This window comes from Polyodon spathula, chromosome 5, assembly GCF_017654505.1.
Source record: "Polyodon spathula isolate WHYD16114869_AA chromosome 5, ASM1765450v1, whole genome shotgun sequence".
Classification (NCBI taxonomy): Eukaryota; Metazoa; Chordata; class Actinopteri; order Acipenseriformes; family Polyodontidae; genus Polyodon; species Polyodon spathula.
This window is the reverse complement of record NC_054538.1, coordinates 63,912,181-64,055,037: the sequence shown is the minus strand read 5'-3', so window position 1 is coordinate 64,055,037 and position 142,857 is coordinate 63,912,181. Positions and strand designations below refer to the sequence as shown.

Sequence of the window (142,857 nt, the reverse complement as noted above, 5' to 3'; positions counted from 1 at the left end):
TGTATATATACCTGAATATGGTACATTATATGATTTGTAGTGATGAAGAATATTCTAATATTGATTTGTGTATGTGGGTTAGATTCCACTCATTGGATCAAAACATTAAGAAAGATGATCCAGCCAGGTAAAAACATGCTTTTGAAGGCTGTCAAACAAACACAACCTTGACAGAGTTAATGGAACCCAATGAATAATGTGTAATTGATATATATATATATATATATATATATATATATATATATATATATGATAGATATAATATATATATTATATATATATGGTCAGATACTGAAACAAGCCATTTTCATTGTCCTGTTATCTGATTTTTTTTTTTATTTATGTAAATTTTTTTATTTATTATTTATTATTTTTAATTTTATAATATGCTGATATTAATAACTGATATGAAATAATGAATTATAAAAAGCTTGATTCAGTGCATTGGGATTCAGTGAAAAACAGTTAACAAAAACTCATATGCTTAACCAAAATATGTATTCTAATGTCAGTCAGCAGGAACATTATCAGATTCTACCAGCCCCTTTAATTATATTTTGTTGTTGGCATATGAGTTATTCAAATCTCAATCTGAAAGCGCTCTTTGTTTGAGTGTACTTCTATCACATAACCTTTCACACTGCTTGGCCTGTATCCACGGTGTTATCTATAGACAGAGGTCCTGTGGAATGCTGTCGTTATTACTGTACATTAATATTTCAGGATTTCAGTTTTTGATCAAGTACTTGGAAATAACTTGATAATTTAAACCAGTATTTCAGTTCAGATTGTAACTTTCTCAACGTATGTTTTATATTTTATAACAAAAATGATGTTTAGTTTAAATACCTTTGGGAAATGTAAAGGACCCTGTGACAGGATAATGGTGATGTAAAGAGACAAAGATACACAGTTGCTTTGCAGTTGAAAACAAAACAGGTTTATTTTTCTTTAAACAAAACAAAACAAACTGTGAGGGTGGGAAGCTGCGAGGGCGAAATCACACACAGCAACAATCCAGGACTCGCTTCGCTGTGAGTTTTAAAAGTCTGTACATCCAAAAATTTAGAAACAAAAAAAAGACAAGTTATTTTAAAAGAAAGCACAGTCTCGTACCAACTCACTCACTCTGGATCTCGCCCCTCCTCCTCTCATCTCCCGTTCCCAAGCACCAACCCTTACAACAACCTGATCCTTTTTGTACCTGTGGCCATAGCCCCACCCCTGGAGTCATGGAAACACCAATCGCTAACGCGCAGGTGTTTACAATTCCGCTCTGACCCGAGTGGCCGCACCCTGTGCACATAGATAATTGCCCATCAAGATGGCATTGCCCAAAATAGAGACTTCTGTCTCGCTCACGTGATCCTGGTGAAGAATACTTTAGGCTGGGCTGACAACCTCTGCTGTTGGGAGGTGGAATTACAAGCCAAAATGTCTTTGTCACATCACATACCCCATCCCTCAGAGTGGAGCCAAATCTGCCCCCCCCCTACCCTAAACCCCACTCTCCTGGGAAAAATAATCTGCATTCTGATGGAACTTACCTGCCTTGTGCCTTACCCGGAAGGCGAAGGGTTGTTGCCTCAGGCACCACCGCTTATTTCTGCCGTTTGAGTCCTTCATAGTATTCAATCACTTAAAGGGCAATGATCTGTGATGATAACAAAAGATCGCCCCAGTAGATAATCTTTTAGATATTCCATAGCCCATTTAACAGCTAGGCATTCATTTTCTATCACTGCATGTCTCTGTTCTCTAGAAAGCAATTTTCTACTGATATACAAAATAGGATGTTCCATACCATTAATCTCCTGGGACAGAACCGCCTCCAAACCAACATCTGAAGCGTCCGTCTGGATTCTTAGCTGAAATTCGGGCCTATTAAAGTTGGAGCTTGACTTAATCTGGCTTCAGTAGACTCTAGGGGCATCTGACAGCTATGGGGGAAAATTCAGGAATAAAGAGGCTGTAATAACCAGCTAACCCTAATAGTGCCCCCAATAAAGCCCGGACTTTAGAAACCACCACTTTCACTCTACCCTTGCCCATCATGAATCCTATGTATTTTGTCTCTTTCTTTCCAATTGCACACTTGGCTTGGTTCGCAGTAACAATATGTTCTTCCCAGGTAGAACTATAAATTACTACATCATCGATATAAGTGACTGCATACTTTCAATGTCAGTCTTTGAAAAGTAGCGGGGGCACCATGAAGAGCGAACGCCATAGTGCTGTAGTTGACAGTGCAGTCAAATTAGGTTATTGCTGGATATTAATATACACTGTTTAAACTTGATTGAAAAGTTGCAAGTTAATGTTTTTCTCTTCCCCCCCTCACTTGGTCAAAGTTAGACAAATGCAGCTTTGTGAAGCTGAGTCGTAAAAATTCCTTTGCATAATCACAAATTGACATTTCTGCAAACAGGCAAATTCTGGATAGTGAGGACAAACAGGTATCCCCCCCACCCCACCCCCATCGAGAATGGGGGGAAGAGCATCAATCACGCTTCACAGGGCAAAGGAATTTTGAGCGAACTGTGAATCATGAGCTGTGGGCATGGCCCATTAATTCAACGTCCAATCAAAACTGGTCGAGGTTTAATTCAAATGACTGGAAAACGGGTCAAAAATGTGTTCTAAGAAATGACTGAAAGTGGTCAGAGAAGTAGCTCTAAAAGTGGTTCTGGAAATGTGGTTCTAAAAGTGTCTGAAATCTGTTATGAAATCTGCTCTGAAGTGGGAATAGACTGATACGAAAGTGGCTAAAATCATGCACAAAGAAGATTCTGAAGATTCTGAAATCAGCTCTGAAGTGGGAATAGACTGAGATACGAAAGTGGCTAAAATCATGCACAAAGATGATTCTGAAAATTCTGAAATCAGCTCTGAAGAGGGCCCTGTTCTCTGCTCTGCGAGAGACTGAACCAGGAAACAAGACACAACAAAGATCCGAAAACAGGTCTTTATTTTTATTTTGCTGCTTGAATCAAGTCTGGAAGCTCCCTTAGTCATATGAAAGAACTGCAACAAGAACATTTTTACAAACTACGTAACTTTTCGATTGCAACGCATTCTTTGAACATTAACTTCTGTCTGATCAACAGAACCCATTCCAGTTGTCCTGTGGAATCCTCCGACAAGCCAAAGATAATTTTGCAAGACTATTGAAAATCAACAACTACCTCCCTTTGAAAATAATTATTGTTTGTTGTGTGCCAGCGCAACACAATGCCTGCCACAATCAAGTTACCATCTTCTTTTCTTTCGGTGGAGGGAGAGATGGGAGAAACTGCAGTGTTTCCAGCACCTGAAGAAGATTGATGTCTTTGTTGAAAAATCGATAAGTATTGTTGATAAGTATTCAACATATCAAATATAAAACATTTTATGACTAGAGAAATTAACTGTAGCTAATTCTGTCAAGTTAGTGGATACATTGTTCTAGGAATAGAATATAACTTCCTGTTTTGGAGTGTGCGTTAAATGTATTTTGCTTGTTGAAAATGTGTAACTCAAAGGAGTTGCCTAACAAATGCAGATAATTTGATCATTGTCCCGTTTCTAAGTTAATTTGAATATAGAATCAATTGAGATTGATAACATATATTGTCAATTTGGTAGATCACGTCTAAACTAAATTAAGACGGTAAAACTAATTTGATAAATTAGTTACTGGAATGTTGGATTCCATTCTGAATGGGAAGTTGAATTAATTCTCTTGCATTTTGATGTGAAATATGATCGATTATAATGAGAAACAAGTATTGAAAATACAAATGCAAAGTAGACAATGTGTGATTAACCATAATTAATATTTGTATATTAGCCATGTATGATAATAATGTTGTGGTCGTTGTAATTGTTTGATCATAGAAATCAATGAACTCTGTACTATTCACGAGGATCTCTAACCAATCGCCTTTCCTTTCTGTAATATTAGATTAGTTGTGCACCCTTTTTATTTTTAAATAAAATCTTGTTTTATATTTCTGACACATTGTGTGACTGTCAATTATTGTCAAGGGAATTTGGGTTCTACATGATGCATAACTCATAAGGTATATATATATATATATATATAATTTCGTCTATGGGTGGGCAACTAGAGATGTATTTATTTTTAAATAAATTGTATATCTAACACACTACAGTGCGATAACGGAAGAGGCCTGGAGAGGCTGGAGAATGCTGCTTTTTCACAAAAAGGACCTGTCAAAGGTATCTGCCAATATCCTTTCATCAGGTCCAGAGTAGAGATAAACAGAGCCCGCTCCAGTCAGTCAAAAAGGTCATCCACCCGAGGCATGGGATAAGCATCAAACTTTGAGATAGCATTCACCCTCCTGAAGTCGATGCATTAATGTCTCATCTGGTTTCATTACAGTAACAATGGGGCTACGCCACCTGCTTCTGGAGTATTCAGTGACTCCAAGCTTTAACATGGTCATCACCTCTTCCAAGACAGCTTTTCTCCAACTTTCTGGAATACGGTACGGCCTCTCTCGTTCCTGTGGATCTGGTGGAGTAATAACAGCATTTTTAATTAAGTGTGTTGTATCAGGCAAATTAGAAAACACATAATTAAACCTTTTTATTAATTCTCTTACCTATTCTTGTTGACCAGGCATTAATTGACTTCCCATCAGAATCTCCTTTACTGGATTAGGCTTAACTAAGGGTCCAAAGTCCTCCTCCAAACTAGCTGGGGATATAAAATAGACTTTCTAACCAGGGTTTCAGGAGATTAATATGATCAATTTTGATTAATTGTCGATGCCCAGGCTGTCTGATCTCATAATTGACATTTACAATCTGCCCAATGACCTCAAAGGAACCCTGCCATTTCGAAAATAATTTTGATTCCAATGAAGAAAGCAATAACAGCCCTTTATTTCCAGGTCGAAATGATCAGTAATAATTTTTGGGAAATTCACACCCTAGAAAATATTTTCATTAATTCAGAAGACACTACATTTGCATCCATTGAACTTAAGGGAACTACCTCTGGATATCGTATAGCATAAGCCACCACTAAAGCATAAGCCACCAAAGCAAACTCCCTCCAAACGTCCCACAATGTCCACACCAATTCTCTCAAATGGTACCCCTACAATAGGAAGTGAAACCAAAGGAGCAGGGCAAACTGCTCTGGGAACCACTAATTGACATTCTGGACATTCCCTGATATATTTCTACACATTACCATGAATCCCAGGATGATAAAACGAGCCAGAATTAGTTCCAAAGTTTTTCTCCTCCTAGATGTACCTAAAAGGGGAGGTCATGAGCTAATCTCATAACCTCACGTTGCAACCAATAACTGTGTTACAAGGCTGTCCTGTCCTGGGGGCCCGAGTTACCCTACGTAACAATTGCCCAGATACAGCAAAATGCCGAAATTGTAACAGAACATGGCTAATTTAACCACTTCCCCTCAATGCACCTGACCCGATCAAAGGCGTGCTGCAGAGCAAGCTCCAGGTCTATGTCATGGCTCCACTTATCAGGTATATCAAGGGGAGTCACGTTTTTCATTATATATAATATATATATATTATATATATATATATATATATATATAAGAGATATATATATATATATATATATATATATGATATCATGGTGATTTAATGTATGTATCTACTTTAGTACCACTAGATCCCATTTACTTTAGTATCTCTGGCTTAGTTTACATGCAGTTTAGAAACTCCAAATATCCCGTACATTCCTCATGTTATAAAGAGCATGGCTAAAACATGGTACCACTAAAAAATGTGGGCAAATCACCTTGTGCTAAAATAATTGGAAAATTGAGTTAAAAAACGACATTTTGTTTTACAAATGGCAACAAGTTTGAAAGCCGTAACATATATTCACGAGACTTCAGCGACAGGTAGTGTGTTTAGCTGTCTAACTATTTATTTGTCTCTATTTCTAGCAATTTAGCTACAGTAGATAGATTTAGGTAAATAGATTATTAGCTGGTTTATTATATAGTTCTGCAACATCACACCAAGCATTTTTACATAATAGAGTAAATTAGAACACAGTCATAAATCTAAAATGTTTTTGTTAAGAAGAGTATCCATAGAAACCTGCTCTGTAAGGGGACAACTTACAAGTCACATACAGTTCAGTGATAGATGAAGTAGGGCCTCAAAGTGAAGAAAATAGGGCTCATTTTTGTTTTGGTTTATTACCCCTGTTCAAGTTTTTCTCTTTCATGAATAGAGCAGCCTGACAGAGAAACCATTATTTGGCACACCCCACCTCCCCCACCCTCTATCAGTCTCTGTTTAGGCTCAGGGCCAATAAACTGGGCGAGAGAAACAAGTGGAATTCTGCCAGCCCTCAAACTAATAAATGAACTCAGACACAGCTGCATCTTCTAGTTTTTTGCATTTCCCTGGTTAATTTCAGTTTTTTTTCCCTTTCCAGCATTATGGAGCCTTTTTGTGGAGAGAGATAAAGCCAATAAGTGGGCTTAGGCCTCCCAGTGGAACAGATGCATTCCTGAGCACTGATGGGTCATGTTCACTACCAAAGAAAGGAAGTACAGGGGAAGGCAAGTTGACCTCACATGTTTCACAATATCCCTCCACAGATGTTGGACTCTGGAACTCACTTATCGGAAACAGACCTAAAGGAAGCAGCCAAGGCTTATCCCAAGATTCCAGCTAAGCTGGGTGTTCCTCGAACAGCTGGAGTGGACAGTGTTGCAGCTAAAGGGGAGGGCGTTCACTCAGATTCAATCCCAACTTATCTTGAACAGAAATGCTAGGGTAGGTCCAATAATTCACATAGCAATGTTAGCACACCAAAACTACCCTCCTCCACTGCAACATGCAGCCCACCAACTAATGCACAAGTGGACACACTTGTTCCAGCCATCGACAATAACACCAGCCACCAGCTGACACCAGTAGGCAGGCAGGCAGTTAGAATGAACACTGAAACCATTTGGTTTAACAACAGCTGTGGTCTACTTTGATGTAATCTAGAAATTATATTCTATAGTTCTGGGGGCCCTGTTATATAGAAAATTATTTGATACAGTGGGGATTCATAAACCTAAAAATAAAAGATAAAAAAGTATGTGTTCTCAGAGAATGTAGTAACATGTAGAATATACTGTATTTGTTTGTACAGAGCATATACTGCTGTATTGTCAAACGTTCTTAAAATTACTTCTGTTAATATCTCCCTCTGCTTATTATTGTCAATGTATCACTTTCCACACCACTATTTAACTTCAAACTGCATGCGCCTCTTTCTTTTGCATGATAATTTATTGTTGAGAACTTAATTTTAAATATTGCCTTTTGCTAAATAAAGAAGTAAGATTGGACCATTTACATGTAAGATTATTTTTAAATACAGCATTGAAAAGTTTTGACAACACGTTGTAATAGTTTCATACAGTAGAAGGGTTATATTGATCTTTGTTGATTTTGTTGATTTACAGCTTGATGTTTATTATGGCCAATGTGTTGTAGACATACAGTACAATAAAATAAATATTGTCAATTTTTTTTAAATTAAGTGCATTAATTAGCACTTAGTACTGTTTGTGGATTTTCACATTATAAAAGAGCTATATATTTCTGTCGTTGATAGAGGCTACACTGCGTGAGGTACCTACCTCAGTGAAGAAAATCACATTCGGTAAGAAATATTGCAAATCCTGATGTGTAATAACTACATTTATTTTTATTCTGATTCAGAATAAAACAATTTAAAGGGAAATATCAAATATGAATAGGTATGGATATATGAATATTGGATATCCAAATAACTGGGGACAGAGGCCTTTATAGAATTAACGAATTATCTCACCAAAAAAGCACTGCAATTGCATGACGACCTTAATATTAAATGTAATGTGAGGCGAGAGTGTATTAAATGGAATGTCCAGACAGTAATTTATGTGTACAGAAATAAAATAATTTATTTTTATTTTCTATACACAACAAAAAGGATTAAATAACAAACGAAAAACAAAATGGTGTGAGGGAAGGAGTGCAGGGGTGAAATCCAAAACAAACTGTGATGACTCGTCTTTAATTTGTCTTCGTGGTGATCATAAACAAAAAAAAGACAAAAGAAATGTTAGTATTTCAAAAAAACCCGCTGCACAAAACCAGTATCTCCCTTCACCCGTTACTCCTCCTACTTTTACTTTCGGACCAACCCCGAACACAGTAGTACGTTCCCTTTAGTATGTAATGTCCCGCCTCTGTAGTCAGTGGAACACCAATCCCCAACCGACACGTGTCCTTATCCTTCACTTGACTCCAGTGGCTGGAAGTTACATACTCGTACTTCCGCCCCTCACCAAGGTGCCGCCCCTCAAAAAGATGACTTTTGCCATGGTCACGAGATCTTGGTAAGGGAAGTCCCGAGTTGGTTTGATGCCACCTACTGTCGGGAGGCTGAATCACAGACCGAAACCCCTTTGACTCATCACATATCCCACCCCTCAGAGTGGAGCCGAAGGAACACTCGGAAACCTCTAACCCTTCCCTTTTACCTCCCTCCCGGGAAAAAAAATCAGCATTTTGATGTAACTTACCCGCACGATACCTTATTTGAAAGGCGAAGGGTTGGAGCGCCAGGTACCACCGCGTAATCCTAGCGTTTGAATCCTTCATCGTGTCTAACCACTTTAAAGAAGCGTGATCTGTGATGAGTACAAAGGGTCGTCCCAGAAGATAGTATTTTAAAGATTCCACTGCCCATTTCACTGCCAGGCATTCTTTCTCCACTACCGAATACCTCTGTTCTCTGGGCAGTAACTTCCGACTGATGTATAGTATCGGGTGTTCTATACCATCTCTCTCCTGGGACAGAACCGCCCCCAGACCAGTCTGCGATGCATCTGTCTGCAGGACGAACTCTCGGCTGAAATCCGGGCTTATTAATGCTGGGGCCTGACTCAAATTAGTTTTAATAGATTCCAAGGCTGTCTGACACTCTGCACTCCACTTAATTTTATTTGGAGCGTTCTTTTTAGTGAGATCAGTGAGAGGGGCGGCTATAGTGGAAAAGTGTGGAATAAAGCGGCGGTAATAACCAGCCAACCCTAACAGTGATCTCACCTGGGTTTTCGTGGTAGGTACCGGTGAATCCAACAAAGCCTGGACTTTTGAAACCAACGGTTTCACTCTACCCTTACCCATTATGAAACCTAAATATTTAGTTTCTTCTTTTCCAATAGCGCACTTTGCCATGTTCGCTGTGAGCCCCGCCCTCCTCAGAGACTGTAAGACGGCTTCTAATCTAGTCAAATGTTCTCTCCAGGAAGAACTATAAATGACTACATCATCGATATACGCAGCTGCATACTCTCGATGAGGTTGTAAAACCCTGTCCATTAGTCTCTGAAAAGTAGCAGGCGCTCCATGAAGTCCGAACGGCATAGTACAAAATTGAAAAAGACCCTCTGGGGTTGAAAATGCCGTTTTCTCACGAGAGGCTTTCGTTAATGGAATTTGCCAATATCCTTTCGTCAGATCCAGAGTTGAAATAAACCGAGCTTGCCCCAGTTTGTCTAAGAGTTCATCTACTCGAGGCATGGGATATGCATCAAACTTGGAGATAGCATTCACCCTCCTAAAATCGATACATAATCGTAGTGACCCATCTGGCTTGTCTATTGGTACTATTGGGCTACACCACTCACTTCGGGAAGGTTCAATTACCCCAAGTTTCAACATACACTCCACCTCCCTTCGAACAGAATCTCTCCGACTCTCTGGAATGCGATACGGTCTCTGTCTAACTCTTAGACCTGGCGGAGTGATAATAGCATGTTCGATCAAATGCGTTCTTCCAGGCACGTTAGAAAACACATCACTGAACATTTTAATTAGATTGCTTACCTCTTCACGCTGATCAGGAGTTAATTGTTCCCCCATCGGGACCTCAATTGCTGACTCTGACTCAATTGAGGGTCCAAAATCCTCTCCCTCCTGTACAGGAGATATAAAATGGACTTCCCGTTCTTTCCACGGTTTCAGGAGATTAACATGATAAATTTGACTTTCTTTCCGACGCCCAGGCTGTCGGATCTCATAATTGACTTTACCAATTGCTCGAATAACCTGAAAGGGACCCTGCCATTTAGCAAACAACTTAGATTCCGATGAGGGCAACAATAACAACACTTTATCTCCAGGTCGAAAGTTCCGAATTCTTGCATTTTTATTGTAGCTTTGTTGCTGCTTCTGCTGTGCCGCTTTGAGATTGTCATGTGCCAATCGACCGACTAATTCTAAGCGATCGCGTAACTGCAACACGTATTTTACTACATTTTTAGACTCCTTTGACTGTTCTTCCCAGCCTTCTCTTATGAGATCCAAGATACCCCGCGGCTGCCGACCGTACAAGAGCTCAAACGGGGAAAACCCCGTTGAGGATTGTGGTACCTCGCGAACTGCAAAGAGCAAGTAGGGAAGCAGTTTAGCCCAATTGCGTTTTTCTTGATCTACAAAGCGGCGCAACATATTTTTCAAAGTCTGATTAAATCGTTCAACAAGCCCATCCGTTTGTGGATGAAAAACTGAGGTTCTAATTGAACGAATTTTCAATAATTTATATAGTTGCTGAATACAGTCTGACATAAAATTAGTGCCCTGATCAGTGAGAATTTCTTTCGGGATTCCCACCCTAGAGAATATTTTTACCAATTCATTCGCTACAGCTATTGCATTCATAGAGCGTAAGGGAACAGCTTCTGGATATCTCGTTGCGTAGTCCACTACTACTAAAATATACCGATATCCTGACTCTGTTCCCTCCAGAGGGCCTACTAAATCTACACCAATCCTTTCAAACGGTACCCCAATAATTGGAAGTGGAACCAGAGGTGCGGGGCGAACTGACTTAGGGGCAGCTAATTGACATTCAGGACACTCCGATACATACTTCCGCACCAGACCATAAACCCCAGGCCAAAAAAACCGGGCCAGAATTCGTTCCTGAGTCTTTTCAGTTCCCAAATGACCTGAAAATGGAATGTCATGCGCCAATCTCATGACTTCTGACTGAAAAGGCCTAGGAACCAATAACTGTTTTACGAGCTGTCCCGTCCCGGGAGCCCGGGTTATTCTATATAATAAGTGCCCAGATACAGAAAAATGCGGAAATACCACCGGTTGTCCTTCCTGCATATCCTTCCCCTCGATATATCTAACCCGTTTCCAAGCATACTGTAACGTGGGATCATTTTGTTGTTCATATCCCAAGTCAATATCTCGGTCCCAATGGCTAGGTACACAGAGAGGAGTGTCTTTTATTACATGACCTTCCACCTCAGTAACCTCGCAGCCCCGGTTACACTGAATACCTACTCCCTTTCCTTGCCGTTTCAACGATTGGTTTACTTTTGTGTCAGACCCCTCCCCTTGTCGTCTCAGAGTTCCCTCATATTTTTCCACCCGACGCTCTCTTTTTGTTTTTCTTGGGCGGATTTTAGGGTTAAACAGGTCGGATTGCAACGGAAAAATCTCGCCAATTGTTTTCTCCTGTTGCTTTAATTGTCCCCTGGTAGAAACTAAGACCATTTCCCGACCTAAAATACGATCAAAAAACGGCCAGTCTCTTCCCAGGAGAACAGGGTATGGTAAACATTGCGCTACAGCCACTTTAACGCAAGCTGAATAATCACCTACAATAAGTCTAACTTTAGTGGTGGGATAAACCCGAGTTTCTCCATGAATACAGGAGATAGCCACTTTACCCTGTGGCTCCCAGGCTACCCCATCCAAGAGAGCTTGCCGAATCAATGTTTGTGCACACCCAGAGTCCGCAAATGCGTAAGTACTCTTTCCCCCGACCTGTACTCTTAACTGATAAGGGCCCTCCCGACATTCCCCAGTGTTCCTACCTGTTACTGCTGACCAGGATCTTGTCGCCAGGTCCACCTTTATTACTGGACAATTCCTGGCAATGTGTCCAGGCTCATTACATTGGTAGCACACTTGGTTAGGAGGCATCAACGGAGTTAATCTGTCCTGCGAGTCCGCGACCGGCAGGTTAGGGGGATTCTCTCTCGCCCAGGATGGGGCTAACCTCGACCTCCATGGTCTGAAGGTCCGGTTACCCCCTCTGGGCTTCATTGGTTGGTTGGTCCGAGTTAGTTTAGGGGCAGGAGTGGGGTCTGACCCGGCACCTTCGTTTGCGTCTTCGTAGGCCTCCGCCAGGAGGAGGGCATCCTCGAGAGTGGTAGGTCTATTCCTCTTAATCCACTCTCGATTCCCTGGCGGTAGTATAGACGCAAACTGTTCTATAACTATTTTCTGCACCAGTTCTTGGGGTGTATGTTCTTCTGGCCGCAGCCACCGGGTGCACTGATCTAAAAGATATTGTCCCGCAACCCGGGGCCGCATCCCCTTGGACAGCTGGTATTCCCGAAAACGGCGCCGGTATGTTTCCTCCGTGATCCCGAGGCGTGAGAGAATGGCTTCTTTAACTTTAACATAGTCCCCTGCATTCGTGGCCGTCAGGGCTCGATACGCTGCCTGAGCTTCCCCTGTCAGGCAGGGTGCCAATTTCATGGCCCAGTGTTCCCTAGGCCACTCTGCAGCCTCTGCCACTCTCTCAAACGTAATCAAGAAAGCCTCGGGATCATCTTCCGAGGTCATCTTCTGAAGATTAGGCTGAGCTGCAAACATCCGGGCAACCGCTCTCTCTGATGTTGATATTGATAGTTTTTCTACCAGCTGTCCCAAGAACTGGGCGAGCTGTTCCAGGTGCCGTGTCTCTCTCTCCTCTCGCTTCTCCTCCTGCTCCCTAAACATTGTCAAAACTGTAGCTGGATCCATTTTCACTTCTGACACCACGTGTGAGGCGAGAGTGTATTAAATGGAATGTCCAGACAGTAATTTATGTGTACAGAAATAAAATAATTTATTTTTATTTTCTATACACAACAAAAGGATTAAATAACAAACGAAAAACAAAATGGTGTGAGGGAAGGAGTGCAGGGGTGAAATCCAAAACAAACCGTGATGACTCGTCTTTAATTTGTCTTCGTGGTGACCATAAATAAAAAAAAAAGACAAAAGAAATGTTAGTATTTCAAAAAAACCCGCTGCACAAAACCAGTCTCTCCCTTCACCCGTGACTCCTCCTACTTTTACTTTCGGACCAACCCCGAACACAGTAGTACGTTCCCTTTAGTATGTAATGTCCCGCCTCTGTAGTCAGTGGAACACCAATCCCCAACCGACACGTGTCCTTATCCTTCACTTGACTCCAGTGGCTGGAATTTACATACTCGTACTTCCGCCCCTCACCAAGGTGCCGCCCCTCAAAAGATGACTTTTGCCATGGTCACGAGATCTTGGTAAGGGAAGTCCCGAGTTGGTTTGATGCCACCTACTGTCGGGAGGCTGAATCACAGACCGAAACCCCTTTGACTCATCACAGTAATGTATAATGATTATTCATTTAACCCTCCTCAATTGCTGTAAGAAAAAGGCTGTAAATATTTCTGATGCTTTGGTGCAGCTGAAGTAGACACTCCCTTCCCAGAAAGGGTTAACAGAGTCAATCGGCATCTACTTATGAGGTCAACACATTACCAATTAAAATGTCCAGTGGAAGTCACACAGTCTAATTTAATTTACATTATTAGAATAATTTTGGAGCATTAATTTTGGATTATACCACTCTTTGTGTATCCACCCACCCATCCATCTGTCCTTAGGAAGTTAGTAAAATCTCATATATAGCAAGAAATTTAGGATATCAAAGTAGGCAGTTCGACCCAACAAAAACAGTCTTGCTTTTAGAGAACAAAAGGAACATCCAGGATCCTATAAACAGTACTGGCCAGACAGCAAAAAAAAAAGGAGGTCATGATTGTTGGGGACTCCATATTGAGAAACACAGCAAGGTCATTACGCAGTCTGGACACTCTTACTGCAACAGTGTTCTGCCTTCAAGGAGCCTTTGTTACGCACATCACTGAGAACGTGGAAACGCTCCTAGAATGAACAGGAGATGACCCCGTAGCAGTCGTCCACATTGGTATAAAAACCATTGGAAGAGACAGGGCCAAATCCCTGCAAAACAAATTCAGAGATCTAGGAAGGAAATTAAAAGACAAGACCAAAACTGTGGTATTTTCTGGGATACTGCCAGACCCTTGCAAAGGAGCATAAGGACAGCTGGAAATAAATAATCTAAATGCATGGCTGAAATCATGGTTCATATAAGAAGGCTTCACCTTCCTTGATCACTGGTCCACATTCTACAACAAGGACTATGGGGTAGCGCTATACATCAAAAATAGTCTTGAAGCCCAGGTGTTCAATCTGGAAGAAAAAAACAAAACAATGCAGAATCAATATGGGTCAGAAAAATTGACAAAAATTCAAAGGGCATTGTGGCAAGGCGTAAGCCTTGCACATGGAAATATGTAGTTTATTGTATGTTTTTGTGTTAATTGTTAATATTTATTTAATGAATTGTTTAGCTGCTGTGGCGCTCCGCAGGGGACGATTACCCGTCTGCGTGGAGCAGCAGCTGAAAGTAATCAGCTGTTCCTGCAGACGGGTGGGCATGTTTCAGCGGAGCGTCAGTATAAAAGCAGGGCGATCGCTGTGGTCAGGGCTGCTGCAAGGCCTGCTGTTTTCACGGCACCCTTTGATTTATAGTCTGTAGTGCTGTGTTTTATTTTCCACTCTTTGCACAGCTTGATGTACTTGTCCTCTGTGCGTTACCATCGCTGGTAACGCCACATGACCACCTTTATTTTACCTTCGTTTTCTGTTTTTGTTAATAAAACCTGCGCGCCTGTGCTGGCGTTTTCAACATCATCACCACGTCTCTCTGTATGCTTGAACAGCGGCTACCTACACGCGTGACCCGAATAAGACACTGTCACAGGCATAATAATAGGGGAATGCTAAAGACCGCCAAATTCAAGCACCGAGCAAAATAATCGGTTATACAATGACATTAGAAATGCGTGCAGAAAAGGAGTAGTCATATTAATGGAAGATTTCAACTTCCCCCATGTAAAATGGGAAAACCCAGTGGATAGCAAGTCAGATGAACTTAAAATGTTGGAAATGACAAATGACTGTTTCCTAATGCAATTTGTCAAGGTACCGACTAGAGGGGAGGCATGCCTTGATTTAGTCTTTTCAAATAACGAAGACAGAATAACTAAAACAGAGGTCAGAGAACCACTGGCAAACTCAGACCACAACATGGTCTCATTTGAAGTGCTTTTTGACCAAAACCCAAAAAGCAATGACTAAGGCTAAGGTGTATAATTTTAGAAAGGCAAACTATGAAGGTTTGAAACATAGACCAACAGAAGTAGATGGGAGTAAAATAGAGAAAAACATCTACAGAAAAAGAATGGTTGTTTTTTTAAAAATAGTACTAGGGGAGCAAAAAAATTACATCCCAAAAGTAGACAAATCTAAAACAAAATGGCCAAAATGGTTTAACAGATCAATTAAAAAAAAATATTCAGAGAAAAAAATGCACTATACAGATCATTTAAAAGGGACCAAGAACAAAGTACACAGAAAGAGTACTTGGAACTGCAAACACAAGTCAAAAAGGAAGTTAGAAAAGCCAAGAGAGAGTGTGATAGAAATGAGCATTGCTAAGGGGGCTAAAACCAATTCGAAAAGGTTTTTCCAATATTATAACAGCAAGAGAACAATCAAAGAAGAGGTAAAATGTCTAAGAGATATAAATGGCAAAATCACAAATGAAGAGAAAAAAATACCAAATACATTAAATTATCATTTTTCACAAGTTTTTACAAAGGAGGATACGGGCAAGAGCACCACATGTCGACCTGTTCCTGTCCAGTTTTAAATAACTTTAGAAGTGTTAAAGGGACTAGGAGCTCTTAAAATAAACAATTCCCAATAGTACTCAAAGAAATGATCCACAAATCCACAAAAAGGGAGACAAAACTGCACCAGGTAACTACAGACCAATAAGATTGCCTTCTATTATATGTAAACTTGTAGAAATTATAATAAGATCCAAAATGTAAAATTACCAGTAACAGTGTCCTGGGAGACATGCTACATGGTTTTAGGAAAGGGAGTTGTCTAACTAACCTGCTTGATTTTTTGGAGGATGCAACATCGACAATGGATAATTGCAAAGCATATGACACAGTTTGTTTAGATTTCCAGAAAGTTTTTGACAAAGTCCTGCATAAAAGATTAATTCTCAAACTGAATGCAGTAGTGCATGCACATGCGCATCCATGCATGCACATGGATTAGGGAGTGGTTAACATGTAGAAAATGAAAGTGCTGATTAAATGACAAACCTCAAAATGGAGTGAGGTAACCACAGGGATCAGTATTAGGTCCTTTGCTCTTCCTAATCTACATAAATGATTTAGATCGTCTTTTAGTAAGTAAACTTGTTAAATTTGCGACCACACAAAAATAGGAGGAGTGGCAAACAATGTTGCAGCAACAAAGGTCATTCAAAATAATCTAGACAGCATTCAGAACTGGTCAGACACATGGCAAATTACATTTAATAGAGAAAAGTGTAAGGTACTGCACGCAGGCAATAAAAATGGACATTATAAATACCATATGGGAGACACTGTACTGAAATTAAAGAAAAAATCTATGAAAAAAACCTAGGAGTTTATGTTGACCCAGAAATGTCTTCATCTAGACAATGTGGGGAAGCCATAAAAAGGCAAAGAAGATGCTCAGCTATATAGTTAAAAGTTTGAATTTAAATCAAGGGAAGTAATGTTAAAACTTTACAATGCATTAGTAAAACCTCATCTAAAATATTGTGCTCAGTTCTGGTCACCTCGCTACAAAAAGGATATTGCTGTTCTCGAAAGAATGAAAAGAACAGCAACCATAATTATTCTGGGTTTAAAACGTATGGCATGTTGTCACAAAGATGGCTGTAGTGGGTGACGTCAGACAGGAAATAGGAACCAGGAAATAAACAACAGAGAGGTGGAGTTAGGTGGAGCTGAGCGATTGGTTTTGCTCAGCATTTAATGAATGAACAGAACAGCAAATAAAAAGGCTGTAACAAACAAAAACACAGGACACGACACTTTCGCCAAATTAAAGAGACAAACAAAACGGACTACACAGACAAACATGGTGAGCTGATATATTGACTATTATTATTATTATTATTATTATTATTATTATTATTATTATTATTATAACCACCATCTCCAGTCCCGTTCTCCACTCACCGAACACACAACCCCGAGTGAGTAAAAACATGCTACTTTTATGCAGCTGTACCGAGACTCGATTGCTAATCAATCATTCAATTGGAGTCTCGGTACAACTGCACGTGAATTAATAAAAGTGCAATTCCCTGTGCTCACATATTATTACATTTTACCTGCACGTCTAAACACAAATATACATTTTAAAAATGCGTGTTACACAGACCCATTTATATCCTGTGTACCAATGACTATACACCAATATTAACACACAACATACAACACAAAATACACACAGGGGTGGGGCACTTTGCCACACATGTACATACAGGCTAAAATAATTGAATATATTCAGTCTTGAACAAAGAAGACTATGCGACAATCTGATTCAAGCATTCAAAATTTTAAAAGGTATTGACAATGTCGACCCAAGGGACTTTTTCGACCTGAAAAAAGAAACAAGGACCAGGGGTCAGAAGTGGAGATTAGATAAAGGGTCATTCAGAACAGAAAATAGCAGGCACTTTTTTACACAGAGAATCATGGGAGTCTGGAACCAACTCCAAGGGTAATGTTGTTGAAGCTGACACCCTGGGATCCTTCAAGAAGCTGCTTGATGAGATTCTGGGATCAATAAGCTACTAACGACCAAACGAGCAAGATGGGCCAAATGGCCTCCTCTCATTTGTAAACTTTCTTATGTTCTTATGTTATATATATATATATATATATATATATATATATATATATATATATATATATATATATATATATATATATATATATATATATGTTTGACAAACTAACCGTGTATGATTCCAGAGAAGGGTGCTGAATATGGAGGAGAAAGAAGGACTAAATTATTAGGTTTTTGATACTTTTTTTTAACAATGAGAAGAACTGTTTTTGAAGGCTATTGACAAACAGGTTGCTGAGAAATGTACAGAACCAATGGTCACTCCTATTCATAAATCATTCAGGTGTAAATGAGCGTTGTTTTAAGTAAACATTTGTGTAAAAAAAAAAAAAAAAGTTATCAATGCTTCTAAAACTGGCACTAGAAAAAACAAAGCAATATGATGCCTTTGTTACAAACAAGCAATTTGTAATAGCAAGATTGTACTGAAGTATTTTGGGCCCAGAACTGTGCTTTAGATCTGACAGATAACTCTAATGCAATACAACACACTGCATTAAAATCATGCAAAAGTAATACTGCATTTTGTATTGTCATTACAGCGTAAAATTAAAACAACCTTATTATGCATGTAAAATCATTTTAATAAAATCATTTTGTAGTAGCAACTGGTTGACTTGCTGATATTTCTCACACTAAATGCATTCATTAACATTACAATATGTTCCAAATGATCACTTTGGACATCTTGAATGTGGTAAACTGGGAGGATCCACATGGAACATGTTTTGTAATCTAGTTACATCATCGTTGTCACATCTGTTATAAATTTGTATTCCCAATACAACAGATTGAATTAGATTTTTTTTTTTACTTTTTAAACTATATAGTTCATAGAGCGTGCTATGATGCTAAATGATACATGGTGCAAAGATGTTAAATTGAATGTGTACAGCAGGTAAATTCCTATTCTGTATGTATTGCTTATACTATACTTTTATAAAATGCTGATTATATAAATCGTTCCATTAGGTCATGCATGGAAAAAAAAACCTACCACTCCAGAGAAAAATCCAGAAACTAGAAGTAGACTTGTCTAAGCTGAATGGAATCGTTATTAGATCAAGTACATTCTTGGCTATGTCAAGAGCACACAGGTGCCTTGTTTTTATTTGCTACTGGAATTTTTAGCTGAGAGCAATTTGAAATCGATCCTGTTAGTCTCGCTCAACAGCAGAGTAATATCAATGCTACATGAACTGGGCCTGATGGAGGAATTGACCCAACAAAGTATCCATATGTTGTTTGACCTCACTATGCAAAAAAAAAAAAAAAAAAAAAAAAAAAGAATGTCATTTTATTTTTAACTTTAGAACAACCTTTTTTTTATTAATGACTTTCTTTGACAGAAAAATTGTGCCCCATTTTTTCTTGCTTCAGATCAAGACTAAACATTCAGATTATATTCATCCCTATTGATGAAAACTGTGGCGTCCAACTATAGTCATTCAATTGAACTTGATCCCAGGGGCAGGGACAGGATTTTTGTTCGACTGAATACTGAAACACCCCACATTTCACAAAAGAGAAAGAGTCCTAGCAAATGGGTTTAGTCTTTTTAACTACTGTAATTCTCAATACCTACCACAGTAAACAAACAGCAAAAAATGGTGTAAATGACCAAATAAAATACTCATCCATTTATCCCTACAAGGTGATCCCCTGGGGAGGTCCTTCTACCCATGTTTTGGCAACACCTAATTATGTCACAATAGGATAAAGGATATGGTCCTCACTCTTCACCGGATTAAAACCTCATAGAGAATGCGTTGCCTGAGTAGTGGAATAACAGTCCACAAATGTTTTTCAGACATTGATTTTTTCCATGGCTGATAGTGTATGATATTGTGTTTGGATAGTTTGCATTAAGGGATTGTAGTTCATTTATACAATAAATGGTTGTATTCTATGTTTTGTAATGAAGTCATGATAGAACGACCTGATGCATTACATTTGCAGCTCAGTATATTAAAACAAATGTACACAAGTATATTGTTTAAACATGTTCGAAAGACAACCTGTGGACCACACACGTACATTCACCGCTGCTGTGATACTTAATAAAGCTGTATAAAATCACTTGATTCTTTCGTGGATTTTTTTCTATGTCATGAACCGGGCTGTTGAATTGGGCAAACTCCATCCACATAATAATTACTCTAAAGCAATGTACTTTAATTACCATTATATTTTGTTTTGATTGTATTTGTAATTGTATCTAAAGCACTGTTACAGTTATTACTATTGTATTCTATCATATTCTATTGTACTGACAAAAATACTAATTTCCCTTTATTTGAGGACAGCTGTGTTAAGAGAAGACTTCATTATATTTTTTAACAGATTGCTAACTGTTATTCATTAACCAGCTAAAGTTTCTTAAGTTAATGAAGCATTGCTTAACACACCGACTTTGTATTCCCCGAGGCAATGGGTAAAGGACAATAATCTGACCCTGGTTGTTTTCGTTTGAAAGGACAAATCTGAAGTGAAGTGAATTCAAATACTGAAAAAATGACTGGTAGGAATATCAAACAGTAGTTGCACAAAACTCTCATGCAATTGAGAACAGGGTACTAAACTTAATAAAGTGTGGTGGCAGTTGGGCAGGCTTGAGCCATGCTTGCAGGACAGTGCGTGGTATCGACACTGCTTATAGAGCAAACTGTATCGTCTATATGGGTTCAAAGAATTCAAAGTTATCCATTTTTTTATTGGATAAACGTAATAAACCAAGTTCTATACACAGTACATTTTACAGCAAAAATATTAGTAGAATAGGGGGTGGTAGACATACAGTATTTGTCACTGTAACTGCACAACTGCAATGCGAAGTTGGTCCTGAGGCTTAAAATAAAAACGACTTCTTTAGTCTATAACGTTATTTCATACTTAGGTTTTGTTTTGTAAATAATAATAATAATAATAATAATAATAATAATAATAATAATAATAATAATAATAATAATACAAAATTAAACCCTACCACATACCCCACCCACTGTGTTGCCCACAAGACCCTTAAAACTATTTTATTTTATTTTATTTTATTATTTTTTTAAGGGGAATCTAAAATAAAACCAGTGGGCAAATCATAAATTATACACAGGTTATAATGTGGCATTGACTCACAACGTAAATGGGACAGGGCATCAAAAAACACAAAATATATTTTTTACTATATTTGCCTGCGAGGTGTTAGCTGCCTGTAAAGCGCTGTCTGTAGCCAACAGGACGCATCACTCCTAGTACACCTTCCTCCATGTAAAATCAAGTACTCTATTTTTTCACAACATATGTGAAGCAGAAACATGTTGCTTGCAAACCACACCGATACAGTTTCCTAGAAATGTACAATGACGTGAAATCAGTTACGTGTTTTGTCTTCTGTTAATTAAGCATGTAGTTTGCCTACGCGTAAACAAGGGACTGCTTTTTGGTGTGTAAAGTGCTGGTAGAGTGTTATCTCTCCGCCCTTCGGGAATCGGCGCAGTACTAGCGGCGTTGCTGGTGCAGCAGCAGTCAGTGCGGATTCCTCCAGTCACTCCCTGAGTTTCACATCCACTCTCTCTTGGCTTCTTGTAGACTTCCAGGTGCTGCACTTTGATACAAATTTATTGATTGGTAAGTACATTTTGCTTTAGAAAAGGTACGTCTGGTCTTTCTAGTCAGCGCTTCAGTCAAAACGGGGCCTCAAAAACACACCATAGGCTGTGTAACACCGTTGTTTTTATTTACTGGAGATAAATGTATTTATTCTGCTGAACGTTTGAAATGAATCGGCAGCTTTCTAACGAGTTTTAAATTGCCATGAAATTTTAACCAAAGGATGGTAAAAATAGTGCAAGCTTTGTATATGTGGTGTTGTAATGAGACTGAGAAATTCTAGGAATATACCATTATGTGCGGTTTCCAAGACTACACAGTGATAGTATGCTTGCGCGATTTTATATTCATTAAATGTCCTATCTGAAGGCGAAAAAGCAGAACTTGAAAGTACAGATGGGGAAATTGACACACATTTTTTTTTCATTAATATTGATTATTAGCCTAATTTCCAGAGTAAAGCATATCAACCCATGAAGAGAGGACGTTTCATAACAGCTTAATAAATGTAACGGTACAGACGGTCAGGATGCAAAAACAGGCGTGGCCGTGCTGATCTAGTTGCTAGGCTCGGTCAGAGAGGCTGCTGAGGAGGTTGTGTTCAGAGGGCGTACAACCCACTGGAACAAATCGGCTATTTGGTGCTTATTTCAAGGGTTTGTTTTACCCCAACTGGTTAGACCGCCAGCGGCTTTAACAGCATTTCATTTGCGTGCCTCTTTCGTCTAGTTTTAGAATACTGCAGTTACACCTCCTTGACCTTTCCGCAGTTCCGTTACGAGATACACAGGCAGGATTCTACTAGGTCAATGCTGGCATACCGTGCAGTAGTGTTGTTGTATAATTTGACGTATATCTTAATTGCATGGAGTTAATAGAGGTAGAGCGTTTACATTATTTCGGTTTTATTTCAATCAGATAATTAAACTATTTATTTATTTATTTATTTATTTATCTGAAGCCAATTTTTCCGAGCATTTTCCACAGTTTTCGCTGCCCCCCGGGACGCCGAAATACCCCGCCCCAGTGGGTAATTGTTTTCTTGTCTGTTGAATTTTGTATGTTAAACTGCCCTGCTTTGGGTCTACGATTGTAATCTCGACATACTATTCCTGACGGCTTTTCTGTTGTGTTATATGGCATTTTTTGTATGTTGCAGGCGCTGCAGCTCTAATGCGGTCAGGAGGAGTCCAGTCTGCGGCTGTAGATTCGGTCACTACTAACAGCATTAGGGAGGGATTACAGTAACTGTGTTAATAGAAATATGAGTTTGAGGCCAGTTTAATATTTAAATATAGAACAAATTATTAAATTCGGGGGGAGGGGGATGTTTTGTCTAGCTGAAATTGTGGTTTTGACTGCCTTTGTCTTGCTTTGCTAATTTTATTTCTCTGGATTTCAAAGCATTATTTACTTCCTATAATTATATTCAGATTGCACGGTCCAGACCTTCATTGGCTTGAACTCGTAACAAGGCTTTTTGTGGAGCCCTTTGTCTACACATAGGATGGTTTACTGATCAAGCGCATTTTGAATAAACTCATGCTTTACAGTACTATTTCTGGGCATTGGAATCATGTAACCATAGAGCACATGCAGAATTATATGTCTGAATAAACAATGCATGCTTATTGTTACAAAGTTATAATCACAAAAGGTCACAATATATGTGAACAAAAAAATCTACATATGTAATATATATTTATATTTAAAGCTGATTTGCATACTGCAAAGTAGCAATAAAATAATATTGTAAAGGGTTCATTTTTATCTGTAGTCTGCTTCGAAACTTGTAGGCTTGTATTTAAGTGGTGCTCTCCATATGTTGGGAAATTATAATAATATTGACAGTTTTTTAGGGGTCACCTATTTTTTGATAGAATAGGTATATTTTAATTTTGTAGGTTTAAGGTTGGTGGTGGTGGTGGGGGGGGGGGATTCTTCAAAACTATTTTGTGAATTCATGTTTTGTCATTACAAATTATCCAGTGGCTCTTTGGTTATTGGTTACCAGTTAGTTTTATCAATAAATGCCTTGAGTACTTTAATAAACATTCCTGCTGTTAGTGGCACAGTAATGTTTGATCTCATTGTACTCAGAATGACCTGTTTTTTAATCAATCAAAACGGTTACATTCTCTTGCTGCATGAGAGTAACCAGGCTTAACTATCATTGTGGGGATGGTTTTGAACACATTCAGCTGGTGTTAGGTTTAGCAGTGGTTTATTCATTCATGGCAGTTGCCAGAAAAAACAAAACAAAAACAAAAACAGTTGTGGAACAGCTGAAAGCCCTGCATGACCCCACAAAACCTGTGAATTACTTGTAGTTTGAATGTTACCATATGGTCATTGATGTTTTAATGAGATCTGCAACACTTACTGTAGGAGCAGATAGGAGATTGCCTTTCATGTTAGCAATAAGACAATCCTGAAACCTGGCTCCGTCCTTAGATTCAGTAAAAAGAAAAATAATTCAAAGTTTAACTGTTTTAGAAAAACAACTTTTTGTAAGGGTTTGCAGCTTATTTCTTGGTAAAAAAGATAATAGGAAGAGTTTGTTTGAAATATGTATACAAGATCCTGCATTCCATTCCGCTTTGGAGGTTTTCTGCCAAATAAATGTTGTCTTTTGACAATGATAGCCTTTAATGTTAAACAGATTTGCTAATATTTACAGTATTTAATGATAATATAGTTTTTTGTAAATAGTATGTTTTTGAAAAGTTGTGATGTAACAGAGTCTCTGAATGTCCTTTTAAAAGTATATCATTTTAAACTTGACAGTAATACTGGATTCTTTTTTATTTAATTTAAATGTATCATATTATTGGATCTATTTTTTATTAATAAACATTAAAAAGCTTCAATTCTTTATTTCACCTCCCAAAACTTGTAAAATTGCACAGCAGAGGACTGCATTTCAACTTAATTTTTTTTTTTTTTTCAGAATTACTAAAGGTAATAAGAGCGGTCAGTTGAATCATAATGGTGGGTATAGTTAAGGTGGTATTTGGACCCGCCAACATTAAACTAGAACCATTTATTAGTTTTATTTCTCCAATAATTATTTTTCCAACTACTGATAATAATAAGTAATTGATCTTGATACTTTGCTGTGTAAGCACCAAATGCATTTTCTTCTATTGATCTCTGTTCATTACATTAAGGTTTCTGGCAGGGTACTGTAGATGTGCATTAAGCTTTATTGTTGATGAGTACATATGTCTTTTAAGAACCTTTCTGATTCTGCATTAGTGCTAACCAAGGTTTTAAAACCCACTTTCTTACATCATGTTGGCCCAAGCAATATTTTCTCACTGCTCTTTCTTTTAATCTGTTAAATACTGGTCTTAAATACTATTTATGCTGCTTCCTGGTAATGTACTCAAGTGTTGTAGTTCATAGTCAACAATGTGTCTGTACTATAGCATTGTATTTGAAATATTTGCTTAGCATTCAAAATCTTAGTCTAACACAAAATACTGTATGTATTTCTGTGTACTCTGTTGTAAGACTTTTAACAGACATGTATCCTATTCACTTCTTTCAAGTGTTGAAAAAGTATGCTGTTTGCAATGCTTGGGCAAACACATTGATTTTAAACATCTTGCATTTCTAGTATCTGATCAGAATTGGGTGGAGATTAACTTTGTCTCTTTACGATTTACTAAAAAATGAAGCCAAAGGAGTTGGCAAGCACTGTAGTATATTGTGTAACTATTTTTTTTAACCATTGTTTCTCAACAGCAGAAAGCTGTTTAATTTTCTAAGGAATATTTCTGAGCCTTGATACAGTTTTTGTTCCCATACATGTGTGGAAACAAAAATGTAAGTGTAAGCAAAAGACCCAAAACAGATATTGTTTTCAATGTAAACAAAGTTTTTATATCTTGTTAAAAAGTAGCAATTTAATATCTGTTTGGGGTACATTGGATTTCGGTTTGAGAGTTTAACTTGTTCCCGAACTAACTAATGATGTATGATCATAGAGTAACCAGCTTTGTAAAATATGCAGTGAAGGCCATGTTATGTTTTATATAAAACATAACATACTTAACTAATTTATCAGTTATAAGCCTAAAAGTGTCAATAAGAGAAACAAAAATGTAACCGAGGGGAAAAAGTTCTGCAATTCAGTAGTGAAGTTAATATTTTTGACACACTGTATTGTGAATTGCCGGTTTATTCAATTTAAATGGATTGCTATCCAAGCCAACAAATCTGTGTGCATGTGTTTAGGCAAAATGTCCGCTCTGCATGCATTTAAATAAAAATGGCACCAGAGAAGCATTTGAGGGTCATTCAAATGTCATTCTTTGAAATCCTGGTAATCATTACATAGCACACTGCTTTCCGTAATATTTAAAGTTTTGGAGTTAAGTGAATATTTTTTTAAATTTTTGACAGAATGGGCCATTCATTTACTGTGCTGTACTGTATGTAGGCCAAGTTAGTGCAGATTGTACTGTATCTGCTGGGCAAGGGTGGGTCACCTTGCAATGTGGGAAAACTCTCTGACTGTGTATTGAAGATACAGTAAGTGGGTTTGAATCCCACCAGGGCTATAGATAATGGCCTAGAATATCTGGAGAGCTGCCAGAAGATAGTAAATTGAACATTGCGACAGAAAACCAGCCAGTAGTGCCACTTCTAAATATAGACCTCTGCTCCACAAAAGGTAGCTTCACTTTACCTGTGCTCTTGGGAACTTTCGGCTATATATCATTTCATCTTGCTTCAGTAAATAACCATATACAATTATGTATGCAAAATAATTTTTCGATCTGGTTTGAAAACATAGTGATGGAAAGCACAATACAATCTAAAATTGGTGTTTGGGATGTTGCTTTCTTTCTCTTATCATCTAGTTTTACAGGGAGCAGACTACTGAGATTTTTAAACAAATAGGCCCAGTTCTAAAATACTTAAAACGCATAGATATATGTTTTGGGTCTCATTCATTCTCCATTCAATCTAAATTTTCAGCTTCTGATTTTATTGGCCCAAAGACTTAAGTTGTTGTAAATTAACCCATTGCTACTGGCCTAAATCCCATCTACACCAATGCTGTCTTATTCCTGTTATTTTTGTAGTTTTCTCACTGTGTTTAAGTATCCCATTTAGGTTTTGTTTTGGTTTTTTAAAGCATAAGTGTATGGTTCATGTTAGAAAACACTAGCAGCGGTTTCAGTAATACATTGTTGCTTGCCGGTCAGGGGATAAGTTTTCTAACCTATTGAAACAACAGATGAATTCCTTCAGTGTGTGTTTGTGAAGACGCAGAGGGGTTTGGCACCCGGATACTGTAGGAGTGGAGTCTGAGACAGCGCTGTGACTGCTTGGGGGACAGCTGACAATGTTGGAGTAGACAGGTGAGGGCCACATGGCAAGGAATTCAGAAGGATTGCCAGTTGGGAATTGTGGCTGCTTCCTGGAATGATGTGCTGACATTCATGCCATTTCAGGGATGTTTCTGCAGCTGTCAATTTGATAAATACCTGATGGCTTAACTGACTGTGTCCAGGAGGAATATGAATGTGTATTTATTTGTAAGATTAATGAAAGTTAGGCTATACTTTAAGCCATACTTTAAAAGCATTAGGATCGCAAATACAGTGCAACCACCATTCATTGGGTTAAATTATACAAGACAAAAATACAAAATGTACTGTAAAACCATGTTTAAAATGTAAAATTGAATAACTAGCATATTTTGGTTTAACTTGCAGGAGAGGTAAAGATGTGGTAATGAGTCTGTTTTAATTAGGTCCACACAATTTAGTCGCAGATATTACTCTCGGTTTGTAATCAATGCAACAGCAAATGCTGTAACATAATTTCATTTGTACCAGATTGTTTCCAGGTTCAAGGCAGAAATTGCAAAATAAGCAAAGCAAAGCAAGGCAAAATCGGGGTGTGTGTGGGGTTGGGGGGGGTGGGGATTGATGCTCCTTTATTTTAATACCATGGAACCAGTTAAGGCGGTAATGTCATGGGTTCCCATTTAACCCATAGTTATTGCACCATCCCCTGAATTCTTGTTATATCTCTTAACAACAGCTCACAGGTGGGAGTATTTCAAATGTGGTCTTGTGGTCCTGTCCACTTCATAGGTTGTTTGTCTGTTCATACATGAGTTACTACAGAACATGGCTGCTCAGACCTTAATGTTACCAAAATATACTTGTTATTTCTTTGCTAGTATCTAAATAGTGTCAGTTCATTTGTGTTAATATAGGCTTGTGTAGGATACAACATTCTGACATTGTAGCCTGTTGATGCAAATAACATATACCATATGTTTTGCCGAGAAGGCAAGATAATTCAAATGAATAGGGACATTTTCTCATATGCTATATTTACCTGTTCCTAATATGTTTTGATTTCTACAATTAAATTATCTTTAATTTCCCTGAACTGGTGAAAGGGATATTGTTTGGTGGGTCCACAGCTGATGTCATTGGGTTCAGAATCCAATCATGTGATTTATTCATCTTCAAATGCCAGCTCTATTAGGCAGTTAAATAATTATATGGTGCCCTTTCTTGTGGTGCCAGCATTCAGGGTTGCTAGCATTTCATCTGAGATTTGAGCTGTGCTGATAGGAACAGTTATTAAGACTTCAATTCTACAGTCTCTCCCTTGTCTCATAAGATAACAGCAATGACACAGTTTTAACAAGGGAATCTGAGTGCTAGTAAATTATCCATAACTTTTAACCCTCAGTCAGTAAACTAACTTCATTGTTATGGTAAACTTGCTGTTTACAGAAAAGATTTAAACATTACATTCCTTGGAACTTTTTTGAGTTTGCTTGGAAGAGCAAGTCACTGTCCTTTTCTATGATTGCCCTTTGCAGTAAACTGCTCCTTTTTCAAAGTGAAAACACACAATATTGAAAATATTAAATGGGCTTGCTGATTCTTGGGATGATTAACACATGCTGAATATGATTTAATTGTTAATCACCGATTGGACCTGAGCAGCCAAAATCTTGAATAAACAGAAATATTGTGTTGGACTTCTTATAATCCATACATAAATATATGCTTGGCTCCTACTGATCTGCTATTAACCAGTGCTTTAATAAGATCCAGTATTTTCATTTTGAGGAACGCTGTTATGCTATATGGTGATTGATTACACTAGTTGTCAATTAGGACTTGTGCTGATGGCTTATAGTGGTTGATAGCTAAATGTTATCTTTGGCCTGCAAAGCTGGGGGTGTTTTAATAAAATTGCTAAGCATGCATTCAGGCTTTGGGAAGCTTATATTTTAAAAAGGGAATTATTCACGAGGCGGTTAATGCCACTGCTTTCATGTAAACATATTTTCTGTTGACATTCGGTTATTGAAATGTTGGCAATTTTTAACATGGTCATTGCTCATGAAAGGCTATATCTCAGTGGACTCGATGGACATGCACAGTAATAAATGAAGTCGGATCAAAGATTTGCTCATATTTGAAAATGCATACATTTTTAACCGATCAATTTTTAAAGTGCAAAACAAACCGATTGGATCATAGGAAGGTTTGAAATTCAACAGTGTTAAAAATGAAAAAAAATGTGCATTTAAAAATATGCAGGATATCTAATAAAATGTACATTAGCGTACCTTTTGTTTTTATTGACTTCAAAACCCTGGGCAATTTGGAATTTAAACGTAGTGCATCCAGGTAATGGTTTGTATCTCATTGGCGCTAGTTCACAGTTTTTTTTTTTTTTAAAACCAGGTTCTGTTCAAATTGCTGAAGTAATCGTTCATATCCTAGTGTTTACAGTACCTCGGGATTGGCATCTGAGTGAATTTGATCAATGTTCAGATCAAGTTCTAATCGTCCCAGATGTGCAGTTTCCTCCATCACCAGTACTACTTTGTGCTATTTTGCACATGGTGATATCTGGGTGCATTGTTTTAAATTGTATATTTTTTACATGTTTAAGCTTAGGGATAGAGTGGGAGGAAAGGCTGTGTTTGTTTGCTGGGTGGCAGAAACAAAAAACCACATAATTTAATGGCCGGGCTGTACAGTCACCTCCTATAGAAGATAGGAATCTGTATTACAGTAAGCAGACACTTGCGGTATATTGTGGTTTTGTAACTCGCCACTGACAGGTGTGTGCACTTAAATCTGAATGAAGCTGCTGTTCAGTAGTGCAGTATGTATAAAATAACAGGGTTCTGAGATGGTCTAGAAATGAAGATTTCATATTATATTATATAGCATTTTTCTTTGTCATATCCAGCTGGGGTTGTGTGCAGCTTTAGCTTATAAATAGAGCAGCTGGATTATGGGAACAGAGAAAAATCAATCATGCAGTACTTGCTGCTGGTTTTCAAAGTAAAAAGATAGTATACTATCAAATAAAATACTTTTAAAATAATTCAGGCCAGTTATGAAAATCAGTGATATTGTGTGGATTTTTGAAATGCAGTCGCTTCACTTTAATGGAGTATTCTAAATTCATATGCAATGTGAAATACAGTTATCTGGTGCATGGGACTTTCCTGTAGAATAAAGGGCTGAGACTTTATTCTCACACAGCAGATAAAATACCACAGTACAGGAGCCATTGAGAGCTGCCATTTTAGTTGCATCATCTTTTCAACAGAAGCCAAACAATGCAGATAACAACAGATAAGGGTTCAAATTATGATTGGGTTTTAGGAGATAATCATATCTTCTTAAACCTAAGCATATCGTAAGAGGAGCCTGTGTGATGATCAAATCTGTCCAGTTTAACATGGTTGGATTTTTTTGAGAGTAAGCTTATCCTTATTGCAAGTTACAGTAAGTAGGCCACCAGATGGTTTCACAGAAGCTAAGGTAGTCCTAAACCAGTGCTGATCATGGTCTTTTTTTAAATTGTATTTATTTTGGAACCGTTTTTTTAATTTGTATTGTTCATCAGCTCTATGGGCAGAAACATCCTTGTTTCTCAATGAAGAATCCGCTATCTGTCAGTCTCTCCCTTCCAAAACGTGCTTTTCTTCATGTCCTTAATGAGTCGCCAAGAACCAGTTCTTGACCTGAACAGGAAGGAAAGGGAGTTACTTGAGTTGGAAAGGGAGAGTTTACAGAAAATGCACTATACAGGGCATTTGTTGCAAAGAAGAGTAACTGTAACAAAATGGGGTAATAACAAAGTTGGCCAAAAGAGCAACTTTTTAAAATATCTAATTTGATACAGGCTAGCCAATTGAATCTGACTTTTTGTTTGAAGTACAACTTGTTGGGTTTGAATTAAGGGCTGGGTATCGGCAGTGTCTTTACATTACATATCGCGATAAGTATCGCAATACAAGGCTCATGATCCGATATGTGTCATGATACATTTATTTCAGCATGAAACATAACAAACCAATGGCTCCTTGGTCAAATCCCATTGCTGGAGCCACTTCAGGAGCAAGTTGCTTGCTTCAACTGCTTAAAATACAACCACTTAAGACAAAGTGATACTAAAACAGTAGTTTAATGTATGCAGCTGATGACTGCAATGAACTCGGCATGTTTATATTTCTTATATTTTGCAAGTGTTGTCTGGAATTTGATGGCACCTCCTAATTGTGTACAGTTTTAACATGGGAAAACAGCATGCTTCAGCGCAGTAGTTCCTGTGCTTAGTAGCAGTAAAGTCCTGATCTAACAGCATGTAACACAGACAGCTCTTATGATTACATGTTACCGTTTTTTTTTTCAGTAAAAACAAGTTTAAATTGCAGTGAGTTGGTTCTGCTATTTACAGTATTAAATACTAAATGTTTACAGAAAACTTGAACCCGTTTGGTCACCGTCACAACTGATGCATGAAACTGGGGTTACTGTGTTATACTGTGATATACTGGTGTTAATACAGCACATATCTGCGCTTACAATCCTTTGTATTCTATGAAATTGTTGTTATTACTGTATTTGTTACCATCCTTCTTGCACTTCAGTTTATTAAATTAGTTTTTTCCTTTTGCAGGCAGGCCTAGCACACTAATAAATATTGACATATGTTAAAGGGAGAGGCATCATTTTTGTGTTGCAGGCACCAATGTGCCTGACCCCTAAAAAAATGTTTACAATTTTTTTTTTTTGCGTTTGCATTTGCAACTGTTTTAGTCCCAGTCTGGAGCCCTGCAAATTCAAGCATTACACCTTTTATACACAGCATGACTCTTTTCAAGAACAAGAGGTGAGTCCATACTGTATCGATAATCGCATTGTCAAGAAAAAATCATGGTTCACCATGTTGAGTCGATGAATCAGCACACCCCTAGTTTGAATGTTGGGTTCTCAGAAGGTCATGTTCATTGCGTGCAACATTAAATGTAAGTAGTTAAAAATAGTTTTTACAACTGGATTTGGTGAACAAACAGGATAACCAACCAGGTATGCTTTTTGATGGAGTTTGCAGAAGGTCAAACTATGGAAGCATGTTGTAGTAAACAAGTACCAAGGGATTACATTAGGTCCAGTGCCTCGTGAGGTTGAGGAGTGGGTGGTTTTGTTGGTCTATGCCAATGATGAACAGCAAAAGGACACACACAGTTTGTTGCATGTGGATCTGACACTACGGCTATCATATTTCTCTCATTCCAACGGTAGTTGATACAGTAGTACGCAGTCCTTAAAAACCAGTCTAGTTAACCAGAATTGTTTTTTTTTTTTTTTGGGGACATGTGATACAGTAGGAACAATAGTGGACTTGTGAATGTCAATCTCTGTGCTTTGTTGGCAATACAAAAAGTGATTCAAAATGTTGCTTTTCATTAGACGGTTACTTTACAGTAAATGTACAAGTCTACAGTATAACACTGGTATACAGTATATGCCTGTTAACACCACACAAGGACATTTTTCTATCTGAAAGGAATATGGTACAATTTATAAAATGCCATCTGTCCTGAACAAAAAATCTAATGGTGACTGTTTCCCCTGTGTCAGCTTCCCAGTCTTCCTATAGGAAGGAGAGGTTAGGGGTCTGGAAAATCTTTGTTTTAATCAGTTTTAACAGTCTGGTCCCTGTCAGCCTCTCAAGAGCTTTGAAGGCTCCGACAATGATGTCTTCAGTGGAAAAAGGAAATTTTTGACAATGTTCAGTGTTTCTAGTTCTCCGCTTGTGTGCTGAACTATACAGAGGTCAGTCCACTGTAAATCATTCTTGTACTGTAGGTTCCTGATTGGGTTTGTGTCCTGGTGACTGTTGAATATGGAACAGGCAACTGTTTGTTTTTAAAGGGTTCATCAAATTGTTTACATGGCAAAACGGAGTAATTAGAAGCTGTTGCAGACCAACATGGTTGGAAGCTTTGGTTGGCAAAGTGCAGCAGATCTGCAGCATCTTGTTTTTCTCTTAATACAGTTTGAATTGAGTTATGCGGGGTATCCCAGCTGAGTCTCCTTGCAGTGTTGTTTTTATTAACATTGTACTCTGTACTAAATGTGAACTCAAGCATGGCGAGGTCTGTTTTCCCAAGGGGTGATTTACAGAACTTGTACTGAAACCAATAGAGTAACCCGTCACGCATCCGACTGCGGTGGGACCAGATTAACGGCAGATATGTAAAAAGTCACAGATGAGTGAATCTGGTTTTAAATACCATTATACAGAGCTGTAAAAATTACTATATTCCCACAATTATTGTTTTGAGATCCAGCTTTTATTAGTGAGCTCCCTTAAATATCTTGTTTAGAAAGATACAGGGTATTAATGTTTGTGTCAGAGTAGCAGTCTGCCATATGGGTGCGTGCATTTGCTGCTGAGTGACAGGCAGGAGAGGGAGACGGGGGTTCAAGTTGATACGCCTGCATTCGATCAGGATTTATTTACATATCAACACACTGAACAGTTCATTTGACAATACCAGCAATGGCAGCGCATGTAGCACATGCAAAACGGTATACAAAAACTTTGGTAAGATCTGCAGTATCTGAACTAATCTTCTCTGTTCAATAATAAATTTAACGTTGCTGAAGAGCTTGATCATGGCCGATAAATGGTTAGGGCAGATATGTGATTGGCGGTTATGTGATGGATTATTGTATTGCCATCTGCAGCAAATGCAATGAAAAGATAGCAAAGATCATAAACTGTAGCTCTGTTTCTGCAGATCTGCTGCTGTAGGTCATTATAGTGACTAGGCTACCCATTATTTGGCACAGGTATAGATTTACAATAGAGTTCTTAGATGGGTTTTCCTACAAATCATTCCCATTTTACATGTTACACTATTAACATTTTTTTTTAAATCTGATCTTGTCTGATTGGCCCCAAAAGGGTACCACAGTCAGTTGAGGCCTCTCCAGTTGTCATTTACACCTAAGTTTAAGCTGAAGTGCTCTCCTGGGAGAAAGCAATGAAATATGAGATTCAAATTTTCTTTCAAACCAAAATCCTGTTTTTCAAAACTGTTGATCCCAGCGGAAACTGCATCAGAAGCATTGGGGGTTGGGGTTCAGATGGAGGAGTTTATTATCTTGCTGGGAAGAAACCACAATCAATCATGGGAGGAAACTTTTTAAATATTCAAACCATAATTATTGTAGGAGTGATTTTCTGAAAGATTGCACACCCAAGTTAAGGGATACAGAGAAGTAAAAGCAATTTTTATTATGTTTATTATGCCTTCTGACATTCCCAAAGAAGCACAGGCAAAGTGTAAAATAAATAAACTAGGATGTATTCTTTATTTAGCATTTTTTGTACTTTTAAAAAAATAAATAAATAAAATAAACCGCTTCAGGAAACTTGTCACATATTGGGCCATACTGTCAAAGCATTTACTCCTGTCTTTAACTCCTTTTGTTATTTATTATTATTATTTTTATTTTTTTTACAGAGATCAAGTTCATAGTGTTACCAAATAAACAACAAACAACTTAAGGGTGCTTGGGAGACTTTGTATTATATTACCTAGTTGTTTAGTTCTAGCTTTGTCATCCAAAAATTAGGAGTTTGTTAGACTGGAGTAAAATAAAATCAGTGGAAGCATGTTGTTCTTTTCAGCTGTCTGATCCGAAAGCAAGTTGTTGGCAATGTGGTTTCAGAAGCGGGTGCTTGCTGAAGAAATGATTTAAGCTTTTTAAGTCGGCTTCGTGTGTGCCAGAGAAGGCAGCAGATTTGTTTGTCTGTACTTTCTAAACTGAATTTAAATACTATAGATATGGGTTTGTGTTGAGGCTGAAAGACTTTTTTTTTTTTTATTAGAAGTACTGTGGGGGAAAGTTGAAGTACTGTAGCCATGGAGAAAATAGATTAAATCAGCAGAAAACATACTTTCCCAACAAAAAGGCATTGCAGTACCAAAGCGTAGCATTCTCCAGGATGTGCAAAAATTGAGCCTGCTGTACCAGAACAAACCAAATTCATTTGAAAACGTATTTGCTCTCGAAAAAGATATCAGTAGTTCTTATTTGGTGTTTCTTTGTCATGATGCAATAAACCCATTCTAAGGCCCTTACAACAAATATTTAGTTTTATTAAATATTTGTTGGAATATTTAATTGATTCTTTCAGCACTGAGGTTTATTTTATATGAATTTATATTCTACCATGAAGGTTATGTTGACCTTGCTGAACGTGCTTTTGGGAATGCAGCTGTGTTTCTGTAATCAGTTTTTCCTGAAAGCCCAGGCAGTGCTGTGTCAGATGAATTAGGGCTCTTCGCAATGTTGCCGTGCCTGCTTCGTTTGCACCGTCACTGGGGTGGGAGGGTCAAGCTCTGCAGGACTCTTCTTATACCCGCCCTCACAATGCAGCAAGCACTGCAGTAAGGGAAGTGCATAGCACTGGATTTTTTTTTCCTCTATTCACATAACTATATACAATAAGTCTTATTGGTTCTGTGTTTTATTTGGCAAAATATTTTCGATAATAAAGATAACATTTTCGTATATCTCATGTGCAACATGGCACCTTCTTGTTTTGCTGTTGATCTATTTATTTTTCACTTTGAGCAAAGCCTAAATGTTGCCACCACGCTTTTAAGTTTATTCTTTCCCTAATAGCTTCCTCTGTGTGTCCCCTTCATAGTTTCTTGCTGGCACTGAACATGAGTAAGGCTCAGATGACACAAGTTATAAAAAGTGAAAACTAAGTATGGAAAACCAAATACAAAAAAAGCAAGGGATTAGTGAGAATTAAATAAATAAATAAAACTGTTTGGGGTGAAATAGGTACTGTAATTTGTGGATTATGGTCTTGAAAATTCAAAAGACGTTTATTTATTTAACCCTTAGTGGTTCATTTATTCAGGCGCGTCAGGTCCATTTTATTTTCACACGCTCTGTTTAATTTTTAATTTTTTCGGAGTAAAACAGGTTTAAAAGGTACTGAATCGCAAAAGGACACTCAGTACTGTATCTGCAGCCAAACCCCACCACTTGTTCACTGTATTTTTCACATGCCTCTTTATAGACATGCATACTGATAAATCCAGTCCTGATCACTTGTTTTATAACCTAAGTTCTCAATAATGTGATCCAGGTCATTATTTTATTACTGTAACATCTCAAAAAGCTTTCCAAATGTCCTTGATATTCTTTGAGAGCTGGATGCAGAAGCAGTTGTCTTGTTAGGTGCATGGGGCTATCAGATACACCTATTTATTTATTTATTGTTCCCTGTTCCTGTTGGTCTCACTCGGCCATTGAAAGGTTTTCTCTGCTTTTTCCGTGAGAAAAAACGACTAGAGATCTGAGCTTTATGTCTTTTTGATGATGTCTGACAGGGTCCAACGTCGGACTGGAAAGGGAAAATTGTAATGTCGGACCTGGACATTGGACCTCAAAGGGTTAAGATAAGATTACCTAGAATTCACAATTTACAGTGCATTGGGGGGGGTATAACTGTTACAATACGTGATCCTTGAATGAGCTTAGGGTTGGCCTGCACACCGCTGTTCTAAAAACGCACAGAATGCTGCCTTTGCATTAGTATTTTAGTAAAATGTGCCACCTAATGCAGAAACCACAAGTTGACATTAAAGCAGTTTGAGTGTAATCAGTGTTTTGTCTGTAGTGGCATTTGGCATCCCAACTACAGTCTGTCGTAAAACACCTTTTTGAAGTTACCTTTTAAACTGCAACGAATATCGCAATACTTTTGTGACTGGTCAAATGTAGTTTTTTTGGGGGGGGTTTTGTTTTTTCCACAAAGGAAGACATTTCATAGGTTGAGGACTTGCAGGGTGGGTGTGAATGCCGTTGTAGTTCTGTGGAAAGGCGGGGTCATTGTTCTGATTTTTATGCAGCTTTGCGCTGTTCTGGTTTAGAGCCAAATCATTTCTCTTTTTCCACCGCTGCAGCTGTCAGAATATCTGTAGTAAAATTTACATTTAAAATAGATGTAGGCAGGACAATGGCTTAACCGTGATGGAAAAGCTGCTTTTAATTTAAGATATAAATACACACCAAAGAGAAATTTATATTTTAGAGGCCCACTTGTTTAAATTGGGGCACAGGAATCCCCTGCCTCAAAGTCCCACCATTCACTGTTCTCAAGACCCCAGAACACTCCAAACACATCTTGCAACGAGGTGTGATCGGTTGAGAAATAGTGTGCAGCAGCCAATTGTCTGCAATTGACTTAGTACAGAAAAACAAAAAGACAAATCATTTGATATTTGGCATACACAGTGCAGAACTTTATTATGTAAGGTCAGGAAATATGTAAGAGAGCACTTTTTTTTGGTTTGTTTTTATATATAAACAGGAGAGTAGGAGTCTAATGAGAACCAGACTGCAAGTTCAGCAACAGTCAAGAGAAAACTCTGCTGTTGTTGTAGAATTGCATGAAATCAAAGTTTTTAGTTTTATTTTTTTTATTTTAAGAAGTATAGAAATTGACAAAGTCCTTCTGTAAACTACTCAAGCTGAAATTCTGTAATGGTAACTTTGTAAGTTAGGGGGGTTCATTTCAAAGGCTTTGGAAAATGTAATTTTTAAAGCTTTTATAGAAAGTGGAAATCCATGTTGGAGCAGTAGTTCTTTTTACTATAGACATAATACAAATCATAAGACTCTCCCTGCACATCAAACAGCAGTGCTTTTATGAGGTGAGCAAATGCCCATTGGGATTGGACCATCTAAGAAAATGTTTCCAATGGGTTAATGCTAAATTGGTCAGTCTGTGTGTGGTCAGTTCTGGCTCTCAATTCGAAAAGAGTTCACTGAATTGTCACAAACAACTTTCAAAATACTTGTTCACTTTGCCTCAACATATCTGTGTGAAACAGGGTTTTCTTCACTTGTTTACATCAAGAACAAGTACAGAAATCGCTTGAAAGTAGAGACAGATCTGAGGTTGAAACTCGTCAACAGCCAAAATACCACAAACTGCACTAGCAAGCAGGCTTATCCTACTCACTGAGATAAATATGACTCTTAATTATGTGTTCTTTTATATTCCGGTTTATTAAGTATTTGAATAGTGGTTCTGTGCTATGATGCTTTCTGTCTTCAGCAAAATTTTGGGAATCATATTTTTTGAAATACAGTACTGTTTATTGGAAGTGGGAATGCACATGGGGCATGCATTTCGCAAGGGCGGCATAGCAAAAAAGTTTGGGAACCTCCGGTTTGATACATAAATCAAAAGATTTTAATTAAGATTACACCTTTTAAATAAGTCTTTGGCTTATATTTGTTGCAGTCTCAGTCTGAACCGAGTTGGATCACCAGTGCATCAAGACACACAGACAGAGCAACATTGCTAAAACTGAACTTTATTCAAGAAGAATAATATCAAGAGGAATAGAAAGCGGAGAACCACTCTTTACATTCCATTTTCTGATATCGTTAGGAATCCTACCATAATAATACAAGTCCTGTGCCATTAAATTCTGTGCACTTTTTAACTTTAGTAGTTAACTATAAAATATAGCAGTAAGATGCAAGCTCATTTTAGTGTACATTCTAGTACAGATTCACCATTAAAGACATTCCTTCTAGAGACAATTGATAGACATGAATTTGAAATTCTAGCACTCAAATTTAGTTTTGTATGACCCAGTAGAGCCTCCTGCTGGACTGTAGAAGCTGAAAGTTCACACCCTGTTCTCTGCCTTGTAGCTTGAATTAGCTTTTATGTATTCTTCTGTCCTAGTGTTGCAATCAAGCTTCTTATCCAGCTGTCACATTTCATTGTAACCTTCCAGAGATCCTACTGTACATGTGTGTTGTACTTTCTTTTTATTTTGATGAAAGCTTAAGGGATGATGGCATTAGGGGTATGACTAGATGTAGAGGCGGGATTGATGCTCTTGGTAAAGATTTCATGTATCTAATTGTTAGAGCTTAGAAAGTGAAACGGGAGCCCACATCACAAGACAATTACATGATTTGTTACAGTTGTGGATCTTTTTTAGGAAGCCTACCAGAGAGGCCAAAGGTTGGAAAGGCTTGCCTCCTATAGAAAAACTTACATTGCTGCTGTACCTGCTCTGTGGGGAAATTGAGGACTGTAATGCTCACAACGACTAAAATACAGACAGGAAATAAACAAGTCCTGGCTCCGGGGTTATCACAATTACATTGAGAATATATTGTCATATGCTCCCCTAGGGGGCAGCAGAGTATAGTATTGAATCCATTTACTTCATGCTATTTTAAATTAGTTTGTGGAGCTGCTTCTAAAGAGTGATTCTGATTTGCTTAGCAACCAGATAATACAAACAGGCTCTGTAAAGTAGTTGCTTTATTGCATTGTAGCTCAGACTTACTGTGTAGGCAATTATAAACCAAATTGGCTTTTTTTTTTTTTTTTGCGGGCGGGGTGGGGCTGTAGTAACACCCTACTTGTAGTATTGAAAGCTGCACACTTGCCTGATTTCTGTTAATAGTAAACCCCCTGTTTCTCGTTCATGTTTTAGAGAGGGAAGTAGCAGTTTATCCACAGAATACAGAAGGAAACTGTGGGTGCATTTTACAACTTGATACACATTTTCTCGCAAATAACTAAATAGTACATAATAATAAAAACCTTGGACCAAGACCAACACAAATAATATTTTGGCTGGCCGCTTGCATGATTTATTTGAAACGAAAAAGCTTTCGGTTGTTTTTCAGGCAGTTCGCAGCTGGTGTTGCATTTTGCAGGCAAAAGAAATTGGATTCCAGTCCAGGCTGATGCTGTGTAATATTTTATTGTGCATACATTGACAGTAAATGTGTATTGGATTTCTAACTTAATGGCTGGAGGTTTTTATCTGTTGGAGCATTGCTCCTTTAACTGGATGATTTCCCTCAACTCCTTATCAAAACACCAGAGCTTACCTCATTACAGTACTTCTCTTAGCAGCAACTATTTCTTCCTGGTTTCGAATCAATTCTGGTGTGTTAAGTCAGATGGCCTGATTGCAGCTAGACCATTGTTTGAAACTGAACATGAAGTGATTTGCTGCAAGGAAGCAGCATATTCCAAGTTGTAGTTAATAATGCAATCAGATAACCAAGAAGTCAGCAGAATAATATGGTGGCCAGTGATACTGTTAGTGCTGCTGTACTGTTCACTAATATCCTTCCTGTAGGTAAATGCATTAAATGCTAAGGTCTGCAACCCACAGCCTTGTATAGTGTATAGTATGTGCAGCAAGCTAGGAGTGATCTAATTACTGTAAACCATTTTCTTATTTTGACTAGTCTTGTCCATGGAGCACAATTTAAATTTAACTGTCAATCTCAGCATTGTGAGCTTCTACAGTACTTAATGAAATGTAATATTTTGAAATAATAAGAAAAGGATCCATCTTTTGAGATTTAAAATAGCTTGAGTTGACACAATCAAGGAAACCTGCAGTTTGTCTGACCCTGTGCAGTATTGCATGTTGCACTATGAAGACTAATTCAGATACTCGCCACACTGATGCACTTTGTCATTATACCAGCCAACTGTTCTTGACTCATCGTCCCATATTTGTATAATATGTCACATTTTATACAAATCTATTTTGATGAAAAATGTTCAAATGTTTGCCTCTTGTAGAGAGATACATTAGAGTGTGTGTGTGTAAAATAAATATATATATGTGTGTGTGTGTGTGTGTAATCGGTACTAATTGTGTGAATCCAGCAAGTGATAAACTCATGGTTTACTGTATGTAGCAAAACCCAACAAATTCAGAATTTGTTTAGCGCAGCACTAAACACAGGAGCCTACATGTGTCTACTAGATATAAATTAGGTTTCACTGTGGGGATTTAATTGATTCTGTACAATAGTAGCTAGTGTTAAGTCGGTGCAATTCTGCACTAATATATTACTGTATATGTTCAAAGCTCAAATAAAAATCCTCAAAAAACAAATTGCAGTGAAAATGAAGGGGTTCATAGAAATTGGATCCTTTAGGCCAGATGCTGGCTTTAACACTGTAGCATGAATACAGTAGCGTTGCTAATATATTTTCAGTGTTAATGAGTAGTTGACAATACTGTAGAGTCAGCAGGGTCTGAGAGTGCAAAGGATATTCACAAAAGGAATGCATACTGTAAAATTTTGTTATTTCAGGTTTACCTATTGGACCACTAAACCACTGAGGGTCCAGGACTCTCAAAAAAAAACACTGAAGGTCCCAGAGGAAACTTTGGGGGTCCCAACAAAGAATTAATGATAATGTACACAAATGCTTTTTTTATTTGTTAAAGTTGTGAAAATGTAACAATAAGAAACAACACTAAAAGCCACAAACGGAAAGTTGTTTTTTTTTCTTTCTAAAAGACCAAAAAGCCTGACAGAATCTACAAAAGCAAAATGTGAAAGATCAAAAGACAACTATCCATTCTACTCAACCAGACATTCCCCACTGCTCTCAGTATTAAAGGATACCGAATGCTCCAGAACCTTAAAGCATCTCAACGTTTAGGAACACTTTTTGTACATTCTGTTTAATCATGAAATATCTTGAAATACCTATTTTTAGACTGTAAAAAAACAGCCATACCTATCAGGTTTTTTAAACAGTTGCTTATGCTTGGAAAGCAATAAAAAAGAAAGCCTGAAATGGATGTCAGCACACAACCATACACAGGTCACATGAAAGAGGTGCAACACCGTATAATGTTCAGTCCTTTAGTTTGCTCCAATGCAAGACGTACCTGGGTCTATGTTTTCCAGTGCTTCACAGCGGGAACCACAACACAAAGTTTAACCCTGCCAACATTCTGTAGCTTACATCTCATGTCAGACAGAAACAGACCTGTGCCCCAGGGACCCAGACAACTACAAACCTGAGAGTCCCAACCATCCATGCATGCATAAAGGACACAGGTACCCGCGTCCCCGAGAGCCTTGATTTACTTTATCAGCATTTAAATCAATAAACCCCCTAATGTTATATTATAGCTGTTTTGATTTCCTTTTATCTGAATGAAAAATTCTACCCTAGGTGGGGTTATGTTGTACAGCAGCCTACAGCCTGGGGGTGGGGGTGGGAATGTGCATTCAGACTATTTTAGAAAATGAGCTTACATTACACAATGTGTTGGTTCTCCATATTAATGCAGGCTGCATATTAAAGGGCAGTTCATTTTCATGATGCATTTGTTTAAGCTAGCCACATCCCCAGGCTAAGTAACTGCAAGAGCAATGTGATAATTTAACCCTTTTTCCTGTCTGCAGAATACCAATGCTAGCTTTATTATTAACTCTGAGACATGACAAAAGAAACCATGGTTACTGTTTTAAAGGTTTTCTTTTGAAAAATGTGTTGGGATTAAGAAATAAATAAATAAAAAAATAGGCTTTTAAATTGCAATAGGAGATATTGTAAACTGAAGATTTGCTTCTTCGTGCCAAGAATTTATTTATTTATTTTTACTATAAAATCAGTACTATGATACTGTATGTTCTATGAAAGTCAATATTTAATTGTACAACCACTTAATCAGATGTAGCGCTTGCATGGATAAATGGACATAGCCACTTTTAGCTGCACTTTGTGACATTCTCAATGTAGAATCTGTAGACCGTCCAAGGCAGGGCAGGTTCCAGCCCTCCATGTCTCCTACTGTAGCTCTCTCAACAGCTAATGCACTTTTTTGGACATTTTTTGGTAAACTTGTCTAAAAACGGTAATCGCCTATAGAGACAGTATGCAGGATCGCACCAGAGATGTTTCCCTACAGTGGTAGGGAAACCCAGCTACTCGGTTGCTTCCAATGCATTTCTCTGCTGCAGTGCTGGTTTGTGTCGGCTGCAGAGATGGAGTAACCTTTGCCACTGTGGCTGAAAATAGCACAAGGACTTAGCCATATTCACTGTAATGTCAGCTCGCAACCTGTGTAAGGGGCACTAGGGTACTGTACTGTTCTGTGAACCGTAGTTGCCTTTTTACCCATAGAAATACCCTGGTTCGGCAGGTGAAAACATACAAAGACTCCATTTTAGATTTGGTAGGTGTTGCTGTCACTGTTCTTCAGTTGATTCATGCAAATTAGAATGCTTAAGTCTGTCAAGTTGATTGAAATGCCCTTATTCTTTTGTTTGAAGTAGTCTTTTGCTTTTTGATAGCTCTATATATTTTTATACTGTATACTGAAAAGTAACCTTCTGAAATACTAACCTTTAGAAATCCTTTTTTCTTTGTGTTTGGAAATGTAAAAAGTGCTTTACAAAAAAATATGAAGTATACATTTCTTGATAATTGTAATATTTTAAATCTATACATGTGTGTTTTACAATTCTAATTTTATTTTTTAAACAGAGGTGATTTGAAAAAAAAAGTCAGAACCTTCATAAAAATTAATTTGATAATGGGTCAATATTCTGCTTTTACAGTAACTGATACTATGATTAGTGTATGTCCTTCAGTGATGTCACCAGAAATGGTGCCTCTTAAATCGATTGCCTCTCTGTTTTATGAATAATTTATTTGAAGGAAGTTGCTTAGATAATGGTAACACTGGATTATAAACTGATAAAACAGTTGATATAGTGCAGGAATAAGCAACTCTTAACTCTGGATACTGTTCAAGTGGTTTTTAATTTTTTTTTTGTTGGTTTTTATTGCTGTCTAAAAACAAGAATATAAAATCATGATTGTCTAAAAAGCAATCTGTTGTCCTAATCACTGTAAAACGATGGGGAAATGAATCTAGATTATTGTGTCTTTATTGACAAATTACTAACAAATCTGTAATGACTGCCCTCTGTGTTGGTGATGCTTTTATTGATTCGATTCTCAAGTACTTCCAAACTAGCAGAATCTAGTACAGTAAGCTTTCAGATGCCCTTTAAAAAAATTGTACCAGTTTTTACATTTATTTTATCTGTAAATGCATAGATTCATAAACCACCTTAAACATTATTAATAATGCTGTGTGTTTTAATTTATTTATTTATTTTTTTAATTTAACAAAAGGATGTGAAGTACTCTGCAAACAAACTAGACTTGGACATGTAATACTATTCCCAGCAGTATGTTCAGCCCAAGGTACTGTTTACTGTGCCACTGCTCTCGATTAATAATCAATAACACAGGGAGATCACACTTTATGACAAGTCATTTCAAATCTATCCAACACTATGTTTGTTTATTTGTAAGGCCTTTGGTCTGAGCACATCTTTTTAAGTTAATTGTCTGATTGTGCTAACTGTATGCTATAATTGAATGATGTCATCAAACAGTGGTTAATTGATCAATCAAAGTACTGAGCTGTTGAAGACATTGTATGGAGCTAAACCTTTTGGATATTTTTACAAGCCACAGGGGGAGGGTAATTTTTTTAACTATTTCACACCCTGGAGTGTGTTAATATGCTTTTAAAATGACTGTTAGAGTAAAGAAAAAAAAGTGCAAAATAGTCCCCTATATTTTGGCTGTAAAGACTATAAATTGGCTTGAAGAACAAGATATATTTGCTGAATTGATTTTGTTGTGTGTTTTTTTTTTTTTTTTGTAGATATGCAATTTTTTTATTCTGCAACTTTGTGGTTTTTTTTTTTCCCCATAGAGTAAAACTACAAAAATGTAAGAAAACATGTTTTATGTATATTTGATGTTTTAAAATGACTTTTTCTTTACAAGGATGACACTCTGCACCTTTACATTTAAAACACCAAGCTTTGTTTATTCTCACCACTAGTCCAGTGTATTGGCGAGACTTGCATGCTGAATGCTACTCCTAGTCCGCACAAACACAGCTGTTTACTGCATTTTAATAAACACTGGTGTCTGCAATTGCTGCACTGTTTTCCTTAAACTGACTTTTATCAGAAGCAAGTTGTCCTTTCGCCAATAGGTGGCACCTTCATATCATGGTTTGTTGAAGGTACTGTAAGGTTAAGGTTCTAGTATTGAAGGATGTGTTTCAGGGTGTCCTCAGCAGGTGGTGCTAGAAGGGGCTAGCGATCAAAATGAAGTGAGCCACTGTTAATGGTGTAACCATTTATAGAATTTCACAGGATAAATCTGCTTTGTACAGTAGATGATCATAATTTTGACTGGTGTACAGTAGGCCTTGCTATCATGATCTGAATCTTTCTAGATAGTTATCAGGCTACGGTTATGCTTGTGGTTTTTGTCCCAACTTGTGTTGCCATTAAGTTAAACCCTTTTTAAAGGAATTTACTGTAAATGTATTATAGGCTGGTTCATCTTGCATTGTGTATTGTTAGTAATTTGTTAGTGTTCTATAGTACTGTACCTGATGCATTAAATGTGGATATCAGACAATAATGCCTAATTTCTGGTAGTCTTAATAAACAAGCTAAAAAAAATTATAATTAAAAGCATTAGGAAATTTCAGATATTCATCACAAAAGTATTGGCACCTTTTTACATTAAGTCTGTAAAAAATGTAATAGAACCAATTAAATATGTTGATTGAAAACCATAACACAGTAACTAATCTGCATTATAAAGTCAATAGACAGAAAGCAGGAATTATTTTCCAACATCTGTTAAACGTTTTGGCAACACACCAGATGATGGTCAAGTCAAAGGAGTTGGAGTCATGTTTTGAGAAGAGCACTGGCAGTAAACTACAAAGGAAATGGGTACAGAATAGCTTCAGAGAAATATAGAATACCAAAATTCACATTCTGAACAATAATCAGGAAGTACCACAGAACAAATTCAACTGAAATGATTAAAAGAAGTGGGCATCTACAGAATAGTATGGGTACAATAGGTAAGAGAATTGTCTGAGCAGCTAAAAAAGATGTAGAAGCATCGGTCATAATATGAAAGAATTTTACAAATAACTCTGCTGTATACACAACATAACCACAAACCACTTAAAAAACAAACAAAAAAAACCAAAAAAAAAACCCTGTTAAACTGTGTTAAATGAGCCAAGAAATATGAACAGGAATATCAAGCATATTTCAACAAAATGCTCTGGTCCGAGTTCCACAAAAATGGACCACAGTATGTTTGGAGAAAAAAGGGAAAGCATTCAATGACGAAAACCTTGTGCCTATAGTTAAACATGGAGGTGGCTCAAGCATGATATGGGGGTGATCAGGAACTTGATGTAATTGAAAATCGAATGAACACGGTCACGTATTAAAACATTCTACAAAGTGCAATGATACCATCTGCTAGTTGGCTGATTTTGAGTAGTTGTGTTGAAAGATAAACTGTCTGCAAAAGCGTACGGTTAAGTCAGCTCTGGAATTCTTGAAGAAAACGAAGATAAAAGTTCTGGAATGGCCTTCTTAATTGCCAGATCTCAATCCAATAGAAATGTTTGGACTGATTTAAAAAAAACCTGTAGCCAAGCACTGTGTATCCAATCTGTCTGAGCTGAGTGAAATATGCAAGACAGAATAGGCCCAGGTGTCATCAACACAATATAATATATTGGTTAAGAATGATCCTAAACGTTGGAAAGTCATAATAAAAGTAAAAGGAGGACACACTAAATACTAAAGCAGGGGTGCCAATATATTTGTCATAGACACATACTCGAGGTTCATAAGTGTGTTTTTTGGTTTGTTTTTTTGTTAAACTGCCAGAAATTGTGTATTTTAGTCTTTGTCGGTCATTTGTGGCTAATGTTTACTAAATGCTTGTATTTACCATGTTTCCTTGAATTGCCTTGTATTACGTGTAGGGTGCTAATACTTTGTCTGCGAACTGTAAAATAAAGAACTGCAACAGTAGCTTTTTATTAATTCAAATATAACAGTACATTAATTTTGAAGTTATGTTTTTTTTTTTGGTTTTTTACAGAACGTTAAAGTTATGAAATAATAACTTTTTTTATTTTATTTTTTAAATCAGGGCTTCATGAAAAGAAGCTGATGAAGAGGAGCGATTCTTAAGGGTCAGCATGACATCAGCAGTAGCGACAGAATTAGACCATATGGAGATTCAACATCAGTATAGCGACGTCAACAACCGTTGGGACGCAGACGAGTGGGACAATGAGAACAGCTCTGCCCGGCTCTTTGAACGATCCCGTATCAAAGCCTTGGCAGGTAAGGGGACTAATGCCACCATTGCAAAGGCCTAGGTACACATTTCAGATCAGTCTTGCTTGCATCTCTGTGCTAAAGTCACATGCATGTGGCAATTAACTACGCAAGACCTTCCCGTTTTCAAAGTCCATGTCATGAGGTAAACTTCCTTTGTGATAATCACCTTATAACTATGTGTCTTGAACTTGAACCTTCCACAGTGTAAACATATTAATAAGATGATCAAGTGCAATAGTGTCATATACAGTTAACTGTAGTGACTGCTTTGATTAAAGGATTTTTGTAGCATGCATGCCTGTTAAGAACAAGAAGCAGTATTATTGCACTCCCAGATCTCTGCGCCATTTTTCCTTTCAAGAGCTGACCTGACAGAGAGCCTTGTTCAGATAAATACTTGTTACTTTGTGGATATATTTCGCATTTATTGTGTTTTTACACAAATTTTATGTACTATTAAAATAATTGCTGAAATAATTTTGTTACGCCCGATGCAGCCTTGTTCCTTGTGTGAAGCCAGCGGCTAGTCGCTCCTTCCCAGGGATCCAGCAACATAAGTCAGTTGACTTTGTGCTCTAGCTCTGGCTGGAGTTATTTACTTCTCTTTTTTGGCTAAAATTACAAGACGGTTTTATATTTTACGTAATTGTTAAATGACTGTATTTTGTTTGAGTTTTTTTTCAAAGAGACTACATGCAGGCTGTCTGCAACATGATGTAGCATACATGCATCAAAAGCAGCTGGGCTCAGCAGCACTGCGCAGGACCAAGATACTAGCTTTGGTTGTGATTGCTTGCAATCTCTTTCACAGTATCTTGCTGCCATTTTGGTGACCACTAGCATCACCATTACGTATGCTGTTAGTACCATTACTAACAAGCAGGCTTGCCTCGGTCTCATGTGTAGTACTGACTGAATGGTTTTGCCAGTGGCTTGTACTGATGGGTATCCTGTATACTGCCACCAGTGATGAGTGTGAACCAATGAACCTGTATGTACTGGTATCAAGGCCACCCACCCGGTACCGTACTGTACCTGCCCTGTCGGTATATCTGAGTAGATTGAGGCAACAGCTGTATACTGTACACTGCATTGCTTGCTGCTTGCATTATGTTTGTTTTTTTTTCCTGCGAGACATGCAAGGCCAGTCTGCCCATTGAGGACAAGCGCAGCAGATGCTCTTCCTGCCTGGGGCCAGAGCACACCAAGGAGGCACTGGCTAATTGCATCTTCTGCAAGTTTTGTGCACCTTTCTCCAAGTGCAAGCTTGAGAAACAGTTATCCCACAGCTCTGCGGAGCACTGTGCTTCCATTACTCCTGCTCGGCTCTCTTCCCCATCACCCTCGGTTAGAGTTGTGACTGTGTCATCACCCCTTGGCTCTGTGCCTACAGAATTACTGTAGAAAAACTTTCGATGGACACCCTATATAGGGTTCATGATGCGGAGTATCTGTGAGTAATTTTTGCCAGTGGCGGATTCTATTGCTGCCTTTGTCAGTCACCTAATTTAGAGCTCCTGTCCAAGGATGCTACCTGCCCCGACAAGCAGTGCCAGGTCTCTAAGGTCATCCTCAAGTGCACCTATTCAGCCTGCGTGTTTGCTGCAAGACTGGGCAATTACAATAGCATCCCGGTAGCCTACCAGAGCCATTTTGCTAAGGTCCCTTCTGGAAACCAAAGGTTCTCTCCATAAGAGTTGGGTGTGCTGTACCTGGTTAACAAGAACCTGCTCCATGTGTCCAAACTCAACGGGCAGGCTGTGGGTAGGAACCTGGCTGCATGTAGACAGCTTTGGCTTTCCCAGGCACACGTGCCTGACAGGGAGGACAAGGCATCGCTGTTAGACTCCCCGATTTACACCGGGGCATACATTTGGTCCTGTGGTGTACGAAGTGCTGCATACAACCACCTCAATTGCATAAAATGGTGGTTTAGAACTGGCTTTAAGTTCCGCCACCCTGTGCAGACAGATTTTTGAGGCCAAGCCACAAGTTGAGCAACAGCCCTAGAAGTTTGCTGTCCCATGCTCAGGGCCCCTTTTCAAGGAGCCATCTGGATATTTGTGTCAATGCACCACAGACATCTGGGTGCTTACTACCGTTCAAATCGGCTGCTCACTGCAGTTCAAGCATGGTCCCCCTGCCTTTCGGGGCGTGACTACAATATCAGTCACGGACGCACAGGTCGGTGCTGTGGTTTCTCAGGAGGTAGCAGCTCTGCTACAAAAGCTGATTATTCACATGATAGACCCCCTCCAGTTGAAGAAAGGGTTCTACTCCAGGTACTTCCAGTGCAGTTTGCCTTTGAGATCCGTGTCTTGGCATTTGATCTCTCTCTAGCTCATGGAAGCTATCCTGGCCCCACTGAGACTCAAAGGCATCAGAGTGTTTATCTGGACGACTGGCTCATTTGTGCTCAGTCTCCAGCACGGGCAGAGGCCAAACTTGGAACTTGTCACAGGCCACCTTCAACGGTTGGCCTTACTGTGAATCAGGCGACGAGCCAGCACTCACCTTCTCAGGCAGCCTCCTATCAAGATGTGTGCTTGGACTCCAAGGCTATGCTGTCCAGTCCATCAGATGCGGAGCTGCCTCTTTTGAGCGCTTTCAGCTCAACAGAATGCTCATGGTAGTGACCTTCCAGAATCTTCTGGGCTTGATGGCAGCAGCTTCCCATACCTTCCATTGGGTCACCTGTGCATGTGATCTCTACAAGCCTGGGTTTTTCAGCCTGCATTGAACCGCGACTGCCTATTGAGTGTCTCGTTACTGTCTAAAGGTGCTCTCTTGGTGGAAACAGCCTGCCCATCTACGCCTAGGGGTAGTGCTAGGCAGTGTCACCATAAGGGAGGTCATAACCACGGTCGCATCCAGGCTGGGCTGGGGCACTGTGTGCGCAAGGTGTGTGGGAACCCCCCATTGGCAGGGTCTTCACATCAGTGTTTTAGTGCTGCAGGCAGTTTTCCTGGCTGTGCAGAATTTTTTGCAGAAGGTTTGAGGGAGACTTGTCCTTGTCCATATAGACAACACAACAATGGTGGCTTGCATCAACCACCAGGGTGGCCTCAGTTTGCCCAGTCTCCACTGTGTGTCCTGCAAGCTTTTGCTCTGGGCATACGAGAACCTTCTGTCACTACAGCCAGTACATCTGCCTGGGGTGACCAACTGGGTGGCAAACCTCCTCTCAAGGAGAGTCCCCAGTGGCTCGGAGTGGAGGCTTCACCTCGTGGTAGTGAGCCTCATTTGGAAGTTGTTCAGGAGAGCAGAGATAGATCTCTTTGCCTCCCAGGAATCAATCCACTGTCCCCTCTGGAACCTGCTGGCAGTAGGTATCTTGGCAACTGTTATATGCCTTCCCACTGCTTGCCCTGCTCCTGCTGTGTCTGGAGAAAATGTGCCAGGGTTGGTGCAGAGCATAACCTTTGTCCTGGCCTCTGTAAAAAATTAAGCAGTTTCACTTTTGAGAATGCCTGCTTTGCGAAGGTGATAGCGAGCAAGTTCCTGAGTGGCCAGCCATGGAGACTGCCCAAGTGCCGCGACCTGCTCAGCCAAGCACAGGGGACCTATTTCAGCTTGCCATGTCAAAATTGTCTCCCCAGGAGCTGATGTCCTGGCGAGGCAATTTTTGAAAGGGGCTCGGCGGCTTCGGGTGCCTGTGAAGACATTGTTTCTCACTGGAGACTAAACGTGGTGATTAGTGCATTTATGAAGCCTCTATTTGAGCCCCTGAAATTTGTATAATTTAAAGCAGCCGCCTTGCTCGCTATCACCTTCGCAAAGCGGGTGAGTGAGATGCAGGCATTCTCAATAGCGAAAGTCTGCTTAATTTTTACAAAGGCCAGGACTAAGGCCTTTTTGCCGAAGACGATCTCGACAGTCCACGTCAACCAGTCTTTGGAATTGGAGGCTTTCAATCCACCTCCTTTCCAGTCAGAGAGCGGCAGCTCCACACTCTCTGCCCAGTGCGAGCCCTGATGTTTTTTAACAGGACAAAAAGTTGGAGGCAGTCTGGACAATTTTGTCTGCTATGGGGCTAGGTCCCATGGTCAAGCCCTGTCTAAGCAGTGGCTGTCCAAATGGAGAGCAGACAAGCTGATAACTTGTTCCCAGGTCGGAATTGCGTCATCTACACTCTTGCGACGTGCGTTCCTTGGAAAGTTGTACAGTCTTTTTTCATGCGTCTGCGACCTGAAATCGCATTGGGTCGGATAATGTTGAAAAATGTCAACATTTGCTGCATGGTCAGAGAAGCTGCACAGCTTTTATAGCTGTCTGCACCTGTCATATCGCATTCATTTGCGACAGAAGTATGAATTAACCCTTAGCCTTGTAACGTTCTAGTCATCCTGCAATAATATTCTTGTGACACATTTGGTACACTCACCAATATGTTAATGGTAACATTTGGTACTTGAAAGAGAATGTAACCTCTGGTTCCCTGAAATAGAAATGTAACCATTAACCTTCAAGGTCGCTGCGTCCATGATTGTAGCAGGCTTGAAAGACAAACTCAGATCTGTGAGTGCAGTATTTTTATGCCCTCAAGGACAGGCCATGACTGCGTCACAGGTTTCCGGGTCTTTAGGAGACAAATACCCATACGTTCATGGTTACATTTATATTTCAGGGAACCAGGGTTATGATAATAACCTAACATTTTGGAGAAATGGCATAACATTTGATTATTTAAAAAAAAAAAACATTTCTTAAGGAGATTTATTCCTGTTCTAACATTTTCCCTATGGGTAACCTTTGCATGTATTTAAATGATTTCCCCCAAATTCGAAAGCATCCATTTTACAAATGGAAGCAATGTATTCCTGAACTCTCATTTCAATATCTATTACCAGTTGCCTGGAGAACAAGCTAGTTTCCATTTGCAAATTGGTCACTAGCAAGTGTATGCTTCTTGGTCAAGAGGTTCGTGAGTAGTACTTTTTATAAAATATTTTTTAAAAATTGACTTTTGTGCAGCGGTTACAATATTTATTTATTAAAAATGTGCACTTTAAATTGAAAATGCAGAACTGCATAATTAACTTGTTAAGTGTTGGCGCCTTTATGAGGAAGCTTTGTATAGTTGGTATGGGTTGGGTCATGGAAAGCAAAGGTGAGAAATCTTGAAAAAGAAAGCAGTTCTTGAAGTTTTTAAAGTATGGCCCAATTTTTCTCAACTGAAAATATGGTAAATGTTACAGTAATTGCTGCAAAGACCATCCCTTTTTTTAATGCATAAGGATCAAAGTGACTCGGAAGGAGTGAGGAATATACTGTTTTAGAGAAATCTTCACCATTGTGACATGAAAGACAAACCAAAGAGAGATATATATATTATATATATATATATATATATATATATATATATATATATATATATATATATATATATATATATATATATATATATATAGTTTATTAATTAAATGCAGAAATAGTGGGTTTGAACAGTAATGAAATGTGTGAATTTAGCAAAAGGAAATCAACAAACCAATAGATTTCTGCTTATTAACAGTAGGCAGTGTGTATTTACTGTTGGAGTGAAAATCGTAGTAATTGTGTAGATATGCTAAAACCAATGGGGAGTGTGTAGTGCCATCAACCATAAAACCACAAGTTGTTTAAAGTCCAAAAAGTCTACATTCCAGAAGTCATTTTGCAACTCCCATGATGTGTTCTTTTGCATTCCTGACTGCATTAAATGCCTCAACAGTGCCGAACATGGTGGTGTGCTGGTTAAACCAGTGGTGGTAGAATGCAGAGAGCTTGGGGAACAAACAACACTCTAGATTTTATCTTTAGTAAAGCATTCGTCTTTAGTCATTTCTGAATCATGCTTTTTTGTTACTACAGGGAGTAATGTTTAGTGTCCTGCAGAGAAAGCGTTTAATTATGAAGAGATGTATTTGCAATGGACTGAAGCCTGTATTTAGCAAAACCGTTTAGTTTATTTCAAGTCTTATTTCATTTAAGAAGATTTCCTCTTAAATAAATCCATGACTAAAATATTAATAATTTACAGAATAAAGAGCTTTAATACCTGCTATGTCTTAAGGAACGTAGGATACGGTTACTGTATTTTTTTATTTGGAATCGTAAATTTCTTATTTTCTCCCCAGTTGTTTGTTTCAACCTGGTTCACCGCTGACACACGCGTCCTCCGAAATCCGTGCCATCAGCCATCCGCTTTTTTTCACTCTGCAGGCCCGCCATACAGCAGCTCTGGGCAGCTTACAGGCAGACCCTCAGACGCTCGGCCAGTCTACAGGGGTCGCTGGTGCACGGTGAACCGAGGACACCCAGGCTGACCTAAGACCCTCAGCCCCCGGGGTGGTGCACTGCCAATTGTGCGCCGCCCCCTGCGAAATCCCGTCCATGGCCGGCAGTGGAATAGCCTGGCTTCAAACTGCCGTCCTCCAGGCTATAGGGCGCATCCTGCAGGCAACGCAGAATGCCTTTCCCGGATGCGCTACTTGGAAGCCGTCTACTGTATTTTTTTAATTCGCATACAATTTTACCAGCTGCCTTAGAGACCCATTCACTGGGAATGACCCACATACTTGCTTTCTATACCATATCCTGTCCAAATTGGTAAGAATTCTTAGAGCATGGAAAATACCCTCCTTCAAAGTTCAGATATGGCCCTTTGAGCTTTGAAACCTAGGAGGTAGAATCTGCAAACTATAGTGACGAGCAATAGCAATTAAATAGCAGCGTTAACAGTGCAGGTATTGGATGCAATAACACAGTCAACAAAAGAGCCTGCACATTAAGTGCTTTCAATTCATTTAGGTTTGTTGCATGCTACAGTGACATGTTATGACTGTACCCTGTTTAGATTAGTGTTTACTTTTAAGGCGTTTGCATGGTTTGGATCTGTGAATAATGAGTTTAACTGGCATACTTGCTTTATGTTCAAGGTTTAATCTCACATTCTCTCGCTCTCTCATTCATATTCATGTATAATGTCATCTATCTATATCTCTTTATATTTACTCACGCACAATAACAGACCCCCATAGGACCTGGAGAAATGTTAGTTATACCAGGGCGTTCTCTGGTAGGATTTCGCAGTTTGCTTCATCAGAATAATGAAGAAACTTGCAATTTTGAATTGAACATCAATCTGTAGTACTTTTTTTATGAAGATTACTTCACATTGATCAACAATTAAATGGTGTGTTTTTTTTTTTTTTAAATCTTTTTTTGCATGGCTTTGGAGATATTCTGGATATTTTTCCTTGACTAGTTAGCCGTGCTGTGTTCTTTGAACCATGGTTTAAAACCGTATGGGTTTTTTTTTTTTTTTTTTTTTTTTTTTTTTTTTTTTTTTTTTGTATAGTAATAACAACTCAACCACTGTCTTGGGAAATATGGGAAGCTTTAGCCCAAAGCTTAACCAAGCCAAATCCAGTATCCATTCCATTATTTAGCAGTTTTATTTTCAGAGCTGCTTGTGATTAAATTCAGAGGTGGTCCAACTTGTAATAGTCATATATACATGGGTTATGATAAGATCTTCTATTCAATTGCTTGTTTCTGAAAATGGGATTATTGGGTCACATTTTAGGTGGAATGTGGGCCATATGTAAACATTCGTAACTGACTATTTAATATGTAAATACAGCGGTTCCTCGTTATAAGGAAACAAGGCTCAGGCTGCTACTTGCCCCATAATGCCATTACTCTAGTACTTGTATTCTCGTTATAAGGCCGAACACAAATGGCATAGTTTCGTAAGGCTCCCGGGAGTACTGTATTCATTGATTAAATTCTTGTGCATTGAGTGGTTTAGCCCAAACTGTTAGACCAAATGCTCTGTGCTGAGATCTTGGAAGCTTGGAAAATCGTTTGGCTTTTCTCGCCAACAGAAAACCATTTGGATATTTTTTTTTTTTTTAACCCCCCCCCCCCCCCCCCCCCCCAAAAATAAAGATAAAACTGATTTGTGGTGCCCAGAATACAAGGGGTGAGTGATGACTTTTAAATGAGACTTTTGTCTTTTGTCTTTTTTAAAGCAAGAACTGGAACAAGTTACATTTTTTTGTATTTATTAAAGAATTCTTTCACCGTCTTGAACGTTTTTCTTCATGTGATCTGATGCATGTGGCTGAAGACATCATAGGATTCCTGGCTTCAATTATATAATAAACCACATGAGACTTAAATCAATCTGAAAAAGTGAGGACTTTATCCAGTGGTTGTCCACAGAACCCTGTAAACAGGTTAGATTTATTGTAGTTGTGCTCATAGAACGGTTTTCACAGATTCTCAGTAGAGGAGGTCATTCCAGTTACAGCTTTCATATTTACACAATGTGCTTTAAACAATCGCCCGGAACGCTGTCAGAGTTGCCATCGAGGACGGATGCTGTAAACTTTATCGGGTCGTATTTGAGATAAAATTTAATATAAATTTTATCGTAGTATATGTTATTTCTTATTTTAGAGGACGGGGAAGCCATTCACACATGCACTGTTTCCACAAGACCACATTTTATTTCCCCTCTGAAAGCTTGTTTTTAAAGCAGCAGCCAACACTGTAATATGGCAATACAATAAATAGGTGACCATACTGTTCAGATGTTGGCATCAATACACATGACTATTTGACATTCTTCAGGAGTGATATAATGCAGTTAAACAGACACTTTTTTTTATTTATTTCTCTCAGCAGGTGGGTACCAGATGTTAATGCAATACTCATTGTTAAAATTACATTTTAACCTTTTTAGTAAGCATCTAGATATTATTGGTTTATCCACTGTAGTATTTGAAAAACATAATTTGCCATGTCTTCAAGATACTGATAAGATTTTAATTTGACTGTTCAAATCATGAATAGTATAGCATATTTACCAAGAATACACATTTATGAACAGTGTGATCATTGTTTATCACCTGTTGTACCAGCTGAAATGTGTTTTTAAAACAAGTCGTGACAGTTACTTGAACGCTATAGAAAATAGGGTTACCGAGTAAACTAAACTTTAATTGATTGAAAAAAATATTTTAATTTTATTTATGTATTTATTTGGTTAAACAGTGCTTTACAAGCCCATAGGAAAATAGCACAGGGGGTCAATTACTACTAATAGGTCATTTGTTAAATGATGATTTTTGTTTTGCATGCATACCTCAAGCTGATTCTTCTGTTCATGAATGAATGTGAAGCAGCAATGTCAGTAGTCGGTGAAGTGACTATCATATTGATGCTCAGTGATTTTAAATAATGCATAAGAAACAAGCCTGATGAAATGCATGTAAGAAAGCAGCTTGCGTTTACCTGATAGCAAGGGAAATGTAAAACCAGGGACTAATTTAGAAAACCTGCCCGTGTTTCAGTGTACATTTAATCCCATAGAAACTACTGTATCAGGTTCCCAAATGCTTAAAAATAACAATGCAAGGATGTAAAAAAAGTTCAACGTGAAAGTGTTTAGTGGAGGAATATAATTGACACATTTTGAATTCCTTTCACATTTCTAGTAGTTGTGGATAATGGGGATAACCATATAATGGGGTTTGCTTCAGTCTTGTGTCTTTTAATATATACTGTGTAGGCTAACATCTGCATTTCATTAACTGAAGTATTTATGTAGTATTTTACAATAAGAGCTAATACATAAACGTACAAGTATGTGCTGGATTTAATGGTTGATTGTAACCCAGCAGGATTTTCATTCATTTGGTGTTCTTTTTTTTGTTTCATTCATTTGTATGTTCTTGCATGTAGCTATACCAAACCCAGAGATTGAAGTGTTAGTTTGGGAGTTGGCCTCCAGTTTTCCTTAGAAGCACACTCTTTTCTTCCGCTATTGTTTACTGAAAAAGGTGCACAGGGGAAGCTGTTCCTCATTGGTCACTTTTTAAATTTATTTTGCATCGCTTCAATGTCGGCCCGTCGCATTGCAGGCAGTGTGACTGCTTCATATAAAAACTACATGTGTGTGGTGCTTTTTTTTGTGTCTGGTTTGATAGGTCTTAATACTAAAATCACAGAATATATTATTTGACATGACAGGCAAGAGGAAATACTGTAGTTTAATACAAAGTCTAAAAAGGGGGTTAACTTGGCCCCTCCTTTTTTTAGATATTTTTATTTACAGTATACGTTTGATTCCCTCATTCCATCTTGGCTTTCTCAGTGACTGCAGTATTTGAAAATGGGAGGTCCTTGTATAGAACAATTATAACCTTGTTGATATTTCTGATCTGGCTTCCTGAAAGACCACTGCATAAGCTAACTAGAATGTGTCTAATGATTTGCTTGCCATGTTGTAAAAATGTGATCCAAAAATAACAGAATATGAGGTAAATCACACTTGCCTGGGCAGTGTATTGGAACACCATTGATGCATTCTACAAGGCCAGTAAAAAGCTTTAATAATTAAGGCGTGTTTTGACATTGAAATTTTTTCTGAGTCTCTCCTCTGCACGCCAAAAATAATACAATATTTTCTAATGGGTTTTAATATATTAAATCAAATGTACAATACATAGGCTTTCTTTTCTATAATTTGTATTGTTTTATTTAGGGTACATTATACAATAGTGGGCATCTGTCACATGTGCCACAACAACCAATCATATTAGTTGTTGCCAGAACAGCTAGAACAGTATACAGAGATGTAAGAGATGGCAATGGAAAGTGACATGGCATCAGTTAATGTATACCTGTTTTTAGATCGTGTATTTGAAGATGAGACGATTATCCTTTCAGCGACACATATAGTTTGTGTCCGAGTGGGTTAAAATATGTACCAAATGACCACACCTACCAGACTGCATCCCAGAAGTGTATACTGTATGAAGAGGAAACAAATAAATATTTCAGAATATCCTGGTTTCTCTTGACCGAGTAATAAGTGTCCTACAAAACAGTATCTTTCTAGTGCATATAAGATGCATTTAGATTTTGCTATCTGGCTACTTTTAATTTGCCTTGGGTTGATGACTTCCACAGCTTCCCTACTGAGTAGAAAAATACCCTCAGGGCTTCCAAGCAAACGCCTTTCCTTTACACAAGGGGTTGTTGCAGGTTAGAAACACTAGAAAATAAATGCTGTTTTTGAAAGACTAAATGCCAAAACTCCAACTATAGATAAGAACCAGAATGGATAGGTCCCACACACATTGGATTATCTGAATTTACACAAGGGGTTCAGCAATTCAGCATCAGAGCCTATGAATTTCTCAATTTTAACAGTGATTTAAAATCCACACAGTGCTGCTTGAGATACCATGTATGTTACCTAATTCAGATGCATAACATTAACTAATGCTTTATCTGTCGAGTTTGAAACAGAACTTTAGTGCTGACAGCTACATTATTTTAATTTGTGACCAAGTGAGGAACGATTGACTTTATTGTTTTCAGTACATGTATGCAGTTTTGTCAACGTGCATCATAATGGAGAAGGTGAGGAGGGGTGGAGTACAAGCATGGGAAACTTTATCCAGGGAATTTCTCAATCCCACAGGATGTGATTCACCCGCAAGGTATGGTACACTAAAAAAGGAACTCCGTCATAAAAAGAAAATCCATGCTACAGGTTTATTTATTTATTTGTTAGTTTGTTTAACAGCTTCTCTTGTCAAACCAAGTTCTTCAGCAGCCTAAACATTTAAGCAAATACTTTGTTTTTTATAATTATTTTTTATATTGCACAAGATTTTTTTTCAGTTTTATCAAGCTGATTTTTATCATTTGTATAGTTTGTGAAAACTAAATAGGTATGTTATTAGATGGGACTTTTTGTTTTTTGTGTAATTTCTTTTGATTAAACAAATCCTCAAATGCTTCACTGACTGACTGACTGTTAGAATCAACCTTGTTAAATATAAACTGTCAACGTTTATAACTGATCTGTTCTTTGCATACTCCTGTATGTGTTTTAATAATAATAATAGTAATACAAAATAAGAACAAATAATAATAAAACATATGTATAACTTATCAGTAATGATCTCAAGGCAAAATAAAACCACTAAATTAAATTACACAAATATATCAGATAAACATTAAATTAACCGTAAAAGTAAAATTGTATATAAATAAAATGCAGACGTACATACAATATGTGAAACCTTTGAGATGAAACTACAGCTTCTGTCGAGGACGCATAGGGAAGAGCGCTTGTATTCTTGTGATAGTAATCTGAGACATTTCAGTTACATGAGGCTCTTAACAAGAGCTTGTAACTCCACCAGTTTTGTATGAGGAGAAACCATTAATTTCAGCCAGTACATGTTTCTCTGCACAGAGAAAATACCTTCTCAGTTTCTTTAGCTCTTTATTTATGGACAAAAGACAGATTTAGATAAAAGGGCACTACAAAGTGCATTTTCTTATTTGTTTCTACAACAACAATACAAGGAAGTGGTGGACATCCTGGCAAACCCCTCCTTCCAAACATGGTACAGCCCAACTCCTCCTCCCCTTATGGTAATGAAGCAGTGACATCACCACTAAATACATAGTGACTTGCTACTGATTAAATTACAACCCCAACTGAAAAAAAGGTTTGTGAAAGGTGTGCTGTGTTTCAAGGGATTTCGTTCTGAAGGGACAGTTGTGCGCTTACTTGCCGGGCAGGGTTTGGTAACATCATCGTGGTGGACACAGAGAAGCTTTTTAGCTTCAGTTCTTGTTTGAATGGGAGAAGGACACAGAACAGTCATGCTGGTCTGCTGCTGAGGAGGCTGGACCCGTTACACACAGGCTACCAAAAGCCTACACTGCACTTTGTTTTGTTTCTTCAGCTTTGTACTGGACTGGCGCTGGTTCCTGCTTTTCTCCTTTCTTCTGTTTTACTACTACTGTTTTAGTTTGAGTTGGGGTTTTTTGTTTGTTTTGGGAGGCCTGAGAACTGTGCATTGTATTGCTTCTCCCCCCCTTTTTTTGTGTTTTCAAGACATTTTAATTGATTGCTTATTTGGAAGCAAATGGAATTACAGAGGGCATCCAGCATGTCTGGACCCTTATCCTCTGGACTTAGCCCCAGCCTTAGCCCTAGTCCTGGACCTGGCTTCACGGCTCAGGTACCATTCAATTACAACCAACTGGAAGGAAGATTTAAACAGTTGCAAGGTAAGATCCAGAAGGCTTTTGTTTATGTATAGTTAGTACTGTTGCTATGTTGTAATTGTGCGAAATAATACTGGTGCCTGGCACTGTGTATGCAGTCAGATAATCAGTCCATCTGAATCTGAACCTATTTGAGATGTATATAATTTTTTTTTTGTTTAGAGAAGGTGATAACTGGTTCAGTTTTGAAAAGATCAGATTATAGAGAAAGGACAGAACTGTGATATTGGTCTATACAATATTAGTCAGCTATGGCAGAACATTTGAGTTACTGAAATAAATTCTGGATAAAACATATTTGTAGCTTGAATTCCATCTACAGTCATGCATTTAAATAGTTTAAAGATTGAATTTCAAATATTCCCTCCTTTTTAAACCTGCAAACGTGATAACTGGACCCTAATTGCTTATTCATGGAGAACAATGGAAGGGGAAAGGTGGGAGTGGTCGTTTTTGTTCAGAGCCCTTCAGTAAATTAGAAGTGTTAAGGTGCCACTTAACCTTTTGATATCTAGATGTCATTTTATGTGCACATTGGATTATGAACCTTATAGCTGCCCCTTTTGAAATATCTCTCTGGCACATAAATTATAAACCTTTGGTGCTGTAGCTTCGAAATTCCTTGGAAGAGCCGTAAACCCAGAGGGAGGAATTTTTCAAAGTGATTGAAATGCTTTAGAGTGCCAAGTATCATTATTGTTCTTTCTCTTAGAAACAAAACACAAGTCACAATAAATTTAAGCATATACATGTACAGCCCCTTCCCCATCACCCAGCCATCGTCATGACTACAGGGTTTTTACAATGATTAAAATAACGTGTCAAGTACTTATTTAGCAAAATCTGTGTACATATTTAGCTAAATCTGGTTTTAATAAAAAGTCAGTAAATCTATGGCAGGCCTGAATAGTAATTATTGAAATATATCGAATTAGAGTAAATTCAATGATTGATTGTGAGCAAAGAAGAATTAAACACACTAAATGAGCTGCATATTTAATATTTCCCGTACATCTGTAGATGAGGGCTTAGAAGTAGTGTTTTTTAAGCGTTTTTCATTAGTAGGAGAAATATATATATATATATATATATATATATATATATATATATATATATATATATATATATATATATATATATATATATATAATTTGGGGGAAAAAAACATTTGAATTCCCTTTTACGATTTGGTTTATTACAAAGTTTGTGTTGTGAAAAGCACAATCTGTGGTTTGATAATAAACTGATAATATACCATAGGTTTAGCCACTATTTAGTAGAACTCAGCAAGAAGAATGTTAGGAAAGCAAAACACAAAGAGTAATTAAATTTGTAACTTAAAGATTTAAAATGTTTAAAATAACAATAAAGGCACTGTTTACCCGCTTCCAGTTACAGTAAAACCCTGATTTGTATTGGGTATTTCCTTTTAATTGCCTTGTTTGTGCAGCTCTGGTGTACTACCAGACACTAAAGTCAGTTTCTGTTGCTTAAGTATGTATTTAGATTACTAATATAACATTTTAGTAGGTGAAATTCGCACACCCCTAAAATAATTCATTTACAGTGTAATGAAGAGGCCTAGAAATTAGCAATGCAGCTACCTCAGCCACACAAGTAGCTGTTAATAATATGGCAGTTTGCGTTTATCTCCAGTGGGCAATAAAATTTGTAAAAAAAAGTGAAGACCTTTACATCGACGTGATACATTTGCTTTCCATCAGGTAAGTAAATAGAAATTCCTGCCAGGTGTTGCAATGCCCCTGCAGAACCTCACCCTTTATAGTAAAGCTAATTACAAAACTACTGTAGCTGGGTGTGAGGACGTACTTTGCTCCCCTGTCTACTCCGTCCAAAACATCTCAAACGTTCTCTATTGTACCTTTTTCTAGTTTTAAGGAAAATATGATTATAGGAAGATTAATAGGAAGATGTGCTACTTTTTACATTAGTACGTAAAATGGATATTTTGAAATGACAAAGTGTTTAGTTGTGTAAGAGGAGGTGGTCTGGCAATTGTGCTGACTTGTACAATGCTCTGTAATGGACTTCAGAAACAGCTATCCAATTACAGCATGCAGTCTCTTCCTGCAGAACTTTGGAGATAATCATGCACTTTGTAATGCCACTAATCAATTTAAATGGAATTTCTAGTTTTTTTTCAAAACTTTTTTAAATCGATGTTTTTACAGAAAAACTGCAATATGTGATTGTAAAATGTATGATTGCACAGGATATGAATACACTGTCAGATGTCACAGTAGTTTGGGGTGGGAGGATTGGGTATCTGATTGTGCTTTTCACTGAAGTAAGATGCTTTTTGTAATATACCTGCAGTTCCCTTTTCACTCTATCCACACAGGAGATGGAGGGAATCAGAATTGCAGCACTTCAGTATGAGACAGAACCATTTCCCAGGGTATAGTTAAAAAGTGTTCAGGTGCAAAAATACCAAAAGGAAAGCAGTAACAAAGTACCATATTACTTCACATTGGTGCTGCCGCGTTTATATTAAATTGATCAAAATGACTGCGGTGCTTGAGGGGGCGTCCTTTATTATTAATACTACCATTTTCAAACGCTGCAATATTTTATTACATGATTTATGAGATTTTAGAAGTATCACCGTTGCTTATTTTCTGTAATACTGTAGCTTGCCTGTATTTAGCAGCATGTGGCTAACCTACTTTGACTACAGTACATTTATCTGTGACAGTTCCCGAGAGCCTATTAGGTGGGAGTTGAAAGGTCAGGGGAGTACTGTACCAGTGAATCAGGAGTGTGTATTGGTTGTTAAGGGGCAAGACAATGCTTGTGTGGCAGTTAAATCCAAGAGTGTGACTTAGATGTTTTTCTGCACCAAAAATTACCTCAGAATACCAGTTCGATTTCTGTAAAAACTAAAATATATCCTACTCGGTTATTTTTTTTTCTCACTGTGACTTGCTTGTTTGTAATTTCTCTGCAAGAGAAACCGAAACTAAATCTTCTCATAGATAGTAAGCACATTGTTTTTATTTGTATGGGAATTACAATTGAACTAAAAACAAAACAACAAAACCACCTATAAAAACTTCAGAAGGACTGCTGTTTAAGACATAGTTTATCTTGCATTTTCTTTCAGAACTGTACTACCATAAAATAAAATGTGCTTACTATGTGTGTGTACATTAGTTTTTAATTTATGTGCTAGATTGAGGCTCCTGTGTCTTCGGGGGCGTTACATGTGCATAGTCAGTGTTATGCATTTATTTTTTTACTTTGTGTTTTTTTTTTTATTAGGGGAAGAAAAAAATACACTTCATTTATAGCGGCGTTTATTCAAGGGCTGCCTCTATTATTAAGCTGATGTATGACTGCTACGTCAATACGAGGGTGTCTTTAATTCGAGGGTGGCAGCAAAATGTTTAGGTCTTACTGGATTTTGTTTGGTCTCATGGAATATGATCAGTTTTGCCCAGAACCACATCTTGACCTCTTTCATTGGAAGAACATGAATGCATGGGATGAGTAACACTCACTCAACCATGTGACTTCTGAATTGGACACAGAGGTCATGATGGTAGGCAAGTCCTCAAAACACAGACAACTGTACATGTAGAGCTTTGTGAAAGAGGGAGCTGCTGTAGCCATACTACAGTTAACCAGCCTCCCTAGATATTCTGAATGACCCACTGTTTTGCTGGAGAGAAGAAACATTGAAAACTGAAGGAGCCTTTCATTGCAAGGGGAGCAGAAATTTTACATGTGATTTATATAGCCTCAGCAGCTTCAAAATTACTGTACAGTGTGTAACTGAAAATTCAAAACATTCTAATTTGTTTGTAACTTTATGTTCGTGCGTGTTACCCAAAGGGATTCAAAACGGAACTCTCTTCATGCATCCATGAGAATGAAATACAAAAATTATATCTAACATAGCGAAAGTTCTCTGTCTCTTTATATTCAGATTCAATAAGCTCGGAGTAATTAAACTGAAAACTCCCTTTTGTGTCCAACATTATTCCCACTGGATGCATTGGCACAATAGAAGCCTGGGAAAGACCAGAGTGTTCCGGAATTAAATGTGATGATTTTGCCCATGGCTGCCTAGAATTAGAGAAATTATATATTAACAGGCACGGCAAGATTTCCAAATTGAAAAGACAACGATGCACACTATTTACCTGTCAGTGTCTACAGGAGTCAGTGCCTCCTATGCAGTTATTGTAAACTTTCACATGCTTTGTAGTTCTTGGTTTTTGTACAAAATATTGTCTCCGCTTAATGATTAAGTTTGTATACTTAGTGTTGCATAATACATTTAATACTGAAATACTGTAACCATTTTCCTTAATATAAAAATACTGAAAATGACTGTGGCAATGTCCCGTTTGTATTGTACACAAAATTGTGTGTGAAGCTGTAATCCCAGGGCTGCCCAGTACTACAGGATAAGTGTGGTCTAATTTAGGTGTGTCACCTGTGAATGTTTTTGTTCACCCGTCATTGGTTTAGAATTGAACCACTCAAAACCTGACTGATTTTAAAATCGGTGAACTCATCTCACAGGAAGGAAAGCATCTGGTCAGCCTGGGGCAACTCCTCAGGAAACATGTTGTTTGCTTGGTATTACAAAGAATACTACAAGAAACATTCCATACAGCCATGAGATGCCAAATTGGGGGTTACACATCTACTGTCTGTAAACTGTCAAAATTAGCAGGAGACATGTTAGAAAGGCTGATGAAAGGTACAGGGACATTTGTATTTGTGCCGCCTGCCCTCAAACAAAACTCACAGCTAGGAATATATCCAGCTAATAAGGCACTATTAAGTCCAGGCTGTGAATTAGCCTGAAGTATATGGCTTGGCTAATCATTTTAATTGGAGAGGGTTCATGTTGAAGTTTTTCTTCAACTCCTGGTTAATCCTCACACACAAACATTTTCATGCAAGGAAGAGTGCATCCTGGCTTGATTGCTTAAGACAAATACTAATCTAAAAATGTTTGATCAATGTGTGCTGTTTATTAATTTACCTATGTTTTTAAATTATATTTGGCTAAGATTTAAACAGGGCTACAATTTATTAATTTTTTTACACATCTGACACACTGACAAAACCACCTATGTCTTCATGTCCCATGATGGTTTGCACTCCCTTTGTTTGTGGGTCAGAGGGTGCAACTTCAAAGGTCATAACCCCCTCTGATATTAGCTGTGCGCTTGGAGGGTGGTATAGAAATGAGTAAGCTTTTCTTGGGTGTTAGTGGGGCACATCTGCAGGCTTCTATAAATTAATTCAAACAGCATCAGTGTCAGTTTTTATTAAACACAGATGTCAGATATTATGTGTCTCTTACCTTTTTATATTGTGGCTTTTCATAATATTGCCTGTGGATAAAATGGAATGTCATAGGGTTTGGAAGTTGCACTTTCGGCCTTTTTTATAATGAAAACAAGGTGATCTCCTTAGCATAGCTGAATTTTTTAACACTAACTTTCAAGTTGTTGAAAGCTATTTCATTGAGCCTGGACTTGATTATTTCATGTTTTTATTTCCTCCCCCATTTACACGCCAACTGAAGTTGAAATGTTTAGTCCGTTCTAAATAAATGGAGACTACAGCAGGCGTAGTCACAAATACTGCATTGCAGCCAAATGTGGGAGCCATTTACAGTATTTCAATGCATCAGAGTATTTATTTATTTTTTTAGATATTGTCCCTTTGTGTTGATCACTACCTTGCACTGTCTTGGCAGTACAGTATGTGCTTAACTCTTGTTAGCGCCCAGGTTTTGTTGTACCCAGCTCAGTCTCGAGGAACTTCATCAATCACGTTTTTTTTTTTTTTTTTTTTTTAAAAGCACGAAAAGTTAATGGTAAAATCACAGTGGTGTCCTTGTGACAGTAGTGCTACTTTATCTGAAATGCTAAAATGTGTGCTTTTGACCCAATCAGTATCAGGCAGCAGGAATTTTATAAACCTGTATTGAAACAACATGCAAAGTTGTCACATTTCAGGAAGCACTCTTATTGCTAGGCAAAGTTATTCTAGCCATGGCTGGTTATAGACACTGATTCAGCACAGCAAGGGGAATAACAGTAATTTCTAAATACCTTGGATGTATTTTCTTTAGAAAGTCCATCTAATCCTTTACTGTATGAAATGGCTTACATATGCAGAATGTAAATATGCTATTGGAACGTGCATTGACCTCACTGGGTATAATTTTATGACTCAAGTCCCATTTTACCATGGTTGGCTGCAACCCAGTTAGGTTCAGCACAGTTACTACAGGTTAAGCTGCTCCTGCTTTTAAACAATGTACATTGCACTACTTTGTTAGTGTGTCTTTTTTTAAAGCTGATAAATTATTTAATAATAAAAAAAGCAGGTCATACAATGTTTATCAATACATGTTGTAAATATAATAGTAATTAAATCTCCTTGGCTTTCTTGCTGTCTTAAACTGATGATTTTGTTTGGTAAATTATTAATTTGTAATCACATTTATTGAGTGCGTCTTTGGCCTTTGGATTGTATTTAACTTCAGATACAGTATTACTGTCTGATAACGTCATTCTGTGGGTTTTTTGTTCAGTTCTGATTATGCTAACTGACATTTTTTAAAGTAGACTTTTTAAAGTGAATAAACATTTGTTTGTGAAAGTACTAGTTTACTACAGAATACTTGTAGTCTTTTATACACTGCCTTGTTCATTTGGGCTTTTCATGTTGTAGGTCTTGGTTTGTCAACATGTTGGGCAAAGTTACAAGATAAGAAAAGCAACTTTTATGCTAAAACCTGATGATCAATGGCTGTTTGCCTTGTCATCATACCTCTGATGGGAATCGTAATCCTACTGTATTAGGCTATTCATATAGACTTCTGTAATTGGTGTATTTATCTATCGGAAGTCAAGACTGGAGGATTAGACGGTTTGAGGACCTCAAAGCTCCAGTTGTAACAATGGCGGGCCTTTATAGCTTGTTTGTCCTTCAACTCAGCAGCCAGCAGTGGGGATGCAGGAACTGGGGAAATGAATAATTTATTAGAAAAACATTCTTGGCGCATTCTGAAGTAGTGAGTTAATGTTGAAATGTTTGTAAGGAAGCTGCAAGGCTGTGTGGAAGTCTCGGCACAGAATGTTGTCTGTGACCTTCACTACCTTCCATTGTTTTGATACGGATGTTTCACCTATTACATCCTAGAAATAATGGATTGTTCTGAATGGGTGACAATGTACTGAATGTAATATAATCGTACTGTGAAAGATTTTTCCTTGGGCAGATTAAGGTACATACTAGTTTTTTTTGTTTGTTTTTGTTTTTTGTTTTTTTGTAGACTTTGTAAATGACTGAGCTTTTTTGGAATTACAAAAATGTCATGTTGCCTTTTATTTATAGAAATACATGAACAGTAAAAGCTGGACACTCCAAATTCCACAGTTTGTTAACATTAGCATTGCTATAGCCATTTCACCAGAAGATAATGCTCATAAACAGGATTGGCATCAGTTTCTGAAAATTGTATTGTTGTAAACTGGGTAAGAATGTTAACCAAATTCATTGCCATGGATAGCTTGTGTACATTTCAATTTTTAAAATTATATAGGTTGCATGGAAAATTGGATTTAGCATTCTGTCATTTGCAAGCTCACTGAACCAACAGGTTCTTAAACCATGATGTGAGATACCATACAATGTTCACATTAGTCTGGGGATGTTCCAAAAGGCACAATAACCAATATAGCTACTGCTGTAAGTGCGGTACAGGAAGAACAGTGCAGTATCTTGAGGCCATGCAGTGCAGTTCCTTGTCGGGTATAGCAATGTCCTTGACAGGGCATGGAGATGAAATGTGACCCCTATGTCAACAGTAGAAATTGGTACTTGTCACAGTTAAATATCTACTAGTTATTAAATGCAAGTCAGCCACAAGGCGCACACTGTGGTAAGATGGCGGTTTCCTGGAGATTTCAGTTTGCAAACCATACAGTTATTGGGTGCAGCTGTACACATTAACCAGGATTTCCTGCCCTGAGGAGGGTGGGGTTTGACAGTCATCTACCACCAAAGAAAACCAAAGTATGTGTGATTTGGTGTTCTGGAGCAAACACACAAGCCAAAGGGCTATTTGGAGTAAAGAGGTTTAGTAGAAGTAAATAAGAACTTTTTTTTATTATTATTTTTTTGTTTTTACAAGGCTATTTGTTTCTAGTAGATTGTAATTGGTTCCTGTGTAGTTTTTCACATAAACTGTAAACACATAAACAAGTAAACTGATGGGTTAATAAAAGGGTTAAAAAACACTTATTTAAAGCGGTCTGGAAATGGTGAAAATAAAGTGAATGTCAAAATAAATGTAAATTACTGTACCGTCGGTGATAATGGGTGCCCTTATTTTATTGTAGTGCCCTAGATTTACAAAAATCTGATCAGAAGATTTAATTCTGTTTGGAAATCTGAAAGACCATAATGCTGTAGAAGTCTGTTCCAAAATGTGTGTGCTGTGACCTTTTTAAACTTCCCTTTTTAAAAATAAATAAATAAATAAATAAAATACTCCTGTAACCTACTTAGAAACAACCATTCACAATCTGAATGTATTATTATTATTATTATTATTATTATTATTATTATTATTATTATTATTATTATTATTATTGTTCTTGAGGAAGATATTGTTTAATTTTGAACATGGTACTAGAAACTGTTATTTGCAATATTGATGTATATTTTTCAGAAATACGTTCATTAAATAAGTAAAGTTATGCCGGACGCCCACAGAGAATTAGGAACACGTTATATTTTAGACACCGCCCGTTTTATGCGCCAAAAAGCCTCCACAAGATGTACAGTTATTCTAAAAAAAAAAAAAGACTGTTAATCTTGTTGTGATGCAAAGTGTTTGCTGCGAAAGGAAACATATGCCTCACACAGACAGTTCAGTGCCGCTTACTGCTTCAGTGCAGAGCTACTGTTTTCCATAAACCTATCCTATGGGTAATGGGTGATAATTTTTCAACGCAATAAAATAATGGATGCAAAAACATTATCTATAATATCATGATGATCAAGTTATTGTTCCAACACTACTGTACAGTTCTCACTTAACGCCGAAGAGGTTAAACAGTTTGGGAGGCAGTCCAATATATTAATCCCATGTGACAACTCAAAGGGTGCATCGCTTAAACAGCTGCTCAAATGTTTGTTGTTGGTATCGGAGAATTAGTAGTCGGCCCAAGACAGATGGGCTGCGTGGCTGTGATCAGCTTGCTTTTACAGGATTTTGTGTTTGGTTGACGGAGGAAGGGCCAGGTTTCCTAGATTTCATTGAAAGTCTAGATCAGGTAAACTACTTCTCAATTGTGTGGCTTTTCTCACCCCAAGCTGGTTTTCATGGGTTGTCAGCAATGTTTTGCTCAATGTTAATCCATTTTATACTCTTAAACAAGAACACACCTCAGTTACCTGTCATTGTTATAGGTACACGTTTTGTGAACTTCCTCAACTCCAGTGAGGGGGGGGGGGAAGCAATGTTTTTTTGGAAATGAACATAATTGCATACTGTATGCACTTCTGACCAGCTCCATACAATTACAAGGTTACTACTATTTATGAACTAATGCTCATTTTGTAGGATCGAAGTGGATATGAATGTTATTTCAACATCGCATCCTATCTCCCCAGTAAACCCCCGGGAAAACTGTTATTGATTAGTATCCCATTTGTAGCCCCATATTGCATATGTATGTTCGTAATGCTGGAATTGACAATGAACCATTGTATAAAGACCAAGGTCATGAATACAGCTCTCCGTATTCAAACTCATACTCCAGGTTTGAACCCACACTATATTTACATCGCTGTGATCACAAGGTTGTGCTGCCCTCCCTGCTTGGGAACAAGGCTAGGTATAACTTCATAAGAACCACAAGCAAAAAATGGTACATTTTTTTTTGGGGGGGGATGTGGCTGGAATTTTCTGGAGGATTGGCAATGCCATGTGATATTTCGCGGGCACGCCCATTCATTCATATGCAGTCGGTAGCTGTCCTCTTGTCCTCTTAGTAATTATGATGCTGAAGCAGCTGCCTTGTACAGAGTTCACACATTCTTTTGTCTCTACCACAAGAAAACCAGGAAGGACCTGTGCAATACTTGGCCCGGTCCATGTTTACTTTCATGGTTTATGAAATCCTTTTATCAGTTGTGTAGGCCTCTTTCTCTGCCCTTTTTAAAAGCTCCTTTTGGAAATTCCCTTTATACACCATAGTCTCAATTTTCACCATGTGGGCGTTTAAAAAAAAAAAAAAAAAAAAAAAAAAAAAAAGAAAAGACAAAGCCTTGCAGAGAATCCCGCTTCCATACTGTAGAAAAGGTGTATGTTATGGCAGTTGAAGTATTCCAGATTTTGTAACTTGGGAGAAACACAATCCAAATACAGCTGCAGTTAATGTATGGTGGAAGTGGCTGTATCTTTATGTTGTGTTTATACATGATCGAATCATTTAATAAGTAGTGTTTTTATTTTATTTTTTTAGCTGTTGGATTCAGTTTTTGTAATTGTGCGTTTTTTAGGTCATGGTTATTTTATTTATTTTTTTTTTCATGTCAATATCGTGCAGAATAAATTTTGTAATTAAGTTCCTTTTTTTTTATTTTAAGTGGCTGCCTGAAACCATTAAGAATAGTGTCTGTTTTAATCTGTCCATTGGCCAGTGAAAGAGCATCCTGTTTTTGTTGCTTCTGTATTGACCTGAGTTCTCAGCTCTTGGGTTACATTTTGCATTTTTCATTTTTGTTGCATTTGTTAACGTTATCATAGAAAAATAAAACGTAATAATATGGTTCCTTGTCCGCTCTGATGTTATTTTGATAGTAATGTAAATAGTGGCAACATGAAGGTAGTTTTTAGATATGAATCGAGAATGTTAAGCTCTAGCTGGACATGTGGTTGATTTTTACACACAAATGGAGATGGGAACACTGACTTTTAAAAAAAAAAAAAAAAAAAAAAAAAAATTCTTAGGATGCAAGGATTGTCTCAAGCGAAATTTCTCAGAACTTGCTTAAGGATCTCAGGCACGTATGGCAAGTGAATGGTTGGTCGTGAAGGTGTAATTCTACTAACACTAACTTCCAGGGCAGCTTTGAGCCAGTCATTGGAGCCAATTGCTTGGTTGCTGAGGTTTCTGTGAGCGGAAATATCCTTTCTGCTGGTGCTGCAAGATAACGGTTTGATTGCATACTATCGGTACAGTTGTAAGTGTGCTTCCTGTTTGCATGATGCACTGTGCTGGTTGCCCCTGGGGGAATATGTGTGTACGAGCCCCAGGACAAATGGGACTCCACCCATATCCTCTGTTTAGGTAATAGTTCTAAATATATATAAGGGAGGGTATTTTATACCTTGTAGATTTTTGTTTACACTCAGATATTTCTTTTTTTTTTTTGTAATTACTATTGGGCCTTTTTTTGTTATTTTTATTTCTGTTAGAATACATATAAAGCCATACTAGTTTTAATGTATGCTACATATTAAAATACGCTGTACAAAACTGCACACCAAAGAAGGATTTATTTTCTGTATTTGTTTACATACAGTAAAGTGAGTAATCAAGCATACAGTACCATTGAGAAAAACTGTAATTGGTAAAAGAGCTAAATGAGATTCAGATCACATTTCTCTAAAATCCATAACTCTACAAAACTGAATACACGTGTGCTTCCTTTGTCACATCAGACACATGCGCCATACAAGCCACATACACGCACAATAAGAGTGCAGTACATCATAGATAAGGACCTGTGTGAATTGCGATATCACGGACTGTGCGGAAATCATGAATTACCGCGATACCGCGATTTTTTATTTTTTTTTTAAAAATATTCTTAAGAAATAAAAATAATTTCATAATTTGTTTTTATTTCATGTAACACATTAAACTGGATAGCTCTGCTGTGTACCTCCTAAAAAGACTAAAAATGTGTCTCCCGCAGATCAAGTGAAGCAGTAACCAGCAGGAGTTTACACAGCAATAGTCTTCTGAAATCCAGAGCAGTAAACAAAAGAAACAAAAAACTGACCATGTTCCAAAAGTCCACTGAAAACAGTGAAGCATGAAACAAAGGTGTGTGTTTGCACAAATATCCCTCCTTGAGAAAATGAACAACCAAAAATTAGGTACATTTCTTCAGATTGAGTGTAGTGAATGGTGGAGTGATTCCTTCATCAGCCCAGCTGAGACATGAATACTTACCTAAAGTTGCAGAGTATCACAAACAGGGGATTATGGAATTGGTAAAACAGTCAGGCAGAAATCTGGCCTTGCAGATACGCTTTACCTATAGGCTGTTAATTACAACAGTGTTTCACAAACTATTGTAAAGTGCTTGAATAACTTTGACGTTGATTTTGATGATGTCAGTGCATTTATCTCTTTGATGTTTAAAAAAAATAATGATAATAATAATAATAATATCTGTACACATAATTTATAAAATAGTTCTGTCCACTTTCCGTGACATTAAAGTGATGCTTTACCTGTGACACTGCCGTGAATTTTAAGGAAAATGTCCACGATTTTCACAGGGCATCAATCATAGACTCAAACCTCTGCTACCCACATCAGAAGCATGTTAACTACACAATTGCTGTACATAAATACACCATCAATTATGCACATGGTTTTGAATGTTGTATGGTTTTTGCGACACATTTTTTTTTAGTGTCCATGGTCTGTGACCCTGCCCCTGCCCGCCTTACACACACTGCACCTCACTGGTCCAAGAATAGGTGTACAAATATCAAACAGGGCAGTGCGTTCTGTATATTAAACTGAAAAATCGATTTAACCAGGATACAAATGAGTCATTTAAATGTGCAGTCATTCAGTGGGAAGGTTGTGCTTCTCTGTGTAGTTTTTGCTCTACGAAGGGGCATTGATGAAAACTGAGTATTACAGTAGCTGTGCCACTGTAAGCAAATTAGCTATGTTTTATTATTACAATATTGTAGGAATTGCACACTACTGACAATACCCGGTAAAACACTGTATTAAAAGGCAAATATATATGCAATATGATCTGTAATCTGTGAACACAATTTAATCCTAGTTTTTATGTACTGCACAATGTTATAATCAGACAGTATTGAGTTTGTTCTAATTCTGTACAATAACAACCATCTAGTCGCAGCATGAGCCCAGACTAAGTGGAGCCAAGCTCTGTAGGATTTTAACCAATCAGAGTTTTGATAAGGGTGTCTTACTTTCTATAGGTTGCCTGCTACAGGGACTAAGGGCAGAGCTAGGGCTTTTAACCCCAGGAAATGTGAATGAAAAGTTCGTACTGAGCTCGGTGCCTGCAGTCAGACCCAGGGATCTTTTTGATTCCTGTATTGAAGATTTGTTATTTTGTGTACTTTTTACTATTTGAATAAAGCATTTCAAAACCAAATAAGACAAAGAGCTTTCCGTTAATGGCAAGTTTGCAAGGCAGAGTACCAGAATCCAGCGATTCCTCAGTCAGAAACGGAACAGGCGATGACGCGACTCTGCAGCAGCGGATCCAGTATGTAAGCAGAGTGAGCACTCAGCGATTCCTGAGTCGGAGACAGAACAGGCGCAATGCGACTCGGCAGATCAAGCGTGTGAGCAGTGAGGCAGCAATTCCCGAGTCAGAGACGGAACAGTGGCGGGTTCCGAGTCAAAGATGGAACCGTGCCGGTGCTGTTCTCATCAGCAACAACAACACAATAAAATAACATAACTAATAATACCACATCCATCAATAAATCACCAGAGCCACTGTTGAGGAGTTCAATTGAACTTTTCTTGGGCATAGCCCAGGAATTTGGATGTCATAAAAGTAGCTAGTGTGAGCCGCTTGATATCAAGAACGCATTAGGAGTTGTGTAACTGCACTGTGACACATGGGCTGGTGTGGTTGAAACTACAGAGTTGACCCCTGAATGCGTAAGTTAAGTACTGAAAACATAAATACAAAAGCGTTAACTGAATAATCAACACAGCTTTATTTTGTTCTCACTCACTGGCAGCCTGTATCCTAGCAACCGAGCACAGTCATCCTGCACAATACAGCAGCTGTAAGCATGACAGACTTAAATGGCATTTGCTGTTATCTCACCTGCATGTAGTTCAAAGTGCATTTGCTTATATATGGTCAGTACAATTGTTCGACTGCAGTGTTAGGGACCTCTGACTCTGCATTAGCTGCCCTTGTTTTTATGTATATTTATGTATTGTGTCATTCAGGTTTCCGATTTTTCGCTATATATCGCCGGCAATACTGACCCCAATGGAAATAGCCCAGCAACCCATATGCTGAGGATAACTGATGCATTACCTTTTTTTAAATCCGTAGCACTGATGTTCCATAATTTTTGTATCCATACTTTATACGTGAATACTGTATAAAATAGTAGTGGCCAACTGTACCTCAGAACAGCTGGGTACTTTGTTAAATATATCTTGTGCTTAATGGAGTCCCAGCCACCAAGATATGTTGGTAATTGCTAAAATTAGAAAGGAAGGGTACTGTAAGAGGAAATCAATGCAGTTTGGGGTGTGTTACTGTGGTAGCATGCGAGTTAGAAAGTTAGAAACTCACATTTTCAGTTTGATGGGTGAGGAAGCTGTTCTGTTGTGACACTTCCTTTCTGATATGAGATTAAAAAGGGTCCTGTTTTATAATGATTTTAAAGGTTTAGTAAAACACAGCTCGTAAGCCATTGACCCCAGGGCCCAAGCCCTCAAATCCACAGCCCAGAGAGATGTAAGTTTACTGGAAATTCTGAAAGAACTATTCTGTAAATGTTTATGAAATTCTGTGAATCTACTTTACTTATACATGTGTGAAAAATATTAAAATTGGTTTTAAAACACCCCTCGCAGGATAGAAATACATAGTGAAACTTCCTCCAAAAAGTTTTACGTCAGCATGATTAATGCGTTCTAAGATGAAGATGTTGATTTAACTGGACAGCCTTTGATATTTGTGTGTGATAATTGCAGGGTGGCCATGTGCTGGCACAGATGATTAGGAATAGGTGGGTGTTATATTTCTAGCTTCTGTGCAAGAGTATGAAAGAAGTGAGACAAGTGGCAGCCCAAGATGCATGTATGCATCTTAATTGCTCTTGGTGATCTCATCAACCAGTTTGCTATGCTGGTAGTTAATCAATGGCAACATTTAATTTAATTATCTTTCTTGCCAGTTATGGCATTACCTAGCATAAACAGGATAGTTATAACTTTTGCCTATTTTATATTGTCGAGGGAAAGTTTGCATTGTCTATTAATAAAAAATAAAAAAGTTAGTTAACATGGGAAGCTCATAATTTACAAATTTTAGAAATAGTTAACTATGGGCCTCTTCAGAAAAACATCCAAGCCAAAATAGTAGAATCATTGGTAGAGATATATATATATATGGTAACATCTCTTAAGATCAGCTAAAACAAGACACTCCAGTGTCCTTTTTACATTGATGTAGTTCTTGGCCAAACAACCATGTAACACACCCACACACAACTTTGATTGAATTGTGGGGTGATAATCCCAGTCAATTTAGACTGCTGCTTCCATGCCAGAGTCAAGCTGTTCTATAAACTGGAATCATTTTAAGTAATTCATTACAGTAGGAAAATAAATTGTAGATTTAGGTATCATTGGTAATTTAGAGAAGTGAATGGGTTGGTTTAAAAACAAAAAAACAAAAACTGGACTATGAAAATGGATTGGATTGCACTTGTACTTGAGACGCCTAGGGTTTTGTTCTTACACTAGCGTTTTCTGTGCCGGTGTATAGATCCTAAATTCAGCTTGAATAATAGAAGCCTTCTTGAATTCCACCCTCTGGAGCTGGCTTACTGTCGGCCGGTGGCAGCTTGATGCTGGTTTCCACAGAGATGGCATAATGCTAGCCTGTTTAGACACAGTCATCCAGGAACAGTTTTTTCCCCAGCTACTGTTCCTGAATGGCTCTGCAAGATGGTGAAATAAGCTAAATAAGATGTAACTGAAATGTTTGTTTCGTGTATGAGGCTAGGTTCGTATACAAGTGTTTTGACTGCAGTATTGTCAAAACAAAAAAAGCTGGTATGTAATGTATAACTTTGCTGGAACAGTGGTCATACTGAGCAGTGACCACCTCCAATTAAAAAGAAAAACAAAAAAAACAAAACAAAAAAAAAGGCAAACTGTAAACCTTGAATTTTAAAAGGCAACCACCTTTTTTCATAGCCATATACTGCCTTACTATTTTATTGACAAAGTAACAGTTTCTGAGTCTGGTTTCATTAGGTGTTTTTTTTTCTATAGTGTGTGAATTGTGTTAACAAAAATATGACAGTTTTTGTTTCTTTGTTTCCAACAGACGAACGTGAAGCTGTACAAAAGAAGACTTTCACAAAATGGGTGAACTCGCACTTGGCGCGTGTATCCTGCCGAATCACAGACCTGTACATGGACCTACGCGATGGCCGCATGCTAATCAAACTGCTGGAAGTGCTTTCTGGGGAGAGACTTGTAAGTACCAAAAAATTAAAAAAATGATCTCTTTTGGAAATGCAAATTAATTATCAGCAAAGCATGTAAGTTGCTCAGATATAGTCATATAACCGTTTGTTAAACGGTTCAAGCGAACAAAACTGTATGCCTTAATACAGAATCACTTGAGTTACTGTAAAGGGTTGGTAAAGGGAAAGAGATTATTTTCTGATCGCTATCAGAAGAAACTGAAACAGATGTGGCTAACAACAATCCTAAATGCTAGCTTTTAGTCTACACTAATTTACACATGCAGCCATGGGGAACTCTTGTGATGCTTAATGCACCCCCACTCCACACACACATTTCTAACACTTATAAGATGTTAAGTTGCTCATTTTGAAGAAAAAAAATATTTTAGTAAGACACACCTATATAAGAATTAATTGGTGTTTTTAGTGCTGAAAACTTGCCTTGCACCAGATTCCGTGCCCTACACAGTTTTGAAAATGTATGAATTCAGCTAAAACTGCCTTTTTTAAATGTAAATAGGCTGAAAACCCAAATAGTGTTTTGGTTGAATTAGACAGGTAGAATGGTAAATGATCTGACATTTGGCAGGGAATTTTAGTATTAAATGGAACATGATTGTGCAAGGAAAGCCTCTCTCTGGAAATTGAGAGTACTACCAGGGGCATTGCTTCAAAGCTGTGTGGAATAGTAACACTGTCACTTCATAGAGGAAACTGAATGAGCACATAATCCATTAACATCATTGAAAAAGTCACTCTACAGTAGATCGCTGAGTTCCCTCTCTTCATTTAGGCTGCCTAACAAATGCTCAAACCCAAAATACTGCTGTCATATAAAATGCTGATGGTTCTCTTAATGTGTTTTAACATGTCCTGACCTATTATAATGCAAAATCCAAAAATTGGATGGAGCATTTGTTCTGTTGAAACATGATTGTGGAAAATGAGGACTTCCTGAAGAGTTTCTGTTCAAAAGATTTGAATATTTGTGCCTAGGGCTAGTAGTAGCTGGGCGAATTTCTCAGTCATTTCATTACAAAACTTTTTCCCCAAATTCTTTGTACGGTAACTGGAAAAGGTAAGGTGAAGAACAATTCAGTTTCATAAAACTGAAAAGCTGAAACAAGCTTCTCAGTTTTAAAATAGTGCACTGTCCCTGCTTCAGCCCAGCTGTCCTAACAAACGGTGCCCCTGCTTGTTTGTTTTTGTGCCCTGACCTGAAATCCAGCCCAACCTGAGACTGACCTGAATATTGGGCATAATGCTTTAAAGTCTCAAACAGCAAGTAATCTGGTACATGACCTGCCGAGATTAGCACCAAAGCAGGCTTTCTCTGCTATGCAGCATGTAAAAACACACCACTGTTTACTAAAACGAATCCTTTAGAATTCAATATTGGGGAACCCTGGAGGGAGCTTGTAATGGAAACCCCAGTATATACCACCAGATGTAATGAAATATAATCTAGTTTTCTTATATTATCCGGGGGGTAGTTATCTTGAATTAAAAAAGGAAGAAAAAATGTGAATACAACTAAACGTGGGATCGGAGGACTCCCACCGAACCTTCAGTTCTCCTGAGCTGTGTAGGGAAAAATGATTGGACATTTCAAATGTAGAAGAAAATGGAGGGTAAAATAAATAACACTGCATTTTTTTTAAATGTCTGTGAGCAGAGTGGGACATGCAGATTTCAAGTACAGTTCTTTTGCAATGCTTACTTTTTTAAAAGTTCACTTGCAGCCATTTTTTATAACACACAGTACTTTTTCATTGTTCTGCAATTTTGCATTTGATTTCAGTGTGATTAACCGATACAAACTGACAGTCTGCATTTCGCTTAATGTTCCTGATAATACAAATTACTCAAGGCACATTTTTTTGCTGGTCCTTTTAAAATCCATATTAGAACTGACTGACTTCAATTGGAAGTTTATAATAGTAGTTTTGTGCTGTAAGAATCTTATTGACAAACAGATACCCATTTAAGTGTTTAGTGAGTGAAGGTGGAGTTTACTGGGATGCTCTGTATTGATGCTTCAAACAATGCTTTATGTGCTTTGCATCAAAACCAAAGTAAATCAATGCATCAGGCCAGCAGCCTATGCAGAGAAAACAACTGCAGTCAGCTGCATTAAATCTGCAGTGAGACACACCCACCAGTAGCCAGCACCTATCAGCAAAAACAGCTTGCCTGTGTAGTGTCTGGACTGGCTTAATTGCAACCAATGTTGTTATATTAGCGCAACGTAATAAAAAACGCTTATCTAGCCTAATTGTGATTTAAACTTGCTAAGGATTTTCTTTTGTACAAATTACTGATTGGATCAGAATCCTGGTGTAAATAGTCTGTTTGTCAGTTCACCTTACATTTTAACATATGTGTAGAACTACTTATTCAACAGAAATGACACTTGTCTGGGACAGCCATGGCGGTGGATGTATGTAACTTACACACTTGTGTTAAACTACAGTGTCATTATTTGATTGCCTCCTTAAATCCTCAGATTAATACTAATTAAAGATTATAAACCTTGCAGATAGTCTCAGCCAATATGCTTGAGTAGTGGACTGTGGTAGATAATGTGATTTTTAGAATCTTGAACTCTTTTAAACACATTGAAAAAATTAGCTTAAACTTTTATTATAGGTAATTGACCTTGTCTAAACTGCCTGTGCCTTTTGGCTTATGGGACCTCACTGTTACAGTTACTTAGCAGATACTTACTGCTGCATTTAATATTAATGCTTAATATGATTGTCTGACATAAAGCTTCTTTGTTTTCTGTTTGGAAACCTTGATGTTCAGTTAAGCTGAGCATAGTATTCATGTGACTTCAAATGCATGATATTAATTTGATTAATTTTCTCTGCTCGCAGCCCAAGCCAACAAAGGGAAGAATGCGTATCCACTGCCTGGAGAATGTCGACAAGGCCCTTCAGTTCCTCAAAGAACAGAGGGTGCATTTAGAGAACATGGGATCACATGATATTGTGGATGGGAATCACAGACTGACGCTTGGTCTTATTTGGACCATCATTCTCAGGTTCCAGGTAAAAAAAAAAAAAAGTTTCATACAAAAATATATATTTTGGGATTTGTAGAGCTACAAACTCTATTACATTAACAGTTCTTCCACTAGGGTTAGTATTTTGTATTTCATGCATCATGAACTCCACTGTATAATAGTGACACCTAATGGAAAAGCAGAACTTTTCTAGTGCTGAAATAATTTCAACCTCAACTACTCTACACATTAGTACTTTTTCCAGTCCTGGTACAACTACTGTCTCTTAAATACTGCGGCAAAGGCAACTGCCCCTTGAGTTGGCAGTGATCTGGAAGCAGCAGCATTCTCATTGTCAGTTTGCACCTGTCTAAGAGGCTTAATGTAATTACTAAAACACTATATTGCAGTGCCTGTAGTTTTTATGATCTTGACACAAAATTGCATTCCAGGTCTCTGTCTTTTTTTTTTTTTTTAATTTGTGTAACCCTATGTATTTTATTTTTTTCCACCATCATCATTTTCTAGATTCAAGATATCAGAGTTGAGACTGAAGACAACAAAGAGAAGAAATCTGCCAAGGATGCCTTGCTGCTGTGGTGCCAGATGAAGACTGCTGGGTGAGACTCGATCTTCTTCCCTTCAATATCCTGCTTTTGTAACAAGGCAGAAACAAGCATGGGTTAGGGTTGGTCGCATATATTAGTTTTGTAGAAATATTATTTTCAGAATGTTTTGCCAGTTATATAAATGTGAATCAAGTCAATTGTCAGCCTGATTTATACTTAACCTAGTAGCATTTTTTTTTTTTTTACGCAAATTTGAAAAATTTTGCCTGTCATTTGGAACACATTATTTGACCTGACATGTCAGAGCAGCAATATGTAAATACTAAAGATCTCATGACATTTCATTTTATTCAGCTATCAAAATGTCAACATACGCAACTTCACCACTTGCTGGAGAGACGGCATGGCTTTCAACGCGCTTATTCACAAACATAGGTAGGTCACCTGTCACTGACTACAGTATATTACCATAACTACTATATGAAACAGATGTTGAATTGACAGGGGAAATGGTCTTACAAACAGTACAAGAGTATTGATAAAACTTTGGTTTGCATATCCTGTGTGTATGTGTTACATATATGTCTCTAATAATAATGAAATGTATGTAATTATGTTTTTGGTATAGCTGAAATTAGTATATAAACTCTTTTCAACCTCCCCAGGCCTGACCTGATTGATTTTGATAAGCTGAAGAAATCCAACGTTCACTACAATCTGCAGAACGCCTTCAACCTCGCAGAGCAACACCTTGGTCTCACCAAGCTCCTGGACCCAGAAGGTTGGGTTTTAAGATGATTTGCAGTTGAAATGAATACATTGTATATGGAGTATACAACAAGATTTTAGATTTTCCATGATCTGCCCCAGTTGAAAAGTCTCACCTTTTAACATTTATTTATTTTTTTTTTTTCAAGATATTAGTGTGGACCAGCCTGATGAAAAGTCCATCATCACGTACGTGGTAACATATTACCACTACTTCTCCAAGATGAAGGCTTTGGCTGTAGAAGGAAAACGAATTGGAAAGGTGACCTACGACTCCTTTTGTTAGTTTCATTTGTCACAAAAGAAATGGCAATAGCGCAAAACAAAATTTATAAATTGGTCATTCACGACTATGATCAAGGCATTTGATAATGTTAGGCAAAGCTCACCCTGTTACTTACTTAATTCTTGTTCTCATTTCACCTGTAAAGAATCCTTGTCCACTATCGGGGCTTTGTTTTTGTTGAAACAGGTGCTTGACAATGCCATTGAGACTGAGAAGATGATTGAAAAGTATGAGTCGCTGGCTTCTGACCTCCTGGAGTGGATCGAGCAAACCATCATTATCCTGAACAATCGCAAGTTTGCCAACTCTCTCGTTGGTGTACAGCAGCAGCTACAGGCCTTCAACACGTACCGCACAGTGGAGAAGCCCCCTAAGTAAGTTCCAGAATTTTTGTTCCATTTGTAGCAGCACCTCAGTGTCCAGTAAGTGAACAGTCATTGCCCCCATTTACTGTAGACAGGTTGGGCATTAGGCTAGGACATGGAGATATCTGCAGCACTTCATTGGACAATGTTGCACTTGCTTCTGAGATCAGAATCCACAGTGTTACAATTGCAGAATTGGAATCCTACTTTAGTATGGTGTAGGTTGAAGCTATGGGGCATGTTATTTCCAGACATTTACTCACCTGTCCTAAAGGAAATGGACACCTTCCGGAAATGGCAAGCAAACACACACACACTGTCACACACATGCACACGCACATACACAAATCAAAAACACAATTTTTTTGATATTTTTAGGTCATTTGTGAATTGCTTGCACATTGGTCTAGTCTTGTATTTCTACTGGCTTGCAACTATTTGAGAACCAGCTCCATTGTATACCCTGTGTAAAACAAGACCATGTAAAATAGTAATGTTGTATATGTTTGTTTAAGTTCATTTTTGTCGTTTTTAGGTTTACAGAAAAGGGCAACCTGGAAGTGCTGCTTTTCACCATTCAGAGCAAGATGAGAGCAAACAACCAGAAAGTGTACATGCCCAGAGAGGGGAAACTCATCTCTGATATTAACAAGGTGAGTCACGCTCAACAGCCTAAAGCTGCAGCTAAATGTAGTTCAAGTAAAATGTTTAGGTTTTATGTTAGAATTGCTTTATAAACATCAAAACGGCAAACATTTGTATTTGTTTTTTGTCTTGTATTCAAAAATCTTGTATATGAATTTGTATTCATTTTTTGTAGCATTGATAATAATTTTACATGCTAGTCTTATGTTCAGGTCTGGTGGTGATATATTAATTCACCCTGTAGCATTGAATATTAAAATTTGCTGTATGAATTTATGCAGCTCTGGTATCATTGAACACTGACTCAGGACTGAATGTTCCGCATGTGTACTTTTAATGCAACACATTCCTTCTCTTTCAACCATATACTGCATGTATAATGATTGATGCTTCTTTTTCTTCACTCACAGACCTGGGAAAGACTGGAAAAAGCCGAGCATGAACGGGAACTGGCACTGAGGACTGAGTTGATAAGGCAAGAGAAACTGGAACAGCTGGCCCGCCGTTTTGACCGCAAGGCAGCCATGAGGGAGACCTGGCTGAGCGAGAATCAGCGGCTCGTCTCACAGGTAGGGCTGGAGAAGAACTTTTAGCCATCCCACTATATCAGGATTTTGATTAATCTAATCTAGATTGAGCTTGAATACAAAACCTGTACCACCTAAAAATAATTAGTATTAACTTACCCTCAAGAGACTACGGATGTGTTACATTTTAGATTGGGGGGAAAAAAAAAAATTACTTAAGGGATGCGATGTTGGCCACAATCATTTTGATTTGTACATCAATGTTTTTCAATGCTTAAGCTAAAACTAACAGAAAAAATTCAACGCTGTAAATAACTTGAAAAGGGCGAAATGTCTACCTGCTGCTAACGGCAGTCAGTACGCAACAAATGAGAATTTGAAATGAGTGCCGTTCCGGAGATTCTTCATAAATCATTTACACGCCACCTTTGAAAGGAAATGAAACATACTAGAAAGCAGTGTTTGTATCTGTCAGTATCTTTCGTTTTTTTTTCCAACTAGGATTTGAAAGCCTTTTAATGTTTTTCATCTATCTTCATCTGCAGGACAACTTTGGATATGACCTGCAGGCAGTGGAGGCCGCCACCAAGAAGCACGAAGCTATTGAGACTGACATTGCGGCCTATGAAGAAAGAGTGGAGGCAGTCCTGGCTGTGGCCAGGGAACTTGAAGCCGAGAACTACCATGACATTAAACGCATCACAGCCAGGAAAGACAACGTGATCCGGCTTTGGGAGTACCTTCTGGAGCTGCTCAAGGCTCGGCGCCAGCGACTGGAGATGAACCTGGGCCTGCAGAAGGTCTTCCAGGAGATGCTTTACATTATGGACTGGATGGATGAGATGAAGGTAATAACCCTTGTTTTTTTAACATAGTAAAAAATAGTAAGACACATTTAACCTCTTCTGTGCTTCTGTACCCGGTACGTCCTAAAAAAAATTACTCCCATGTGCTTCAGGATGTACCTGGTACATCCTGATTTTAAAAACATGGTTTAAGGAAAAAAAAAAAAAATTGCCATTTTTTTCACTCTGGGTCGCTTATTAGTTGGTTTTAATTTCACTGTATGTCACCGACAAAATATCTTTGATACAGTTGTTAAATTTTGTTTACAGGCTGTCTGAATGCAAGCGGTGGCTCTCTGGCTTGTTTTATGAAACATTGTGAATTAATTGAAAACATTGTGTGTAACTTTCATTTTCTTTTCAGTGTGGATTGATAATAAAGTTTTTTGAGATTAGCTTTGAAGTAACAGCTGATGTTGATGAGACAGTAGTTCGGACTAGCGCCGTAGAAATGTATAAAGTGTGTGGGAGGTAGTGTAGTTGGAACTTTTTTAGATTTTCTGTCCAGTGGTGTAAATTCAGCAATCATTGGGTGAAAATGAACATTAGGAACCACGTGTTTTTTGTATATAGTTACTATAAACCTTGTATCTCAGACTTGTTGTGTCTCGTTTAGTTGCTGTTAGACAAACTGTTGGGCTAGTCAGTTTGAATATATACTCTATTGCAATTTTGAAAGCTACTTTATATATATTTCAGCTTACTGCAGAGGCTGTTGCTGACCTCCTAATGGAGTCTGACACAGTGGGAGATTTTGTGCCCAATGACTCTTGTAGTGAATATGTGCCAAGTGACACTTCTCCAGTAAGGAATCCAACAGTGGTGATGAAGAGGAGCCAATGGACATTGAACCTGAGCCCCTACCAGAACAGGTCACAGTAGCTGGGCCTGGACCTAGGGCTGGTAGATATCAGCCACTATCACTGACCTCCCCCCTAACAACACCCAGCATCAAAATCCACCCTTTTCTGGCACACCAGGTACCAGGGTAAACACAACCTAGATTTACTTGAACAAAATTCTTCCAGTTGTTCATGACTAATGACCTTTTTGAGTATTTGGTTACCCAAACCAATTTGTATGCACAACAATTCATGGCACAACATGGAGACAACCTGGGACCATGTTTTAGGATGTGCAAGTGTGTCCCCACTAATGTAATCGAAATGAAGTTCTGGGGTTTATCCCTTTTGATGGGACTGGTGGATAAACCCAGAATGGATTTATGTTGGTCCACTAACCCTGTCAATGTTTGCCCAATTTTCCCCACTACAGTGACCCAGGACAGGTTCCAATTTAATTTTAAAATGTTTACACTACAGTGATAATTCTAAGGATCTCCAGTCTCCTTTTTGATGAACAACAAATGCCAGAGTCCGAAGGTTTGGAAACAGTAGCATGATTGACTGAATGGCATTTTATACGGACGCTGCCATTGTCTGAGAAAAAAGCCAAACCACAAAAAGTGTCGTGTGTGTTCCCGCAAGGGCATGTGTAGGGATACACAGTACTACTGTCCAACCTGGCCCTCGCAGCCAGCCCTCTGTTTGTAAAAATACCACACGGTACAGGAGTATTGGAAATAAACTAAATAAACCACCATAAACACTTACAAATATAACCAAAGGTTGTAAAATTTACTCTTTTTTTATGCCATGCAATAAATCAATATTTGATATCGATGCCTTACAAACTATGTAAAGGTACAATTCGGAAACACTTGTCTTTTTAACAGTGGAACAAAAGCTGTCAAATTTACAGGTCCAAATATAAGGAAAAACAAGTGACTTTTACTATATAAGATTGCATTACCTCAAGTTGCAGGAGGATTATGGGTAACACTCCATTGACATATATGCGTAGTGGCCATTTGAAATTAGGGTGGGTGCAATGGACTGCGGGCTGCGTTTTTTCAAAGGTGAAAGCTCAAAGTGCCCTGGTGTCTGTCTAGAGCATATAAACCCTCCAGAACTAATGCAGATGTTTCCACATAGGCAAAGACTTATCTACATTTTCCACCAAACATATGCATTATAGTGACTAAATGTGATACAGATACAATACATTTTATGAAAAAGCAACTTTTTAAATTTTTTTTTATAATAGATGTATTTTGGCACCAATAGAAACTTCAGAGTCTGACAAAATAAAAATATATGGTTATGGAAAATAGAGTAATTGATGTAAAACAGGGGAGTCACAAATTCACAAAATGCCTCTAGCACAAGGAATTACCAGGGTGTTAGCACAGAAGGGGTTGATTTGAATCTAGTTCCAAGTTTGCTTCAGTTCACTAGTTCACTCTTGACTTCCTCCACAGGTCCTCTTGCTGTCCCAGGATTATGGAAAGCACTTGCTTGGCGTGGAAGATCTACTGCAGAAACACACTCTGGTTGAAGCTGATATTGGTATTCAGGCAGACAGAGTGAAGGCGGTCAATGCATCTGCTCAGAAATTTGCAAGTGATGGAGAAGGTAAAAATAAAAGTATTGCATGTATATTTGTTATGTGTGTTACTGGCTCACTAGTGTGAGTTTTGTTTTGGGAATTAACCTACAATGATTTGCTCAATACAACAGTTAGTCAGTTTAATACTAATACTTTAAACATCAAAATCAGCATGCAATATTAAAAAAAAAGTCAGAATTACCTTTTTTGGAGACAACAGTGTACAGTCTGCCTTTTCTGTGGTCCAACAGATTATTTAACAAGCCTTTTTATGTCTAACCTGTGGTGACATCATTCGTTAACAATTCTTTCTTTTGTAACTGTTTTCCAGTATAGGTTGGTACCCTTTCAGTACTCGATTCATATTGTAACCTTTCTCTGTTACAGCTGTGGTATCCCCTTGGTCCTTGTAATAAACATACTTACAATTCATGCGTTTGACACACACCCTGCTAATAAGATATATTACTACAACTACAAGAGATTACAACAAAAGAGTACCAGACACTGACAACTTACATACCCAGAATAGGAATTTGTCCTTATCAGTAACTTTCCACCAGCTTGTCTTTTGCATTAAGTTTAAGGAAATACACATACAAAGCATAGCAATGTATGAAATAGAAAAACATTACAAAAATACTTTTGTATCTTGATTTTTCCTCATCAGGTACATGAGTCAGCATTTTGTTTTGTGAGCGGGCACAGTGGTCTCCTTTTAGCAAGCAGCCTTACTAGTTGTATTTTAACAACATACATTATAAAATAAATAATATAAAAGTACCATACAAATACACAATTGTAAAAATTACATGAAAAGTATGTTTTGTATGTGTTCAGCATATTTTGGGGTCTTGAGCTTCTTGATCTTAATGCACTTTTATAGGAACGGAGTAGATGCAGTGTGTTTTGAGTGGTGTATTCTCCTTACAGGTTACAAGCCATGTGACCCCCAGGTTATCCGTGACCGTGTGGCCCACATGGAGTTCTGTTATCAGGAGCTGTGCCAGCTGGCAGTGGAGCGCAGGGCACGTCTTGAGGAATCGCGTCGCCTCTGGAAGTTCTTCTGGGAGATGGCAGAGGAGGAGGGTTGGATCAGAGAGAAGGAGCAGATCCTGTCGTCCGATGACTACGGCAAAGACCTGACCAGCGTGTTGCGCCTCCTGAGCAAACACAAGGCCTTCGAGGACGAAATGAGCGGCCGATACACTCACCTACAGCAGACAATACGAGAAGGAGAGGGAATGATCTCTGATGACCACTTTGGTTCTGACAAGATAAGAGAGCGGATCACGGACATTCAGGAGCAGTGGGCCAATCTGGAGCAGCTATCTGCCATCAGGAAGAAACGCCTGCAGGAGGCCTCCAATCTTTACCAGTTCCAGGCTGATGCTGACGACGTTGACACTTGGATGCTCGACGTCCTCCGGATCGTTTCCAGCAGCGACGTGGGCCACGACGAGTACTCCACCCAGTCACTGGTAAGGAAACACAAAGATGTGGCTGAAGAGATCGCCAGTTACCGTCCTGTCATCGACACCCTGGAGGAGCAGTCCAAGGCCCTACCCGAAGAGCATGCCCAGTCCCCAGAAGTCTTGAGCAGGCTGTCCGGGATTGAGGAGAGGTACAAAGAGGTCACCGAGCTCACCAGGTTGCGCAAGCAAGCTCTGCAAGACGCTCTGGCCCTTTATAAGATGTCCAGCGAGGCTGATGCCTGCGAGCTCTGGATAGATGAGAAGGAACAGTGGTTGATCAGCATGCAGATCCCAGAGAAACTTGAAGATCTGGAAGTAATCCAGCACAGGTAGAAAGCAGCATTGCCTCAAACATGTATCCCCCACCCTACTTTCCCTGTAATTATGATATATGTATTTTTTTGTGTATATTTGTATCATAATATCTTATTTTGTATCAGAATATCTAATGCAATGATTGCTCAAACTGTATATTGTTTCCTCTCTATGCAAGGTGTTTAATAGCGCATGCTATCCTTTGTATGAAGCTGTCGTCTTGTTTTTTTCACAGTTGCCTGTAACACACATCTGCGTTTTTTACAGGTTTGAGAGTTTGGAACCGGAAATGAATAATCAGGCTTCCCGTGTGGCTGTGGTCAACCAGATTGCTCGCCAGCTGATCCACAGTGGACATCCCAGCGAGAAAGAAATCAAAGCCCAGCAGGATAAACTTAATACCAGGTAATTTTGTAATTCCTGAATGGGAAGAAGTATTGCTGTTACATTCCCCAACACAACTTGCGGTCAGCTAAAAATGATCTCCTTTCCGTGCCAAGAACAAAATTACGAACTATGGGACATCGTGCATTTTGCTTTTTGGCCCCTCGTGTCTGGAACTCCCATCCAAGATCTGTCAGGGATGCAGTCTGTCTGTTTAAATCGTGCCTTGACTACTTTTTATACATTGGCTTACTGCAAAGCATAGTTTATTGTATTGTTTTATGTATATATTTTTTTTAATGTAAAGTGCTTTGGAATTTATTTTATTGAAAGACGATATAGAAAATTATTATTATTATTATTATTATTATTTTTATTAAAGATCTCAGTTACAGTGACATGTTTAGTTAAGTGCAGGCAGTAGCTTAGTACCTGCAGCTTAAATTGAACTTGAATCTGATGGGCTTCTTTGAAATTAAATAAGTAAATAATACTCATTTTAGCAGAGAAGATTTTGTAAATTTATGCTCATTATTTTGTCTCCCAGGAATACATCTGTTTATTTAAGCCAGACTGCTGATTTTGTGCATGCAGAATGTTATTAACACCTGCCCTGCTGCCTCCAAAGGAATTAGAGCTAGTCCCCATCCTTTTATAAAGCACATTATATGCATTAAACAAAAAGAACGGCAGCTGTTTCTGACCCTTTGGCTGTTTTGTTTGCCTTACAAACTCTTCCAGAAAATGAGTTGGCCAGTGATGATCACAAGTTAAGCTAAATAGCATTTGTTCTATTTCCTTCAGTTTTTAAATAACATCACGGTTGTTTAGGGAAAAGATTTACCTTTGAGTTGACAAGCTTTTTCCGAGAGGAAATAGCAGCTAGTAAAATGGAAAACAGGCAAGGTAGAAAACACATTTTTGAAGTTTTGCACAATATTGAAAGAAAATATCTTCCCATCTTACTTGCAATTAGGTTTTATAAACAAGTCACTATTTTGTTCACTTTCTATGATGATGTGTGTTCCCTATTCAAGTACGAAATGTTACTGAATGGGTATTTACCTCTAAAGACCAAAATCCTGAAAATTGTATACCAACACTGCTCTTAGTCTGTGACGCAGTCGTGGCCCCGCCCACCAATAGCTCAGAAGGACTGCGCTCACAGTTCTGTGCCATTTTTCCTTTAAGACATATCTGATTGGAGAGCCTTGTTTAGATAAGTACTTGTTGCTTCTATCTGTATATATTGCATTTATTGTGTTAACACAAATTATATGTGATATTAAACTAATCGCTAAAGCCAGTGGCTTGAGTCACTCCTTCCCAGGGATCCAGCAGCATAAGTCGGTTGACTTTGTGCTCTCCACCCAGACCTGCAAGCTTTTGCTGTGGGTGCACGAGAACCTCCTTTCAATGCAAGAGGTTAGTCCTGCTCAGGGCTACAAACTGGGCGGCGGACCTCCTCTCAAAGGCAGTCCCCAGCAGCTCAGAGTGGAGGATTCACCTCAAGGTGGTGAGCCTCATCTGGGAGAGGTTCGAGTGAGCAGAGATAGACCTCTTTGCTTTCCAGGAATCGACTCACTGTCCCCTCTGGTTCATAATAGGAAATGGGGATACGCTGGCAATACCCACCGCTCGCCCTGAACCCACTGTGTCTAGAGACAATCAGGCAGGACAGAGCCAAAGTGCTCCTAGTAGCCCCATATTGGACCAGGAGAATCTGGTTTTCAACCCTGATGCAGCTCCTGAGTGGCCAAACGTGGAAACTGCTCAGTCAGGTGTGGGGGACCTTATGGAATCCTGACCCATCTGGCCCCTGAACAGCTGCATTTGAGCCTTTTGGGTCTTTCCAATTGGGTCATTGACACCATGCAGAATGCCAGAGCAGCGTCCACGCGTTCCCAGTACGGGTTAAAGTGGGGCGTCTTCCAGACGTGGTGTCTGCCTCATGGGTTTGACCCTATGACCTGTCCCATGGCAGTTATAGTGCAGTTTTTGCAGGACCTTTTTGACAAGGGGAAATCCCCTGCCACGTTCGTCTAGCTGGCATCTATTTTCAGCTTGTATTGTCAAAATTGAGTCAATCTCCCCAGGAGCTCACTTCTGGCAGGGAAATTTTTGAAAGGTGCTAAGCTGCTTTGGCTGCCTATGAAGGACATTGTCCTTCACTGAAGGCTAAACATGGTGCTTAATGCACTCATGAAGCCTCCATTAGCTTATTATTTAAAGCACAGTTTTGCTTGCTGCCACCTTCGCAAAGCAGACAAGTGAGATGCAGGCATTCTCTGTAGTGAAAGCCTGCTTAATTTTTTTACAGAGGACAGGACAAAGGTCACATTCCATACAAATCCAGCCTTTTTGCCGAAGACTATCTCGATGTTCTATGTCAACTAGTTTGTGGAATTGCAGGCTTTCCATCCACTCCTTTTCTAGTCTGACAGAGAGTGACAGCACCATACACTCTGCACAATTCGGGCTCTGAAAAGTTGGAGCCAGTCCGAACAATTTTGTCTCTGCTATGGGAGTAGGTCCCATGGTCAAGCCCTGACTAGCAGTGGCTCCAGAAAAGCTCGCTGCCCATTCCACCAGGGACATGGCTTTATTCCATGGTGCCTCAGTCACTAGGTTCTAAAGACTGAATGTCGTGGACTCTCAAAACCCTGGTTTTCTGAATGGTAACACACAGGGCAGCCTTTGGCTTAACTTTGTTGCATTCCAGTCGCTCTGCAGTCTTGCTTTGTGACAGCTTTGGTACACTCAATCTTTCGTTACATTTTGTACTTGAAAGGGAACATTAAGTTATTATAATAACCCTGGTTCCCTGAAATAGAAATGTAACCATTAACCTTTAAAGTCGTCCATGATTGCAGTCGGCTTGAAGGAAAAATGATTCAGAGATCTGTGAGCACAGTCCTTTTGTGCCCTCGGGGGTGGCGCCAAGACTGCATCACAGGCTCTAAGAGCAGCTTTGGTATGCAGTGTTCAGGATTCGGGTCTTTAGGAGGTAAATACCTATTTTAACATTTTTGATCGGTTAATTTTTGGGCATTAGTTGATTAACCAGTAGATTAATCCGTGCACATTTTTAATAAAGGTAATGATCTTATAGCAGCTGTCCTGCATAGTAATACTTAAATCAATAGAAGCAAAAACATAAATAAGTCCAATGGGAATTTGGTCTTTCTTAAAACCATTTTTATTATTATTTTTATTTTAGTAAATGTAACAAATGTTACCTTTCCATCTTATTACCCTAATAAAACAGATTTAGGGACCTGATCTAACTGTCCACACAAGGGCATGAGCAGCACAGTTATACGCGTACAGTTTAACCACTCTGTGTTAACCCCTAAACAGCAAAATTATTAGCAATGCAAAACAGTTTATTATATTGGTCAGGATAAATGTGCCATGTTGGATTTTACCACAGCTATGGTTACAATGCACACGAGTAACTTTGCAGAGACATGTTTGGCAGTTATTTAAATCAACGTAGATAAGCATTCCCGTTCCAAATACTTATATCCATAGCAGACTAATCGGAACAGCCCTAATTAATAGCATAGCACAGTCTTCTGGATAGATGTTATTTTTGCATGAAGTGCAATTATTTGCAGTTTGTCTGACAATGTACCTTCTGTGAGAAATCCTGAGAATTCCTTGTGTATAAAGGCCTCAAACAGCCTAAAATTGTGTTAGATAGTACCTATCTGTGTCATGGTGGCTTCTTTATTAATTTTATTTTTAGCTATAAACATCAAAAGATGCGTTTACAGCATTTGCTGTTTATTTCAGATGGAGCCAGTTCCGTGATTTGGTGGACCAAAAGAAAGATTCTCTCAGTTCTGCATTGGGTGTTCAGAACTACCACCTGGAATGTAACGAAACCAAATCATGGATCAGGGAGAAGACCAAAGTCATTGAATCCACTCAGGAGCTGGGCAACGACCTGGCTGGAGTCATGGCCTTGCAGAGAAAACTGACAGGAATGGAAAGAGACCTTGCAGCCATCGAAGACAAGCTGAGCGACCTGCAGAAGGAGGCTGAAAGGCTGGCCGCAGAGCACCCGGACCAGGCTCAAGCCATAATGGGTCGTCTGGCGGAGATCACAGATGTCTGGGAGGAGATGAAGACTACCCTGAAGAACCGTGAGGAGTCCCTGGGGGAAGCCAGCAAGCTTCAGCAGTTCCTGCGTGACCTGGATGACTTCCAGTCCTGGCTCTCGAGGACCCAGACCGCCATCGCCTCAGAGGACATGCCCAACACCTTGACGGAAGCAGAGAAGCTGCTCACGCAGCATGAAAACATCAAGAATGAGATCAACAACTACGAGGAGGACTATCAGAAGATGCGTGACATGGGCGAGATGGTCACTCAAGGTCAGACAGATGCCCAGTACATGTTCTTGCGCCAGCGCCTGCAGGCCCTGGACACTGGCTGGAACGAGCTGCACAAGATGTGGGAGAACAGACAGAGTCTGCTGTCTCAGTCCCACGCCTACCAGCTGTTCCTCAGAGACACAAAACAAGCAGAAGCATTCCTCAATAACCAGGTATTGGTTTTTGGTATCCAAATCTGTCAACGCAAAAGTTGGTAGCAGCAACAAAAAAAAAAAAAAAAAAATGTGTTAGAAAATACCGTTAAATAAACTGATTAAGGTCATTTCTAAGACACAGGATCATTTGAGTGTTGACCAGGTTTATGGATGCACATTGTCTTTTGAGTGTTTACTTTGATTTGCAGTCAGTGTAAATGCAAAAGGGCTGAGAAGTTTTGCTGAAAATCACTAAGAATGTAACCCACTTCTTACTAATTTGGGTCAGAAAGAACTCTGCTGGCTCGGAAGTGAAAGGCACAAAGCTAGTTTAAGAACCCTTGCTCGGTTTTGCTTTCATTTCCCATTTCCTGGGTTGACTCTCCTTTTGATGAATGAGTGAGCAGTACAGAGAAGATGTTGCTCACCATGCGCATTACTTGTTGTTTCCAGGAGTATGTGTTGGCACACACTGAGCTGCCCACCACCCTGGAGTCTGCAGAGGCTGCAATTAAGAAGCAGGAGGACTTCATGACCACCATGGATGCCAATGAGGAGAAGATTAATGCAGTGGTGGAAACGGGCAGGAGACTTGTTAGTGACGGGAACATCAGCGCTGACAAGATCCAGGAGAAGGTGGACTCCATAGATGACAGGTAAAATAAATAAATAAATAATCACATCCTAACTTGACGTTGTTCAGTATGACTCTTGGGAGAAGTATAATAACATTACGTTTTAAACTTTACTGACCAGTCCTTAGTTTGGCTGCATTTTTAAGGTCCTTTCTAGTTTTCCGTTCTTGTATATTACCAAGAAAGGGCATGTTAGAGAATAGAACAGTTACATACTATTAATAAAACATAAGTGATGTCCTGTCCTTGAAAGGTTTATTAATTTGGATCATTTTCTTTTTTTCTAAATATTGAATTTGTTTTTGTATATTTTGAGTAAGTGTTGGCAGGTGTTATGAATACTGTTGTATATGCTGCCATGTAAATTAAGGCATTATTTTTTGTGATTCACAGGCATAAAAAGAACCGTGAGGCTGCCAGTGAACTCCTGATGAGACTCAAGGACAACAGAGACCTGCAGAAATTCCTTCAGGACTGCCAGGAGGTACACTGTCGTGAATAGTCCATAACTAGCGTGTTCAAGCGTACATATGTTTTTTAGACTTGTTGTAACTTCCCCCTTTTGAAAAAAGCTGCAACCTGAACAGACTAATCCTTTCCTCCCCTGCCATCCTTGTGAAACATTGAAATTTGTATCACATCAGTCTTGGGGTATCTCCTGTTTTTATATATTTGAGCAAATGAAAAATGAGTTGCATATGCTGTCATGTAAATTAAGGCATTGTTCTCTGAAGAGCTTATAAAAGTTTTAAAAGCACAAAAATGATCACATTATTAAAATGAAGAATAAGTCAAATAAAGAGCAGTGCCATCTAGGCAATATATTTTTTATGACACTAGCCCTTTAAAGCAGTTTGTTCTGGATAATTAGCCCGCTGTGTAACTGATCACCTGCAGCTCACAACAACAGATATTACTGACACACATTGTCATCGCTTTCCTTGTCTTCCAGCTGTCCCTTTGGATCAATGAGAAGATGCTTACAGCGCAGGACATGTCATACGACGAAGCCAGGAACTTGCATAGCAAATGGCTGAAACACCAGGCATTCATGGCCGAGCTGCAGTCCAACAAGGAGTGGTTGGACAAAATTGAAAAGGTATCCCTCGGAGAGAAACTGTAAACTCATGTTATTGTTGATGTGGTCAAAACCAAGTCAAGCAAAACAGTTGTAACAGTGGTTTATAAAATCATTAGGATGCCAGAACTAGATACACAGTTTTTACACCAGGACTGATATTCGTCATACATTTCATACAAATGAACAAACAATATTTAACTAAAAGAAAATCTAGAACAGCTCTTAAACAGACTTCTACGATGCCTACTACCACAAAGGCTAAAGTTTGGGGCTGCTTCATCAGATCAACATTTTTTGTATATTTATTTTTTGTATGTTTTATTGTATTTCTTAAGATATTTCTGATATTATTGGAAAGTGGTGTTTCTTATTACCTTTCAGCACTCAACTTAGAGTGTGTCCCTTCAGTTATGTACATTGTAGTTTAACATTCTCTGACATTTTCCATGAGCAAAGGCAGAAGAATTTAGAGCATCAGCTGCTTTAGTGAGTCTTCAGCAGTGGTTTATGTAGGTGCATTCTGCTTTATGCTTTGCAGGACGGAATGCAGCTTGTTGCAGAGAAACCGGAGACTGAGATGGTTGTTAAGGAGAAGCTGTCATCCCTTCACAAAATGTGGGACGACCTGGAATCTACCACACAGACCAAGGCACAGTGTCTCTTCGATGCCAACAAGGCAGAGCTGTTCACCCAGAGCTGTGCTGACCTTGACAAGTGGCTGATGGGTCTGGAGGGACAGATCCACTCCGACGATTACGGCAAAGACTTGACCAGCGTCAGCATCCTGTTAAAGAAACAGCAGGTGGGGTTTTAATTTCGAATAGGTGTACAAGTGTGAAGGGGCTGGGGATGCTGAACAGCACTCAAAAAAATATTAATCTACCAAACGGTCTTATTATTATTTATATAGTTTAACATTGTCTGAAGCCCCAGTGTTTTACACTTTGATGGAACAAAATGTACGCTCACCCACTAGATGGTGCTATTGTACCACAAGCCTCTCTCGTATGCTAAACAATTCTTTCAGTAGCCACTGAAGGGAAACAGGGAAGACGAATATAATTGGAGCCATTATCAGAATCACTCCTGCAGGTTATGAAAGATGCACAGTCTGTTGTCTCTGCTCCCAGCAAGGCAACTTCTGCAATTTGCTAGTATTCTCTCTCTCTCTCTCTCTTTCTCTCTCTCTCTCTCTCTCTCATATGTAAACCCTTTCTGTGTGCCCCCCCCCCAGATGCTGGAGAACCAAGTGGAGGTGCGGAAGAAAGAGGTGGAGGAGCTGCAGAGCCAGGCCCAGGTCCTGAGTCTGGAAGGTAAAGACACAGACGAGGTGGACAGCAGAAGGCAGGTGGTGGAGCAGAAGTTCAATGAGCTACTGGCGCCGCTCCAGCAGAGGAAGAGCTATCTCATGGCCTCCAAGGAGATTCACCAGTTCAACAGAGATGTGGAGGACGAGATTGTGAGTATCTGAAAGGCCTTGTTTTGGAGTCTGTGTGCTTTACAAAGGCCCAGGGAGAAACAGAAGGGATGGTCCTTTAGGTCAGGATTGAGAGGTGAGGTTTTGTGAGGAGGCCTGCATAATTCTCACTATGTTTCCATACAATTTCTTTAAAAAAAAAAAAAGAAAAGAAAAAAAAAAAAAAAACACAAGAGCCTTCACTTATGACATTTTGGTGTGATCTTCCCACAAAAAGGGCTTGTTTTACAAAGAATAAGGGTTGTTTTTTTCTTTTTTAAACATGCCTGCAAAAAGTGATGTTCATGTCTGCATGATTTAGCACAATAGCATTTCAAAGCCTGCTTTGTTTCACTGTAAATGTAGGTTGATTTATTTATTGAAGACCAAGTTTCCTTGGTAAGAAATGTCTTTGGTCAAAATGCTTACGCAATAAGGAAGAATGGGGCTCATCTACAAAGACATGTTTTTGTACTATTTTTGTGGGGATTTGTTTGCTGCAGGTTGCTTATTATTATTTATCTATTTATTTTTGCAGTTGTGGGTTGAAGAAAGAATGCCAATTGCAACTTCCACAGACCATGGTAACAACTTACAAACTGTACAGCTTCTTATCAAGAAAAATCAGGTAAGTTGAGAGGAAATACCCATTTTTAGACCCTGTCATGCCAATTTTACAGTGGGGGAAAAAAAGTATAGCCCTATCATTGTACATGAGTTTGTTCTGTTTTTTTTATCTTACTGATCATATTTGAACCATTTTCTTATATTAAAGCATAAGCTAGTAGGAGCTCAATAATCTGTATACTGTAGGAACACAAAATAGTATTTTTTATTGATTGTGTTTTGTGGTAACTGCCTTCCATTTTGATCACTGAGTAAAGTTGATTTTAAGTTAAAATCCGAGAATGGTTCCAACTACGTATTTATATCCTCTCAAATAAAGACTCTTCAGAAGGAAATCCAAGGCCATCAGCCACGTATTGATGACATCTTTGAAAGGAGCCAGAATATTCTCACTGACGGCAGCCCCAATGCTGAAGCCATTCGACAGAGGCTGGCGGGGCTGCAGGAGCTGTGGAATCTCATGATCGAGGAGACAGAGAAACGCCACGCCCGGCTGGAGGAATCCCACAAGGCTCAGCAGTACTACTTCGACGCTGCAGAGGCCGAAGCTTGGATGAGTGAACAGGAGCTGTACATGATGTCGGAAGAGAAGGCCAAGGTTGGTACTGCTCCATAGAGTATTTCTTTGTTTCTCCCTTGATATCGCTGTTTCTATGGAAACCACTGGTGGTAGCACTACCTGTTAAGAAAGCACGTCTGCTGAGCTTTAAAATGATTTGGTTGCCATCTGTTGTTTGTTATGTTGTAATAGTAGAGTGAAAGATTTAAAATGTGATATTTTACAATAATACTGTCAGAATCTGACACAATCATATGATTACCTGTATAGATTGATAACAAAATACGTAACCTTTAACTTAACGTGCCATTGGCAAGGATTGTGTTACAGTGGCGACGTCCTGGAAAACTAAAACAAACTTAATTTTGATTTATCACGGTGATAGAAAAAAAAAAACTTGCAGTGAGGCCTATGCCCAGTTTTAGCAGGCTATTCAGACACAAGGAGGGCAACTGATGTGTTGCTTTCCCAAGGTTTTTGAGTAAATTATTAGGTGTAAACCAGGATCTTCTAGCTTTAACCACTTAATCCACCAGCCCCTTTTCCATATATGCAGTGTCATAAGATGCAGAACAACACCTAGACATGTCTAAACCTGAGATTCTCCTGTTGATAAAGTCTTAACTGCTGTGTTATTTAGGATGAGCAGAGCGCAGTTGCAATGCTGAAGAAACACCAGATCTTGGAGCAGGCTGTAGAAGATTATGCTGAGACAGTGCACCAGCTCTCTAAGACCAGCCGGGCATTGGTAGCAGCTGGACATCCTGAAAGGTCTGTTCCATGATAGCAACTTTTTATTTTTTTTTTTTTTTTTTTTTTTTTTTGCGGTACCTTGAGCAACAAATGCTAACTGCGTGGGAACATTTTTTACAGCGTGCCACTAAAAATACAGGAAATGGCTCAAGTACCGAGCAGTATATGGGTTAAGTTATTACATTTTTTTTTAGGAGAGAAACGAACAAAAACTGTAGTGCTTTTAAAACAAAATATCTTTAGTCTTTGATTTTCCATATTGTCTCCATATTGCTCTTGTGGTCTCTCAAGCTGGATTACATGTTCTTATTTCTGTGTGGGTGGTTACATGTGGTGGCAAACTCATTGTGGTAGCCAGTTAATGTAATGGTTTGATTTTTGCCCTTGCAGTGAACGTATTGGCATGCGACAATCCCAGGTGGACAAACTCTATGCCGGATTGAAGGACCTGTCTGAGGAGAGGAGGGGCAAGCTGGACGAGAGGCATCGGCTCTTCCAGCTGAACAGAGAGGTAGACGACCTGGAACAGTGGATCGCAGAGAGGGAAGTGGTGGCCGGGTCACACGAGCTGGGACAAGACTACGAACACGTCACTGTAAGCCTTTTATATTGTTTTCTTAAACTGAATAAGATTTATTGAGTTGATTTTTAAAATGTGTATGCAGATTCATAAAGGTTTGAAGAACGAAACATGCACAGATTGTTACAACAAAGCATTATCCCAAAAACATACAGAGATATGAGCATATAGTATAGATATATAGAGAGATATGAGCATATAGTTAATTGACATATATCTCTCCTATATCTCTATCTAATATACTTTATTTTACTCTTTACTGCAACCGGTACATTATAAATATCAGTTTTGATAGATTAAGCATTTTAGATCTTGAGTTTGTACATGTGAAGTTATTAATATGATTTACGTGTAGCACCTAATAACCAAAGGTATTTTGTTGTGGTGTAAGCAATACTTGTGTATATTTATTTAAAATGTATTTTAAAAATTGTGCTTTTATCTGATCTCAGATGCTGCAAGAACGTTTCCGTGAGTTTGCACGTGACACCGGCAACATCGGGCAGGAGCGAGTAGATGCCGTCAACCACATGGCAGATGAGTTGATCAATTCCGGACATTCCGACGCTGCCACGATCGCAGAGTGGAAGGACGGTCTCAATGAGGCCTGGGCAGATCTCCTGGAGCTCATTGACACCAGAACACAGATCCTGGCCGCCTCTTACGAACTGCACAAATTCTATCACGATGCCAAGGAGATCCTCGGGCGCATTGACGACAAACACAAGAAGTTGCCTGAAGAGCTGGGACGAGACCAGAACACAGTGGAAGCACTCCAGCGAATGCACACAACGTTCGAGCATGACATCCAGGCCTTGGGCACACAGGTATTTCTACTGTATTCCTGTCTTACAAATTCTTCATTTATAAGTGGTTAAGACTGAAGAATCTTCTGTATCGCCTAAATGAGAAATTTGGAAATGGCTTTTTATTTGAAATTCAGATTCCTTGTAAAAGTTAGTTAGTTATGACTGAAGTCTCTGTTGCATTTAAAATATAATTTGGATGGCTGTCTTAAGGCTTGGGTCGATTCTACTGTTAAAGCTTAGTTAGGTGGGACTATTGTAAGGCTGTTTTCATTGACTTTATGATTGAAGTAGTTTCATTGCATTCAATGCATCAATGCATTACAGTATGTCTTGGCTTTATGTCTACATATTTGCAACTTAATTTTTTTGCATTTTTTTGTGTAAATGTCAGAAACTCAATCAGAAGGTCACACAAAGCTAGAAATAGTGTCCACTGCTCTATGAAAACTGAAATGTCAATTTTATTAATCTGATTTTTGCCCATTTGCTTGTCACCTGAAGTTTTTGTAAAGGTAGTCTAAACATGTGAGAGAAGTAAATAATGTTAATTGGTTGCAGTTTGTTTTTACACTCAATTCAGTAAATGCTTAACAAGTAAAGCATAAAACTGAATTGAAATGTTGTTCTGTCAAACTATACTGTCCTTTTGTCAATTCTCCAATCAGTTCTAACTTGAACCCTGGTATACCCTTGCTGTGTTCTCCAGCAGCACCCTGTTTGTTTAAAGTGTAAAATAAAAACACATGAGCCTAGTTTTGAAGAGGTCAAATGCACTTTTCTGATGGGTTTGATTTCTCTTGCTGTGCTGTCAGCAGCACTACTACTTTGTTGTCTCTATTGTTTTGCCAGGTGAGACAGTTGCAAGAGGATGCTGCCCGTCTTCAGTCTGCCTATGCAGGAGACAAGGCTGACGATATCCAGAAGAGGGAGAATGAAGTGCTGGAAGCCTGGAAAATGCTGCTGGATTCCTGCGAGGGCCGTCGGGTCCGACTGTTTGACACTGGAGACAAGTTCCGCTTTTTCAGCATGGTTCGAGACCTCATGCTGTGGATGGAGGATGTCATCCGTCTGATCGAGGCCCAGGAAAAACCCAGGTATGCAAGAGAAACTAGGTCTCCATCTCCCAAAGATTCTTGAAACATCATTCAATGCTCAACTCATTTGCTGTTCTATTATCTTACACTTTCCCAATTAAATATTTGGGTATGGCTTCACGGTTAGGTGATTTGGATATTTTTGTATTGAACACAATTTGTCAATGAGTAACCTTTTTTTCATGAATGTTAAATCTTCCTAATAAGTGTACTCAGAACTGTAGTAGCCATATTATTAATGTGGTAAATCCTTTTCTACAAGATCCAGACTTGCCCTCTTCATCAGAATGCAAAAACTTGCTGATGTTGGTAGGAGACATTTCGGTTTTTCAAATTTGCAGTAAATTTTCCCCATCAAAATGCAGTTTATTTTGGATGCATTATCTTCATATCATCATGAAATAAAAATCTTGTATGAAGAGCACTTAGCACAGCTCTTTACAGATAATTATGCACCATATACAAGATTTAAAGAAAAAAGTATAAACCAGTTATACTTCGCATTCATCCCATAATCCACAAAATCCACTTTAAGGGGGGAGGAAAAAAATAATTTCTAGCCACAGCAGTTCATTAACTTGTTTGTGTGATGTAAATACTGACTGTATGTAAATCACAATAGTCTGTCTTTTTGCCTAGTTGCAATCCGTCCAGGCAGTTTTGCTTTAGTGGCCCTGTACAGTAGAGACGATTGGTTTGTTGTGGGATATCTAATGTGCAACGATAGTATGGATACACCTGCCAACAGGGTTAAGAAGGACTGAAACACACACACACATACACACACACACTCTGTCATGTGTTTTCTGGGAGGAAAGGTCTCTCTATAAAGGACTAGGGCTTGTCAAACACCAGGCAGGCATCCAGGTTTCTGTTTGACTTGGCCAGGCCCCTACAGTCATTTACTAAGGAGTTTCACTCTTTGTCATGAAACTGCCAAGATATACTTTATTCTTGAAATACCTTCTTAATTTACTCGACTGTGTATGTATTACCAGCTCCTGACCCAGTAAAAATCCTTCTTATAGGAGTCTGGTTAGAAATCAGAAGCATTATAATGACTGCATAACTGGGCAAGTATCAAAATCTATTGAACATAGTCAGTTATCTGTGGATCGTCTAACGGTCACCTGAGCACTGGGAATGGAAGATATAAGACTACTTAAACTGGTCAATTCATTGTCATGAATTTCACCATTTGCATTTAGAAATAAAAACATGTCCACACACGAACACATTTTCACAATTGATTTTGGCTAATGATTACATATTTGTTTAAATACTGATGTTTTCCTCTGCAGGGATGTTTCGTCGGTCGAGTTACTGATGAATAACCACCAGGGTATTAAAGCAGAGATTGATGCCCGTAACGACAGTTTTACTACCTGCATTGAGCTTGGCAAGTCTCTCCTGGCACGGAAACACTACGCATCAGAGGAGGTATTGTGTTAATCTCTTGACAACAGATGTGCTTCAGCTGAAGTGTGTTGAGTTGCAACTAGAAAAAGCAGGTGTTGTTTACGTATGGAGAGTACTGTAGTTCACAATAAAACCATTCACATGTATCGGTTATAAAAATCACTTGTATCTCAAATCAGCTCGTATGGATGGATGGATATTCAAAAATCTTATTCACGATCGTCAAGTCATCATTATTCATACGGTGAATAAGAAAAGGGGGGCTCTGTAAAACAAAGAAACAGATGGTCAGTCTCACCAAATGGTTGCCGTGTTGCTTTTTTCACAATGAGTTAAAGTCTTATTGGGTTTCAGCTCAGTCTAAGATCACATGGAAGTCAAGGAGTATTTAATCCTCCTGTGTTTTTAAGGTGTGTTTTATTACTAGTTACTCTGGATTCTTATATGTAAAAATAAATATGCCCCTGACATATTTTAGCCTCTACTTAATGCCCCTGCACTTGCCGCTAACAGATTAAAGAGAAGTTGTTACAGCTGACCGATAAGAGAAAAGACATGATTGACAAGTGGGAAGACAGATGGGAATGGCTAAGACTGAGTAAGTTTTTTGTTTTTATTTTTTGACACTATGCAAGCCAAGAGGTAATATTTAAAAGATGATGTGGCATTCTTACGTTATCTGCACTAAAATCTTATTGCACACACGATTTATGTAACTTTCTTCTTTTAATCCATGTTTAAAGTGCTCTGGAATGCATGGCTTGAAATCTGTTGTACATATAATGGGATTCCTTCATCTAGTACTGGAGGTGCACCAGTTTTCCCGGGATGCTGGTGTGGCGGAAGCCTGGCTGTTGGGGCAGGAGCCCTATGTGTCCAGTCGAGAGATTGGGTTGAGTGTGGATGAGGTGGAGAAGCTGATTAAGAGACACGAGGCCTTTGAGAAGTCGGCAGCTACTTGGGAAGAAAGATTCTCTGCACTGGAGAGACTGACGACAGTGAGTGTTTCTTCATTAGAAGCAGGTGGTTTGTTTGCTTCACCACCAGTTGCTTAAGGTGGGAGGTGTTGGGAGCTCATATATGAAGAGGATGTGCATAGGACAACTGTTTTGTTCAAAACCATCCTTCGGTAAAAAAAAAAAAAATGAAAAAAAAACATTGAGGATGCTGACACATCTAACTGCACAAGAGGAAATAAATACATATTCAACCCTACCCAGTTTCCATATACACTTCCAACATGGGTAAAGACCAGTTTGGTGAAATAAAATATTTTACGCTACTGTATATACAGCTAGATATTGTTTCTGTTAAATTATATCATTCATTATGTACGAACTACTTTTATCAACTAGTTTGAAGGTTAGCAGCCAAGGTTTAAGAAAAACAAAAAAGTAATAAAGCTGAAACTTCAGAAAGAGTTTTGGTTTCAATGTCATATGTATGAGTGCTGCAGAACATTTTCCATAATTTGTCTTGCCTGTCTTGCAGCTGGAATTACTGGAAGTTCGGAGGCAACAAGAGGAAGAGGAGAGGAGGAGGAAGCCCCCGTCACCAGAGCCCCTCCCCCAGCCTGCAGAGGACTCAGAGTCACCACAACAGTGGTAGGTGTCTGTTCTAATACATCAGAAGAAGTAGAATATGCTCAGGATTGGTGTTACTAAAAATAACGCATTCTTTGTACAAAGTCTCTGTTATTAATTTGCCTGAAATGAGAAGTCTGTATTGGCCTATTTAAGTCATATTTATAGCTGCAAAATGAATAATCAAGGGCTGGATGAAATGAACATGTCAGTTTCCAAGGCCAAGGTTAATCCCATGTTTATTATGTTCATTTTTATTTTCCATTTTGATTTGTCGAGTTTAATTAAACTACTGTTTTTCCCATGAACTTCAAAGCAGTAATCTTGTAGTTCCTTTAAAGTGACCAGACATTCTGCTTAGGTTATATTAACATTATTTTCAGTCTTTTTGGTTTAGTAATATGATGCATGTGTTACCAAGATGTGTAAAACACAGTCCACTAAACCTGTGTTTTTATGTCTTTACAGGGACGGAAAAGGAGAGCAGATCTCTCAGAATGGATTGCCGTCGGACCAGGATTCTCCACGGGTTAGTTACCGCTCCCAAACCTACCAAAACTACACAAGTTTTCAGAGCAGACGAACTGGCAATGACTGGCCCCATTCTGGACTGTAGAGTCCATCCTTGTATTAGAACGTGAATAACTATAGGAAGCTCACTAGCTATCACTTGTCACCTTCCATTTCCATTCCCTAGATTCCTTACTCCTGCCAGTATACCCCATTGCTAATTCTGCTTTCATAGTGCCTGTTTCTTTTTCATGTTACTAGATCTAGTAAGAGACCTCCGCATGGCTGTAGGAGACTTCTATATACTACTTGATTTGTTTTTAACAGAATCAACCATTTTTCCTCTTATAAACAGAGGAGAAACCCTCTAAAACAAAAAGGGTGAAGGTGTTTTGTTTATGTTCTAAAAGTGGTCCTGGCAATTTTGCATTGTTAGAGCGCTGCTCCTTTAATATCTGAGTTGTATTTTATTAGGATTTCTGTTCTCATTAAAATATTTATCAAATAGCATCTTTATTATAAAATGTTAAAGAACACATTTGTAGCATTTATATTAACTATTTAATTTTAAGAAGTGTCATAACATTTAATCTAATTTTACAGCCTTTAAAATACTAAATATAAAATTGTATAAATTATAACACAATAAAAGGATAATTAAGCGCCTTATGAAATAAAGGGAAAATGTAAAATTGAAGGTTAGTACAAAGGTTAGTATGTGACCAATAAGAGCATATCTCTTGAATGGTGTAAGACTTTACAACCTGGCATTACTTTGTTCCTGCAAGTCATACATTTCCCACTTTAAAGTCTCTGTCTCTTTTGTTTGTCTTTTTTGCTGTACAGTTTCAGTCTTTTCCAAAACTTGATTGTCAGTTGAATTTTTATTATAAACGATTCTGTGGAGTATACATTTTTATAATATAGTACTTTAGGAAAAGAAAAGGCTGTTACTAAATTCCTGTTGTGTTGATTGCACTAACTATTCTGGCAACAGAAACCTTGTTTTGTTTATTTTATATAGTTAGATTTTACATAATTTTTATTTGACTTATCCCATATTGCCCATTCGTGTCACCTGGAATTCCCACCAGAAATATAAAGCTGGTTTTTGTTTTTTTCTGGTCTAGTCTCTGTAATACATGGTATCAATTCTATTTTAATGTTACTTTGTGCGCTCTGCTGTGAATGTGTGTGTGTGTGTGTTTTTTTTTTCCTTTTCATGTCACTATATTTTGTTGCATGTAGACACACTTGAATTATACAAAAATAACATTTAAAATCCAACAAAATATAACTAACTTGCACAGAAATAAAAGAGAAATAATTTCAAATGTATGTCCCATTTATTTTGTTGTACCTGTATTGCTCGCTTAACACTCATCTGTGTTTCGTTACTGTTAAATCCTATTGCTTTGCATGCTTTAGGCTTGTTTGTAATTTTAAATGGATATTTCTTCATTTATGTCCATAACTTTGTTTTGTTTTTGTTTAATGGTACTAACCTAACCATTGTTAATCATTGCAGTAATAAAGTTTGAGCTGTATCACTTGCTACCATCAGCATGTAATAGGGATAAGCATCAGGTTAGCATTGAAATGTATCAGGCTTTATTTTTAATTATGAGCGCCATTTTGCGTGTCTGGTACAATATACAATTTAATTTTGGCAAATGCTGGCATCTGCAATTCAATGTAGGCATTAATGAGCTCAACTGGGTTTAGACCCTCATACCAGATCTGTCAATTTTTAGCAGCTTTGTCAGTGTGATAGTTTGTCTTTTACAGAAAAGGTAGCTGTTATAATTTTACAGGTTGAACTGTTATTTAAAATGTGAAAAAAAAAGAAGCAAATGGGTCCTTTGCAGTTTCTTGAGTTGAGATTTCAGAGTTGTCAGGTCTGAAGATGTTTTGTTTTAAAGGACCAGTTTTCATTAACGCTGCTTTTTAAAGATTTTTCTGTAGCAGCTGCTTTAGTTGTCTTGCACATATACTGTGTATAAAAAGTTGTCTGCCACTGACCAGACTGTGCTTGCCTGTTAAAAGCAAGTGTTGTGGTTAATAATCCATTAGAGCATTAGCTGAACAAAGCTTTTGTTATATGCTGGCCCCTACATGGGTTAGTTAGCATAACCTTGCTGCTCCCAAATACTTTAATTCCTGAAATGTAATGACAACTGGAAAATGTGGAACCCAAGATTTTCTTTCCTGAGGCCAAAGCCATGAGGATTCCAATCGTAAATTCTTGTTGGATAAGTGGCTTCGGAAGACTTCTCCAGCTTGACCAATCAGAGCTGTGTGAAAATCGGGCTGCTGTCTATGCACAATCGATCACAGTGCAGCAGCAAGCAACATGATCCACAAAGCAAGCGATGGGCGCAGCCTTGGTTCTGTCTTTGTACTGGGGTAATTAGCTGTGTTTAGACTTGAGTGGGTGTGTTGTCTTCATTAAACACTCTCTTTTTTTTAACAGAACATTTCATTTCCCAACTGTTTATTAATAATAAAAACAAGGCAGTCTTTTTGACAAGCACTTTAGTAAATTAACATTTGCTCCCTCCGCCCCCCACCTCTTCCCTCCCCTCTGTTTCAATCCAGAACCTAACTGGTGGTGGTATTGATATGTGTGGTGCGCTTTGGGTGTTGTGTGTGTTTTAATTTTATTAAGTCTGGATAACGACTCGATCATCCATGTGAATTTAAAAGACTAATGCATTTATATTCAGATTTACATTCAGTTTCTCTCCTGTACGAAATGTGCACATTTTTTTCTTTACTAAAACTCTTGTGTTTTTTTTTTGTTTTTTTTTTAATGAAATAAAATGTGTGGATTTTGCACTGGTGCAAAAAGATCTGAATCTTTGAACCACAGAACTGAGGAACCCCCTGAGTAATGGTGGGACACCCCAGTTCTGGAGTTCAGCCAGAGTGATTTGCTTTTTTTTGGGAAGAAGGTGGAATTGTTAAATAAATCCCAGATTTAACAATTCGAGGCTGATGTAATGGCAGCATTTTAAATTAATATGGTACCGTGTTTTGATTTTTTTGCTTGTTTTTTTAATTATAAAACGGGTTGGTTGCAGGATGCTTTTTGATTGGGTACCTGATATTCTAAAGGGGTACGTTGACCACAGGGAGTCCAAATACCAATGAAGTTCAAGTACACTATTATTGCACAGGTGGATTACTCTGAGTGTGATCATGTTTAATAGCAAACCAACCCCTGAAGTACCTTATTGCCATTGGTCTGCTTTTTACCAAAACTGCTAAAAATGCAATATGCGGAAGCAATATTTTACATTTGTGATCCGTAATAATGTCTAATAAGAGAATAGAAAAGGGCATGTGTGTCTATGTGTAAATACAATTCATATGCACATATCCTTCAGTAATTGTCTCTTGTTAGACATTTGTATTATGTTAATTGTGTTTTTTTTGGGTTATACAAAATGTGAATACACAGCCTCTGACCCAATTGAGCATGGTCCTGTGAAATGAAATGGTGTGCGTGTTTGGTGCAGCTCGATCCTATTTTTTGGATGGTAAAGTTTTTCTTTGGTTTCCACTTTAGGCGACAGATACTGTTGATGGAGGTGAAATTGTGAACGGAGTAGTAGAGCAAAGGACCAGCTCAAAAGAGCCCAGCCCGACTGCCTCCCCGTCATCAAACCGCAAAGCCAGAGGTTCCATTCAGGCAGCCACGCTGCCAGCTAAACCACAAGATACATCCTCTACTCAGATAGAAGGGGTTCTACATCGCAAGCACGAATGGGAGGGACACAATAAGAAGGCATCCAGCAGGTAAATATTCACCTACATTTAATCAGCACTATTCACTCGGGACCCAGTTGAATTGCTTTATTTGATGGCATAAGTGTGTGTTTATAAACTATGTGAACATGGGTATGATGGCAGCGATTTAAACAGCAGAACTGTATAGGTTCACCATCATGTGGATTACTTGGATAGAGCAGCCCATGCTGTAGAGCCACAGTAGCTATTCTGCTCTTTTAATTTTGTCTTGTCATTCAAATTCAGCTGTAAATATCAACAGTGTATGTCAATCAATATCGCTTAACTCTGAGCCTTGCCACCCATCCCACCCAAAAAAGTGCTTCTGTCATGCAAAAAGTGTGTCTTTTCAAAGCTGCAATTATGTAATGATCTAGTAGGGACAATGCAAATGAAACACAGCTCTAATGTAACTTATCACTGAGAAGACGGTATGTACAGAGGGAAGGTTTATGAATTTAAAAGAATAAGGGGCATCAAAACAACCGAACAAAAAGAACCATCATTTTTACTTTAAATATTGCTTGAAATCATTCTAAGTGATTATTTATTTTATAGATCCTGGCACAATGTTTATTGTATGATAAACAACCAAGAAATGGGCTTCTATAAAGATTCTAAGAACGCCAGTCAAGGCATTCCATACCACAACGAGATTCCAGTCAGCTTGAAAGAGGCCGTCTGCGAGGTGGCCTTAGACTACAAGAAGAAGAAGCATGTCTTTAAATTACGGTAAGTCACTTTAGAAATAGAAAGCACTTTCATTCTAACATTTTAAACCTTAATTACCTAATTACTGTATTTTACAATAGAAGTTTTGCAGAAAAAGAAAATGGAAGTTAAAGCAGTAAGAAGTAAAACATTTCAGTGCAACTTTCTGCACAATAACTGGTCAGTGGCAGTCTGAGTGGAAGTTGCCAGGGAACATGGGTTGTGTTTTACAGTAATTTGTCACAGTTCTATAGACAACTGTTAACATGTTCATAGTGATTTATTTTTTTTCAGTTTGAATTTGGAGACATTAAGGAATGTACAAAAAAAAGTTATTACCCTTAGTCACTGTCTAGGTTCAGACCTCATTGAGCTGTAGTTGCTCTTTTTAAAATTGCTTCATTTATAATTCTGATCTTACAATTTGCTTGTTTTGTATTCTTTTTTTTCCAGAATAACTGATGGCAATGAGTACCTGTTCCAAGCCAAAGACGATGTAAGTTTATCAATATTATAGGATAAGATATGATAAGTGAATGTAATTGTATTACAATTGCAGTAAATCAGTTGTAATGCTTGTCATAATATTGTATGTACTTGGTGAGTAGTGAAACTGCAAAGTATTTAGGAAGTATAAATACCTGGCAGAATCTTTCCATTGTACTGCATTAAATACCAGATGGTTTGTCAGTTGTCCTAATATTATTCAAGTCAGTAAACAACATCTTCCTCTGTGGATTAAACTGTTTATTTGAATTTCTCTAGTCTGTGGTGGCGAGACTCATTCTACTGCACCGAGTATTATATTCTGTACTCTGCTGCTGAATGCATGTTCTTTCAAAGTCGAGAAAGCGAAGTCAAGTTCGCATTTGCTGTTTGCATCTGTTTCTAGTTCCAGTAAAAACAAAAAACTCCTTTTTATCTTCAAGCTTCCAATCATTAAACTGTGAACTATTAAATCTCGTCACCTTATCTCTCTCTCTGTGGCACAGTATCTTGGTGGGGTTTTTTTTACATTTAGATGATTCTGTAATTCCTTTTTTTTTTTTTTTTTTATCTATTGAAAAATTTCTGTGACGTCACCCTTTCATCTTTTTAATTGATTTAATACAAATCTTCTAACTAAAAGTGGCTGTGTGGCTTTGAACAGAAAGGGAGTGCGCAGCAAATACATTGTTGATTTTAAGGAATCCACAGTTTACGCTACAAATCCACAGAAAACTGTTGATTCATCAACAAAACCAGTCAGGACAGTTCAACTATTCGTTAATTATAGTATTCCATATGTGAAACGTAACAGTTTAGAAAAAGGCTTGTCATTTCAGTTTGGCATTTCTTATTGTTAAAGAAAAGAAATACAATTAACATAATGAAAAAAAGTTTAATTACAAATTCACTTCCATAGAAACATCTCCCCTTCTAATTATTTCCCATTTCTTCTGGACAGGTTCAGGAACAAACTGAGCTTTTGCATTTCTTTTGTTTTAACTATTGTTCAAAATCGATCGCTGGCAATGATATTTAGGTCTTCATTTATTGTAGTTTTGGCAAAACGATCAATAACTTTCTGTTGCTGGTTCACTTTCCTTTCATTTTTAGCATGTTTATTGTACTAATGCCACTTTCATGTTGTACATCTAAAACCATAGTTCTCATGACTATCTTCATGTACATTAAACATGTTGTCTGTGTAAGTGGCATTTCAGTTCAAACTCAGAGGAACTCATGACAACATAGACAACTATTTTAATGTATGGAGCATAACAAAAGAGCAAATTATCAATCAGTTGAATCTCATAATTAAACAAGTATCTATTGGGAAAAAATGTTTCAAGTGCCATCAACAACTCAAGTGTTCAATCCCCAGTTTCTCGTGTCTTAACAACACTTGAAAACAGTGAATTATTTTTACCGATCTTAAATTTGTCGCTGTTTATCGCTTACATAATTGATGCAGGGAAGTGGTTTTCATTCTATTTTGTAAAACGCATTGAGCTAAATCTTGTTTTCTAAAGGTGCCTTCTGGGAATAAAATAAAAATTTAAACTTTACAAATAAATTAATTCAATTACTTTCAGTTCAGTAAACACATCTATCAGTAAATTACATGAGATGCAGCCCACAGTAGCTTTCACAGTTGTCATGTTCTTTCAACAGGAGGAAATGAACACTTGGATTCAGGCCATCTCGTTAGCAAACACCTGGGATAAGTCAGAGGTGTCCCCGAGCAGCCAGAGCACTCCAGCCTCCAGCCGCGCACAGACCCTTCCCACTAGTGCCACCGTGGCGGGCGACTCAAGCCCTGGCAAGAGGGACAGGGAAAAGGACAAGGAAAAGAGATTCAGCCTGTTCGGCAAGAAGAAGTAACATGGCACCTTGTAACACACTGCACTTCTCTTCCATTTCCAGTGAAATTCCAGCATGCAAGCTCAGAACCAATACATCACACTCTGTGCCTAATGTTCCTCAAAATTGGATTTAGATGTAATTTAGGGAGTTTTTAAAGGAAAAAAAAAAAAAAGAAAGAATTTTAAGACATAGGGTGCGAGGTACGTTGGGCAGCTTTTATTTTAAAAGAAATATAAAAACACAGGACCAGATTTCTTTTTTTTCTTTTTTTTTTTTTTTAATTTTTTGAAAAAATATATGTAGTTTTTAGGGTCTAAATATTTCAACATTTCCTCAATTTTGTGAGGCTGTCTTGGGAACCACCTACATCCTTTTGCTGTTGGTATGCAAGGCAGCGGTGCTTTTCAAACACTTCCTTTGATTCTGCGCATATAACTTGAACTGTAAAATTCCAAAAAACACTTGTTCAATTCCATTTATTAAGGTTGCTATGCTGAGTCCTGACTAATAAATAATAATAAAAAAAAAAACCTTCCATCCATTATAGGTTTTAAGAAGGTATATCATCTTTGCTAATTATACCTAGTATAAACATGTATTCATTTGGATACAAAACCATTATAACCTAACATTGTCTATTAACCACACATGCTGGGGCTTTGTGCAGCAAGTGTGAAAAAATAAGAATGGTTGTATAAGAAGGATTAGTATACTGAAACAATTTTAAAACTTTAATTTTAAACATACTCCTCTTTGTGTTTTTTTTTTTTTTTTAAATTTGTTCATTAGTTGAATTATACTCTTTCAAATAATTCTAGTACAAAGTATAAAAAACTAGATATATAATAAACACTTTAAAACATTGATGTTAAATGGAAAAGCATTTACTGGAAAAAAAAAGTAATGTTACTAAAATGGTTGCTTGCTTGTTGGCTTATAGCACTGCGTGTTATAATTTTTGCTACATTATCTTGCTATTTGATACATAGTGGGCATTTCTCTGTCACTGTAACTATTGTAATGAAATTGTTCATCTTCTTGCACAATCAAACATGACATGATAGGAATGAAATCCTCGCAATGACTGGGCCTGTAGTCGTATAGCAAAAGGGCCTGGCTTTCTGATGTATTCAGCTGCACCTGTAGACTTTACCCTCTCTGCTAAATATGTGCAACGTTATTAAAATGCTTTTAAAACTTGATTGTGTTTTATTTTTTATTAGCCAGTCAATAACAATAAAATGCCACCAATCTGTTAAGCCGCCTGCATGTATCCTACCATTTTCTTTTCACACTAATGACTGTGTACTAGTAAAAGTGTTTTTAAATGGCACACTTTTTTTTTTTTTTTTTTTTTGTATTTCTTTACTGGAGTCCAGGGTTTAAATCTGGCTTGGTTCACGAGTAAAAGCCTTTGATTGTCTCAACAGCCTTCAGTATTCTTCATGGTCCAGTGTTCAGTAATATGCTACTACAGTTCTTCTAACATCCACAGTATTGTAATTTGAGGGTTCTGTTCAACCATCGTAGAATAGCATGGTGCACCCAATCACAGTACAAGATTCCAGGTGCATATTTTAGGCAGCATGGCCATGGAAAATCACTCTGCAGTGAATTTTACCTACTTGAAATAACATTCAAGCACAGGAAAGTTTAGGGGTGGGGGGAGAGAATAGTCACAGCATTGCTGCCTAATGTACAATGTTTTCACATTTAAATCCATCAACCTTATATTTCTCATGCACAGCAATATAAGGGACTACCACAGATTAAGGCAATTTAATAAACTCAGCTGTGTGTACTTGAAGGCTGTGCTCGCTCTGATTTGTTACCTGATCAGCTGTTTTACCTTGCTAGAGATCTGCTTGTAGGGTAGACCAAAAAAAAAAAAAAACACAATTAAGCTTTGAATGGCTATGCAAACTAAACTGCTCCTTAATCCACTGTGAGTGTGGCTCCGGGCCAGGCTTGGAGTGCAATGTGGGGAAGCTTGCATTTCCACTGCTCTTTCTATCCCAGTGCTGTGGGTAATAGGACATTTGTCAATTCCACACAACTTGTATGGAAGAGTTTTGTTGGCTAGCCATGGGCAGTAGAAACAAGAAGGCATATGTTAACACTGGCATTCTTCTTTTTGCTTGTTTTAAATAACCTATGTGAACTACGAACATAACTGACTTTTTTGTTTTATATATATACTTGGTGATTTCATAAACATTGGTGGGGAAAAATACCTGACATAATTTGGTTGAAACTTTCAGCACTGATGGCTGCAACACAGTTGCCACACACTTCAAAGTGACTGACTTTTTCACAAGGTTGCTTTCACCACATTGCCCACCAAGTGCCTGAGTTGCTTAATAGGCATAACAGGCATGGGCTCAGCCCAACAGCGCAGAGTTGGGACTATTTTCAGTGTGCTGGAATTCCAGAAAAACCTAGGGGAAAAAGCAGGGCTTTTCATTAATCATTATCTATAATTGGAGATACAGCTGTGTACAAGTTTTTGTGGCTTGGCTTTTTTCCTAGACTGGCAGCGTTCAAAAATAAAATGCCATTTGCTAAGCCTTGCCACGGTTTGTGATCTTTCAGTTTCTGGTATTTATTGTGTATCAAACATGAGGCTGGAGATCAGAGGTCTGAAATGTGAGCTGATTCTCCGGTGCTGTAAGCTACGCTCCATAGGCATTGTACAAAGAAATCTGTACATGCCAAGCTTCTTGGACCATGGCATCATCTTCCTTGCAGGATTCTATTGCTCCTGCATCTGGTTTGACCTATCCATGCCTCCCATGTCTATAGTGTAGTCCAGACACACTCTGGCTTGTGTGTGTGTTCTGACCTTGCACTGCTACAGTATGATGGCGAGGAGATGCACATCCTTTTTGTTTTGTTTTAGTCAGTGTATTTAACTGCCAGCAGTAACTCAGCGCAGAGTGCTGGTTTTACCACGCTACCAATTGATGTGGAAATCCCTTCCTGTTGGGTCTTATTGTAACACAAGCCATTGATTCTGATGTATACAAGGCCCTATCAACATACATATGATACCTACAATTTAGGAGGGGGGTAAAAAAAGATCCCACACAATTTTGGCTTATTTGCAAGCATGGGGTGGCAGCCAGCCTTCCCTGTGTACACTCGGAACCGATGAGTGTACCCAGTGGAGCTCTCACAGTTTGTACAGTTTAATCCCATAACAGGCAGCTTCATGGGAATGTAGGAGGGACTCATCCACAGATACACTTTGGTCAGGTGTATATATCTCTTCAAATGTATGCTTCAGATGGTCTAAAAGTGGCCGTACTTTGAAGATCCTATCAAACTGAGGATGGTCCCTTGGGAGAGCCTTAGCATTCTCGTTGTAATGTAAAGAACTTGACATTTACTGGACTCTCCCAGCTTCTTATGAAGGGGAAAAGTGGGACAGCATGGATTGGGATGGTGGACCAAAATAAATCAGTTCTAGTTGAATCCCCTATTATTGTTAGAAGATATAAGCCCATTGAACTTTTTCATTTCAATAACATTTGTGGGGACCAACTGAAAAAAGTTAATTGGGGTAAACTCAGTTGTGTTCACCCTGATACCTGGTGTGCCAGAAAAAGGGGGTATTTGAGGCTGGATGATATTAGGGGTGGTCCAGTGGTAGAATGGCTACCCCCCCCCCCCCCCCCCCCCCCCCCCCCCCCCCCTGTACCGGGTTCAGGCAGAGGCTCAGGCTCAGTTTCCATAGGGTCCTCTTATTGAACACTGTTAATCTCACTGGGGGAAGTGTTCAGGTGGATGGGGAGGGAAGAAAAAAAGTACTAATCAAAATCATATTTTTTGGTTTTTAATGTAGAACAGGAACAATATAGAATTATGAATAAAACTGAATTATACAAAGTAAATAGTTATTCTAGTGGACTCCTGTTTTTTTTTCTTTAGAAATTTGGGACAGTAGACAAATGAAATGAGATCTAATATAAAATTATAAATAAGAAAGAATGTTTTACAGGGATTGCAAAAAATAAGATAATCGAAAAAAAATATATAGTCTATGTAAGTAGATCAATCTGTGAAGAATGCTCAAAAACTAGCTAAACTGCCATTTGTCTCCAACACCTCCTCAAACAGACACAACAAAGTTCAAGTCAAGTACAGTAACTGTAATAGAAAAATCACGTTGTTCCTAATGTTAATTTTAGCCTCGGATCACTGAACTCACACATTCTTGGAGAAAAAAAAAATGTAACCACAAAATTGCAATTACCCCCTCACACACATGATAGGTTTCAATGGTGTCGACATGACAGTCTCAGACATAGGAAGTAGCTTCCTGTACTGTCACATCAACAAAGCAAGGTGCTGAAAGTTATCAGATACATCACTTCAGAGCTAATTTTCCTGAAACGTGAGACAGTAACACAGCTCCTATTTATCTCCTAAAGACCCAGAACCTAAATAATATATCAAAGCTGCTTGTCAGAGCCTGTGACACGGACATTCCTGCCCCCAAGGGCACATATCTCAGATCTCGTCATTTTTCCATTCAGCGGAACCTGGCGGGAGAGCCATAAACTTGTTACTTTTATCTGCTTATTATTGCTAACTGTGTATTACACTATTAAGGTGATAATTATTAACTTTGTTATTGGTTTGTCTAATCACATGTAATTTTGCATCCAGCCTGTTGCTTGTTAAGTCTTCTGGCGGTCTTGGGCCTCATGTTGACCTGGTGGCTTCTGTTGCTCCTTCCCAGGAATCAAGCAACTTGACTCAGCTGACTTGTGCTCTCTTCTCACAGGTTGCTTAGCTCTGGCTGGAGTTATAAAAAAGTTTAAAAATAAAATTTGTTTAATGTGTAAATTGCATTGTTACTGTTTTCTGTGAGAAAGTTTATTTTGTGTGTATTTTCATTTTCAGCTGCTGGGCTCAGCAGTTCTGCGGTGACTGAGATACGCTCTTCGGTTGACACTGCTTGCAATGTCTTCCACAGTATCTCGTTGCTGTCTTGGTGCCAGCTTGCCATTCTAACAAGCAGGCTTCCCTCAGTATTGTATGTGTACATACTGTGTTGTTTAGCCAGAAGCTTCTACAGGTGGGCATCCCTGTATACTGTTTCCTGCGGCAATGCCCAGGAGACTGGTTTTCAGCTCTGATACAGCTCCTGAGCAGCCAGTCGTGGAGCTTGCCAAAAAGCCCCGTCCTGCTCAGTCAGGCACGGGGGACATTGTGGCACTCCGACCCATCGAGCCTACAGCCCTGGGTCTGGCCCCTGTACGGCTGCATTTAAGCAGTCTGGGTCTATCAACTAGGGTCATTGACACCCTGCAAAATGCTAGAGCAATCTCCACAGTACGGGTACAAGTGGGGGGTGTTTCAGACATGGTGCCTGCCTCTGGGGTTTTGACCCCATGACCTGTCCCATGGCAGTTATACTGTAATTTTTTGCAGGACCTGTTTAACGAGGGGAAGGTCTATCTGGCAGCTGTCTCAGCTTGCCATGTCAAAATTGATTCTACCTCCCCAGGAGCTCACTTCCTGGTGGGGCAATTTTTGAAAGGATTTTGGATATTGTTCCTCATTGGAATCTCAGTGAATGAGATGCAAGCATTTTCAATTGCAAAAGCCTGCTTAATTTTTGCAGAGGCCAGGACAAAGGTTACGCTTCGTACCAATCCTGCTTTTTTGCCAAAATCTCGGCATTCCACAGTAACCAGTCTGTGGAATTGGAGATTTTCCATCTACCTCCTTTCCAGTCTGATAGGGAATGACAGCTCCATATGCTCTGTCCTGTGCAGGCACTAGCGTATTAAGTGGACAGAACACAGAGTTGAAAGCAGTCTGAACAATTTTTTGTCTGTTATGGGGCGAAGTCCCATGGAAAAGCCCTGTCTAAGCAGAGACTGTCCAAATGGATCACAGACACAGTCAAGACTGCCTATGAGTGAGACACCTTGTCCCCTCCAAAAAAGCTCACTGCCCATTCCACCAGGGGCATGGAAACTTTATGGGCTTTGTTCAAGGGTGCATCTGTCAAAGATATTTGTAATGCAGCGGTGTGGACTACTCCCCATACTTTTGCAAGGTTCTATAGACTGAATGTCGTGGATCCACAAAACTCTGGCATTGGAACTATAGTGTTGTTAAGGGCGGTTTCACAACATAAGCATAGAGGTGAGTTCTCCCTGAATTTAGCCTTGTAGCATTCCAGTCATTCTGCAATATCGCCTTGCGACGGCTTTGGTATTCATGCCCATTAGGTTCGTACTTGATAGGGAACATTAGGTTATTGTCATAACCCTGGTTCCCTGAAATAGAAATGTAACCATTAAAGTTCAAGGTTGCTGCATCCATGATTGCGCAGGCTTGAAGGAAAAATGATGACGAGATCTATGTGTGCTGTCCCTATATGCCCTCAGGGGCGGGCAGGACTCCATCACAGGCTCTGACGAGCAGCTTTGATATATTTTTCAGGTTCTGGGTCTTTAGGAGATACATACCCATTAGATAATGGTTACAGTTCTATTTCAGGGAACCAGGGTTATGATAATAACCTAACGATATGTGCCAAGTCACCAGCACAGGCACTATTGCACAAAGGATTGGTCACCAGCCACCTCCAATAGCTAGGCTTCACAATGAACCATTTTAAAAGCCAGCTGACGCCCTCTCAGAGGGGTGTATATCTGGCGTAAGCCTCGATTCCATAAACATGATCGCCACTGTGGACGACAGGATCCAGAGTGTGCTTGGAGCTATTTAGCTCAATGCAGCAGTGATGGCAATGGCCTTACAGAGATTCTGGGCCTCATGGCAACAGCATCTCTGGTTCTCCCTTTAGTGCCCCTTTAGGCTCAACCGCAGGGTCCTTCACCCTGTCTTGGACCGGCACCGCCTACTCACAGTGTCCTATGTCACTGTTTGAAAGCTCTCTTGCGGTGGAAACAATTAGCTCATTTGTGCTTGGGCACAGTTCTGGGCAGTGTCACGTGTTGGTGACCATAGACCTAGCTTGTGGAGCTGTCTGGAATGGCTAGGGGGTGCAAGAATGTGGAAACCCTCATGGGAGGGTCTCTACTAAATGGTTTGGAGCTGTGAGCAGTTAATCTGGCCCTGCAGCAATATTCCAGGCTCCGATATCCTGGTCTCAAGCATGTTGCCCAGAAGCTTTTGCTATGAGCTCACGAACAACTGTTTTCAGTAAGAGAAGTTCATCTGCCGGGGGTGATGGCAAGCAGCCCCCACAGTTCGGGTGTGCAGAGATACATCTCTTTGCAACCCAGGAGTCCACCCATTGTCCACACCTGTACTCCCTAATGGAGAGCGGTCACCCTCTCGGCATAGACGCACTGGCCCACAGATGGCTCAAGACTCTGTTCTGTGCTTTTCCACCATTGTCACTGCTGACTGTGCTTGGAAAAGATCAGGCAAGACTGGGCTCGGGTGCTCTTAGTAGACCCAAAGTGGCCCAGGAGGACCTGGTTCTCAGCACCTGCTGAGTCAAGTGCAGGGCACTCTGTGGCATCCAGACCCAACAGTTCTGCAGCTCTGGGTCTGGCCATTGAGTGGAGACATTTGAGTAACCTCATGTTATCTGGCAGGGTCATTGTCACACTTCAGAATGCAGGGGCAGTGTCTGCCCGCTCCCAATATGGCTATAAATGGGGTGTCTTCCAGATGTGGTGTCAGCCGCGTGCACTGGATACTACGACTTTCCCCATGGCTATAATGCAATTTTACAGGACCTGTTTGATGAAGGGACATCTCCTTCCACATTTAAGGTCTACCTGGCAGTTATTTTGACTTGCTATATTTAAATTGACTCAGTCTTCCCAGGAACACACTTCTTGGTGGGACAATTTTTTGAAGGGTACTTGGAGGTTAAGACCCCCTGAAAAGGACCTTGTCTCCTGCTGGCGCCTCAATGTACTGGTGGACGCACATACAGGACCGCCATTCAAACCCCTTCGTTCAGCTGAAATTCCTGTCCTTAGAGATAGCTTTGCTGCTTTATTATGTTCCACTTTAAGTCAAGGGGTAGTTAGCCACACAACCTCTTTGAACTTCCAGTGTTAAATGCTTTGGTTACTTACTGTAACCTTGCAGTATATACACTCCATGAGGGTTCTCCCTCACTGTACTGTGGACTATATGCCATGGACCTTTACTGGGCCTCAACCAGAATGTTAAAGGCAGTTATCTTCTTTTGTAGCACATCTGCTGGTGCTGCAAGTCCTTCACTTGTGATGGCTTGGGTATTGCATCGCATTTAGTAATGATTACATTTCTTACTTGAAAGGGAACCATTATCTTTCAAGTTCGCCGAGTTCACTCCAATGCTGCAGGCCTGAAGAGACAATGACGCGGAGCCTTATGCGTCATCTGTATTTATCTCCTGTCCGGGTCTGACGTATACAGAGCTTTTAAAGGAGCAGCTTTTATATAAGTGCACGGGTAATTCGGGCTATAAGAGATAGATCCTGTTAGGTAATGGTTACATTTCTATTTCATGGAACCAGGGTTATGATAATAACCTAACATTTTCTGCCATGTGATTCTACAAATAGTACAGGGCTCATGATAGGATTATAAAGCTTCTTATTTCAGGCATTGTGGTAAGTAAGCATACTGTAAGCTCTTGACTGAGTACTCGACTGAAAAATCCCCCATACTTTGAAAGTGCCGAATCCCTGCAAGAAGATAAGAGTTGAGTGATCAGACTGCTAGGCAGTCTTGTCATGCTTTGGCACACTGTCCAAATGTGCAAAATTGTTCAGTCGATATGCTTTGATTGTAAGTTAAGTGGGGACACTGCAGTAGCAATAGCTTATCTTGCAACACAGGGCAGGCCAGGACCTCCATCTTGAGCTGTGCTTTTCCCCATCATACAGAATAAGAATCCTGACAGCACCATGATTCTAGGGCACAGGAGAAGGCTGAATCCAACTAGAATCTTTGAATGGGAATTCCTTGGGAGACACAGTAACAGATATTTAAGCTGGTGTTTTGATTAGTTCAGGCACATCCCAAAGTAATGATACAAAACACACAAAAATTGTGGGGCATGCTATCCGATTGACAACAGTATTTAATGCCATAAGATGTGTACAGGATACCTTATGGAATGTATTGTATGTTCCATCAAGTACAGTTCCTGGTAAGCTGCCTACACCCATGTATACAAGAGACAGATTATCAGATGCTATCACCACTTTTGTTTTATTGCTTTACTGCTCTGTCATGTCACTGGTTACCAAGGAAACAGTTAGCAGAACGAGCAGAAAGCTGCCATCTCTTCTACACTGCAAATGGACTTTGAGCTTCGTGTTGAAAACTAGAACCTCACCTGCTGCTTCTGATCCAGTTTTGTTTCTTTTTTTGCAGAGTTTGTGTCACAATTTATGTTCTCATCTGTCATCTTTCCTGTTGTTATAGAAACCACATTGCCTCCCATAATTGGATTTGGAGATGAGAACAAGAGTGAATCTTGCATCATATCAAACAGGCTTGCTGTTTTGTTTGTCAGTTTTCCTGGGAGAAGGCTGTGCCAGCATGTCTTGAAAGAGGGGGTGAGGGAGCAGTCCAGTGCCCACCCAATTCTTGGCCTCTTATTCTTTTATTTACTGCCCAATTATTTTACCCACTTTTCTTCTCCCCAATTTGTAATGTCCATTCATTTTTCACCTCACCACAACAATTCCCCGCACAGCTCAGGAGAACTGAAGGTTCAGTGTGTGTCCTCCGATCCCACGACCAAGCCAGCTTCCTTTTACTCCCAGGAACTCGAGAGCAGATGTCAGCAAGCTACCAGCCTCTGGAGGACAAAGGCCAGCCCTAAGATAACTCACAGTTTACAGTGCTTCATTATTGTTATTATTTTAATTTTTTGTGAATCTCTGTTCACAAGTACTTGGTCAGTCAAACCTACCTGTTGATAAAGTTTGAATGCTAAGTGTGAAATGTCGAGTAGACTGCAGAGTGACACAGTATGTATTTAAGTGGCCTGAATTATTTAGGACTCTTTTTACCTGTTAATTAGTATGATTATTCGAGGATTGCTGCAATTACAGCATTCAGACACAGTGGTGGGACTGTGTGACAAGTTAAAATGCCAGTATAAGACACTGCAGCTACAGCTGTGTTTACAGCTGACACTTATCATTGTTCATCATGGTAAATTTACATTGTATTTTTGGTGTATTAAGCTTTTCAATTTGCTATTCCCAGACTGCATTTACAATGCCACTTTTTACCATGCTTTACTTACCTGTTTTTACCAAACTTACCTATGATTTAGGGGAATATGTTTCTAGTAGGACAACTGGAGAGGAGACACGGTTGGTCACATAACATTTCAATTTGAAGCCTGTGTGCAGAAAATTTTACGCAGTCAAATTCTCATGTGTAGTTGGACCTATTCTCATATCTCCCAGCAGAGGTCGCCCTAGTCAGCAAAATGTGTAACAATCGCAAACTGCTCCGATATGGCATGACCTAACAAGAAGCCAAGGAAAACAGATTTATTATTATTATTATTATTATTTATTATTATTATTATTATTATTATTATTATTACTGCCAAGATCCCTGTTATTTATTGGTACTTACTTGTCCAGTTGATACAACTTTTTAGACACAGGGATTAATACACAATATAATTTTTGGGTAATCATAATGGAGAAACATGTTATTTGAACTCCAAATGCACCTGCTGTTTCCATAAAGACAATGGAGCTAAATAAAATACGGGCCTTTGCGTGCTAATGTTATAAAAACCAACAACTAACAATTTTAAAATGTTCATCGCACAGTGCTGATGAGTCTTGAAATGTAGCTTTCCTAATTGGTTCCTGTTATTATAAGTAATGTAGCACCCTACTGGGTCCTACCCTGTTCAATATCTCTCTGTTGTACTCTACTGCCATCTGACCTGGGTTAACATCAAACTAGCTTGTCCATCGTTACAGTCTAGTTTACAGTATAAGTTACAATATGTAAACCATCATGGAGGGCTCTGTTTTAATTAATTCGATCTATTGAATTGTTATTGTTTAATAACTGTATTTATTTACAGCCATTCACCTTAGTTTTATGTTGTTATTATTTTGTTTTACTGTCAGTGGTTTACCTAATTCTAAAATTGTACAGAAATTGTCAAAAAGACAAACATTTTGACACAGTGTTCTTTTGAATGTCTTCATTCAAAAAAACAAATCAAGGAACTAGCAGATCATTGTTTTCTTCTTTGATGTCTAATATAGTTAGGGTTATTTAATACCTAACATTACTATTAACATATCTATTAAAAACCATTCCAATGATACACAAAACCACCTTTATAAAAATATGTGCAGTATTCCATGTATAGCTATGGACAAATGTTTTGCATCACCCTATAGATTTGAACTAATTCTGCTTCATAAAGTTGACTGAAACTTGCTGAGTAATGTTACCTTAACATATTGAATTATATACCTAACCAAACAATTTAAAATGTGGCATTTCAAAATCTATCGTGAAATGCTGTATGTGGCAGGACAGAAGTTGATAATGTGGCTTTGTTTAAATAAAGATGTATTGTTTTGAATGTAAGTTTGGCAGGGATGGGGTTAATTCCACCCATGCCAGATTCACATGTGGAATGTGGCTGGATCTTCATGGAATAACTGATCATCAGTCAAGTCCCATCCACATGCTATATAAAGAAAGCCAAGTGCTTTGTTTGCTGCCTGCATTCTGAGCACCCAGACTAGATTGGAACCACACAAGACAGGGTGATGACGTCTGCAGCCTGGCTGTTGTAACTGAAGACAGCGCTCTCTGCAATATGAATAACCACAGATCTCCTGCCTGTGACAGGACCCTTTATTATTCATTGGATTTCTGGACAGAATAAAAAAAAAAGCTTGACAAACCAGAGTACTCACCAAGGTTTTTTGCTTGCATTTCATACTTTAATTTGAAATACACAGATGTTTCAAAGACAATGTTATAGACAAAAAGTTGCTGCTGCTTCCTGGTATTGTACCACACCTTGTGTTGTAACTCACTCCAGTGGGTTCAAACAATGTCACGTACAGCAAAGGTACCAAAGTGCAACAGTTTACATGAAGTATTTGCATATCCTAAATTTCTGAGCACAATAAAAGGGGCTAGTAATGCTGGTCTTCACTTCCAGTTGTCTTCCATAGACATGTGTAATGAGGCTAGATAACCAGGTACACAACAGCATACAGTGTACAGCACTGTATTGTCAATGAAACAAAAGGAAGCAAAGTGGTCCCAGCTTCTACTGTATAAAGACACTGGGCTGATATAGCCTATATTCTTACTAGAAAAGAATAGAAGCACCTTAACACACTTATCAAAACATAAGAACCACTCCTAATAACTGCAATCATCAGAAATGATAAGGGAACAGAAAATTCACGTTCCTTTTTAACCAATGTCCTGATGGAGTGGTTTTAAGCAGCTCTGTACTGTCACCCTTCATACGAAACATTAAAGAGATTTTAAACATTAAGAACAAAATCAAAGTCCTTTTTGTATCCCTGATTTTTTAACTGACCCTGAGTTCTTACTTATCTTAGCAATGCAGTATATTACAAATACTGGCAACAGTGCTGTATTTTATTGCTCAAAGAGAATGGGAATTCTTCTGAACAGTTTAGTGTTGCAGTACATGCAGCAGAGAAGTTTCATTTTTCAAATGCCAGGAGAGAAGATGCTTTATTAGTAGTTTATTGTGCACCAAGACTTAAAACCATTTTTTCCTCGGGGATTAATCCTTGACTAAAGATAACAAATTCGCAATTTTAGTGCTAATGTAATCCTTAAAGTGGTTAAAACTTCTGGGTTATAAAGTGCTGTGGTGTTTGAGCTTCCAATTCTACTAATATATGTGTGCGCTTCACACATTTACCACTACATGAAGAGCCCACTGCCCTTTCAACTCATGACTAAGCTCATACATGAGTCATGTTGTGCAATGGCATGCCATTCCTCCGTATACAACACCCACATGAGTGGTGCACTGCATTCACGTTGCTGTCAAAGCTGTTGCTGCAATATATTAGAGTTGCTTGTCTTTACTCTTTCAGTTTTCTCTCCTCCAGTAGGTCTATTCATTTCACGGTCAGGCCTTTTATTTCTTGGTTAAAAATCGCACCTGGTCACATGACTCAGTTGTACGAGTTAAAAATAGAATGTTATGTCTGTCACGTAATGTGACCTTTCAACTCCCCATCTTTTGTAAATTACATCCCCATTTGAATCTAATAACAGCAACTACACTTACAATGTCGCTGAGTGTGTAGATGTCTCACACAGAATGTCAAGAACAAAGAATTCTAAACAACAGACTCTACAAAAACAGATTAAATGCATTAATATCAGTCTTTTTATTTTGTATTTTTTTTTTATTTATTCCTTTTAATACTGAATATTTAGACGTGTTCAAGGCTACCTCCAATCAGCCCACTTCACTTGTGGGTCTGACACAGCAAAGTGTGAGCAAGAAATACACTCAGCAGAGGCAACCACCGAACACAATACAAGCAGGTGCAGCCAACACCAATAAACACGAACGGACAAAGCTGCTGCGCGTGATTGTTCTAGAAAGTCTCCGGGTCTTGTGAAAATGAATGCAGTCTTCATCTCGGAGATGGTGTAAAGAGGTTAGTGAACCGGTGTCCTGGTACCGGTAGAATTTGACAAATCTTCTAAAATCTGCTAAGAAGTATTTGATTAATTTAGGTGAGAAAATCCCATGCACTCTTCCCACACAATCCTAGAGACGTCACTGCAGTAACCCACAGACAACAGCTCTTTAATCTGGAGCATTACTCATATGTTAGAGTGTAGGATGCTTACAGCACATCATAGCACTGCATTCCCGCACATCATTCATACACTGCTCTGTAACAAGTGGTGGGATAGGACTGAGGCAAAGAGTTACACAGAGCAACGTTGTTTCATTTTCAAATAACAACAGCAAGTCAAGAGTATTTCTGTCTGTTTTAATGAGTTCATAAATCAGCAGGTTTGTGAAAGCTTGTCTCTTCCCCCTGGTGAAAGTATCTGTCAGTGATAGGATTGTGTGCCTTCTACAGCAGGTTGATAAAAAATATTGGAGAGGTGCAGGAGGGGGATTCGTCATTTGTAATCTGTGTGAAAAAGAGAATGTACAGTTATGGCCAAAGGTTTTGCATCATCTAGAATTTTAGGATTGGGACATCATTTTTTTTTTTTTTTTTTTTTTAAATAACAACATGAACATAAATACATAATGAAATCAAATAAACCACAAAATGATATTGCAAAGGTCTACAGGAAGCCATAATAGTAGTACAGTATTTTATATTAGTTTTCAAAATGTCATATTTTTACATTTTTGTCAGTTTTTCATTAAGTATATGGAAAACTACAAAGCGGTATGTAATTAGTCCCCCTGTTAATAGGCTAAAACATATTATATTCTCTCAAACTTGTATGTGAATATTATAAATACAGTAAAATACAAATCCAAACTAATTGAAGCAAGAGGCATATGTAGAACATGATTTTCCCAGGCAGTCACCACTCAACCCTACTTAGCTTCTGAGGCAGCTTCACCAAATACAATTACGATAATATATATATATATATATATATATATATATATATATATGGATATATATATATATTATATATATATATATATATATTATATATACTATATGTATATATATATATATATATAGAACGTTTTAACGCCAAAATTATTTAAAAAAAAACTAAGGCGGCACACCTGAGTAGCCCAAACATTCCACATACTAAAAACAATGGCTCATGAATTTATTAATGGATTATATTTACATTACCTGCAGCAACTGATTTGGTTTAATCATAAATCACTGATATATGCATCTAACCAAAGCATGAGTATTTTGTAATCAACAAAATGTGTTTATAAACTAGCTAAGCTTAACTTTCGTGGTAAACGAAGAGCCTTGCAAACACGAAACATTATTTTACAATGTATTGTTACCTGTTAAGTCTACTATTGCCCGCATTTCTTTTTGACTTTCTGAACAAACATATAATTGCTAACTGTGAAAAGTGCGCTGCGACATGTTTGCTATCACTTTCCCACACAACACGACCCTTCACCCCTGTTTATGTGGATATATATATATATATATATATATATATATATATATATATATATATATATATATATATATATATATATATATATATATACACACAACATCTACTGGCGCCAGAATTTAATGTTGCTAGCGCTATATGAGCTACCCTGGCGAAGGAATCTAGCGGCTAGAGATGTTAATATTATTAGATGGATATGAAAAGGCTGTGCTAGAAATGCTATCATGTCAGGCATAATACGACTTAAGCACTGAACATGTTATTAATCATAATTTTGCTAAATCAGTACAGCCGTGTTATAATATAAAGTTACTGATATATTGTTATGAGGTTTTCTCTATATAAAAAAAAAAAATACATACAAGTATTTTACTAAATAGTTTAAACTGTCTAAAACGAACATGTACAGATAACTCAGAGGCTGAAAACGCAAATCTTACGATAGGTACGGTGTTAGAGCCAGGTTGTTACAGCAGTAAGGTAACACCAAAATTCACCTTGTTGTATGAAGACACGTCGGTCTCAATAATCTTCTTAACCTGTATATTACTATCTGATTTTAGTTCAGACTTCACTTGGTAGAACCACTGCAAATACAATTGCAATTAATCTTGTTTAATTTACTCGCAATTCACTCTTATAAATCAATTCCACTGATCTATTTGTAAAAACTACAAATGAACGAGTGTTTTGAGTTCCTTGTTTAAGGACCTTGGACAACGCTCTTACGGTGGGCGTTGCGTGTTGTTGTTCTTTCAAACAGCATTGACGTTCTAATCCATTCACAAATCTACCATTAAACACTACAATTCCCATTACCCTCAGCGGCATGGCGCTCTTCACCCAACTGGCGGCGGCAGAGGCGGCCATCATGGCGTCGTGGTAACGAAGTACTGCTTTTGCCTAGAAACCAGAGCCTCTATTCTCAAAAGCGTTACGTAAAATATTAGCTTGACTACGATTTGATTTATATGGACCCACGTTACGTTTCTTCTTAGATGTATTTCACAGAATAAACCTTCTGTCCTTTTTTTTTTTTTTCTAGGACCGATTTTATTATTCTGTGCGCAATGGCATTATCACAGTCCAGAGTCCCTCTCTTCCCAACCGACCGCTTTGAGATGAGGATTAAGGAGGGGGCAGGCGCTGAGAGAGGCTGTGATTGGAAGCTATTTCGTTATGTTTTGCATTTACATTTTGGGGCGTCTTCGTTGGCAGGAGCACTGCTCTTAGTAGTAGTTGAGAGAAGGGTTACTGATCAGATTTATGAATGGCAGTCAAACATTGCGTTTGGCCTATTTCTTACATGGAAACTATGTATACGATAGTATTTATGTTTTATGCGATGGTAGTTTTTGTTTTAGGCTAGAGTAGTCTGAGAATTGTATTCTTCCAGTTGGTAGACAGTTCAGAAGCAGTTATTTTATTTTAATTTTTTATATGCTGTATTAAATATGCACATATGTGAAATAGAGAGAAGAATTGATAAAAATGAGTTTTAACACATGTCGATGTGTAAGAGGACGTTGGTTTAATAAAGAAGTAAATACATAGCTAAGCATTAAAGCTGACAAAGTCAATTGGCAACAGCGAGGGACTGCTTGAATGAATGTACCTAGTCTAGTGTAATTGATTGTTATTTGATTGCCGTTTTATAAAGGATGTAAATGTTGACCAATGTTTAATGTTGTATTAACGTTTCTTGTGCACCTACAGTGCAGATAGGAAAAGATGCTTGTATTAATATGATTTTACTGATGCGAAGAAAAGACAACATTGCAAGCTTATTTCTCAGTCGCTTTAGGAATAGCGCTAGGGACAAGTGGTGTACGTTCGACTACTCTCTGCATAAGAACATCCTTAAGAGTCTGTATATTAAAAATAGTCTGATATCATCATCATGGCGGATCGGACAGCTCCCCGGTGCCAGCTAAGACTAGAGTGGGTTTACGGGTACAGGGGCCACCAGTGCCGCAATAACCTGTATTACACCGCGGGAAAGGAAGTGGTTTACTTCGTGGCTGGGGTCGGTGTGGTCTACAACACAAGAGAACACAGCCAGAAGTTTTTCCTGGGACACAACGATGACATTATCAGGTAAGGAATGGAACTCTGTTTGAATACACACAATTCTACATTATTATTATTATTATTATTATTATTATTATTATTATTATTATTATTATTATTATTATTATTATTAAATGTGTAATATACATTTTGTCAACTACTAGACTGTTACCAATCAAGTGTGAATAGGACATTTTAGAATTTTGCTGTATTGTCAGCGCAAACCACCTTTTTAATCTCTCAATTTGTGATTGCGCGTTCTGAATAATGATATATTGCCATGTTGTCTATCTAAAGTTACTTTTTAATCAGTTACTCTCATTTTTATCGATTGAAATGATTGCATTTGATTGCTTACATTATGATAGCTTATGTGCATTTTTGAACGTTTTCTGTTACAAGTTATAATAAATGCATCTATTATCCTTTTACAATTATGAATGAGTGGATAGTACTCAGGTTTGTACTAAGGGTAATCCAATGAGAATTCATATTTCATTAAATGAAAGAAACATTTGTTTGTTTTCAGGACATCGGGACATTCTGTAAAAATTCAAGCGTCCTGTGTTTTTTTACTCCTGTGCAATGTCAGTGCTATGTTAGAATAGATGCAGGATTTCTGGGGTATTCTCCTCAAAGCAACACCAGACTTCATAAAAAAACATGATATAATATTAAAATTGATACAAGATTCTACAGATTCTGTAGTCCATGGGCCAGACCAGATATCGGTACCACCTGAGGTGGCAACATCTCAATGTGATTTTTGTAAAGTTCTGTGTCTACGGATTATATATTTGATATGATAACCATGACAGATTGGCTGCTTAGTGGTACTTTACAGCATCTGAACATATCCACCCTCAGAGTGACTTTTTCGCAACTCGATAGACATTATGATGTATGAAATGATCAGTCTGGACTTTTCTGAATATCATTGCACATATACTAGACCAAGGGAACACATGTGTTGACATGATCAAACTATTCAATATCATCAAAATAGGAACTGAAATGTGGTCATTTAAATATGAACTCGCACCCTGTTTTTTTGCCATTTTGTTATAATTCAACCACAGACATCATGGCTATCACACTTGTTCCAGTGTAACTCACATTCAGACATTACAAACAAAGCTGTCTTTTCCAATGAGCACGCAGAGGGGCTGACGGTCCTTGATGGTTGATGTGAGGCAGCGTGAGTTTGCTTGTGCAACGCCAGGAACGAGGCGACAGGGATATTCTTTGATACATTTTCGCATATGTGTGGTCAAATTCAAACATAGTTCCATGGAAAAGATTCATATTTACTGACAAAAAGGTTGACCCCATTCTGGCTACCTAAAAATGTGCCAGAGCACAATTCTGGTGCGTTCCGGGAGGACTGGAGCACTGACTGGAACCAAAAATGTATTCTAGTGCCTTTAATTTGGAATGTTGTACAAAATAGACACAGTGTAGGATAATGCATCATTCTGAACATCTTAGCTATTCATTATTAGTTTCATTTTTCATTTTCTCATACTAAACAATGTACGCTTATGGTGCAGTTTAGCTCCCTTTGAAGATCATTATAAAATACCAGTCACAATGACATGATTTATGCAAGGAACATTGGCAAAGTAAAGTGTTACACAAGCCAGTGCAGTGGTAATGAGGACCATCTGTCTGGGTGATGGACTCCACACAGGTACCCTATACATATGTGTGTTTGTGTGAGGGTTTGTAGGTGTGTTGTCTGGCAGGGTGTTGAAAGACATTTTAAATCTTGCTGTGAACGAAACCTAGTTGTCAGGTGCTGTGTTTCACAGCAGCATATTGGCTGTAGTTTGAAATATATTTTGATGGGAGTGCTTCATTCATCCTTGAATAGAGTAGATGAAAGAGTGAAAGTGTCAGACAGGTTAAAAAGGACAATACTGTACACCTGGTATGAACTCTTCCTATATAGTCCAGTGTGAAATGTGAATAAAGCTAGTGTAGGTACTAGATATTAGACAGAAGCAGACTTCATTCCAGTAGCAACATAAAGAGACACAGGGATGCATTGATGGCCAGCAGTGTTGTCAAGAGTAAGGTTCAATTTCGTCTTCAAAATTATAAGTCAGTCTTCTTCAGGTAATTTCAAGCAAGTTTTATTCAGGAACAAAGCAAATCAAATGTGACAAATCAGTGATGTAACACACAGTCTTCAGTTGATGGTGTTCTTAGCTGGCATCAGTGTAGATGTAGTTTTCTGAGCCCCGAAACATAAGTTATAGACATTAATATACTGTAATATACTATGCAGGATACATCCCACAGTGCATGGGGCTCCACCCAAAAGAGGTGTATCCTAATAATTCTTACCAATAGCAATGCCAACCCGCTTTCGATGGGAGGTGGAGTTCTATGATTCTACTGCGTCATTTAAGCTGAAGTAAAAAGTTTAATTTCTGGTTTCACCAGATAGGCTTGTGGTTAATATATATGTGAAGAAACAGCTGTTGAAGTAATAACATCTTGTGACAAACAAAGAAGGGACCCAAGATTATACTAGTTCATCTTGGTCTTGTTGAATCAGCTCGCTTATCTTGGCACGCATGGGTCGGGGTTGGTCTTTGTGTAAAGTCACATGATTCACAGGTTTAGGCTATGTTAGGCAGTAGATTCGGAAAGCCTTACATTAAACACAGGAAATTCACAGACTATTCGGAGTTTCAATGATTTCTCACTTCTTTACCATTTAAAGGGGCACATAAAATTATTACAATTTATATAAAACCCTACAATAGATTATCTGGTTCAGACTTGAAATGTCTTGTGTGTTTCATTCAATATAGGGTAATGTTACCTAATATATTATTCAGTGTCTTTTTTAAGTATAAAAAAAGGTTGTTGTTGTCTTTATTTGAACTGAAACCCATTTAGAAAAAAATTCAGCTTTTGAGCTGACAAGTAAAACGTTAACTCAATCGTTTTTTTTTTTTTTTTTTTGGTGTGTATAATCTTGAGGATTCAAACCTGCATTGTATAAAAAGGGAACGATTCAGCTGAAAATACACGCACTTCTGTGACAGGAGACCTGTACACATTAAAAAAAAAAATATAGATGTTCTCTGTCATTCTTACTCAGCTGAGGATATGAGTAGCGTACATTGTTAGAAGATAACTTAATTGATGCATCTACTTGAAATCCAGGTTGCTCAATGTCCAAGTTCAAAACCTAATAATTTATAAAAATGTCTAAACTTGCCTTGAATTGAATTTGGACTTGGAATGATATGAGTACAGTGAAGCTCTGCCACTGCATCTCAGTTTCTGTTTATATTCCACAAAGAGTACTCTGAAACCTTTGCAATATTGCTGAGAAGTACAGCAACAGCAAAGGAAGCTGCAATCAACTGCCATAGCAACAGTGCAGATAGCTTGTAATTATCCTGGGAAAAGAGCCAGTTTAGGAAAACATTGCCGCATGTTTTTTAATACAGTGTGTGATGCTCAAAAATGCTGACAAAACATTACTTATAAACCTTGCCCCTTTTAACTGGTTATTGCAGTATTGTGGCTAGGTTTTTTTTTATAAGTTGAACAATATTACTGTGGAGATTTTGTTAAATGCAAGTGATGATCATTTTTCACAGCACAGGAGTGGAGACTTGATTGGTATAGGTACCCAGTTGGAAATTCCCGGTGTTTCCTGGTTTGATACTATATGGTATTCTTCTAGTTCTTACAACTGTTCATGCTGTCCAAGAGGAGCTGATATAGTCCTACATTAATCTAATTTCTGTAAACCTGCACACCTTGTTCTATTCCAGTAGAAAACCAGTAGGCCTAAATATGTGTTCAAATTCCCAACTCTTGCTGGTCAGCAGCTCACAAGCTGTTGCTTGGTTTTTCAGTCTATTATAAGAAACGTTGGAAAATACCTAACACTAAGTACTTGTTGGTGGTAACCTATGACGATTTCAAATGTGTATGAATTGAACAGTTTATTATAGAACCCTGGTACCTCTGCTAGACTTCAAGTTATTTAATAAAAGCAACATAACTGCAACTAGATCACACCTTATTGAGAATGCTCTGTTGTCCACCCTCTTGTTTTGTAAATTCATTTTTAATTACAGTACAGGAACAGTATAACTGACTTCACCTTCTACAGTGAGTTTTTCAGCCTCTCTGGTGGCAGTAGTGTATCCCAAATGTTGCAGCTTTCTTACATTTTTATTGGAACTGTGAAAGCGAGCAACATCTTATTGTTATTTGTTATTTGTGGAAGGACAGTGCTAAGATTAATAGGCAACCTTTATCTCTGTAGTCAGCCTGACAGTAATGATTTTAGGGGCAATTAAACAGAAAATTAGCATGGGAGAGATTTTGAAGTGTATGAGACCAATGACAGTCAGAGAAAGTACTTCATCTTAAAGACATTAGTTGCTATGTAGTTATTTAGTTTTCCTAACTGTACACTATGTTTGTATGGGTTACAATGCATTTTATAGTGGGTGTTTCACAACGTGTTAAATACTGTTCAATGACATATTTTATAATTAACCTCTGGCTTTTATGTTGACCTCTGTTGACACACCCGGGCGGTTAAAGCCACTCGGCTTCACCTCGTGACTTATAATGCACCCCGGGCGTGTGGATATTAGAGTATATCCCACACCCTGTCGTGCCTTATTGCACTTATAAAATGGGTCAACTAACTAAATAATAAAAAAATAAAATAAATAACCGTTAAAACATGTTTTAATTAACAAAAAAATAATTTTTATTAAATATCCTCCCCCCTCTGATGTAATAAATAATAAATCTACAAATAAGAACATAAGAACTTAAGAAAGTTTACAAACGAGAGGAGGCCATTCGGCCCATCTTGCTCGTTTGGTTGTTAGTAGCTTATTGATCCCAGAATCTCATCAAGCAGCTTCTTGAAGGATCCCAGGGTGTCAGCTTCAACAACATTACTGGGGAACTGATTCCAGACCCTCACGATTCTCTGTGTAAAAAAGTGCCTTCTATTTTCTGTTCTGAATGCCCTTTGTCTAATCTCCATTTGTGACCCCTGGTCCTTGTTTCTTTTTTCCGGTCGAAAAAGTCCTTGGGTCGTTGTCAGTACCTTTTAGAATTTTGAATGCTTGATTTAGGTCGCCGCCTAGTCTTCTTTGTTCAAGACTGAATAGATTAAATTCTTTTAACCTGTCTGCATATGACTTGCCTTTTAAATGTGGAGTAATTCTGGTCGCTCGTCTTTGCACTCTTTCTAGAGGAGCAATATCCTTTTGTAGCGAGGTGACCAGAACTGAACACAAAATTCAAGATGAGGTCTTACTAATGCATTGTACAGTTTTAACATTACTTCCCTGGCATATGAGAAAAAACTGTGATGAATAGTCCCTTGAATACCATCTCAGGCTTTCATATCATGTGGTTCTGCAAGGCTTGCAACTAAGCTTGACTTGCCGTAGATCACATAGTCTCATTGCTGCTAGACCATTGGTGTGTTACGGCAAGTGACTGAGGCATGTAGCAAGTGGAAGTGAACAACAGGTATACCATTATTTTGTTAACTACAATAACTTCAAATTGTTGTTTAAAAAAGAAAGGCATCACTTTAAATGGATGTGCATGTTTAAGCTGAGGTTCTGGTAGGGTAAGGGTTTTGAATATAATCTGCTATATTTTAATTACTGACATCTGACATTTATAATCACAGGATACTAAACCACTCCCAACCAATGCATGGCAAGGTACAGTACATTATAAGATTAGGCAGCATTGTATGTTACTTAGTACAGGCACTTAAGTTTTATTTTTATTTTTTAATGTATTTGTATGTATTATTTGTAGGGCTGTCAAGAGTTTAATCGTGGTTTAGTTGATACAATTACTGCACCCATCTCATTAGTTTGTTTTATTACTGATGCTATTATTATTATTATTATTATCATTATTATATATTAGACACAGGCTTTTTATATTTTTGAAATGCTTGTATGAAGTGCACTATATAAGTGAAATTTCTATTGTGTTTTTGTTGTATTATTATTATTATTATTATTATTATTATTATTATTATTATTATTATTATCCAAAAAACAACCCAGCATAAAAAAAAAAAAAAACTGTTGTCCTATCTCAAGATTAATACTGTTGCTCCTTCTTTATAGTTTTATATTTATTTACACAGAATTATACAGAAAAATTCCAGCATTTGCTGTTAAATTGTTTGAACCAACTACTAAATCACAATGCAGTCAGTTTATTACTCATCTTAATGCATTTCAAATTATACTGCATATTTTCTTATCAGTTTCCTTTAATATATAAAATAATTATTTTAAAAAAATTACAGTAGTCATTTGACAGATCACAGGCATTGCTCCTCTGTTTTATATTGTTTTGCTGGCATATTATAGAACACTTTCTTTGACAAATCCATAAATGTTTTATATCAATCTGTAATCAATCTGTATGTATGAGCAGTTAGTGTTTTAATGTAATTTAAACCGGGAGCACGTCAATTCGCCCCCAACAATTCGTTCCCGCGATAATTGGTCCCGACGACAATTGGTCCCCACGATAATTGGTCCTGGTGACAATTTGCCCCCCTGACAATTGGTCCCCAAAAGATATTCTCCATATAAAGTGTTTAAATCTGTTGGAATATCATTGCAAACTGTAAGAATTAATTGTGAACCGCTTGTGTGAACGGGGTGTGTTGGGAAACGTGGGTTGTGTATGGTTTATGTCTCTTTCTCCTCTTGCTGTTGCTTTAGCTGTCAGGTCTCTGTCCCTCCCTGCTGTGTGTGATTAGTCGCTAATCGTAGCACGCTGGTCTGAGTTCACATGGTCTGGTTGGGAATATGCAAATTGAGACTGCAACTATGAGCCAATAAGTGTGTCCAATACAACAGTTTTATGATCAATGTATTTGTGTCTGTTGTTGTTATTGTTTTTAATCGTTTACCTCAATAAGTTTCCTTGCAAAACCTTAAAAATGTTATGTTTAATAAGCTGGCCGCTAACTGGAATTAAAACAAATGTTTCAAGTTTTCCTACTGAAGTGCTGTGGAGTAGAGGCTTAACTTTAACTGCGTTGCCATGTTGGAGGTAGTTTTTTATTAAAAATGACATTACTAGAATCTACAAGTTCGGGTTATCACGTCTGTTACAAAGTAGGTTGTAATGTTGGTGTTACATTTAGTGACAGAACCTCTATTTTGTAATGCTACAGGCATACATTTTTAACCTTAATTTGATCCAGTACACAATGGAAAACTGACCCTCACTTAATAATAAAATAAGTATGCTATAGATAGAAGAAAGTTTATTTTATGGAGTTTTTAGAACATAACAGACAATTATCTCACAGTTCTTTAGAAGTTATTTAGAATCCTGTTACAATAATAAAAAGGCGTTACGAAAAATGAACTGGTGTTAAATGTAAGACAAAGGTAGTTAATGGACAAATTGATTTGTCGCCCCACATAAGCTGTAACTCGACTAGAAAAAATAGTGCACCTGACCAAGATACCTGCAACGCCCCAAAACATTAAAGACAACCCAACTGAATTGAGCTCATTTAGCTAAGAACAACCTTTACAAAAACATCAACTTGAAACCCCTCTATCAACCTTGTCACAATATTATTGTTTTCTCACTGAGTCCAAGGGATTTTCAGATGAAGTATTGATTCCCTTTTTTTCCTTTTTCATTTTATTTATAATAATGTCTTGTCAACTGAGTCCTCCGCCCATGTTATGCAAAGTAGCATTCTGTTTTCCTACAGGTTACAAACAAAAAACAACAAATAATGTGCTTAATTGTCTTAAATGATGTTTGTTCGTTTTTTAGTTATAGTTGAAGATGATATTCCACCTATGAAAAAAAAAAACCCTTGGAATCTATAATCTTTTTGATTAATGAAAGCGATCTGCGAGGATCTTTTTAAAAGAAAAATAGAGAAAAAGAAAAAATAGAGAGAAAGAAGGAGAGAGTACCCTCTCCAGAGGCTACGGAACTACGCCTAAAGGCTGACATATAAACGCACAACTTAGATTAAACGAGCATACTTACTTTTAAAATGTTAAATTACGAGCAATTCCACGCAGGAACTCTTCTGTGGTTCGACCAGCATACCCACGGACAGTGGCTTCAATTCGCTGGTTGATGTCCCGACACACTCTTCGCTTTGCAGGATGTGAATTTCCAGCCACCAGCTGTTCAAATTCACTGTCCCACTTCCTCTGTAATTTTTGGAGTCCTTTAATGAACTGCCATATGGTAGGGTGCACCATTCCCAACATAGACTGGATGCTGTGGTGCCTGGCCTCCACAACATTATTGTTAGTGGCCAGCTTATGAGATTGAAAAGTTTTGTAAGGAAACTTACTGAGGTAAGCGATTAAAAACAACAATAACAAAACAGACACAAATACATTGATCATAAAAGTGTTGTAGTGGACACACTTATTGGCTCATAGTTGGAGTCTCAATTTGCATATTCCCAACCAGACCGTGAGAACTCAGACCAGCGTGCAACACATAGCGGCTGATTGCACACAACAGGGAGGTACAGAGACCTGACAACTGAAGCAACAGCGAGAGGAGAAAGAGACATAAACCATACACAAGCCGCATTTCCCAGCACTAATTTTCGCCAAGACCAATTGTTGCTGTGGCGACCAGTTGTCGGGGACCGGTAGTCGCGACACGAATTGACGGGCGAATTGTCACGGACCTATTTAAACCATGTTAAAAACTGTATAACACACGCACGTGTACATTATTATACCTGACTATATTATTTATTTTGGCGACACAGGTTGAGATGAATTGAAAATTAAGTTTTCAGTTCTGTAATGTACAGACTGTCAGCATTAATATACCAAAAACGTTTTTATTCACTGACATGTAAATATATACTTATGAGTACCTGCAATAGGAGTCGAATTTTACTAATGAGAAGAATATTGTGTGTAAAACAGCCAATGCTATGTTCAGTATGATTCTTTTGATACATCGCATATCACTGCCTCACATCAGCTGTGACACAAAGAGACACACTTAATGCGAAGCAGGAGTCTTTTTTCCGCATGCACTTGCCCACCCTTCTGTTAGCAGGGGAAGTCAGGAAGCAAGCGGCACAGCGCAGAAACAAACTAGATGCTGATATAAGCCTGGTGTGTTAATACAAAAGTAAGTTTAAAAAAAGTAAATGTCAAGAAATAATAAAGTCAAATTGCAGAAGTTAACTGCTAAAAACTAAAAACATATTGAAAATATATTGGAAAGTGACTACTTTTAAGAGACTAATTTTGATAAGTAGACAGCATGTACACAACAAAGCAGGTGCACTTTGGTAGTTGCTGACCCTGTGTATAGAGCCCATTTGTCTCTGCTGTATGAAATGTGCTGTTGTTTCTTTCATTTCTTAGTTGTTTTGTGACCACATTGCACAATATGACAGTCTTTCAACCTTGCTTGTCCTTTTTGAAAGGAAGGGTTCAGGGTGTGAAGCTGGTTGTGGCTACAGTACTGTTATACTGTGCATCTGTCATTGTCACTCTACTATTATCTGGACATAGTTCACCTTTAATAGGTGACCATTTCTACCTGTCCCTCCAAAATGGATGCATTGGTTCAGCAAAGTTCTTTGGTGTAACTGTGGCTTGACAAACAAAAAATGTAATACAGTAGTTCTGTGTAGGTAATGCAAAAATAACCTTTAGTGAGAAACCGTAGTTTAACTTCTTCGTGTTAATGTCTTCCCTCACAATTTGCTTGTTTTTGTTACCCACTTAACATGCTCAGCCAATCAGCCATGGTCCATAATGCTGTAGATCATATGTGCAACAGTGCAATGCAAACTCTATGTCTGTAATGAGACAATTTATGAAATACAGTAATCTGGTTGAAGCTTTTCTATTTCTCAGTGATGACCAATTTTACCTTTTATCACCCTCTGAGGATATAGCTGAGGGTGTGAATGTACAATCTGTGTGTATGTAACCCTTTAGAGCAGGGGTGTCAAACTCAGTTTTACCACGGGCCATATGATAACTACACGTTTCATTCGCAGGGCACATAAATATTTGATCATCTCTATAATTATTCACTGTTTTTAATCATACATCTTTCAACAAGATTCGCCACACTGAATAAAATTAATTTCTTACAATTAGACTTGGAATTAATCTTTAAAATGTATCAATTATTCAAAACATGTAATTGCTGCTCTGAGCTGGTTCATTTGTTGAGGAGATCTGGCACCTTTTTCGCGAGACTAGCTTGTCAGTGTCCAGAGTTGTATCTTGTGCTGAAGCAGTCTTCAATATGGAGTGTAGATGCCTGTCAGTTGTGATCTGTGGGGTGATTTATTGATCTTCATCAATGAAAACAGCTGTTCGCACAGGTATGTGCTTCCACACATTGAAAGGACTCGAACAGCCTAAAGGCAGAGCAGTGATAATGTGACTGGTAGGAAAGGGGTAAAACTCTACAGTGCTAACAGAATCAGCACTGTCCACATCAACACCAAACGGGTTGGAGAAGAGCCCTAAACTGAATTGCTGTTTTTTAAAATCAGAGAAGTGGCGCTCAAATTCTATACGCAGCCAGTTCAGTTTTGCAGAGAATCCAGCTCTTGGAAATGTGACATTTGTGAGCGAGTTGGAGATGGTTTGGCATGTCGGAAAATGGGAAAGGTTTCCTTGCTGCAGCTGTTTCTCCCTGAAGTAACTTACAAAAATAGATGGTGATTAAGTAGATTCAAGAAAATGCAGAGTCCTTTTCTTCAATCAGTTGCCAGGTTTATTGAAATATGCAGGGAGTCTGGTCCCAGGTACAGGACAAACAGAATACTCAACATTACAATGTTTGCATGACATTAAATACCCTTCTGTATAGATGGTCCACCTCCCCTTTCTCTGACACTTAACCAATGGTCAAGGTACAACACATTATTCTGTTAATTTAGTGTGTGTGTGTGTGTCTGTATGTATGTGTGTCTGTGTGTGTAGTCTAGTGTGACAACCTCTGAACTCAGTGCATTCTTCACACTCCTGGAGAAAAAAGGTCCATAAATCTGCCCCTTTGATCCCAGTGGCATTATCTCTTTCGATCTCTCTGAGAACCTCTGGGTCCAATGCCAGTCCCTGGGAGTCTTTTAGCCCCTTTATGCTTTGAATTCCAAAGTCTTACAGCCTGGCCCCTTCTGGTCCACAGCATTGTTATCTTTTTAGCTTGCAGTCAATGCTGGGCAAGAAACTTGTAGACACAACGTCTCTATCAATTGTAAGCAGTACATGCAATTTGAACCAAACAGTCTGCTATCTGCAATATTAGTCTCTTTTCAGAAAAAAACACCAGTATAGCTCTGCCAGTCCACATGCGTAGCAAACTGCTAATCAATTCTCAATCCATGTTTTCCAACACTCCCACAAATGTAATTTAAGATGAAACGTTTTCACACCATCATACATCTCTGTTATGACCTGTTTACTGGCTTGCAGTTTCACGTTTAAGGTGTTAAGATGCTCAGGTACATCACCTAGAAATCCAAGATCGCACAGACAGTTTTCATCTGAGAGGGCTGATATTTGTCTCCCTTTGTTTCGCATGAAAAGTCAGATTTCTCCCTGTAGTTCAAGAAACATCTTGAGTACTGCGCCCCGAATATGCCAGCGAATTTCTGCATTAAGAAATTCAGCATTAAGCTCCTCAAAGAATGCCTAGACTTGGCGGTGATTCAAACCTGAAGCCCTGATAAAATTAACAGTTTTTGTTACCATGCTCATTACACGATCCACCTTCAGCACCTTCCCACACAGTGCTTGCTGGTGTAGAATGCAGTGATAAGTTGTCAGTGCCCCAGGACAATTTTCCTCCTGTAGTTTTTTTTGCATCTGAGCAACCAGCCCCTTTTTTTGCCACACATCGCAGGCTCTCCGTCTGTGGTCAGACCCACTAATTTCTCCCATGGCAACTTAATTTGGTTCACGCATCTCTCGAGTTGCTGAAATATGTAATTTGCTGTGGTGGTGCCGTGCATTGCTGCAACATCCAAAAGCTCTTCGATAACACTTAAGTCTGAATTTACTCCCCGGATAAAAATAGATAACTGAGCCATGTCAGTTATGTCTGTGCTTTTGTCAACAGCAAGCGAGAATGCAATGAAATCACTCGCTTTTTCGGCTAGCTGTTCTTTGAGATTTGCAGTCAGTTCATCTACTCTCTCAGTGACCATATTTCGTAGGAGACTAACATTCGTAAACACTTGCTTTTTGTCCGGACACCCTACTTCGGTGACTTTAAGCATACAGTTCTTTAAAAAAACACTGTCAGAGAAAGGCCTAGAAGTTTTTGCAATTTCTTCTGACACAATGTAACTCGCTTTTACTGCAGCATCGTTCTTTGTTTTTGCCCTTTTGAACATGTTCTGCTGTAATTCAAGGCTTTTTTTTTAAATTCAGCCACTTTTTGCAGCCTTTGCTCTTGCTCCAAACACCCATATTTCTCTTTGTGTTTAGTCTCCTAGTGCCGCCGTAAATTGCATTCTTTCACCACGGCTAAACTCTCCTTACAAACGAGGCATACAGGTTTTTCTCTCTGCTCCACAAACAAATATTCCCACTCCCACCTTTCCTGAAATAATCTCCCTTCCTTGTTGATTTTTCTTTTCTTGGCCATTTTTATGTGTGTTTGCTGTTATTATCTTTGTTGGAGAGTGCTGAAAGAAGAAGAACAGGAGCATGGAAAACACGCTATAGCATAGCCTATGATTGGCCATTGCAGTCCTAGCTCGCGCCAACATCACACTTCTTTCCGTTACGTTCGAAATGGCTGAAGGGATTTGTACTTTTCATATGCAATTTCCTAACTGACAAGTCGTCGCGGGCCTAATTACTTTATGAGAAATCACCTTTACAGGGGCCGGATTTAAACCATAGGGGGGCCGTATTTGGCCCGCGGGCCTTGAGTTTGACATCCCTGCTTTAGAGTTTCACATAGCTGCTAGATGTAACAGCAAGTTGCACCAATGATGGTGCAGCTTGCTGAAGAAAGATATTGACAATATCATAATCTGGGGGTTTGTGGAGGTGACTGTCTGGATGCGCATCATGTTGTCTTGAGGCCTATAATTGCTGTAATTTGGTAAAGTAACAATGTTGGGGTATCGATCGACTTTCAAGCAGTAATGTGAAAATCTAAAATAGACTTAAAAAACTAAAAGTAACAACGTAATGCAGAACAGCCTCCTTGTGTCAGAGCCTTATAGGACCCTTCAAAAATATTGTGTTTGTCTAAGGTCAGGATGGTGGCTGATTCTAGACAATAGCAGATGAAAAGGCAACTGATTGTTTGTCTAGATACTGTTGAACAAGTGACCATGGCTGACAAGTCTCAGTGCTCCAACACACATATACTCTGTTTTCACAAGCCATGTTTAAGCTGGGTTTGAGGCCGTTTTGTAGTGGAATCGCAGCTGGTCCAGCCTATTGTAGATCCAGCGATTCTAAAAGTGAGTGGAATTCAAAATACAAACAGACTTTTATATTTGTGCTATAATGTGAAAAGACATTTAAATGTGTATAAATTCATGTGGGATAAATGTGAACCAAGCCTAGTTGCAGTGAAACTTTATTGTCAGGAATATTATTTTTGACACATAACTACAAATGTAAACTGTGATCGTATTTTGATATGTGTCATTATGAGGAAATGTTCGGTTTTGTGGGTATCTATCTAGAATTAAACAAATCATTACAGTAAAAAACATTATGCACTTTAAAAATATAGGCTTTATTTACTGTATCATTGATAGTATTGTGATGCATTGTTAGTATATGGTAAATATATTTCAGTTCTGGGGGGGAGAATGTACACAATTGAAAGTCATAGATGTTTCTTTTTAGCTATTAAACAAATGAGTCGCTTTTGTTTGGTTTTTTCACAAAGTTTTTTTTTCATTATTTCACAACATTTTACTGTCTAAAAATAGATATTTAAAGATATTTTACGACATTCAATATTTTCTCTAGTTATGCAACAAATGTTACTACATATTGAAATGCTAACCTCAAACACAGTAAATGCTAAATTATAGAATATTTATGTCCAAACTTTTAAAGACATTCTATTTTCCACATCAGTGAATTATCAAACAAATAAAATAAAATTAAATCGATGTTAAAAATAACAAGAGACACGTGACATATCCTCTTCTTGTACTGGACAGAGGGATCTACAGCATAAATATTTCCGATCTTTGATGTACTGTAGCTGTTTTTTTTAACTTTTTAAATAAACTGTGCAGCTCTAGTGTGTTCAATCACCGACTGCCAGGTTCCTAAATGCAGTGTCAATAATCGTGAAACAAATAAAGCCTTATTTGTGGGTAAGAAAATAAATAGGAGTTTATTGTTTACCTTTACATATAAGAAGTGTTCTCAGACTGATGTGAAAATGTATACAGTGACACCTGTTTCTTTAAACGTCCACATACCCCTGAGGAAGAGACTTCGGAAGTGGAAATCTAAAGAAACAGGTAAAAGGTACTGATATGCAAGTTTTTGATGCTTTGCTCCATTTCTGATGTCAAAATGAAATCCTGTTTAGCACGGAATGACCATCTTGAAATAGAAATAGAAATGTCGTCTCGCAAGGGATGGTCGATATGACTTCTTCTGACTAATTACAGTTCAGGAGCAATGCACGCGCATATGGGGCCAAAGCTAGTGTAAACGGGGTGGCTCAAATGATAACCCTAAGCCAGCTCAGGTCCGTGTTGTAACTTTAAATGCACCAATAGAGTAAGGGCATCAAGAATACCAGGGAAATAAGACAAACAGACCGATCTTCAATTGTTTTGTTTGTGAGCTAATTTTGCACTGCTCCACTTTTCATAGCTTTGCTCCAAATACTATTTTCAAAAGCCTTTTTTTAACTCAGAGTAATCACTTGAACCACTGGTGCCTTTGCTCTTTA

The 142,857-nt window shown here is 38.3% G+C and overlaps 1 protein-coding gene across 2 annotated transcripts; it reads left to right on the top strand.

The window, feature by feature from the left end:
* The first annotated feature begins 21,386 nt into the window (after positions 1–21,386).
* On the top strand, positions 21,387–111,875 carry LOC121316153 (spectrin beta chain, non-erythrocytic 1-like). Of its 2 annotated transcripts, XM_041250994.1 has the most exons (36): positions 21,387–21,530; positions 46,731–46,927; positions 76,400–76,551; positions 79,424–79,597; positions 80,080–80,171; positions 80,475–80,555; positions 80,786–80,901; positions 81,038–81,150; positions 81,361–81,548; positions 82,075–82,192; positions 82,595–82,753; positions 83,257–83,559; positions 85,877–86,030; positions 86,938–87,808; positions 88,062–88,199; positions 91,977–92,733; positions 93,169–93,371; positions 93,744–93,834; positions 94,303–94,449; positions 94,970–95,233; positions 95,666–95,890; positions 96,426–96,515; positions 96,834–97,112; positions 97,714–97,844; positions 98,217–98,421; positions 98,859–99,233; positions 100,065–100,309; positions 101,611–101,749; positions 102,242–102,326; positions 102,530–102,726; positions 103,220–103,332; positions 103,780–103,840; positions 107,393–107,622; positions 108,172–108,345; positions 108,778–108,820; positions 110,482–111,875. In XM_041250994.1, exons 2-36 carry the CDS (start codon positions 46,780–46,782, stop codon positions 110,689–110,691), a joined length of 7,071 nt encoding a protein of 2,356 aa, XP_041106928.1. In that variant the 5' UTR covers positions 21,387–21,530; positions 46,731–46,779; the 3' UTR covers positions 110,692–111,875. The 2 variants fall into 2 exon arrangements, with proteins under 2 accessions (XP_041106928.1, XP_041106930.1); XM_041250996.1 differs by lacking the exons at positions 21,387–21,530; positions 46,731–46,927 and adding an exon at positions 59,432–60,013.
* The last annotated feature ends 30,982 nt before the right edge of the window (positions 111,876–142,857 follow it).

Coding starts and splice junctions, on each gene's coding strand:
- LOC121316153 (XM_041250994.1), top strand. CDS start 46,780: ATGACATCAGCAGTAGCGACAGAATTAGACCATATGGAGATTCAACAT. Junction 76,552..79,423: donor TGCTTTCTGGGGAGAGACTT/GTAAGTACCAAA, acceptor CTCTGCTCGCAG/CCCAAGCCAACAAAGGGAAG. Junction 101,750..102,241: donor AACACTACGCATCAGAGGAG/GTATTGTGTTAA, acceptor TGCCGCTAACAG/ATTAAAGAGAAGTTGTTACA.